This window comes from Budorcas taxicolor, chromosome 14 (genome assembly GCF_023091745.1).
Source record: "Budorcas taxicolor isolate Tak-1 chromosome 14, Takin1.1, whole genome shotgun sequence".
NCBI classification, from domain to species: Eukaryota; Metazoa; Chordata; class Mammalia; order Artiodactyla; family Bovidae; genus Budorcas; species Budorcas taxicolor.
Genome location: NC_068923.1, coordinates 13265593 through 13409771, shown reverse-complemented (window position 1 = coordinate 13409771; position 144179 = coordinate 13265593). Strand labels below are relative to the sequence as shown.

The window sequence follows — 144179 nt, the reverse complement described above, 5'->3', positions numbered from 1 at the left end:
TTCTTCCACTACACTTGTCTGGCAAAATCAACTCTAATTGAATCGAATTACCCACATCGTCAGTGCCTATGCCTATGCTTCGTTTATTGGGTTGGCCAAAATATTCATTTGGGTGTTTCCATAACATCTTATGAAAAAACCTGAACAGCTTTGGTGGCCCACCCAGTATCAACACAGACCTTAAAGAGGCACCCAGCATTACCCAGAACGTCTTCCGCATTTCCCTTGGTACGTTTGCTTTCCATTCCTAGACACGAGTTTCACAGCTTCTCCTTCTTTTCCCATGTGCCAACATGCAACCTCTGTTTCCACTTCGTGTTTAGGAAAGAACTGCCTCCATCATCTCACAGCAGCAAATCAATAGCTTTAATGGCAGCTTTAGCCATTCTTCCCTGATGATAAAAAGGTGAGAGTATCCTAACCTCTATGTAAGGCCAACCTACAGTGGCTTATCGTTAGCGCTCTAACAGACTAACTGAACCCTCACATACATGCTACTCCGCTTTGAGCAGGTCTCTGTTCCTCCTGTCATTACTCCATTTATATGTCTCCTTTAACAAAGCTTCTGAGAACAGCTGCTATACATGCTGCCTCTGTTTTTTTTTTTTTTTTTTTTATTATCAATATCCACTGTGGTTTCTTCTATTTCCACAGAGGAAGCTTTAGCTGCAAATCAGCTTGTCTCTCAGTATCAAGCTTGATACTATTCCTCTGTTTCTTATGTGACAAAACTATCACAAATTGCATATCTTTTGTCAAACACTATGAATCAAAAACTGTTCTCAAAACCCTAAAATAAACTACAGAAAGAAAATTCCAACAAAGTCAACCACACCTTTTGCAGAGCATAATTATGAGGAGAGCACCAGAACCCACAGTACTTCAGAGACTGTTTAGTGTGATTTGTGCTGCAACACGTTGACTGAGGGTTTACGATTTCGTCTGTCCAGGGTTAACTGTCAGTGCCTTACTCTAAGTCCAAGGGCACTTTTAAAATATATCAGAACCAAGTACCATTATAGAAAATTAATGCTGACCGAGGCCAGGGCGGCTGGGGTGGGAGGTGGGCAGGACAGTGCTGCCTACTCCTCCTGCCCATTCCTGGAATGCTGCTGGGGTTGAGCTGGGGCTCCGGCCTCAGTGATGATCAACTGCCCCATTGCAGAAACTGCAAGCATTATTTTGGACTGCTACCGGCTACTGAATGCCAAGATGGTGAAACTTAAGGTCTTCATTCAGAAGAAGTAAGGCAAGAAAAACCCAAGGCTCACGTGCTCCTGAGCTGCTGTGAATGGCCTCAGTGTTCCTTACCACTGTTTTGTGTAGGATGTCACTGAGATCTCTGAAATGGAGCCTCCTGCTGCCGTCACTCCTGAGTTTCCCAGATGTGGTACCTCACTCTGCCCTACTGCAATGTGATAAAACAGGTGAGCTGGACATACTTCTATGAGTATGAGCCCATTTACAGATAAGACTTCTGCTTCACACTTTGAGAGTATTCAGACTGCTCTCATTAAAACCCATTTCTTGTCATCCTGGTGACCTCACACCCCTCAGATGTGAAGGCTAGGTAGGCCATTAGACTTATGAGGTTCTTACATTTTTCTTTTTAGGCCAACAGACTGAAAGGAAGACAGAGTGTTAGCATTATTCTTAGAGGATGAGCACTTCCTTTATGTGGACATAATAAGACAAGGTAAAGCTCCAGTACTTTGGCCACCTGATGTGAAGAGCTGACTCAATGGAAAAGACCCTGATACTGAGGGCAGGAGGAGAAGGGAGTGACAGAGGATGAGATGGTTGGATGGCATCACCAACTCAATGGACATGAGTTTGAGCAAACTCCAAGAGATAGTGAAGGACAAGGAAGACTGACGTTGCACTTGACCTGTGGTTTATTTTAACAACAATCAAGCCTTTTGAAGACGATATTCAGTGAAATTAAATATCTTATTAAGGAATGTGATGTTTTTGTTAATAAAACTAATAGGACCAAACAGTTTGGATATGTTATTCTATAGACTAGAGCTTCTAAAATGGATTTCACTGAGTTATTAGCTCATTTGTCTATAACAACAAAACAATGTGGAGTGTTATTCATTGAATAATCTAGGCAGTTCAAAATTTTGTGTATATCTTATGTGATCACGAGTTTAAAAAAATATTTAGTTCTGTTTAGAAAAAAATGACGTTACACCAAGCAAAATTTCATCTGTTGTTGGTCATTTGGAAGGTATTTCAAGATGCTGCAGTACTAAAGAATTAACAATTATTATTTAGTATTACTTAGAATTTTGCACTTCATGGGTGTTTGAATGTTTTGGTTGTTTCAACACTGTATAAACAGTATAAATTTTTTCCAGTTACAAAAAGAATTAGTGCTGAGGGAAGGAAGGAGGGGCAAATGGGGTAGTGGATTAAAAGGTACATATTATGTATAAAATAAATAAACTACAAGGATATATGGTACAACACAAGTAACATGGTCAATTTTTGTAATAACTATAAATGGAATATAACCTTGTAAATTGTAGATCACTATTTCATATGGCTGAAACTTACATGATAATGTACATCCACTATACCTCAACAAAGGCAAAAAAAGAACCTGGGAAAAACTATTGGTATACGGAACAAAATTAACTAAATAAGCCAGGCAATGTGCTTACTACTAGGGATGTAGAAATGAAATGACACTCCAGTTTCCTAAGAGCTCAGATTCTCAATGGGAAAGACAGCAGACTAATAAGACAACAGACTGGTTCCAAACAGGAAAAGAGAGTACTTCAAGGCTGTGTATTGTCACCCTGCTTATTTAACTTATATGCAGAGTACATCATGAGAAACGCTGGGCTGGGTGAAGCCCAAGCTGGAAACAAGATTGCTGGGAGAAGTATCAATAACCTCTGTGCAAGGACATAGTCTTCATATCTCTTGTTTATATACCTAGGATTGGAATTACTGGGTCATATGGTAACACTGTGTTTAACAGTTTAAGAACTGCACACTGTGTTCCAAAGCAGCTATGCCGTTTTGCAGTCCCACCAGCAGTGCACAAGTATTCTGATTTTCCACATCGTCATCAATAATTGTTACCATCTATTTTTTTATTATAGAAATCCTAGTGTATGTAAAGTAGTATCTCACTGTGAGTTTTTTTAAATTATAATATTAGTTTCAGGTGAACAGCAATGACTCAAGATTTTTGCAGATTATACTCCATTAAAAGTTATTACAAGATAATTGCTCTACTCTCCTGTGATGTACAATATCCTGGTTTCTTGTCTATTTTATGCATAGTAGTTAGTATCTCTTAATCTTCTCCCTCTAATTTATCCCTCCCCATCCCCCCTCCATTTTGATTACCACTAGTTTATTTTTTGTGTCAGTAAGTCTGTTTCTGTTTTGTTTACATTTGTTTGCATTATTGTTTAGATTCTATGTATAGGTGATATCATACAGTATTTGTCTTTCTCTGACTGATTTATTTCACTAAGCATAATATTCTCTAGGTCCATCTTCAGTGTGGTTTTGATTTACATTTCCCTAAAGACTAATGTTGAGCATTTTTTGGTATGTTTATTGGCTATTTGCATATTTCCTTGAGAAGTGCATTTATAGATCCTTTGCCCCCTTTGAATTGGGTTATTCATCTTTTATTGTTCAGTTGTAAAAGTTCTTTGTATATTTTGGATGCAAGGCTATCACCAGTTATATGATTTGCAAATATTTTCTCCCATTATGAGTGGTCTTTTCACTTTCTTGATAGTGTCTCTTGAAGCACAACAGTTTTTAATTTTGATGAAATCTAAGTTACCTATTTTTCTTGCTGTTGTTGCTCGTGCTTAGGTGTCATACTTAGGAAACTATCACCAAATACAAAATCATGAAGATTTACCTTCATGATTTCTTCTAAGAGTTTAATAATTTTTGCCCTTCACTTAGTCCATTTTTAAAAACTTTTAATTTTGTTTTGGGGTATAGCTGATTAACAATGTTGTGGTAGTTTCAGGTAAACAGTGAAGGGACTCAGCCATACATATATATCTATTCATTCTCTCCCAAACTCCTCTCCCATCCAGGCTGCCACATAACATTGAGCAGAGTTCCATGTGCTATATAATAGGTCTTGTTGGTTGTCCATTTTAAATATAACTGTGTGTATGTCCATCCCAAACTCCCTAACTATCCCTTCCCCCATTCTTTCCCCCTAGCAACCATAAATTCCTTCTCTAAGTCTGTGAGTCTGTTTCTGTTTTGCAAGTTTTGTAAGTAACTTCATTTGTTTTATTTCTTTTCAGACTCAACATATTAGGGATGTCATATAATATTTCTCTGTCTGACTTACTTCAAGCAGTATGACACTCTCTAGGTCCAACCATGTTGCTATAAAGGGCATTATTTCACTCTTTTTTAATGGCTGAGTAATATTCCATTGTGTATGTATATACCACATTTTCTTTATCCATTCCTCTGTTGATGGACGTTTAAGTTTCTTCCATGTCTTGCTATTGTAAACAGTGCTGCAATGAACACTGTTTTGTGTGTGTGTGTGTGTGTATATATATATATATATATATATATATATATATATATATATATAGTTTTGGATCATGTTTTTCTCTGGATGGATGGGCTTCCCCTGTGGCTTAGCTGGTAAAGAATCCTCCTGAAATGGCAATGCAGGAGACCTGGGTTCGATCCCTGGGTTTGGAAGATCCCCTCTAGGCGGGAAAGGCTATCCACTCCAGTATTCTGGCCTGGAGAATTCCATGGACTGTATAGTCCATGGGGTCGCAAAGAGTCAGACACCACTGAGTGACTTTCACTTTCTCTGGATAAAGTGAAATCCCAGGGTAGGATTGTAGGATCATATGGTAACTCTATTTTTAGTTTTTAAAGAACCTCCATACTATTCTCTATATGCAAATAACTATCATTGTGTCTTTTCCCATATCTTTGTATTCTTTCTTTTCTGCCCATTTTATATTGGGCAATATTGAATAACGGTGGTTGTAGTAGGAGCCTTACTCATCCCTGGCCTGAGTGAGGGTGTTTCTAATGCTTTATCATTAAGTGTTGTGGATTTAGACAATCATCACTGAACTAAATCTTAAAAGGATGCAAGAGAGGCGGTCCTAAGATGGTGGAGGAATAGGACGGGGAAACCACTTTCACCCTCACAAATTCATCAAAAGAACATTTCAACACTGAGCAAACTCCACAAAACAACTTCTGAATGCTGGCAGAGGACATCAGGCACCCAGAAAAGCAGATCATTGTCTTCAAAAACAGGTAGGAAAAAATATAAAAGACGAAAAAAGAGACAAAGGAGTTGGGGAGGGAGCTCTGACCCAGGAAGGGAATCCTGTCCCGGGAAGGGAAACTTAAGAAGAGAGGTTTCCAAACACCAGGAAACACTCTCCCTGCTGAGTCTGTGGCGAGCCTTGGAAGCACAGAGGGCAACATAACAGGAAGGAAAAATAAATAAATGATTAAAACCAACAGATTACAAGCCCAACAGTAACTCCCCCAGCGGAAAAGCCGCGCAGACGCCTGCATCCACCACTAGCAAGTCAGGGCAGGGCAGGGAGGCGCGGGAGGCGTGGGCTGCAGTGCTTTTTAAGAATCGGGCAGGACCGCCCCACGCGTAACCAGAATGAACTAACTTGGGCTAGCAAACCAGACTGTGGGATAGCTACCACGCGAAAAACTTGAACATAAGGCACCGCCAGGACCATGCACAGAACAAAGGACAGAACTGAAATAGCCGGCTGCAGACCATCCCCCCCCCCCCCCCCCCCCCGGGGACAGGCAGCCAGAGCCGTAAGGGCTGGAAGGGGGCAATCGCAGCCCTGGAGAGACTTTACCTGCCAAATTGCAAGCACGCTTCTTTGCTAAGACTTCTGGGGGTTCTGGACAGTCACCATCTGCCTCACAAGGGGCGCCAGTGGTACACCCAGAAAACTGAGCAGCAGAGATGGGAAAGGCGGTAAGTCGCAGCAACCGTGCTCGCCAAACACCTGAGCTACTCGGACCTGGGAAGGGCACAAAACACAGTCCCAGCCAAATCTGCACCTCTGAGGGCTACCTGAGTGCTGAACCTGAGCGGCTTAGACAGGGGAGGTGCATGCAGCCTAGGGCCGGCTTCAGATATTTCCCGGTGGAGCAACGTAGAGCCTGAGTGGTTTGTGTGCCGCTAGCAGAGGCAGGCCCAGCGAGGCTGAGACACTGCGTGCACACAACAGTGTTATTTGTTTACAGCATCCCTCCCTCCCCACAGCGCGACTGAACAAGCGAGCCTGAAAAAAAAAAGTGTCCACCATTGCTCCCCCTGTGTCAGGACAGAAATCAGACACTGAAGAGACCAGCAAACAGAAGAAGTTAAACAGAGGGAATCGCCTTGGAAGTGACCCCACACTGCCCACAACACCAGAGAAAGGGCCAGATATATCTTTACTATTTTTACAATCATTCTTTTTTGTTGTTGTTGTTGTTTTCTGTTGATGTTGTTGTGTGGTTGTTTTTTCTTCTTTTTTTCCAAACTTTTTAAAATTGTTAAGTCCTCTATTTCTCCTTTAATTTTTATTTCTATAACCTACAATTACTTTTCAAAAAAAAAAAAAGACCCTATTTTTTAAAGCAAATGCCATATATAGTCTATGTGTGGTTGTTGTTGTTTTTTAATAATTCTTGTGGCTTTTTTTTTCTTTTTTCTTCTTCTTCTTTTCTTTAATATTGTATTTTTGAAAATCCAACCTCTACTCTAAATTTTTAATCTTTGCTTTTTGGTTTTTGTTGTCAATTTTGTACATTTAAAAACCCAAACATCACTACCCACTTTTACCTGAGAGCGAGATTACTACCTTGACCACTCTCTCCTCCTTTGGACTCTCCTTTTTCTCCACCAGGTGGCCTCTGTCTCTTCCCTCCCCCTTCTCTTCTCTACCCAACTCTGGGGATCTCTGTGTGTTCCAGACAGTGGAGAACACCTAAGGAACTGGTTACTGGCTAGATCTGTCTCTCTCCTTTTCATTTCCCTCTTTTATCCTCCTGGCCACCTCTGTCTACTTCCTCCCTCTCCTCTTCCCTGTATAACTCTGTGAATACCTCTGAGCAGTCCAGACTGTGGAGTGCACATAAGGAAGTGATTACTGGCTAGCTTGCTCTCTCCTCTTTTGATCCCACCTCATCTCATTCCAGTCACCTCTAACTACCCCCTCCCTCTTCTCTTCTCCGTGTAACTCAGTGAACCTCTCTGGGTGTCCCTCAATGTGGAGAAACTTTTCATCTTTAACCTAGATGTTTTATCATTGGTGCTGTATAGATGGAGAAGTCTTGAGGTTACTGTAAAAATAAAACTGAAAACCAGAAGCAGAGGGTTAAGTCAAAATCCTGAGAACATCAGAGAACTCCTGAATCCAGGGAACATTAATCAATAGGAGCTCATCAAACACCTCCATACCTACACTGAAACCAAGCTCCACCCAAGGGCCAACAAGTTCCAGAGCAAGACATACCATGCAAATTCTCCAGCAACACAGGAACACACCCCTGAGCTTCAATATACAGGCAGCTCAAAGTTACTCCAAACCATTGATGTCTCATAACCCATTACTGGTCACTCCATTGCACTCCAGACAGAAGAAATCCAGCTCCACCCACTAGAACTCCAACACAAGCCTCCCTAACCAAGAAACCTTGACAAGCCACTGATACAACCCCACCCACAGTGAGGAAGCTTCATAATAAAGAGAACTCCACAAATTCCCAGAATATAGAAAGGCCACCCCAAGCGCAGCAATATAACCAAGATGAAGAGACAGAGGAATACTCAGCAGGTAAAGGAACAGGATAAATGCCCATCAAACCAAACAAAAGAGGAAGAGCTAGGGAATCTACCTGAGAAAGAATTCTGAATAATGATAGTGAAAATGATCCAAAATCTTGAAATAAAAATGGAATCACAGATAAATAGCCTGGAGACAAGGATTGAGAAGATGCAAGAAAGGTTTAACAAGGACCTAGAAGAAATAAAAAAGAGTCAATATATAATGAATAATGCAATAAATGAGATCAGAAACACTCTGGAGGCAACAAATAGTAGAATAATGGAGGCAGAAGATAGGATTAGTGAAATAGAAGATAGAATGGTAGAAATAAATGAATCAAAGAGGAAAAAAGAAAAACGAATTAAAAGAAATGATGACAATCTCAGAGACCTCCAGGACAATATGAAACACTCCAACATTCGAATTATAGGAGTCCCAGAAGAAGAAGACAAAAAGAAAGACCATGAGAAAATCCTTGAGGAGATAATAGTTGAAAACTTCCCTAAAATGGGGAAGGAAATAATCACCCAAGTCCAAGAAACCCAGAGAGTCCCAAACAGGATAAACCCAAGGTGAAACACCCCAAGACACATATTAATCAAGTTAACAAAGATCAAACACAAAGAACAAATATTAAAAGCAGCAAGGGAAAAACAACAAATAACACACAAGGGGATTCCCATATGGATAACAGCTGATCTTTCAATAGAAACTCTTCAGGCCAGGAGGGAATGGCAAGACATACTTAAAGTGATGAAAGAAAATAACCTACAGCCCAGATTACTGTACCCAGCAAGGATCTCATTCAAATATGAAGGAGAAATCAAAAGCTTTACAGACAAGCAAGAGCTGAGAGAATTCAGCACCACCAAACCAGTTCTCCAACAAATGCTAAAGGATCTTCTCTAGACAGGAAACACAAAAAGGGTGTATAAACCCGAACCCAAAACAATAAAGTAAATGATAACGGGATCATACTTATCAATAATTACCTTAAACGTAAATGGGTTGAACGCCCCAACCAAAAGGCAAAGACTGGCCGAATGGATACAAAAACAAGACCCCTCTATATGCTGCTTACAAGAGACCCACTTCAAAACAAGGGACACATACAGACTGAAAGTGAAGGGCTGGTAAAAGATATATAATGCAAATAGAGACCAAAAGAAAGCAGGCGTGGCAATACTCATATCTGATAAAATAGACTTTAAAACAAAGGCTGTGAAAAGAGACAAAAAAGGCCACTGTATAATGATCAAAGGATCAATCCAAGAAGAAGATATAACAATTATAAGTATATATGCACCTATATATAGGAGCACCTATATATATATGCACCTATATATAGAAGCACCACAATATGTAAGACAAATGCTAACAAGTATGAAAGGGGAAATTAACAATAACACAAGAATAGTGGGAGACTTTAATACCCCACTCACACCTATGGACAGATCAATTAAACAGAAAATTAACAAAGAAACACAAACTTTAAATGATACAATAGACCAGTTAGACCTAATTGATATCTATAGGACATTTCACCCCAAAACAATGAATTTCACCTTTTTCTCAAGTGCTCACGGAATCTTCTCCAGGATAGATCACATCCTGGGCCATAAATCTAACCTTGATAAATTCAAAAAAATCGAAATCATTCCAAGCATCTTTTCTGACTATAATGCATTAAGATGAGATCTCAATTACAGGAGAAAAACTATTAAAAATTCCAACATATGGAGGCTGAACAACACGCTTCTGAATAACCAACAAATCACAGAAGAAATCAAAAAAGAAATCAAAATATGCATAGAAACAAATGAAAATGAAAACACAACAACCAAAAACCTGTGGGACACTATAAAAGCAGTGCTAAGAGGAAAGTTCATAGCAACAGAGGCATACCTCAAGAAACAAGAAAAAAGCCAAATAACCTAACTCTACACCTAAAGCAACTAGAAAAGGAAGAAATGGAGGACCCTAGAGCTAGTAGAAGGAAAGAAATCTTAAAAATTAGGGCAGAAATAAATGCAAAAGAAACAAAAGAGACCATAGCAAAAATCAACAAAGCCAAAAGCTGGTTCTTTGAAAGGATAAATAAAATTGACAAACCATTAGCCAGACTCATCATGAAACAAAGGGAGAGAAATTAAATCAATAAAATTAGAAATGAAAATGGAGAGAACACAACAGACAACACAGAGATACAAAGGATCATAAGAGACTACTATCAGCAATTATATGCCAATAGAATGGACAACGTGGAAGAAATGGACAAATTCTTAGAAAAGTACAACTTTCCAAAACTGAACCAGGAAGAAATAGAAAATCTTAACAGACCCATTACAAGCACAGAAATTGAAACTGTAATCAGAAATCTTCCAGCAAACAAAAGCCCAGGTCCAGACGGCTTCACAGCTGAATTCTACCAAAAATTTTGAGAAGAGCTAACACCTATCCTACTGAAACTCTTCCAGAAAATTTCAGAGGGAGGTAAACTTCCAAACTCATTCTATGAGGCCACCATCACCCTAATACCAAAACCTGACAAAGATGCTACAAAAAAGAAAACTACAAGCCAATATCACTGATGAACATCGATGCAAAAATCCTCAACAAAATTCTAGCAATCAGAATCCAACAACACATTAAAAAGATCATACACCATGACCAAGTGGGCTTTATCCCAGGAATGCAAGGATTCTTCAATATCTGCAAATCAATCAATGTAATTCACCACATTAACAAATTGAAAAATAAAAGCCATATGATTATCTCAATAGATGTAGAGAAGGCCTTTGAGAAAATTCAACATCCATTTATGATAAAAACTCTCCAGAAAGCAGGAATAGAAGGAACATACCTCAACATAATAAAAGCTATATATGACAAACCCACAGCAAACATTATCCTCAATGGTGAAAAACTGAAAGCATTTCCCCTAAAGTCAGGAACAAGACAAGGGTGCCCACTTTCACCACTACTATTCAACATAGTTCTGAAAGTTTTGGCCACAGCAATCAGAGCAGAAAAAGAAATAAAAGGAATCCAAATTGGAAAAGAAGAAGTAAAACTCTCACTGTTTGCAGATGACATGATCCTCTACATAGAAAACCCTAAAGACTCCACCAGAAAATTACTAGAGCTAATCAATGAATATAGTAAAGTTGCAGGGTATAAAATCAACACTCAGAAATCCCTTGCATTCCTATATACTAATAATGAGAAAGTAGAAAAAGAAATTAAGAAACAATTCCATTCACCATTGCAACGAAAAGAATAAAATACTTAGGAATATATCTACCTAAAGAAACTAAAGACCTATATATAGAAAACTATAAAGCACTGGTGAAAGAAATCAAAGAGGACACTAATAGATGGAGAAATATACCATGTTCATGGATCAGAAGAATCAATATAGTGAAAATGAGTATACTACCCAAAGCAATCTACAGACTCAATGCAATCCCTATCAAGCTACCAGCGATATTTTTCACAGAACTAGAACAAATCATTTCAAGATTTGTATGGAAATACAAAAAACCTCGAATAGCCAAAGCAATCTTGAGAAAGAAGAATGGAACTGGAGGAATCAACTTGCCTGACTTCAGGCTCTACTACAAAGCCACAGTCATCAAGACAGTATGGTACTGGCACAAAGACAGACATATAGATCAATGGAACAAAATAGAAAGCCCAGAGATAAATCCACACACATATGGGCACCTTATCTTTGACAAAGGAGGCAAGAATATACAATGGAGTAGAGACAATCTCTTTAACAAGTGGTACCAGGAAAACTGGTCAACCACTTGTAAAAGAATGAAACTAGATCACTTTCTAACACCACACACAAACATAAACTCAAAAAGGATTAAAGATCTAAATGTAAGACCAGAAACTATAAAACTCCTAGAGGAGAACATAGGCAAAACACTCTCTGACATAAATCACAGCAGGATCCTCTATGATCCACCTCCCAGAATTCTGGAAATAAATGGGATCTAATTAAAATTAAAAGCTTCTGCACAACAAAGGAAACTATAAGCAAGCTGAAAAGACAGCCTTTTGAATGGGAGAAAATAATAGCAAATGAAGCAACTGACAAAGAACTAATCTCAAAAATATACAAGCAACTCCTGCAGCTCAATTCCAGAAAAATGAATGACCCAATCAAAAAATGGGCCAAAGAACTAAATAGACATTTCTCCAAAGAAGACATACGGATGGCTAACAAACACATGAAAAGATGCTCAACATCACTCATTATTAGAGAAATGCAAATCAAGACCACAATGAGGTACCACTTCACACCATTCAGAATGGCTGCAATCCAAAAGTCTGCAAGCAATAAATGCTGGAGAGGGTGTGGAGAAAAGGGAACCCTCTTGCACTGTTGGTGGGAATGCAAACTAGTATAGCCACTATGGAGAACAGTGTGGAGATTCCTTAAAAAATTGCAAATAGAACTGCCTTATGACCCAGCAATCCCACTGCTGGGCATACACACCGAGGAAACCAGAATAGAAAGAGACACATGTACCACAATGTTCACTGCAGCACTGTTTATAATAGCCAGGACATGGAAACAACCTAGATGTCCATCAGCAGATGAATGGATAAGAAAGCTGTGGTACATATACACAATGGAGTATTACTCAGCCATTAAAAAGAATACATTTGAATCAGTTCTAATGAGATGGATGAAACTGGAGCCGATTATACAGAGTGAAGTAAGCCAGAAAGAAAAACACCAATACAGTATACTAACACATATATATGGAATTTAGAAAGATGGTAGTGATGACCCTGTATGCAAGATAGCAAAAGAGACACAGATGTGTAGAGCGGACTTTTGGACTCTGAGGGCGAGGGTGGGATGATTTGGAAGAATGGCATTGAAACATGTATACTATCATGTAAGAAACGAATTAGCAGTCTATGTTCGAGGCAGGATACAGGATGCTTGGGGCTGGCGCATGGGGATGATCCAGAGAGATGATATGGGGTGGGAGGTGGGAGGGGGGTTCATGTTTGGGAACTCATGTACACCTGTGGTGGATTCATGTCAATGTATGGCAAAACCAATACAGTATTGTAAAGTAAAATAAAGTAAAAAAAAAAAAAAAAAAAGGATGCAAGAGCAATCCAGAGAAAGTAGTGGAAGGAATTGTGGGGGCGTTTGTATCAGTGGAGAGGAGGACATTCTTGTCAGGGGTAATAGCATGAACAAAGACTTCATGTTGAGGGACAGTAAGGATATGTGTAAAAAACAGCAAGAAAGTTTATGTTGTGTAGCATAAATTTTAAAAGTAGAGAATAGGGAGAGGCGAGACTGAGGAGCTAGGGAAGGATCAATCCTACAGGATCATAATGGCCATATTGAGAAATTTGAATTTTATTCTTTTTACTTTGGAAAGCCATGGAAAGATTTCAAGTAGGGTGTTGACACTGTCTCTGAGGGTCTTTATCATACCTTCTTTGTTAAAAGATGTTTAATTATTTTCGTGGTTAAAGTATGTCTGACTAAGTAATGAATCAATAGGAATTCCAGAAACACAGCAAGATTCTCTGGTACTTTCTTAGCGTTGAAAGCATCTCCTCAGTCAGAAAGGCCTTCTGTCCACTCTAAGTCAGGTGAGGCATGACTACATGTCCCCTGTACCAACTGTTGTCAATGCATTTACCAAGTTGCTTGGTAAATGTACAAGCAATTACAAGTTAGTGTAATTGTCCACTGGCTCGTCTTTCTTACTCTTCTGAGTTCCTTGACGCCAGGAGGAATGCTTTTTTTTTCTGAAATCCATTGGGGCTATATAATGGAAATGATTTAATAAAGGAGCAAATAAATGTAGTTGTGGGTTGGCAGGGAGAGAATTATAGAGGAGTTGGGAGAGGTAACGTCATACAGATCATTAAGGACAGAATTGGTTAGAAGACTGTGTCTCAGGTCTCACTTTGCTCCCTCCCTGTACCTTAAAGTTGCTGAAGTGGGTAAAGGTGCTTCTACACCTTGTGCAGTCCTGGTGCATGGAAAAGCTTTATGGCATTATTGGACTCACACTCTCTAGCTCTCCCTGAACTCTGTTATGCTGTGCAAATTGGATGGGGCATGCAGTTCCTCTCTATCCCTTGTTTGCTGCTGAAAGCCTGGGTGGTTGGGAGCCATCTCTCTGAATAAAATAGTCAGACTATGGAGGGAAAGGGAGCGAGCCTATGAGTAATGAAGTGCACAGAGTTCTGGACAAAGCCTCTAAATTTCATGATGAGCTCAATAAAATGACCTCAGGATATTTTAATCCCACAGTTTTGATCCCATGTTTAGGAATAAAAACATTTACATCTCTGAAACTAACTTGAAAGTGTATCTAAAAAGTTTTTTCCAGAGAAAGCCTCATTAAATAAATTTAATATTTTTATCAATTTTCTGCACCTTACAGTTAATTGTTTCAATTATTCTCCATCTTTACTCTGATACAGTGTTGTTGCTGTTGTTCAGTCTCTATGTCATGTCCAACTCTTTGTGACCCCATGGACTACAGAGTGCCAGGCTTCCCTGTCCTTTATTATCTCTCAGAGCTTGCCAGACTCATGTCCAATGATGCCACCCAACCATCTCATTCTCTGTCACCTCCTTCTCCTCCTGCCCTGAATCTTTCCCAGAATCAGGGTCTTTTCCAATGATTCAGCTCTTCCTGTCAGATGGTCAAAGTACTGGAGTTTCAGCTTCAGCATCAGTCATTCCAATGACCATTCAGAGTTGATTTCCTTTAGGGTTGACTGGTTTGATCTCCTTGCAGACCAAGGGACTCTCAAGAGTCTTCTCAAGACCACAATTTGAAAGCATCCATTCTTCAGCAGTCAGTCTTCTTTATGCTTCAACTCTTACATTTGTACATGACTACTAGAAAAGCCATAGCTTTGACTACATGGATCTTTGTTGACAAGGTGATGTTTCTGCTTTTTAACACCCTGCCTAGGTTTGTCATAGCTTTCCTTCAAAGGAGCAAGTGTCTTTTAATTTCACGGCTGCAGTCACTGTCCATAGTGATTTTGAAGCCCAAGAGAATAAAATCTATCACTTTCCCACTATTCTCCCATCTATTTGCCATGAAGTAAAGGAACCGGATGCCATGATCTTCATTTTTTGAATGTTGAGTTTTAAGTCAGCTTTTTCACTCTGCTCTTCACCTTCATCAGGAGACTCTTCAGTTCGTCTTTGCTTTCTGCCATTAGAGTGGTATCATCTGCATATCTGGGGTTGTTGATATTAGTCCCAGCAATCTTGATTTCAGCATGTAAATCATCCACTCTGGTGTTTCCCATAGTGTTCTGTGCATGTAAGTTAAGTAAGTGGAGTGACAATATGCAACCTTGATGTACTCCTTTCCCAATTTTGAACCAGTCCATTGTTCCATGTCTGGTTCTAACTGTTGCTCCTTGACCTGCAAATGGGATTCTCAGGAGACAGGTAAGGTGGTCTGGTATTCCCATCTCTTCCAGAATTTTCTACAGTTTTTTGTGATCCACACAGTCAAAGGCTTTAGCATAGGCAATGAAGCAGAAGTTTTTCTGAAATTCCCTTGCTTTCTCTATGATCCAGTGAATGTTGGTAATTTGATTTATGGTTCCTCTTCCTTTCCTAAATCCAGCTTGTATATCTGGAAGTTTTCAGTTCATGTACTGTTGAGGTCTAGGTTGAAGGATTTTGAACATTACCTTGCTAGCATGTGAAATGAGCACATTTTGCATGGTAGTTTGAACATTCTTTGGCATTGCCTTTCTTTGGAATTGAAATGGAAAATGACCTTTTCCAGTTCTGGAAAACACTGCTGAGTCTTCCAAATTTGCTGGCATATTAAATGCAGCACTTTAACAGCATCATCTTTTAGGATTTCAAATAGCTCAGCTGAAATTCCATCACCTCCATTAGCTATGTTTGTTGTAATGATTACTGAGGCCCACTTGACTTCATAGTCTAGGCTGTCTGGCTCTAGGTGAATGATCACACCATTGTGGTTATCCAGGTCATTGAGACTTTTTTGTATAGCTCTTCTGTGTTTTTGCACCTCTTCTTAATCTTTTCAATTTTTAATGATGACAAGCATTTTTTTAATATGAAAATCAATCTTTTTATCTGCATCATGAACTGTCTTTCATGACCACTTTTCCTGCCAGGCTCAATTTTACAGGATACAAATTTTGTCAATTTTCATTCTGTCATTTTTTTTTTTATAGTCAATTAGTTAAATCTATGATTTTTCTAGTAGTCATGTATAGATGTAAAAGTTGGACCATAAGGACGACTGACTGCTAAAGAATTGGTGCTTTTGAATTGTGGTGCTAAAGAAGACTCTTTAGAGTCCCTTGGACTGCAAGGAAATCAAACCAGTCAATTCTAAAGGAAATCAACCCTGAATGGTTATTGGAAGCACTGGTGCTGAAGCTGAAGCTCCAATACTTTGGCCACCTGATGCAAAGAGTTGACTCATTGAAAAAGACCCTGATTCTGGAAGAGATTGAGGGCAGGAGGAGAAGGAAGTGACAGAGGATAAGATGGTTGGATGGCATCATTGAGTCAATGAACATGAGTTTAAGCAGACTCAGGACACTGAAGGACAGGGAAGCCTGGCTTGCTGTAGTCCATGGGATTACAGAGAGTTGAACACAACCTAGCAATTAAACAATAATTGTACTGTCAATTTGCACTACTTTTAGTTGTCTTGTCTTGTTTTCTGTCATATTTAATTTTCCTAAGTTAATTGGGAGTTTTCAATGTTACCAATTGTTCTGTTGCTCAGTTGTGTCCAACTCTTTGTAATGTTACCAGTACAATCTGATTGTTTTCAAAAGATTGTTTAACTAAAACAGTGTCATGCATGAAATTAGAGCTTTCCTAGTATTATTATGTGTGAACTGGATAAGAATCACATAGTTTGTGTTTACATCTGGAAGCAAAAAGCAGGACAAATGAGAATCTGGCTTTTCAGATGGTTCAAAATAATAAAGTTCAAAGAACATGCTTTGTGACAAATATGCTGGCTTTTTAAAGTTAGAAATCTTTGTTTTGTATTGTGCTAAGTTGTTTCAGTCTTGTCTGACTCCTTGCGACACTATGGACCATAACCCACTAGGGTCCTCTGTCTATGGGATTCTCCAGGCAAGAATACTGGAATGGGTTGCTGTGTCCTCTTCCAGGGGATCTTCCCAACCCAGGGGTTGAACCGCAACTCTTACATCTCCTCCATTGGCAGGCGGGCTCTTCACCACTGATGCAACCTAGGAAGCCCCACCAGTATTGAGTTGGCCAAAAATTTCCTTCCGGTTTTTAAGTTAAAATGAAAGATGCATTTTTCATTTTCATCAAGAACCATTTTGTTCCACTACCTTCTGCCATTTTTTCAGACAATGATGGAATTCCATCCTCCCCAGACTTTTTGTCTCCTTGAGCAAAGAACTATTCCAGGTGCCTTTTACAGTCTTCCAGGGAAGTGTAAAATTTTTCCATTAAGAGAATTTTGTAAAGACTGAAGTAAATGGACATCCAAAGGTACACTGTCTGGTGAATACAATGAATCCAAGCTGTAACAGCTTTTGCTTGGTCATCAAAGAAACATGTGGTCTTGCATTGTCCTGATGAAAGATTATGCCTGTTTTGTTGACTAATTCTGGATGCTATTCATCAACTGCTGCCTTCAGTTGGTCTCTTTTGTAGCAGTACTTGTTGGAATTAATCTTTTGGTTTTCCAGCAGGAGCTCATAATAGAGAACTCCCTTCCAATCCTACCCTATATACAATATCACCTTCTTTGGATGAAGATGGGCCTTTGGTATGGTTGTTGGTGGTTCATTTCCCTTGCCCCACTATCTCTTCCATTCCACATTGTTATACAGTATCCACTTTGCATTGCCAGTAACAATTTGTTTTAAGAACACAATGCTTTTTATATCTAAGTAGAGAATTGCATGTGGAAATATGGTCAAGAATTTTTTGTTTCCGTTTAACTTATGTGAAACTCAAACATTAAAGTAATTAACATAACCAAGCTGGTGCAAATGATTTTCAATGCTTTATTTGGATATTTTGAGTATGCCAGCTCTCTCCCACATGGTATAACATTATTTGATCATAATTAATGTCTTGATTTGATTGTTGCCAACTTCAACTGTTCTACCAGATAGTGGAGCATTGTCCAGCAAGAGATTTTCAGCAGAAAACTTTGCAAACCACTTTTGATATGTTCAGTCATGGCATCTTGTCCATACACTACACAATGTTTTTTTTACATTTCAATTGTATATTTACCTTTCTTAAAACAATAAAGCATAATATGCCAAAAATGTTGCTTTTCCCTTCCACCTTCAATATTAAAATAGCTACACCAATTTTAATAATTTTTTAAAAATGCATGTGACAGCACAGGTGTCACAATATAATGGAGCAAAATTGTTTCAAATAAAGTTAAAGACAAGGAAGTGCTACTAGAACCATCTTACACAGAAGAGCTACTAGAGTCATCTTACACAGAAGAAATGTACAAAAAAGCTCTTAATGACCCAGATAACCGCGATAGTGTGGTCACTCACTTAGTCAGACATCCTGGAGTGTGAAGTCAAGTGGGTCTTAGGAAGCATTGCTACGAACAAAGCTAGTGGAGGTGATGGAAATCCTAAAAGATGATGCTGTTAAAGTGCTGGACTCAATATGCCAGCAAACTTGGAAAAGTCAGCAGTACATGAACAGAGAACTTCCATAAGTACAAACTGGATTTAGAAAAGGCAGAGGAACTAGAGTCAAACTGCCAACATCTGCTGGATCATAGGGAAAGCAAGGGAATTCCGGGAAACATCTACTTCTGCTTCATTGCCTATGCTAAAGACTTTGACTGTGTGGATCACAACAAACTGTGCAATATTCTTGAAGAGATGGGAATACCAGACCATCTTTCATGCTTCCTGAGAAACATGTATGCAGGTCAAGAAGCAACAGTTAGAACTGAAGATGGAACAATGGACTGGTTCAAAATTGGGAAAGGAGTAAGGAAAGGCTGTATATTGTCAGGCTTCCCTTGTAGCTCTGTTGGTAAACACTGTCTGCAATGCAGGAGACCCAGGTTCGATCCCTATGTTGGAAAGATCCCCTGGAGAAAGAAATGGAAACCCAGTCCAGTATTCTTGCGTGGAGAATTCTGTGGACAGAGGAGCTTGGCAGGCTACATACAGTCCATGGGTCAATATATTGTCACTCTGCTTATTTAACTTATATGCAGAGTACATCAAGTGAAATGCTAGGCTGGATGACTCAAAAGCTAGAACCAAGATTGCTGGGAGAAATATCAACAACCTCAAATATGTAGATGATAAAGGCATAAAGTGAAGAGGAACTAAAGAGCATCTTGATGAAGGTGAAAGAGGAGAGTGGATTAAAAGTCAACATTCAAAAAACTGAAAGATCATGGCATCTGGTCCCATCACCTCATGGCAAATAGATGGGGAAAAAGTGGGAACAGTGTCAGACTTGTTTTTCTTGGGCTCCAAAATCACTGTGGACTGTGGCTGTAGCCGCAAAATTAAAAGATGCTTGCTTCTTGGGGAAAAAGCTATGACAAACCTAGACATTGTATTAGAAAGCAGAGATGTCACTTTGCCAACAAAGATGCATATAGTCAAAGCTATGGTTTTTCCAGTAGTCATGTATGGGTATGAGAGTTGGACCATAGGGAAGGCTGAGCACTCAAGAATGAATGCTTTCGAACTGTGGTGTTGGAGAAGACTCTTGAGAGTTCCTTGGACTGTAAGGAGATCAAACCAGTCAACCCTAAAGGAAATCAACCCTGAATATTCATTGGAATGACTGATGTTGAAGCTGAAGCTCCAATACTTCGGCCACCTGATAGGAAAAACTGATTCCTTGGAAAAGATCTGATGCTGGGAAAGATTGAGGGCAAGACGAGAAGGGGACAACAGAGGATGAGATGGTTGGATGGCATCACTGACTCAATGGATATGAGTTTCAACAAACTCTGGAGATAGTGAAGGACAGGGAAGCCTTGCATGCTTCTGTTCATGGAGTTGTAGAGTCAGACATGTCTTAGAAAAAAGAGCCATCTTATGGAAAAAACCGAATGAACATTTTCATCAGCCCAATAAATGTGAAAGACTTATGGTTTCTATACTTTCTTGTTATTCCATTTTATTTTTTCATAAATATATGAAAATTTCTCTAACAAGGTAAAATTTCCCCCAGTTCTTCTAAGGGGATTTTCTATCTATAGAAAATCTCTTCCAATCAAGGTCTCCTGCATAAATTTCTTTATGGTGGAATTTGGGCTTTTCTCAAAGTTCAATTGGTAAAGAATCCGCCTGCAATGCAGCAGACCCTGGGCCAGGAAGATCCCCTGGAGAAGCGATATGCTACCTACTCCTGTATTCTTGGGTTTCCCTTGTGGCTCAGCTGGTAAAGAATCTGACTGCAATGTGGGAAACACGGGTTCAATGCCTGGGTTCAGAAGATCCCCTGGAGAAGGGAGAGGCTACCCACTCCAGTATTCTGGCCTGGAGAATTCCATGGACTGTATAGTCCACGGTGTTGCAAAGAGTCGGCCATGACTGAGTGACTTTAACCACCACTATGGTGGAATTTTGTTTATGAAAATAATCTTTTTAAAAAACTTAATTAATTAATGACTGCGTTGAATCTTCATTTCTACTCAAGGGCTATTCCTTAGTTGTGTGTGCACTTCTCATTGTAGTGGCTTCTCTTGTTGTGGCCAGGCACTTGTAGGCTGAATAGTTGTGGCACAGGGGCTTAGTTGCCCCCAACATGTGGAATCTTCCCCGACCAGGGATGGAACCCATCACTGGACTACCAGAGAAGTCCTATGACAATAATCTTCTAAGGCCTTTTGCAAATCTTACATTGAGGTCCAGGAGAAGAGTAAAGTTAGATTTATTTTTGCAGTTGATTCCAGATACTGGAAGTGAAACAAACAAACAAAAAACCACCAAAAACTTGACTATTCATTTCTATTTACCTTTCTCAAAGGGGGGGAAAAAAAAACCTTTAAAAAAGAGAGATTATAAAACAAAGTTCTGAAGAACTGATGAATCAAGACAGGGCTTGAACTCTAGGATTCCAGAATTAGAACCATCTAAACTTCCATTCTGGAAGAGCATTTGGTTTGGGGAGCGCTCAAAATACCGTAACAACTGATAGAGTAGCGCACAGATCTTCACCACCTGTCTATGAACTATTGCTCTATTAATGCTTCACACTACATCCTCCAATGTGGCCATCCTGCTGTTGCCTTGAGGCTTAACTAAACAAGTAAAGGTTTTAAAAGCGATCATTTTTTAGTGGGTAATTGCAATGGTTCCTCCAGTTAGGAGACATTTCTGGTAGGGTTGAGATAGGGGTTAGTCTAACCTGCTGTGGAAGAACGTAAATTAAACCAGCGTTTTTCAGACTTTTTGGTCTCAGAACCCACCCCTATATGCTCTTAAAAATTACTGAGGGAGTTCGTAGACTTCTTGTTTATGTGCGTTAGTTTCATGTATTGATATTTACTCTTAGAAATTAAACCAAAGGACAATAAAGAACATTTAAAAAATAACGAAATACATTGTTAACATAAATATTTATTATGAAAAATACATTCTCCAACAAAACATAACGAAAGAGTGGCATTATTTAAAATTTTTGCAAATATCCGCAATGTCTGCCTTAGTACACAATGGCTGAATTCTCATATCTGCTTCTGCATTAAACTGCTACACGCTGCTTCGGTTGAAGGAGACGAAGAAAATTTCGTCTTTGACAGTTGCAAGAACTGGAGACCCTCTGAAACGTCTTGGGGCCCTGCAGGAAACCTATGGCCACCGTTGAAAGCTGCTGAGTTAGATCAGGGGCACTTGGAGGAGAAGGAGGCCTCTCGAGTCCTGAAAGCAGAGAGGATAGCTAACAAGCGCAAGCAGAGGGCGAGGCGGTTCACGAACGGACTGTGGTGCAGGGCCAGCAGGGATCCCCCGGCTCGGGGTCGATCGGTTCCGCCGTCGTCCGCCATTCTGGGACCCAAGCCCCGTTCATAAAGAGCAGCGGAGGGGGAGAGACGTGCCCGTCAGTATCACACTGAGCGGGCGGTCACCGAGCCGCGGAGGAGAGAGCGCGCGCAGCTCCGGCGGGCCCGCGGGCGGACCGCGCCCTCGGAGGCCCGAGGCCTGCAGCGCGCAGGCGCGGCGCTGCCCCGGAACGGTAAACAGTGTGGTCACGTGACGCGGCCGCGCTCCAGCCGCCGGGCCGCCGCCGCACGCAGATGGCCTCGGGGTCTCGCGCCGCTGCACCGTCCCCACGAGGCGCGCTCTGCTGGGGCGCTGAGCGGCGGCGGCGGCTGCACGAAGGCTGAGGAGGGCGGCGCGGAAGCCGGGGCGCCGGGGTCCGCGGCGGCCAGCCGGCCGTGAGGAGGAAGAAGCCTCGGCAGCGACGCCTGCGTCCCGCGCGTACCCCCTCTCGGCTCGCCGGCCCCCTCCTCCGCGCGGCGCGGCCACCATCTTCCCTCGCTGCCTGAGGTAGCGCTTGTCGGCGGAGCTGGTGAGTGGCGGCGCGGCGGCGGCCGGCGACGCGCGGCCCTCCCCCTCTGCCCCGCACCCCGCGGCCTCCCGCCCTCCGCCGGCCGGGCTCCGCGCCTCCCTCCCGCGCAGACCGGGGCGCCCCCCGGCCTCTTGCGCAACGCCTCGGCCTGCCCGCGCCGCCTCGGCCGCCCGGGACCGTTTGGGCCGCGGTGGCGGGGCCGCCCGGCTAGGGTCGGGCCGCGGCCTCCCCGCCGGCTCCGCGCCCCCGCCTCGGGTGAGTCCCGCCGCCGCGCAGGCGCTCGGGCGGGGAGGCGCGGCGGCGCGGCCCGGAGGCCCAGCCCGCAGGCCTCGCCCCGGCACTGCAGCGTCGAGCCTGGGGCCCGGGTCCGGCCGCGGAGCCGAGCTGGGTCCCCGCCGCCGGAACGCGGGGCCGGCGCTCCATCCTCCCTCCCGCGGCCGCACGCTTTTGTGGTCGGGCCCCAAACTGTCTCCTCCTTTTGCATAGTTTGAAGTGAGGAGCCCGGAACCTGGCCTTCCATAATACGTGTAATTTAATGAACCACTTGTCGACCCGTGGGTGTTAATGGTGCTAAATAGTTGGTCACCTGACCGGGGGCGGGGAGGACGGAGAAAGAGGGAGAATGCTGGTGCTGCGCAGCGCCCCTGCTTCTCCCCAGCCGTGTATCGCGGGGTCCGAGGGTTCGTTCCCATCTTTGAGTTTTTAAATGCTGTTTTTCAAGACTCTGATTCTAAGAAGAGTATGTGATTATTGGTGCTGTTCAGGAATTATTTGCATGATTATGAATAGTGATTACTGTAGGCGGCAAGAACGCTTTAATATCTTCCCAGTCCTAATTTTCATTGCGTTTATTGACACTTAATTTAAAATGAAACGGAGGTAATTGAGCCTTCGCAAATGCTCTCTTTACCAAGTTATTTTAAGCTGGGGGGGGGGGGGTACTTAAATACTACATTGTTTCTATTTAGTTACTATTTTGGATTCGAACTTGTCTTCCCTCTTCTAAGCTGGTTGAGATCTTCCAAAACTGTGTTTCCATTCATTAGCTACCATTTTTTGACTCTTGAATGAAGTGTTTGGGATTGAGAAAATGTTTGTAGATGTGTTTTTCTGGTAGGCGAGAGAGGAGTCAAAGAACCAGGAAATTTTTGCAGCATTCTTATGTTATTGAACTTGTATCTTCATTCCAGAGCACACATGGTGTGTTGTGAATATTATTGTTTGAAATAGTGATTTCTTTATCATGATTACCACTTAGACCTTTCCTTTATTATTTCTATCCAGTTCTGTTTACTGGACGTATATAACGATAATGAAGTTTCCCTCCATCAGCATCGTCGTCATCACTATTTTAAAATATATGCTCCATTTCCCCATGATAGTAACAGAATTGAAGGAGGTACTTTTAACAGTTCTTACTGAGCTGATGAAACCAGTAACAGTTCAGTCAGTTCCTTAGCAGCAGAAAGACATCCACTCAACCGAGGTGAGCCTCTTGTTAAGTATGCAGAACTACAACCTTAGAGTGTAAGCTTTATTTGGTAGCTGTACCGGAGATTTGTGAGGAGTTAGTGATGGACAGAGGAGCCTGGTAGGCTGCAGTCCATGGGGTCGCGAAGAATCGGACACGACTAAGCGACTTCACTTTCACTCTTCACTTTGATGCGTTGGATAAGGAAATGGCAACCCACTCCAGAGTTCTTGCCTGGAGAATCCCAGGGACGGTGGAGGCTGGTGGGCTGCCGTCTATGGGTCGCACAGAGTCGGACACGACTGAAGCGACTTAGCAGCAGCAGCAGTAGCAGTGATGGGACAAGTTTCCCGGTTTCATGCATGATTTGTAGGTCCATTTGTTGAAGAACATGGAAATGTAAATAATACTGCTTTAGCATCCATTGGGAGGATAGGGAACTTCCTTAACGATCACACTGAATTAGTTACGCTTTCAGTGCTCTTTGGATAGACGGCAGATAAGTGTCTAGCTGATCCTGTGACATATTCATCTGTTGCATACTCAGATAAGTCAAATCTATGAGAAGTGGTCTGTGTAAATGTAGGTGAAAAATCACATTGGTTCAAAGCAACGTTCAGGATGGACATATGGAAAGGAAGTTGTTTTTATTTAAAACCGTAATGTTAAAATCATAATTATTTTGAGTACTAGAATCGGGAAGGGTTGATAATTTTTGACTTTATAATAGCAGTTAATAAAACTTTTTAAAATTAATTTTTCACTGAAGGATAATTGCTTTACAGAATTTTGCTGTTTTCTGTCAAACCTCAACATGAATCAGCCATAGATATACATATATCCCATCCTTTTTGAAACTCCCTCCCATCTCCCTCACCATCCCACCCCTATAGGTTGATACAGAGCTCCTGTTTGAGGCAGTTAAAATTATTTTTGATGAAAGTTAGTTTTGGGTACTAAAATATAAATAATGGTTATCTTTCTTGACATGGTAACTTTTTACCTTTTTGATATGTTTTGGTTTCTTAAAGGTGTTTTTTTTTTTTATCTTTACACAGATATCTCATGAAATCTTTTTTAGTTAATTTTTAAGGATAATAATCTGGAGGTAAGATCTTTATTATTTTTTTAATGAGGAAATATAGTTATTGATTAGCCTCTCAGGTTTGTGGATCACCACCAAAGTGTCAGGGAGTGCAAGGTTCTTGAAGTGCTGACTTCTAAATGTTTTTATTCATTTACATTTCATCAATTCTTTTGGACTTGGGGTTGCTGGTTTTCTTTCTTGGAACAGTACATCTTAGGCTCTACTGCTTTCATTTTTTAGAGCACCCTGTGAGAATCCTGTAATATCTTTTCAGAAGTGTAGATATCTTATTTTTTCACTACAAAAATAACTTGGCAAATTTTTACATATTTCTAGCCCTTGCATTTTTAAGAACAGTAAAAAAAAATTCTCCTTGAATGTTTCCCTTTAATTACATAGGGAATGATATTGACAGTATTGATTTGATTCAAAATATTTGAGACTCAGGTACTATTTGTATTCTCATGGAATGTATTGTAGGTTGAGAAACCAGATTCAGATGGGTGCTATTAAATCATTGAATTAGAGTTAAAAGGGGAAGATATTTCAAGAGTTACAAAACACATTGTATGAGGAATTGTCAAATGTATAGACTGGACAGTTATTGCCATGGATTGTGTATTTAATCTAGATCATTTTTAATGATCAAGATTTAAATATTTAGGATTATGTGTATAATGGAGTGAGGGTGAAGAGAAACAGTTAAGCAAAAACTTAAATAGTATCCTGACGTTTTATCTTGTCGCAGTCTAACTTTATTAGACAGAATTTTGAATGGCATAGTGGATTGTACACAAAGGCTTAAGTTTTAATTCACTCATAATTTGTGTGAGATGGTCACATGAAAACATTCTAAAATTGTAGACTTTGAAAATTGTGAAGTTTGTGGTTCATCACTTCCACAATGATGATGTACACACTAAAGATATCTATTTTATTTTTTATATGTAGGGAGTGGCTAAGTGCATATTTCCCAATTTATTTTGGAAGTGGGCATGTCACTTTGTTTTCAATATTTTAATGATTTCATTAATGATATAAAGATTGATATATGTTATGCATGTAGACTTCATAAAGTATAGTAGGTTAAAAGTGCAGGCTCGGGAATCTTGCTGCCTGGATTCCAGTTTGGGTATAGAGACATACCTCTTTTATTGTGCTTTGCAGATACTGCAGGTTTTTTTTTTTTTTTTAAACAAATTGAAGGTTGTGGCAATCATGTATGAAGCGAGTCTTGCCGCCAGTTTTTTTTAAACAGCATTTGCTCACTTTGAGTCTTCTATATCACGTTTTGTTAATTCTCACAATATTTTAAACTTTTTGTCATTATTGTGTCATTGCTTTGTGATTGGTGTTGATGTTAATGTTGTCATTTTGGGTTACCTCAAACCACAACCCTAATAAGATGGTGAAGTTAATTGTAAATGTTGTGTGTGTTCTGACACCTCCACCGACTGGCTGTTCCCTATCTTTCTCCCTCTCCTTGGGCCTCCCTAGTTATTGAGATGCTATAATATTGAAAGTAGGCCAATTAATAACCCTGCCATGACCTCTTAACTTTCTGAGTAAAGAGTCCATGTCTCTCAGTTGAAATCGAAAGTTAGAAATGACTGAGGTTAATGAGGAAGGCATGTTGAAAGCCAAGATATCTCCCAAAGTAGGCCTTTTGTGCCAAACGGTTAGCTGAGTTGTGGATACAAAGAAAAAGTTCTTGAAGAAAGTTAAACGTGCAGCTCCAGTGAACATATGAATTAAGAAAGTGAAACGACCTTATTGCTGATACAGAGAAGGTTTTAGTGGTGTGGATAATCAAACCAAACACAACATCCTCTTAAGCCAAAGTCTAATCTAGAGCAAGGCCTTGCTGCTGCTAAGTCGCTTCAGTCGTGTCCGACTCTGTGCGACCCCATAGACGGCAGCCCACCAAGCTCCCCCATCCCTGGGATTCTCTAGGCAAGAATACTGGAGTGGGTTGCCATTTCCTTCTCCAGTGCATGAAAGTGAAAAGTCAAAGTGAAGTCGCTCAGTTGTGTCCGACTCTTCGCGACCCCGTGGACTGCAGCCTACCAGGCTCCTCCGTCCATGGGATTTTCCAGGCAAGAGTACTGGAGTAGGGTGCCATTGCCTTAACTCTCTTCTATTCTTTGAAGGCTGAGAGATGTGGGGAAACACAGAAGAAAACTTGGAGCTAGGAGAGGTTGGTTCATGAGGTTTGAGGAAAGAAACTGTCTCCATAACATTAAAGTACAAATGTGTGAAGTAGTGCATGCTGATGTGAAAGCTGCAGCAAGTTATCCAAAGGATCTAGCTAAGATAATTCATGAAGGTGGCTACCCTGAACAACAGATTTTCAGTCTAGTCAAAATAGCCCTCTGTTGGAAGAAGGTGCCGTCCTGGATGTTCATAGCTGGAGAGGAGAAATCAGTGCCTGATTTTAAAGGACAGGCTGGTTCTCTAGTTAGAGACTAATGCAGCTGGTGACTTCAAGTTGAAGCCAGTGCTCATTCTAAAAGTCCTAGGGTCCTTAAAAATTACGTTAAATCTACTCTGCCTGTGCTCTGTAAATGGAGCAACAAAGCCTGGATGACAGCACATCTGTTTACAGGATGGTTTACTGAATATTTTAAGCCCACTGTTATTCTGTTGCTTAGAAAAACGTTCCCAAGTGTCATTGCTCATCGACCTGGTCTGCACCTTGTAATGCCTGCTCACAACAACATCCGTTCTGCATCGCATGGATCATGGAGTCACTTCGACTTTCAGGTTTTATTTTTAAGAAATACCTTTTGTAAGGCTATAGCTACCATAGATACTGATTCCTCTAAAGGATCTGGGCAAAGTCAGATCAACATTCAGAGGAGTTTGGAAGAAGTTGATTCCAGTCCTCATGGATGGCTTGGAGGGTTTCAGAATTTCAGTGGAGGAAGTAACTGCAGATGTGGTGGCAATAGCAAGAGAACTAAAATCAGAAGTGGAGCCTGAAAATGTGACTGAATTGCTGCAACCCTGTAATAAAATTTAAATGGAGAAGGTGTTGCTTCATCCATTGTTCCTTATGAATGAGCAAAGTCAGTGGATTCTTGAGAAAAAATCTACTCCTGGTGAAGATGCTATATAGATTGAAATGACAATACAGGATTAGATATTACGTTAACTTAATTGATAAAGCAGCTGCAGGGTTTGAGAAAACTGACTCCAAATTTGGAAGAAGTTCTATGGTGTGTAATGTGCATTCAATAAGCATGCCATGTTACAGAGAAATTGTGGGAGGAAGAGCCAATCGGTGTATCAGACTTCATTGTTGTCTTGTAAGAAATTGCTGCAGCCACCCCAACCTTCAGCAGCCACTAGCATTGAGGAAGGACCCTCCATTTGCAAAACGATTACAGCTTGCTGAAGTTTCAGATGATGCATTTCTTAGCAATAAATTATTTTTAATTAAGGTTTGTATCTTGTATTTTTAGACATCATGCTATTGTATACTTAGTAGACTAGACTATAAACATAACTTTTATATGCATTGAGAAACCAAAAAATTGGTGTGACTTCATTGTGTACAATACTCACTTTATTGTGGTGGTTTGGGAATTACACTGCAATATCTTTGAGGAACACCTGTCCTGGGTATGTGACCAGGACAATTTTTATATTTTATCATTGTTTTGGTAGTGGTACTTTTATTTTTTCTTACTGCTGCTATTACCACCTGTTACAGATTTGCTGATAGTGAGCATGCTTGGTGAATTGACAGCTTACTTGACCTACATAATGGTCTGGGCCTCAGATTGCTCATTAGCAAAACAGAGTAATCGCATCTACTCTGTTTCTCAGAGTTGTGAGAGACTAGTGAGATACGCACGCAGTACAGTTAGCATAGGGCCTCACACATAGTACACGTGAAGTACGTGTTAACTTGGGCTGCCATAGTTTTGATGATGAGCTGCTTGTACTATTTCTGTGGTTAATCCAAAGTATTGATGCTTCTGATAATGACAATAGGGCATCATAGTTGTAAATTTTAAAGGTAACTTTTTCACTGAGGGCTAGTTAATTCTGCTTTTGCCAGTTTCAGCTTGAGGGTTCTTTTTCTAGGTTGTTAGGTCTTCTCTGATCTTAGTATGGCAGTCATCTTGGATTCTTAAATGTTCTTTTTACCTGATAAATTCAGTGACAAAGTTATGATGCTTCTTTTTTTTGTTAGGTAGTCTTGTGCATAGATTCTAACTAAAGTGGACCTGAATTTGAAATGGGCTTGTAGAGCAGGTGATGAGGTTGCATTGCTTTGTAGAAATGTGCTTTTTAGAATTATGTCATACCACACATATTAACCATTTAATAATTTTTCTTGACTCTGTCCCGAAAGGATAATTTATTCTTCTTTAACTTTCTTGTATTAATGGTGGTGAAGAACTGACCTGTGTGTCAGAGGCGGTTTTGAGTTCTGTTACTTACTTATTCTGTAATATTGGTTGTAACTTGGCTCAGCTTTAGCTCACCAAATTGTGTGGCTGTGAAGTTTAAAGACATTATATATTTAAGTTAGCTTGTTGCCTGGCATGTAATAGTCAATGAATTTAACTGTGAAGAGATAATACTAGGTAGTGGTTAAGTGTATTGACTCTTGAATGAAACATTTGGGATTCAAATTTCAGCTCCACCACTGACTACAGCAAGTAATTTAATCTCTCTGATCCCAATTTTATTTATTTCTGTACAATCAGGATTATAGCATTGTCAAGAGGATTAAATTAATAAGTGTAGAGCAGGATTTCTTAACCTCAGCACTGTTTTTTCGCTGGCTGGTTCTTTATAATGGGGCTTTCCTAAATGCAGTGTAGTATGTTTACTAGCTGCCAGTATCATGCGTGCCCTCCAGTTTTGTTGACCAAAAATGTCTCCATACGTGGCCAAATGCCCTCTGGAGAGGCGTAATTTCCTCCGCTAGAGAACTGCTGATGTGGAGCGCTGTCGACCAGAGCACATTTTTACATTTTATCATTGTTTTAGTAGTGGTACTTTTATTTTTTCTTTTTACTGCTACTACTACCGCCTGTTAGAATTTGCTAATAGTGAGCGTGCTTGGTGAATTGACAGCTTAATTTAAACTGTGGTGTAGTGGTTGGAAGGAACCCAGGGCCTTTGCATTTAGGTCTTTACTTGAATTGTTGTTCCCCATTTATGTGTGGATCACTGCCTCATTTCAGGTTTTGGCTCACATGTTGCCCTTGTTAACAAGGCCTTCATTTACTGTCATACATGGAAGGCCTTTCTTTTCTCACCACTATTACAGTGTTTAATTATTCTTCATAGATTTTATAATGTCCTGATATATGTTTGTTCCCTCCTCTACATTCTTATGTGCACACGCACACACACGACTTTAATAGCTTTAGTGATTTATTGTTAAGCTTACTATGTGTGTGTGTGTGTGATTTTTTTAAAAAGAAAATGTGATAAAATACATAATTTTATTTTGAGGATATTTCTGAGAGTTTGGGGTAGTTTTAATTTACTCTTAATTTAAAGGGGATTTTGGTAGAAGTGTAATTTTTTTCCATTGATGCTTTTTAAATCTTTTTGCATTTTGTGCATGCAGGAAACACTTAGAAAACAATATATGTTGGTTTTATCTGTGTAAACAAAATTTGGCTGCACTGTAATTCTCTGTTACAGATGAAACAAGTGGGAAATATCTTTGGACTCAGATTCAGCATGTTAGTACTAATACTTATTTTTGGTTGTATTCTGAGTCTTTCTAAATCTTCCATTAGGACCAAACTCTACCTTTCATAGTCAGCAAGTGCTGTTCATCTGTTTGAAGTAGTCCCTGGACCGTTAGGGCCCAGCTCACATCACCTACTTAGCCTTTCTTGGCCCCATGGATTCTGCCTTGCTCTATGGTGCCATCTGAGCCCTTGAGTTTGACCCTTTCGTATTTTGTTGTGATGTGTGCCTGTTTTCAAATTTGTTTATAAGTCTATACTTTGTTTTGCACCATAAGTTCCTTGAATTTGATAATAGGGTTTGTTTCACTGGTATACTTATGATAGTGCTTTATAGTAGATGCTTGATAAATACATGCATAGAGGAATAATTTTGAATTAAGAAATTATTCAATTCTCTGACTTATGCATCTTATTGTCATGTTGAGGTGTGACTGTGAACCCCCAGAAGTAGTTTCTGATTTTAAGATATATGCATTCCCTAGTTAATATTATCAATTTAATGGCATAAATACATTTCATTAGCATCTTAAAATATATCCTGGATAGGTTTGTTATGTTTTAATTATTAACTTTATGATGCCAAATATAAAGATGCATGTAAGTACAATTTCAGTGTAAGAAACAGGAATTTGTCTATTTATTTTTTGGCTGTACTGCATGGCTTGTGGGATCTTAGTTCCTCTACCAGGGATCAAACCCCAGGCCTTCAGCAGTGAACCTTCAGAGTCTAAAAACTCTGGTCTGGTGTGTATCTGCTCAGTTGCGTCTGACTCTTTGCGACCCCACAGACTGTAGCCTCCCAGGCTTCTCTGTTCATGGGATTTTCCTGGTGAAATAATGGAGTGGGTTGCCAATTCCTTCTCCAGGGGATCTTCCCCACCCAGGAATTGCACTTAAGTCTCCTGCATTACAGGTGGAGTCTTTACCACTGAGCCTCTGGGGAAAAAAAGGAATTCCCAGAAATTTGTTTAAATCAGGCAATTTGTTTAATTATAATAAAAGGGACACCGAATCATTTCTTAAATTTCTCCTTTATTGGATCAGTTATCTTTGTCTATCTGCATGGCTAGGTATTTCAGGACACTGTATTTTAGGTTAGTGTTTTTTTTTTTTTTTTTAACCTTATTTTGAAGTAGTATTAGATTTATAGAAAAATTGCAAACATGGTGTAGAATCGAGTTTTCTTGATTGTTACACCCGACATAATGCTAGTGCCCTTTTTTTTTTTTCCTTTAGTGTTTGTTTGACTGCGTTGGGTCTTAGTTGCAGTGCTCCAGTTTTCCTGTGGCTCTTCGGCTCAGCCTGGAGTTGCAGCCTGGAGCTTTGTTGTCCTGAGGCCTGTGACATCTGAGTTCCCTGAGCAGGGATCAAACCCTGTCCCCTGCATTGAAAGGTGGATTCTTAACCGTTGGACCACTCGGGAAGTCCTAGTGCTAATTTTTTTTTAAAATCAGAACTAGAGATTAACATTACTATTACCTGAACTCCAGATTTTATTCTGATTTCACCAGTTTTTCCACTACTCTCTTTTTTCTGTTCCATGATCCAGATCAGGATACCACATTGCATTTAGTAGGTTAGGGTATTTGTGTTAAGTAAGTTAATATTTCTATAGTTGGCTAACATTTGTTTTACAATTTAGCATGGAGAGTTTTTATTTTTGATACTGAGTACTTGATACATAAAACTGATTAAAAAAAAAGATTTATACTTCCAATCAGTGTTACTTTCAAGACAATCTTGCCGTATGGCTGTATACTGTGATTTTTTGGCATTGTGTGGAATTGGCTCCAAAGCCTGTTGGAACAACTTATGAAAATTCAGTCTTATCAGTTTATAACAATTGTACAAAACACTTCTGTTGAAATTGTCTTGTTTGGACCCATAAGTTTGGGGTGCTTTATACCATATTTTGTCTTGTAGGATCCCCAGTTGCCTTGGCACATTCTGTGTGTCTTGGTAACTGCTTAGTGATCACTTGCTGAATAAATTAAAGATATTAAAGAAATGTAACTTTGCTATACTGGTCTTTCTTGACTTTTTACAGTTTTCCTAATCTGCTTATTTAATCCAGGGCAACATACTTTATAAGTCATACTAGTTTTGTCCAAAAAAAAAAAATTTGGAGAATTAGGTTCACCCATCTTATATACAGTGTGCTTTACTTTTTAAAAAAAATTGATCTTTAAAGACTAAATATTGTCTGCTGTTGAAACTACCATGTATACAATAGATAGCTAGTGGGAACCTGCTCTGTAGTGCCGGGAGCTCAGCGCTGCAGTGACCTAGAGGGATGGGATGGGGGCTGGGATCCGGGTCCAGGAGGGAGGGGATATATATGTATATATGGCTGATTTGCTTCATTGTACAACAGAAGCTAATACAACACTGTAAGGCAACCATGTATCAATTAAAAAAAAAAAGCGGCTATGCCAGAGGTTCTGAAGGGACTTTTTAGTTAAAGAGTTTGGGATGGTTCAGTAGTAGTATCACTGAAAAAAAATATTGCTCGTTTAGAATGGGCTGGTCTTCGGTGTAGCTCGGTGATTTCAAGCCGTATAATACTGTACCTTCTAAACGTCGTGAATGTCCCCAAAATGCACATGATCAGAAGTTGGTGCAACAAAGACTGACCTTGGGTGAAATTTGTAGAATTTCCCAAACTTGTGTTGCTGTAGGAATGAGTGCATAGTTAGTAGATTCAACATACAAATTTATAAAGAAAGATAACTGTTTCTTGAATTGGAATTGCCTTTTTTTCTCTGTTTCACCTGGAATGCAACTCTGAAGAGGAGTTTGTTTTGGCTTGTGATTAACTTTGGATTCTAGCATATTCAGATAAACAAATTTGTTGGTAGTTCTAGCTAATTTGTAAACATTTAGTAACATTTTTGTAAATTATTTTTAATTACCAGAAATTTATTATACTAAAATTTCTTTGGAATCTAAAAATATATTAGTGGAAGTATTGAGGATGTATGATAATTGAACCTTTCTTAGGTACTGAGATCATATAGCTTCAAGAAATTAAAACTTTTCCTGACTTCATGACTATTGTAGCTCAATTTTCTCTAAATGTTGTAATTAGAGAATGCATGTAAGATAATCAGTTTATTTTGGTGCTTTGTTAATATTTCAGTGTAAATAATTTGCAAAATTTGAGAATAGATACCAAAATCTTATATTTAGAAGAGGATCAACTTTTGTAAGAGGCCATTTTTTTCCTTTTCTTTAAATTTTAAATTGAGTTGCAGTGAAACTGCATCCATTTAAAATGAACAGATTGGTGAACTTTCGTGGGTATATGTACTCAGTCAAATTTCAGGGTATATGTACAGTCAAATTTCAGGACATTTTCATCATCCTTCAGAATACATTCCTGTTATTTGCAGTCAGTCCCTCTCTTATCCAAGGCCCCAGGCAACTACTGATTTGTTGGAAAATGTTTTTAAAAGAAGAACCTTTAAGGAGTCAAATCTAGTTAGTTTCTACCTGCCTTTCTACCAGTATCAAAGGGTTAGAGTTACAGCAGTGGGCCATATAGCCTTAAAACCTAGGTTTGGATGTTTAGCTCTGCCTTCAGGGAACATGTTTAAATGCCTTTTGTTTACAAAACTAGGATATTAATAGAGTCTGTTATTATTATCACTGGGAATAAGTGAATTAAAAATGTAGGCAAAATGTTTAGCAGCATATAATATACACCCAGCAAGTTTGTAGAGTGTTTTTGAACTTCCTCTTCTCATTTTTATAGGCTAAAGAATTCAAGGACAGTTTGAGGAAAGTTTGGTAGAATTGGAGCTAATGTTTGGAATTTTGAAATCCAAGATGTTGTAGGTTAATTAGTGGAATTTTCTAGCTAATTAAATATGACTAGGTCTTATTTAGTTGACTCTTCCCTGTCACCCAAAATACATTATTAGTTCATTATTCTCTGAAACCAGTAATAATTCAGCTTTTGATAATTAAGGCTCCTCTGGAGCTTGAAATGACCTTTGTTGAGCAATGCCTAGGTACAGTTTGAATAGGGGATTAGCTTGATATCTGTATAAACCCCACATAGCTCACTAAGACAAATATAAATCTCTGATACATTCTTTTCTTGACATTTATTTTATCTTAAAAGAGATGCTCCCTCTAAGTGTGTGTGTGTGCACATCTGTGCCTGCGTGTCTGTAGTTTTTTTGAGTTTTGATTTGTTGGGTTTAATTAATAGTTTCTTTCCATTTTTTTCTTGTTGTCCCACAAAAAAATTTTTGTGTTTCTTTACATAATTTAAATGCGTTGTAAATAAAGCAAGGGTGTTTACAGTTTTAATAAATATGGGACAGTACTTTAAATGATTTGATTTTAGTTCTTTTATATGACCTTTACTAATATGCAGTGTCTGAGTCTTAAATTTATGAAGAGAGTGTGGTTAAAAACATATGGTTTTTATGATTTAAACCATGGAATTCTTTCAAATGTGTCAAGTTAATGGACTATATATACATAGTTTTTTTCTCTAAAATTAATTAAGTGAACCTTTAATAGGATCTCTGTTAAAATGAAATTCTACATGCATGATGGAGAAGCATTGTTTACCAAAGATTCGTTCTACATGTCCAAATGTATATTCTAAAAGCAGTGAGGATTTTTTTAAAACAATTTAGAAATAACCTAAGTGTGTTCATAGACTCAAAACTATTAAAATAATTTGGTTTTAGGTGATTATCAGTTGATAGCTTTATTTCTTATGGTATTTTTTTTGTCTTTCTATAGGGCTGAAAGACACACAGAAGTCTTCATGGATATAGTTGATACATTTAATCATTTAATTCCTACTGAACACTTAGATGATGCCCTATTTCTAGGATCCAACCTGGAGAATGAAGTCTGTGAGGATTTTAGTACAAGTCAAAATGTCTTAGAGGACTCGCTGAAGAACATGCTCAGCGATAAGGATCCTATGCTAGGATCTGCAAGTAACCAGTTCTGTTTGCCTGTTTTGGATAGCAATGATCCCAATTTCCAGATGCCTTGTTCAACAGGTAATTCTTACTTTTTTTTTTTTTAGTCTGCAATTTAAAATAAAAGGAATTTTCAGCAGTTTTTTTTTTTTTTTTTTTTTGATGAGGGTAGTACATTTAGGATTCTTTCCTTTGGATTTAGAGCTCCTTTTCGAGTCATCAGAATTAGAATTTAAATTTTCTTCCAAAGAATGTGGAGTTATCTTTGAGGATGTTGTGGATATAGATAGGGTAACTGTGTAATTTATCATCCAGAATGGGATGCCTTTTTTGAGAATCATAGGGGGTGCTGTTCATAATTACATCATGACAACAGGTATAAATTGGGACTCCTAGCAGATAGTGATTGCCTCATCAGTTGCGATGTGATGTAATCCTACATCTGTTGGAATCAAGGGAAATGGCTGAATTGACCTTTCCCAGTACCCATCCTAGCTCTTATTGTGTGTTCTCATTTCAACTTGTGTAATAGCTCAAAAACCAGAGGAAGAGCTCTAGGCCTGTGCTGTCCAGCATAGCAACCACTATCCACTTAACTGTTAACCACCTGAAATGAGTCTCTCTTAGTTGAGATGTGCTGTAAATTGCACATTTTATTTTAAACATTCATTGTGAATAAAAAGATTGTAAAATGTTTCATTAAGTTTTAACAATGTAGATTACATGTTGAGGTGATATTTTGGGTATTTTTGGTTAAATAAAACATTAAAATTAATTTCACCTGTTTTTAGTGTTTTTTTTAAGTGGTTCCTTGAAAATTTAAAATTACTTATGTGGCTTGCATTATATTTCCACTGGACAGATGACACTTCTTTTGGATCTATAGTTGAAGTAATTGAAAGTAACTTTCAGAGGATAACTTTCTGTACTGCTAGTCAGATTCTTAATAAGAGATTACTTCAGAGATCATATTAATATGTGGAAAAATATGTAGGTTTTTTTTTTTAATAAAGCAGAGAAAATACTGCAACAAACTTTGGAGCAGTTAGCTGTTCTGTACGCTAAAATCAGACAAAGGAAAAGCAGCTTCACATGGAGAAGTTAGGCTTTTAATTCAGGTGTATGTGGTAGTGTTCTGTTTTTCAATGACTCAAGACTTATGCACTATAGTTTTTCAATAATTTTCATTACCTTTTAAAAATTTCCTACCTAATGTTTTGATATAAATAACTTAAAGTTTGGATTAGGTGGCCTGCTATTCATTTGTAAATTTTTCAGATTACTCTGACTCAACACTTTTGCTTCTAAGGATCTTTCATTTTAACAACTCTTTAATACTGAAGTCTTTTTAATTGCTTGCTAATAATGGTGTATCTCTGAATTATATACATTGTATTGTGTTATTGCATAGGTTTACATTGTTTTTTGTTGTCATTGTATTCTTAAATGTTTTAAGCTTTTAAAGTTTTGTTTTATGTATGCATTGTTCCTGTGTCAGTACAGTATATCTAATTATTGTCAAGCACTTTTGACACTGTTTGATTATATGCACAAAGTTTCACAGCTTAGTCTGATTTCAGGAAGAACGATTATTGAATACTTATATGCTTATTACTAGAAGTACAGTTACCCTGAAGGATGTTCTGTTAGGCCTGGAACTGGCAAATTTATCTTTTAGTCCCTGAGTAATACTGGTGTTCTTACTTACAGTCTTTTTTTAAAATTTCTGTTGATGTGAAAAGTTTTTTTTCATGTGAAAAGTCTCTTTGGTTGAATATTTCTTTTGCTAATAGAAGACTTAGAGCTCTATATTGAAATACTTAAATTTTTTTGAGTTCTGGTTAATACTTGTTTACAATTTCATTGTAAACTTTTAACTTTTTTATTAAGAATCTACAAATAGAAATACTTTCTAAATTTTTCTGTTTTGTTTGCTACAATTATCTTGGTTTTAAAGCAAAACTGTGTTAATGGTATGCATCCATACACTTTGAAGATATATAAGGAAATATGTGTGGGAAATTTTTAAAGCTCCTTGTAGGATTGCTTAGATTTCATTGTGCCATAAAGCAGTGGATTTACCTTGGATTATTTCAGAATTTCTTTGGTCCTTTGGGATATTTGGTTCAGTAAAAGGCCAACATATTTTCTAATGATAGCAAAGTGGAAACATTAAAAAAATTTTTTTTGTAAACTAGTGAAACCCTATTGTAACTTTAAGCTGTTCACAGACTGCTTCAGCTTTTTGATATAAACTAAAAAGGGTAAGCTTCTTACCCAGATGTTTGTACTTGGCTCTCTCAGTTCAGTTCAGTTCGGTCGCTAAGTCGTGTCCGACTCTTTGCGACCCCATGGATCGCAGCACGCCAGGCCTCCCTGTCCATCACCAACTCCCAGAGTTCACTCAGACTCACGTCCATCGAGTCAGTGGTGCCATCCAGCCATCTCATCCTCAGTCGTCCCCTTCTCCTCCTGCCCCCAATCCCTCCCAGCATCTTTTCCAGTGAGTCTTTTCCAGTGAGTCTAGTCAAGGCTGTGGTTTTTCCAGTGGTCATGTATGGATGTGAGAGTTGGACTGTGAAGAAAGCTGAGCGCCGAAGAATTGATGCTTTTGAACTGTGGTGTTGGAGAAGACTCTTGAGAGTCCCTTGGACTGCAAGGAGATCCAACCAGTCCATTCTGCAGGAGATCAGCCCTGGGATTTCTTTGGAAGGAATGATGCTAAAGCTGAAACTCCAGTACTTTGGCCACCTCATGTGAGGAGTGGACTCTCTAGGTTTTTACTAATTGTCTTGACTAAAGCTTTGCAGGATAATGGCTCTTTAGTATTTCTCAGGCCATGGAAAGTTATAGATTATGGTTATTTTGTATCTTTGGTTTTAACAGTGCAAAAGATAGCAAACAATAACTGCTGTCTTGTTCTCCTATGCTGACATAGGTTGGTTGCTGTGGTTGTTAAAGCGCTATTGTTGAATGTCTTCCATTATATTTCTTATATAAATTTTTCATTATATTTCATCGTCTCCAGAAATCCTGGAGAAGCTTTAACAGTTTTAAAAATAGGAAAGACACATGGAGGCTCACCTTTAGTGCTGTCAGATGCCCAGAGTTAGGATGCTCACTGTTTAATCTTGAGAGATAAGCAGTAGATTTCTGATCCTCTTGGGTGCTTTTGACTCTAAAAGTATTTATGTAAATGTAGTGTTTGTGTATGGTTTTTAGATTTGCCTGGTAATAAATTTAAAAAATATTCTAATAATTGAGGAAACCCTTTAAATTTGGAAAGTGTTCGATCTTGACGATGAAACCAATTATTTGTATTCTTAAAAATTCCTGTTATCTTTAAAATAAAAATAATACTTCCCAAGTAATAGGTTCAGGATATTGACTATATTGGTTAAATATACTACATTAGGAATGTATTAAAAATCATTGAAGTGCTGTTTGAAAAACTGACATTGTCAGTGTAATAAAGAAATGTTAATTTTATCTCTTACTTAACAACCATGATTCATAAGTGTGAAACAAATCTTGTATTTATGAAACCATTTCTTTATGTGGTAGAAGAGAAATGTTCAGTGGCTGTAATTTGATTTATTTCCTTGAGACCAGGAGGAGGAGGGATGCGCTGTAGATAATATGGATATGCCAAGGAGCCTTTCATTTAGGTAGTGCTTGTAGCTATTGCATCCTTGAGTGAAACCAGGATGTCCTTTCCAGGCTATATCATTGCTTAAAAAACCATCACTGACTGAATTAAAAAAGAAAAAGTCCCTAATTTAGCATGGTTTTGGAGATTAAAAGTATCAAACAGTCGTTGAATTCAGTAGCTTACATATTTGCCAAGAGTTGATTCATATCGTGTGGCTAGGTGTTTTTTCAGTTGTAAAGAAGTTCATATTGTATAGTTTTTCCAGTTGTAAATTTCTGCTACCATGTATGTGTGATAGTTGTTTCCTATCAAGAATGCCACTGGTAATTTATGACATCAAGTAGAGTTGTTTAATAAGAATTTTAGCTTGTGCTGCTTTTCTTCTAAGCCAAGTATTGTTAATACATGTTAAAACTAGTTTTACAAGCTGCTCAGCAGTAGTGTAATTTGGGCCTTTTTTTTTTTTTAGCACACAGATTTTTAACTTTTAAACATAGTTCTGTAGTTTGGGGCTCCTTCATCATTAAAGGCAAAATTCATCTGTGTAATATTAAAAAATTATGGTACTTGTTCTGAAAAGATGATTGTTCTTTTTGCCTCACTGAGATTTGTTTAGAAGGTATTTACAGCTTTTTATGGCTTCATGCTGCTCTTGGACAACATTTCCAGTCAGTACGTTGAACTAAACACAGTGGACCCTTGGTTCAGTAAGATTCAGTTGGCAGATAGTAGTTTTTGTTTTCCTTATTTGTATGTTGTATCGGCAGCAGATGGTGCCCATTTATTAAATTTGTAGATCCAACTTCACATATGCATTCATTACATATTTGTACTGGGGTCTTTTTTCCATTAATATTATTTTTCTGAATAGTAGTGTTCACTGATTTTTTTTTTTAAACTTCAGTGCTTTAGTGACCATCTCTTTGCCATTGATCTTATTTTTGAGTTACACTTGAATAATAAAATACAAATTTAGTACATGTAAAGTAGCTATGCAAATGAAATGACAGTATATTGGTTAAGACAAAATGTATACCCTTTAGTTGAATGTTAGTAAAGAGTAACTGATCAACCTTGTAAGAACATTCATAGCTTTTAAGGATAGAGATTTTTTTCTGTTGAGATTGATGATTAATATTATATGTTTTGAGTTAGAGGGGTTTCAGTGAAATTCGGGTGTGTATGCGTGTTGAGTCATGCCTGACTCTTTGGACCCCATGGGCTGTAGCCCGCCAGGATCCTCTGTCCATGGGATTCTCCAGGCAAGGATACTGGAGTGGGCTGCCCGTGCCCTCCTCCAGGGGATCTTCCCAACTCAGGGATTGAACGCATGTCTCTCTATATCTACCTGCATTGACAGGGGGTGGTTCTTTACCACTAACGCTATCGGGAGAACAAACGAGAGAGGCAAACACTTTGTACAATCAGTGGAGAAGAGAAAATACTGGAAAGTGGAAACAGAGGACAAAACAGCAGTCATAGATTTTTGAAAGTTTGTCACTTGGACAAGAGATTTGACTCTTTTATGAATAATAGGAAAGAGAGGGGGCAGAGTTTGATCGGCTGAAAGGGAGAACTTGGGATTCCCTCAAGATAGAATGATAGGTTCCCTGGGGTTATGGGATTTATGCCTTTGCTGGGTGTGACCCCTTGGCCCAGGTTTTTCATTGGGGAATTTTGTCCAACAGAGTTTCTGTCAGGTGACCTTTCATGGCCAGTGTCCTCCCAGAGTCCTCTGTCATTGTCTGTCCCAACATAAAGTGCCTGTTATTTCTTATTAAAAATTAAATTATGTTAACTTTAATATAAATCTTGTTTGTAGACTTAATGTATTTCATTGCTTCTTTAAATTATTTGAAATACAACTTGAAAAGCAGTGATAACTACTTTTATGTAAGCAACTTTCATTGCTCTTAATTCACTGATTCTTTCCATCTTATTTCTTATTCCCTCACTGTATTCAATTCAGACATTTTAAATAGATAGTCAATTCTTCACACACATGTATTTTTCATTAATCATTGCCACAAGTCATCCTTAACTACCAAAATAACAAAATTGAACTCAGAGATAAAACAAATAAGCCCTTTAACACAAACATTAAAATGCCAGTTTCTAAATTCAGAAAATGAAGAGAGGAAATTTTTGGCCCAACCAGAGTTCTCCAGTTTATGGTTTTAGTTGGTATATTTTGTGGCCTTTCTGTTTTACCTCTATTTGATTCAGTTGACTTTTGCTTTTCTTAGTTTGATATAGTATAAAGCAGGACATATTTTAATTTTACTTTACATTGACTGAGAATTTAATTTTCTGTCTTGTAAGTTTAAAATGTGGAATAAAATTAATCATGTGTTCGTCACTATATTCCTAATATCTTTCGGTTTCTTCCTTTCCCCTGTTACTTAAAATTTGCTCTGTGTTATTATTATTTTTAGTTTCTGGCTGTCCTGGGTCTTCAGTGCTGCACACAGGCTTTCTCTGGTTGCGGTGAGTGGGAGCCACAGCCGTGCGCAGGCTGCCCTTTGCTGTGGCTTCTCTGGTGTGGAGCGTGGGCTCCCGGGCGGGGACTTCAGTCAGGACTCTCAGGCTCAGTAGTTGTAGCTTGCAGAATCTAGGACGGGGGCTCAGCAGTTGGGGTGTGCTGGCTTAGTTGCCCTGAGGCGTGTGGAATCTTTTAAGACCAGGGATTGGCAGGTGAATTCTTTAACACTGGACCACCAGGGATGTTCCAGTGTTATTTTTTAGCTTGCATTTCTGAACTGTTATAGAACAGACTTCTTTACCCACGGTCCTGGGCATAGTTCTGAGTTTACTGAAACTACCTGCTCCCAGCGCCTTCTGTCACTGTCCTGTTCTGTCTGCGTTTGCCATGCTCCAGGCTTGTACACCTGTCATCCCTGAGTGTCTTTGCTCTCCTTGAGTGAAGCTGTTGTTTTCCTGGATGTCAGTTTCTTTAGCTATGCCCTCTTTACTTAATGACATCCTTAGTACATTTCTAATAGTATTACACTTGACTGATAATTTGCCTTTATAGAAACAAAATTGAATATCACTTTCCTTAAAATTTTGTAACTGGTATTCCTGATGGGTTGGCTGCTTGGGTTTGTATGAGGTTTGTTGCTTTGTTAGGTGGCCTTTTCTGTACCCTACCCTGCTTTCAGTTTAGTTGCTCCGTTGTGTGTGACTCTTTATGACCCCATAGACTGCAGCATGCCAAGCTTCTCTGTCCATCACCAGCTCCTGGAGTTTATTCAAACTCATGTCCATTGAGTTCATGATGCCATCCAACCATCTTATCCTCTGTTGTCCCCTTCTCCTCCCATCTTCAGTCTTTCCCAGCATTAGGGTCTTTTCCAGTTAGTCAGTTCTAGCATCAAGTGGCCAAAGTATTGGAGTTTTGGCTTCAGCATCAGTCCTTCCAATGATTATTCAGGACTGATTTCCTTGACTGGTTGGATCTCCTTGCAGTCCAAGGGACTCCAATACCATATTACTAGCAAATCATTACTTTGCTAGTGTGTGAGATGAGTGCAATCGTATGGTAGTTTGAGCATTGTTTGTCATTGCCTTTCTTTCGGATTGGGATGAAAACTGACCTTTTCCAGTCCTGTGGCCACTGCTGAGTTTTCCAAATTTGCTGGCATATTGAGTGCAGTTTCTCCAGTACCACAGTTCAGAAGTGCTCAACTCTTTTTAAGTCCAACTCTGACATCCAAACATGGCTACTGGGAAAACCATAGATTTGACTAGATGGACCTTTGTTGGCAAAGTAATGTCTCTGCTTTTTAATATGCTCTCTAGGTTGGTTGTAGCTTTTCTTCCAAGAAGCAAACGTCTTTTAATTTCATGGCTGCAGTCACCATCTGCAGTGATTTTGGAACCTAAAAAAATGAAGTCTGTCACTGTTTCCATTGTTTTCCCCCATCTATTTGCCATGAAGTGATGGGACCAGCTCCTGGTCTTGTTTTTGCTGACTGTATAGAGCTTCTCCATCTTTGGCTGCAAAGAATATAATCAGTCTGATTTCGGTGTTGACCATCTGGTGATGTCCATGTGTAGTCTTCTCTTGTGCTGTTGGAAGAAGGTGTTTGCTATGACCAGTGTGTTCTCTTGGCAAAACTCTGTTAGCATTTGCCATGCTTCATTCTGTACTACAAGGCCAGATTTGCCTGTTACTCCAGGTATCTCTTGACTTCCTACTTCTGCATTCCAGTCCCATATAATGAGAGGGGCATCTTTTTTGGGTGTTAGTTCAAGAAGTGGGTGGGCCTCATCAAATCAGTTGAAGGCCTAAAGAGAAAAAAAAGTAGAGGTTCCCCAAGTAGGAGGGAATTTTGTCTCCAAACTGCCTTCAGACTCAAGCTGCAACATCAGTTCTTCCCTGGGTTTCCAGTCTACCTTGAAGGTGTGGGTTCACTAGCCTCTGCTGCTGCTGCTAAGTCGCTTCAGTCGTGTCTGACTCTGTGTGACCCCATAGGTGGCAGCCCACCAGGCTCTCCCGTCCCTGGGATTCTCCAGGCAAGAACACTAGAGTGGGTTGCCATTTCCTTCTCCAATGCGTGAAAGTGAAAAGTGAAAGTGAAGTCGCTCAGTCGTGTCCGACTCTTCGCGACCCCATGGACTGCACCCTACCAGGCTCCTCCACCCATGGGATTTTCCAGGCAAGAGTACTGGAGTGGGGGTGCCATTGCCTTCTCCGTCACTAGCCTCTATAATTATATAAAACTTTTCTTAAGATAAGTCTCAATCAGTCAAGCAAGCAATCTCGTGTGCTCTCCATACACACACATTCCATTTTCTCCGTAAAATCTGATGAGAGGTAGGAGAGATTTGCAAACTCTGAGAAGTCTGTTCATAGGTTTATTACTAACAAAACTAGCAATCTAACTTATAGGTTAAGAAATTTTGAACAGAAGGGAACAAATGCCAACTGACCACAGAAGAAACAAACAATAAGGTAAAATTCAACACTGACAAAAGCTAGAGAGCAATATACAGGATTCCAAAATCCATTAAGTAAGAATTACTGGGTGTCAGAAATTTTATATCCATTATGGAATGATAGAGGGTACTGACAGTGAGTTAGGCTAGAAATATGGAATTAACTTAAGGACTAAATACTGAGAAGTCAACTTCACACCTTCCCTGACTTCAGCACCCAGTAAAGCCAATAGCCAAGCACTGAACTCCAATCAAGGAAGTATCTTCTTAACCCTAAACTGAAAGTGAATGAACAAGCTGCAGGAAACAAGACCACAACCTCGTAATAATAAGGAGCTTCTCTCCCTGACATTCAGAGGTTCTTAAAATAACCATAGGATTATCCAGTTGAAGCCCACTTATCCCACAGCAAAATTTAACATTAATTTTCTATTTCCTCCCATTTTAAACAGCAAGCGACCAAAAAATAATCACTTAGGGGAAGTCTGCAACATTATGGGAAACATCAAAATAAACAAATAGAAAAAACAAATTCACACTATAAAGAAACTCTTACTATATACCTATTCCTCTTGATGAAAGTGAAAGTGGAGAGTGAAAAAGTTGGCTTAAAGCTCAACATTCAGAAAACGAAGATCATGGCATCTGGTCCCATCACTTCATGGGAAATAGATGAGGAAACAGTGTCAGACTTTATTTTTGGGGGCTCCAAAATCACTCCAGATGGTGATTGCAGCCATGAAATTAAAAGACGCTTACTGCTTGGAAGAAAAGTTATGACCGACCTAGATAGCATATTGAAAAGCAGAGACATTACTTTGCCAACAAAGGTCTGTCTAGTCAAGGCTATGGTTTTTCCAGTGGTCATGTATGGATGTGAGAGTTGGACTGTGAAGAAAGCTGAGCACCGAAGAATTGATTCTTTTGAACTGTGGTGTTGGAGAAGACTCCTGAGAGTCCCTTGGACTGCAAGGAGATCCAACCAGTCCATTCTGAAGGAGATCAACCCTGGGATTTCTTTGGAGGGAATGATGCTGAAGCTGAAACTTCAGTACTTTGGCTACCTCATGCGAAGAGTTGACTCATTGGAAAAGACTTTGATGCTGGGAGGGATTGGGGGCAGAAGGAGAAGGGGTTGACAGAGAATGAGATGGCTGGATGGCATCACTGACTCGGACATGAATCTGAGTGAATTCCGGGAGTTGGTGATGGACAGGGAGGCCTAGTGTGCTGCGATTCATGGGGTCACAAAGAGTCAGACACGACTGAGCGACTGAACTGAACTGATCCCTGGAGAAGGAAAGGGCAATCCACTCCAGTATTCTCACTTGGAGAATCCCATGGACAGAGGAGCCTACGGTCCATAGGGTCGCAAAGAGTCAGACACGACTGAGGTGGCTTATCACAGACACACGCGCTATGCTCCTATGACAACAGAGCACTTTAAAATGTTACAGATAAAGAGAACAGTTCTCAGAAACCGTAACTGTCAAAATTACATATTTAAAGAGATGGAAAATATGTCAGTGAATCTTTAAAAAGACACAAAGCAAAATGATGGAAAAGATGCAAGAAAGAGATAAGAAAAATGGGCAATTAATCCAAAAGGGCCACCAGCTACTAGAGTTTGCAGAAAAAACATGAGAAAACTTCCCAGAACTAAAGGGATCACTCTTCAAATGAAAAGGCCCACCAAGTGCCAGCAAAAATAAATCAAAGACTAAACACCAAAAGATAAGAACGTCCTAAAGCTGGTACAGACTGTGGCTCAGATCATGAACTCCTTATTGCCAAATTCAGACTTAACTTGAAGAAAGTAGGGAAGTCCACTAGACCATTCAGTTAAGATCTAAATCAAATCCCTTATGACTATACAGTGGAAGTTAGAAATAGATTGAAGGGATTAGATCTGGTAGACAGAGTGCCTGATGAACTATGGAATGAGGTTCGTGATACTGTACAGGAGACAGGGATCAAGACCATCCCCAAGAAAAAGAAATGCAAAAAGGCAAAATGGCTATCTGAGGAGGCCTTTAAAACACCTATGAAAAGAAGAGAAGCAAAAGGCAAAGGAGAAAAGGAAAGATATACCCATTTGAATTCAGAGTTCCAAAGAATAGCAAGAGGAGATAAGAAAGCCTTCCTCAGTGATCACTGCAAAGAAATAGCAGAAAACAATAGAATGGGAAAAACTAGAGATCTCTTCAAGAAAATTAGAGATACCAAGGGAATTTTCATGCAAAGATGGGCACAATAAACAATAGAAATTTTATGGACATAACAGAAGCAGAAGATTTTAAGAAGAGGTGGCAAGAATACGCAAAAGAACTGTACATAAAAGATCTTCAAGACCCGCATAATCATGATGGTGTGATCACTCAGCTAGAACCAGGCATACTGAAATGCACAGTCAAGTGGGCCTTAGGAAGCATCGCTACAAAGCTAGTAGAGGTGATGGAATTCCAGTTGTGCTATTTCAAATCCTAAATGATGATGCTGTGAAAGTGCTGCAGTCAATATGCCAGCACATTTGGAGACCTCAACAGTGGCCACAGGACTGGAAAAGGTCTGTTTTTGTTCCAATCCCAAAGAAGGGCAGTGCCAAGGAATGCTCAAAACTACTGCACAATTGTACTCATTTCACACACTAGCAAAATTCTTCAAGCCAGGCTTCAACGGTACGTGAACTGTGCACTTCCAGATGTTCAACCTAGATTTAGAAAAGGCAGAGGAACCAGCAATCAAATTGCCAACATCCGTTGGATCGTTGAAAAAGCAAGAGAGTTCCAGAAAAACTTCTACTTTCTCTTTATTGACTGACAAAGCCTTTGACTGTGTGGATCACAGTCAGCTGTGGAAAATGCTTAAAAGAGATGGGAATATCAGACCACCTGACCTGCCTCCTGAGAAATCTGTATTCAGGTCAAGAAGCAACAGTTAGAACTGGACATGGAACAACAGACTGGTTCCAAATCAAGAAAGGAATACATCAAGGCTATATATTGTCACCCTGCTTATTTAACTTACATGCAGAGTACATCATGAGAAATGCCGGACTAGATGAAGCACAAGCTGGAATCAAGATTGCCGAGAGAAATATCAATAATTTCATATGTGCAGATGACACTACACTCATGTCAGAAAGCGAAGAACTAAAGAGCCTCTTAATGAAAGTGAAAGAGGCGAGTGAAAAAGTTGGCTTAAAGTTCAGCATTCAGAAAAGTAAGATCATGGCATCCGGTCCCATCACTTCATGGCAAATAGATGTGGAAATGGTGAGAGATTTTATATTTTTAAGCTCCAAAATCACTGCAGATGGTGACTGCAGACATGAAATTAAAGGACACTTGCTTGGAAGAAAAGCTATGACCAACCTAGACAGCATATTAAAAAGCAGAGACATTACTTTGCCATCAAAGGTCTGTGTAGTCAAAGCTATGGTTTTTCCAGTGGTCATGTATGAATATGAGTGTTGGACTGGGAAGAAAGCTGAGCACCGAAGAATTGATGCTTTTGAACTGTGGTGTTGGAGAAGACTCTTGAGAGTCCCTTGAACAGCAAGGAGATCCATCTAGTACATCCTAAAGGAAATGAGTCCTGAATATTCATTGGAAGGGCTGATGCTGAAGCTGAACCTCCCAATACTTCAGCCATCTGATGCGAAGAACTGATTCATTTGAAAAGACCCTGCTGCTGGGAAAGATTGAGGGCAGGTGGAGAAGGGGACGACAGAGAATGAGATGGTTGGATGGCATCGCTGACTATGGATTTGAGTAAACTGGCTGTTGGTGATGGACAGGGAGGCGTGGCGTGGTGCGGTTCATGGGGTCGGAAAGAGTCGGACACGACTGAGCAACTGAACTGAACCCATGTTATGTACAATAATCTGCTTCACTCAAACTCTGTTGTTTTAAATCTCATGTTAAAATACCTTCACAGTCACATTTAGGCTGGCACTTCACTAAATATCTGAGTACTGTGGCATAATAAAGTTAATTCAGAACATGATATTCTTTCAGCTTTTATAATTAGTTTATATGTGTTGTCCTGAAACTAGTTTTAATCTCAGGATTTTGGGGAATGTCATTTCATAGGCAGTTTGTAGGCAGAGTCAGCTTATATGGTCCCCAGGTCTTTTCTCTCAGGGATTAGATATAAAGGAAGTTGATAAAATAGTTAATACCATGTGGATGTTAATATGCCAGATACCGTATAGAAGTACTTTGCCAGTGTTATCTCTTTGCTATAGATAAGTAGAAATAATCCCATTTTATAGCTGCATAAACAGATTTTGAGGTAGTTAAGTAATTCCCAAAATTTATAATAAGTCATATTACTTGAACTGGAATAGATTTTCTTCCTGCCTTCAAGTACATGAGTGCTCTTAAAATTAAGACTAGAAAAATTAGAAGATGTTTTCTTTTTTTGTTTTTTAAGGTTTTGTTAGAAGATCAAAGGAGGTGGTAGTAGATATTAAGTACATTTTTTATCTGGAAAAAGAAAAAAAGAAAAAGAGTACAAAGAAGGGAGAGAAGTAGGGCTCCGTAGTGGGACCAGAGATTAAAGTAGGAAATAAAGTACTGTCTGCAGGTGGGGCACTGCTTTGATTCTCAGATTTTTCAAAGTTGTTGAAGAGGAGAACAGTGTAGGTAGAAACAAATCCAATGCCCAGGGAAAGGGAAGCTATTTCTGATATTAAAATTAGATATTTCATTCACAGTTTGATTGTGATGTGATACAATAAAAGAAAATCCTTAACATATTTTCAATGAACATACGACCTTTTCTTGTGGTATCCCTCAATGTGTATCCCAGTAGAATTACAGGGACTAATGGAATGGTCTGACCTAGTCCTAGGTTCGATATTAGGTTATTTTTCAGACAACTCATCTTGGATATCATTTTCAACATCAGATTTCTGAGTATATTGATAGCTCATCTTCTCTGAGAACTGTTGGCAATGCAATTATCTCTCACCTTTCCCCTTCTTTTTTGCCAGCTACGTGCATAGAGAAGCTTTATTTATAAATAAACTGGGCTGTGATGGGATATGAAATTTTAAAGGCACTGGCAGTGACATCTTTGTGAATAGTAGGAGGCTGCTCTGCCCTCCTGTGGAGAGGAGGGCAGAGTCAGGATTTTTCTCAGAAAATGATTTTTGGATTCTCTAACATGTAAATAGGAGAAGCCTAATTTCAGACCTAAGTGAAGATCATTTTATAGCCCATGGTTAAACTGGCAACTTGTTGAGTAAAATTCATAGTCTTCTAAACCCTTTAGTTCCAGTATATATATTATTCTTGGAGTTTTCTTCCAGTCAGGCAGGATTACAGAATCCTTTGTGGCCATTGTCACCATGAGCATTGCCTGGATTCTGTTGGAATTGCTTTAGCCCTGTACTTTGTACTTCTGCCACTTGTACTTTTTCATTATTCTGTTTGCCTTAGTTGAGAATGTTCTGAAAAGATTCCTGGACTGGAGCTACTGTCGTTGGTACTGTCCTTTGTGATCTTTTCTTCCCTAAAATACTGTTTTTCCTTAATTTTGAATCTTTTATCATAAACTTTTGTCTATGTCTCTAGGTCATCTTGAATGATAATTGATTACTCAGTTTATATTTACATAGCAAAGAGGTAAATTGTCAGGGTATGATTATTTAGAAGTTTACTGAAATCAAGGAATCTAAAATGATGACATTATTCTAAACACAATTTTACTCCTTTTGCGTGGTAAAGCTGTTTTCCTGTAACTAGAGTTCAAGATTAGGATGAGAGCAATTTACTGGTTGGCTTGTACAGCTCCAGTGAGTACCAGTCAGAGAATACAGTGTGAATGATGCCCCTTTGAGTGGATAGCAGCCTGGGGTAGTTAAAGGGAGTGAACATTAATTTCTGTTTAGATATTTTAACTTAAAATGATGTCTGATAATTATTTGATTGCAGTGTGGTAATTTAAATAGTTTTATGCTTTCTTTAACAGGAGAAAAGGTACAGCTGAGAAATCTCATTGTAAGACCACTGGTTTGGAAATGTAGTCTAAAATTTGATTTCAGTCTGTGATTATTGAACTACTACCTCCTGGTGGTGGTGTACAAAAAGAGAAAACTATTGCTTGTATTTTAAGTCAGAAAGGCAAGGTATTTTTTTCTCTTGCCAGAGTAAAAATAGTTTAATAATTTTATCACTTTTGTCACAGTCTGGAAATTTTTTGTTGTTATTATTTAAAGATGTAGAATTCATAAAATATGGCTGGTACAATATTTTGAAGAGAATACTTGTCAGATTTTAAAGATATCTTAAATTGTATTTAAAATACAAGAAGAACATAACAGACATGAGTCAGTTTTGAAGATATATAAATTTGAAGTTTCTCTTTAACAAAGTTTAGAATGGTCATATTTTCAGATTGGCTTTTCATAAGTTTTTTAAGTCCGTAACTCTGTTGTTTTAGAGTACTAATGTAGTGAGCCTGATCTGTGAGTCCTAGTTTTGTGCAGAGGTATGAAAGAGAGGTGTTTTTAAATCCTTTATCCTACAGTATTTTGAAAATAATGTGTTATGCTTCTTGTTGACCATCTTTTATTTTCTGAATTCTCTTACCTCGCTACCTCTTCCTTTATTCTCAGCTGAATTCCTTTCAGCCTCATTCTTTATTTGCAGAATGTTTTCTTTTCCCTCCAGAATTAGTTGCTTATTTTATCTATAATGAAAACCAGTTTTTATACCTTATATGGATCATAGCTCAGAATTAAAGCATGTAAGCATATCACATTTGTATATAGCTATTTTTTCCCCTTTTTTCAATATTTATTTTTAATTGATTGACTATTGGTTTACAGTATTGTTTTGATTTCTGTCATACATCAACATGAGTTAACCGTAGCTGCACATACGTCCCCTCCCTCTTAAATCTCCTTGCCACCTCCTACCTGTTCCCACCTCTCTAGGTTGTTACAGAGCCCCAGTGTGAGCTCCCTGAACCTGCAGCAAACTCCCATTGGCTGTCTGTGTACATATGTTAGTGTATATGGGTCCATGCTGCTCTCCATTCATCTCACCCTCTCCCTGTTGTTCCCCACCCTTGTCCATAAGTCTGTCCTCTGTGTCTGCATCTCAATTGCTGCTCTGTTTACAAATTTGTCAGTACCGTGCTTCTAGTTGCCATAAGTATGTAGCTAATTTAAACAAGATCATTAACTCCTTAACAGTTCCACAATTATTTGCATTATTAAATTTTTTCTTTTGTAGGTGATTTTGCAAGTAATTATGTTGGTACATATTAACAGTGCAATAAAAAAGTTTTATGGCACTGTGTGTGGGTAATGGGTAGTATTCTTTGGGCAGAAAGGCTAGTAGTCTATGATTTTGCAATCTGATAGACTAGGGTTCTTAATTTGATAATTGTTTAATGTGGTACCAAAAGATAGAATGTATTTGTAATTATCAAATATTGTTCCATGCTAGATGAGTGAAAGTTGGTACTTAGCTTACTTATTAATCAACATGAATGGCTTATAAACAGCTTGTTAATGTTTAAAGTGGTGAATTATTCTGCTTCGTAGTTTGAAAATAATTTGGGTATAAAGAAACCTAAAGATCCTTGCTTTCTTCATCTTGATTTTTGATTTTCTGTTCCTTTATCTAATTACTCTGATACTTTTATTCTAATTTTTTTTCCCATCATGGAGAAAATTGAATTATGAAATCTCTAAACTCTTTACTTTGCTATCTTTTGCTAGTGAAAAAGGAATTCCGATAAAAGAGCTGTACCTGCAGTTCTTCTTATGAGATCTTGACAGGACTGTTTGACTGACTTTCATTGGTCAAAGAGAGAGATTAGCATGTTTTAGGGCCCTACCCCTGGCCTGCCCTCCTTGTCCTGGAGATGAGTGTACCTGCCAGCCAGAGGAGTTGAATTTCGTAATTCTGTGGCAGTGGCTGCTGCTGCTGCTGCTGCTATGTCGCTTCAGTCGTGTCCGACTCTGCGCGACCCCATAGACAGCAGCCCACCAGGCTTCCCTGTCCCTGAGATTCTCCAGGCAAGAATACTGGAGTGGGGTTGCCATTTCCTTCTCCAATGCATGAAAGTGAAAAGTGAAAGTGGCTATTAAAAATTAGGAAAATCTGGTTACCTGGATTTTTCCATATCATAGATCTAGGCATCCTCGGTCTCCTGGCTGACCCTAGAAGTGCTTTATCTGTTCAAGGCTTTCTGTTCTTTTCCTGGTCTGTTGCTGTCATAGATTTGATTCTCATGGATTGTAACTCACTGGGTCATCTTGATGAAAAAGTTTTGGCCTTTTGGCCTTGGTTTAGGTTCAGCTGGGAGTGACAGGAAACTTCTAAGTAACAGTGGTAATAAAGGAATGCTGCCAGCAGAGAACCCACTTCAGTATTGCCTTTGTGATGGAGTTGCTTCACCCTGAGTCACCCACTCTTCCCAGGGCAGTCTGCATCCAGTGACTGGGTGCTATGGGGGTACAAAAGCTGGTGCCATCATCACAACTCCTGATGACTCACCTCAGGCGGTGATGACTGAACTCAGGAAGATCCCCTCAGCTTCTGAGCTCCCCCCAAGGCTGGCCGAGGCCTTTGTTCCTGCTATACCACATCCCAGCTTTTCCTTCACTCCATCCCTGTTTCCTCCCTTCCCTTCTGCAGACATCTGTCTCAAGAGCACTCCCCAGTGAATCTTCTGCATGGCATGCTGATCCTCCCTCTGTCTGGCTTACTGGCATAGAGTTAAACACCACCGCCACCTGTGTTAGCTAAGTGCATCTTGAAAAAAAATAATTTATTTTTTCATGAAATAGCTCAGAAGAAAGTAGCCTAGAGCTGATGGGGCTCCACAGTGTCAGGGACTTCAGTTCCCTCTTCCTTGCACTATCAGGTGTGATCCTTGGCTCTAGAGTCACTTCATAGTTTATGATGGCTCTTCCAGCTGTCAGGTTGGTGCCTGGCCAGTAAAAGGGAAGGTAAAGGCATGCCCCCTTCCTTTACGATCACATCCTGAGAATTGCATGTACTTGGACAGTGGCCAGATCTGATAGTAGGGTAGATTGAAAGGTGTAGTCTTAATTTGGATGACCATGTGAAATAATAGGAATTCATGAATGAGGAAGGAAGGCTGAATGGACTTTGACCAGCTGCTAGCCAGCGGGCTCAGGCACAGTATCTTTAGTTCACTCTGTTCAGGCGCTGAGATCAGGACCTGTTTTTAATGATAGGTCTGTGCCAGCTCACAGATCTACCTGGGTTTAAATACTTAACCTGTTTTCAGAACTGAACCTGCTATACTCTTCAAAGATTTTTCTAGGGTGAGTGTATGTTTTTCACTCCTAACTAATAGAACATGGGTCTTAGTTTGTATAACGACTTTCCAGATAGCTCAAATGGTTTAGAATTTGCCTGCAATGTGGAGACTCCTTGGGTCAGGAAGATCCCCTGGGGAAGGACATGGCAAACCACTCCAGTGTTCTTGCCTGGAGAATCCCATGGACAGAGGAGCCTGGTGGGCTACAGTCCATGGGATTGCAAGGAGTCAGACACAACTGAGTGACTAACACACTTAGTTTGTGAAGTTTAGGTCTTTGTTGATAAATCATCATATAAAAAGTTTTAGCCGGAGAATGATTCTTGTATTGTTGCACCCTGAAGAGGGGGTGGGTGTCAGAATTGTTGCTCCTGTACCAGAAGCTTCATTTCATTAAGGGACGATATCCAGACCTTCTGACTGTAAATGCTTATCAGTAAAACATTTTAAAGCGCTCATTCATCCTTATATGTGAGTTTATATACTTGTCCTACTTTGTTGTTTAGTCACTCAGTTGTGTCAGACTCTTGCGACCCCATGAACTGCAGCATGCCAGACTCCTCTGTCCTCCACTATCTCCCAGAGTTTGATCAGATTCATGTCCATTGAGCCAGTGATGCCATCCAGCCATTGAATCCTCTGCCCTCGCCTTCTCCTTCTGCCTTCAATCTTTCTTGGCATCAGGATCTTTTCCAGTGAGTCAGCCAGCTCTTCTCATCAAGTGGCCAAGTATTGGAGCTTCAGCTTCAGCAGCTGTCCTTCCAATGAATGTTCAGGGTTGATTTTCTTTAGGATTGACTGGTTTGATCTCTTTGCCATCCAGGGGACTCTCAAGACTCTTGTCCAGCATCACAATTTGAAAGCATCAGTTCTTCAGCACTCAATCTTTATGGACAAACACTCACATCCATATATGACTACTGGAGAAACCATAGCCTTGATTATACAGACTTTTGTTGGCAAAGTATGTCTCTACTTTTTAATATGGGATCTAGGTTTGTCATAGCTTTCCTTCTAAGGAGCAAGCATCTTTTATTTCATTCCTGTAGTCACTACCTAGAGTGATTTTGGAGTTCAAGAAGATAAAATCTGTCATTGCTTCTGCCTTTTCCCCATCTATTTGCCAAAGTGATGGGACCAGATGCCATGATCTTCGTTTTTTGAATGTTGAATTTTAAGCCCGCTTTTTCACTCTTCTCTTTTCACCCTCATCAAGAGGCTCTTTAGTTCCTCTTCACTTTCTGCCATTAGAGTGGTGTCATCTGTATATCTGAGGTTGTTGATATTTCTTCTGGCAATCTTGGTTCCAACTTGTGATTCATCCAGCCTGGCATTTCACATGATGTACTCTGCATATAAATTAAATAAGTGGGAACCTTGTCATACTCCTTACTCAGTTGTGAACCGGGCTGTTGTTCCATGTCTAGTTCTAACTGTTGTTTCTTGACTTGCATACACATTTCTCAGGTCAGATGGTCTGGTACTCCCATCTCTTTTAAGAATTTTCCACAGTTTGTTGTGATCCACACAGTCAGAGGCTTTAGTGTAGTCAGTGGAGCAGAAGTAGATGTTTTTTTCTGGAACTTCTTTGATTTCTCCATGATCCAATGGATGTTGGCAATTTGATCTCTGGGTCCTTTGCCTCTTTGGAAACCCAGCTTGTATGTCTGGAGTTTCTCGGCTCACACACTGCTGAAACTTAGCTTGAAGGGTTTTGAGCATGGAAATGAGCACAGTTTTATTTATTTTAAATTTATTTTTTAAATGCGGAAAATTGCTTTACAATGCTGTATTGGTTTCTGACATATAGCAACACTAATCAGCCTTAATTGCATATACATCCCCTTCTCCTTGAGCCTCCTCACCCCTCATCCTAACCCTCTAGGTCATCACAGCATCAGGCTGGACTCCTCATGTTGTATAACAGCTTCCCATCAGCTGTCTGTTTTACACATGATAGTGTACAATGTCAGTGCTACTTTCTCCTTTCAGTTCACTCTCCCCTTCCTCTGCTGTCCCCACATGTCCGGACTTCCATCTGTATTTCCATTCCTTCCATGCATTCATAAGTTCATCAGTACCATTTTTCTAGATTCCATGTGTATGTGTTAATATATGATATTTATTTTCCTCTTTCTGATTTAGTTCACTGTGTATAACAGGCTCTGTTTCATTCATCTCACTACCACCGACTCAATCAGTGGATACCTAGGTTGCTTCTGTGTCCTGGCTATTGTAAATAGGGCCGCAGTGAATTTGGGGGTACACGTGTCTTTTAGATTTGTGGTTTTCTTAGGGTATATGCCCAGTATTGGGATTTCTGGGTCATATGGTAGATTAAGTTCTAGTTTTTTAAGAAATTTCTATACTGTTTTCTGTAATGGCTGTATCAATTTATGTTCACACCAACAGTGCAAGAAGGTTCCCTTTTCTCCTTATCCTATCCAGCATTTATTGTTTGTAGATTTTTGACGATTGCCATTCTGAATGATGTTGATTTGCATTTCTCTAACAGTGATATTGACCATCTTTTCATGTGTTTATTGGCCATCTGTATGTCTTTGGAGAAATGTCTAAGTCTTCTGCCCATTTTTTGATTGGGCTGTTTGTTTTACTGATACTAAGCTGTATGAGCTGCTTATATATTTTGAAAAGTAATCCTTTGTCAGTTGCTTCCTTTGCAATTATTTTCTTCCATTCTGAGTGTTGTCTTGTGTATTGTTTCCTTTGCTGTGAAAAATGTCTATGTTTATTAGGTTATGTTGATTTTTTTTCCTCCATTTCTCTAGGAAGTGGGTCACAAAGGGTCTTGCTGTGGTTGATGTCAAAGAGTGTACTGCCTGTGATTTCCTCTAAGAGCTGTATAGTTTGTGGTCTTATGTTTAATTCTTTAATCTATTTTGAGTTTATTTTTGTTTATGGTGTTAGGAAGTGTTCTCTTCATTTTTTTACATGTAGCTGTCTAGTTTTCCCGCAGTTCTTATTGAAGAGGTTTTCTTTTCTTCACTGTATATTCTTGCCTCCTTTTTCAAAGACAAGGTGCACATCGGTGTGTGGGTTTATCTCTGGGCTTTCTGTCTTGTTCCATTCTTCTGTATTTCTGTTTTTGTGCCAGTACCATACTGTCTTGATGACTGTAGCTTTGTCATATAGTGTAAAGTAAGGAAAGTTGATTCCTACAGCTCCATTTTTCTTTCTCAAGATTATTTTTGCTGTTTGGGTTCTTTAGTGTTTCCATATGGGTCTCTTGGTGGCTCAGCTGCTAAAGAATCCACCTGCAATGCAGGAGACCTGGGTTTGGTCGCTGGGTTAGGAAGATCCCCTGGAGAAGGGAATAGCAACCCACTGCAGTATTTTTGCCTAGAGGATTCCATAGATAGAGGAGCCTGGTGGGCTACAGGCCATGGGTTTGTGAAGAGTTGGACACTGCAAAAATTTTAATAGTCATTTCCCATTTCATTAAAATTACTGCAAGCAGTCTGTTTAAAAGTTTTTAAAAATATATGTAAAAAGAGCTACATTGATAACATCCTTAAGTATTGCAGAATGCTGCAGGCAAACAAATGAGATTAAAGGTGTCAACTTTTTTCATTTTATGAAATTCTTTTCTCTCATGAAGCTAGCGAGGTATCATGTCAGTTTGATTTAATTTTGGTAAAGTTTAATTTCTTTTTAGTTTTTAGCTCACAATATACATAGTGATATTTTCTCTTTGGACATAGATTGATTTTGTATGTACCCCTTTAGGTCTTCCTGGCAAATGTATACTTAAGTCTAATGAAAGCTGTTATACAGGTGTCTGTTGAAAGAAATGGTAAAGCATTTTATTTAGAGGCACTACTGTTTGAATATATAATGACTATTTCTTCATACCTTTCCCCTGAAGTGTTTTACCAAATGTTTTGTTAAGTGTTTTGTTTGCCTGACAATCTTTAAACTTCATTAAGAATCGAGGAACTCCTAGTAAAATGTCAATATTTGTAGCTCATTCAGTTTATTGATATAATCCTTGACCTCACCTTGGTGTCTTACATGTATTTTTCTTTTGCTTAATTTTTCTTACCTTTTTTTCAAAAAGATATTACCTTATATTGTATATCTTTTTAAAAGCCACTTTAAGTCTGTTTTGAAAAAAGATGGACTATAAATCAGTTAAATGCTGTTTAGATATCTAATTAAGGACATACTTTCATCTTGGCCTTTTTTGTTCTGAAACTTTGTAGTTTGAAAACTAAAGACATACTGAAGCAAAGAATAGTAGAATATACACACATTTACCCATCACCAAGATTCACCTCTTAATGTTTTGCTGTATTTTCTGCATCCATTTATCAGTTTACTTATTTATCCAGTTCTTCTGCCCAATTAGTTTAACTTCACCATGTATTTCCAGAAAAAGGATTTCTGCATAGCAGTGTCTACACTGAAAAAATAGTTTCCAAAAATCTCATACGTATCCATATTCAAATTTGCCATTTGTCCCCTAAATACCATTTTCACTTGATTTGCAGTCAAGGTCCTAGTCTTTAGTTTCATATCTGAGGCCTCCCACACACTTTTCCAGTGATACTGACTTTGAAGAGATAAGACCAAAAATGTCTATAAGGATTATGCCAAATTTTGGAGTGTGTGTGTGTGTGTGTGTGTGTGTGTGTGTGTGTAAGTAATGTCAGTTGGCTTGTTCCTCTGTTTCTTCAATTTCCTGTAAATTGTAAGTTAGGTTTTAAATAAACTTGATGAGATTCAGGTTAAATGTAATTTGGCAAGACTCATGGATGAAACTAGGTAGTTAATATTACATCACAATAGAAGTTTTACACTGTTTAGTTTTGATGTTAAGTTTTGTTGCCCGGTTAAGGTGATGGCAGCCAAAGCTCTCCATCCTAAATATTTGAGTTATTAGCAAGTGATTTGTAGGGGTATAACTTTGCAGTATGGAAATATTTAGTTCCTCAAATAGCCTTTATGGTTTTGTGCATCTGTTGATGGTATTTGGTGGAATTAGTTATAGCAAATGATAATCAAGTTTGATACAAACAAGTCACAGGAAAATTGTCAAACAAATGACTGACTAATGGGCAAGAAATGTTGTCTTTAATATGGAAATATTCATATGATATTTTAGGGAAATAGTTATTGCATGAAAAAAATTTCCAAAGGAGCAGATAGTTTTAAAGCCATTTTTTATTTTGACTACTTTGGATGGGTCATTTTCTAAAATAATTAGATAGCTCTTCCTTTTTAAAAGACAATATAATGAGCATAATTTAATTGTTGATTGCATTATCCTAGGAAATAAATTATTATATAATTCATTATTGAGGGCTTCCCAGGTGGCTCAAGTGGTAAAGAATCCACCTGCCCATGAAGTTTGATCCCCGGCTTGGGAAGATCCTCTGGAGAAAGAAATGGAAACCCACACCAGTATTCTTGCCTGTGAAATCCCATGGACAGAGGAGACTGGTGGGCTGCAGTTCATTGGGTCACAAAAGAGTGAGACACAGCTTAGTGGCTGAGCACACCATCACTCGTTATTAGTGTCATCCTGAGGCATTGTGTTAGTAGGTGGGGCTTTCGGTTCCTACATTAATTGAATCTGAGACAAGTACACCTGGAAAAATTTAATGGTTTACTTCTTTTTTTTATATGATGTCTTTGGACCTCATGGTATATCTTTCTCGGACATGTGGTGTATTCTGTCCATCTAATTTGAGAGTCCAGGAAACAGATTACTAGAAATGTGTGAAATAAATGTAAGATTGTACATGCTTATGGATAAAGTTGTCTTATAAATGTTGTAACGTGGCAGAAATAAACTTTAGTAGTTTTTCTCTGAGGACTTCTATTTACTTGATTTTCCTTAGAAAGGGTTCTAGAATTAGAATTTTAACTAAAATGAACTTGGTGAAGGATCTCTCAGTCCATTACTGCTCACAGGAGCCCAGAGGGGCCATTGAAGATAACAAAGTATTTACTGACTCAAACCTATATTGTAGAATGGAATGAGATGTTTTATGCTATATAGTTGCTTGAGGCTAAATATGTAAAATATTAATTCATTTTTTAAGCTCCTTAGGCCTTAACATTTTACAGCTGAAAGTTTGTACCCTTTTACCAATCTTAGTCTCATTATTTTCCCTGGGAAACTACCTTTTTCCTCTTTTTGTCTAAGTTTGACCTTTTTTTAGATTCCACATGCAAGTGATAGCTGTGTAGTATTTGTGTTTTCTTTGCTGGCTTATTTCACTTAGCGCAATGACTTCAGGGTCCATTCGTGTCATCCCTAATGACAGGATTTCTTCTTTCTCATAATATTCTGCAGCGTATATATTCCACATCTTTACCTAGTCAGCCTTTGTTAGATGAGGTTGTTTCTGTATCTTGGCTGTTGTAACTAATGCTGCAGTGGATGTGGGAGTGCAGATATCTCTCCAATATCTTGTTTTCATCCCCTTTGGATATATACCCAGGAGTGAAATTGCTTCACCATATGGTAGTTCTAAATGCATGTTCAGTCACGTCCTGCTCTTTGCGACCCCAAGGACTCTAGCTTGTCAGGCTCCTCTGTTCATGGGATTATCCCTGCAAGTATACTGGAGTGGGTTGTCATTTCCTCCTCTAGGATATCTTCCGAATCCAGGGATAGAACCCACATCTCCTGCATTGTCAGGTGGATTCTTTACCGGCTCAGCGGTAAAGAATCTGCCTGCAGTGCAGGAATTGTGGCAGAAGCCGTGGATTCTATCCCTGAATTGGGAAGATCCTCTGGAGAAGGAAATGCAATCCACTTCAATATTCTTGCCTGGAAAATCCCACGGACAAAGGAGCCTGGCAAGCCCAGAGTCCATGGGGTTGCCAAAGAGTCAGGCAGGCCTTAGTGACTAAAATAACAACATGGTATTTCTATTTTTAGTATTTTGGGTAACTTCCATAGCGATTGTACAGTTTACATTCCTGCCAACAGTACAAATGTAGTTTTTCTCCACATCCTTGACAACACTTGTATTTCTCTTGTTTTTCTTGAAGATAACCTTTCTGACGTATGAGGTGATATTTCATTGTGGTTTTTATTTGCATTTCTCAGACACCCCACTCCAGTACTCTTGCCTGGAAAATCCCATGGATGGAGGAGCCTGGTGGGCTGCAGTCCATGGGGTCACTGAGGGTCGAACATGACTGAGCGACTTCACTTTCACTTTTCACTTTCATGCATTGGAGAAGGAAATGGCAACCCACTCCAGTGTCCTTTCCTGGAGAATCCCAGGGACGGGGGAGTCTGGTGGGCTGCTCTCTGTGGGGTTGCACAGAGTCGGACATGACTGAGGTGATTTAGCAGCAGTAGCAGCAGATGATTAGGGATTGTTGGCACCTTTTCATGTATTTATTGGCCATTTATTTGTATGTCTCCTTTGGTAAAATATCTATTTAGTGCTTCATTCATTTTTTAATTGGATTATTTTCTTGCTGTTGAGTTGAATGAATTCTTCATATATTTTTGATATTAACCTCTTATCAGCTGTAGGATATGCAAGTATTTGCTCCAGTTCTATAGGTTGCCTTTTCATTTTATTGATGGTTTCCTTTGTTGTGCAGAAGCTTTTTAGTTTGATGTAGTCACACTTGTTTATTTTTGCTTTTGTTGCTTTTGCTTTTGGTGTTAAATCCAAAAAATTACTGCCAAGACCAATATCAGGGAGCTTTTTCCCTTATGTTTTCTTCCAGGAGGTTGTATGGTTTCGTGTCTTATGTTCATGTCTTTAACTCATTTTGTGGTGATTTTTGTGTGTGATATAAGATAGTGGTCTAGTTTCATCCTTTACATGAGCTATTCAGTTTTCCCAACACCATTTATTGAAGAGACTACTGCTTTGTGTAATCTTGGCTCCGTTGTCATAAATTAATGACAGTGTATGCGTGAATTGTTTCTGGGTTCTCAGTTCTGTTCTGTTGATCAGTGTGCTTGTTTTGATTGTTTTATGGTATGATTATATGGTATATATGATATATTCTGAAAATGGTATAGCTTGAAAACAGGAAGTATGATGTCTCCAGCTTTGTTCTTCTTAAGATTGCTTTGGCTTTTCAAGGTCTTTTGTAGTTCTATACAAATTTAGGATTACCTATTCTATTTCTGTGAAAGAGCCATTGGAATTTTGTTAGGGACTGCATTGAATCTGTAGATTGTTTGGGGCATGTTATTAATAGATATTTTGTTGTTCAGTTGCTCAGTCGTGTCTGACTCTTTGTGACCCCCATGGATTGTAGCCCACCAGCCTCCTCTGTCCATGTAATTTCCCAGGCAAGAATACTGGAGTAGGTTGCCATTTTCTTTTCCATTATTAGCTATGTTCTTCTCCAAATATTTAAAACATTAAAACGTAGCACAGGCAGTGAAGATCTCATTTTTGGCAAATTTCAGTCTGCAAAACCAATAGCTTTAATCTTTGGTTTTCTAAATTCTTGATGAAGATTCTTTAATCTTCATCTTTTAAAAAATATACATATAATTATCTTTCCACTTGATGCAGTTTACTAGATACCCAATTTTTTCTTTTAGTCTTCACATCAGCAAGAATATCAATAAGAAGATGAATTAGGTTGTTTAGTTAAATTCAACCTAGTGAAACTGTTCTATTAACTCTGTTCCAGCATCCACTTACAGGTATATATCCAAAAGGAATGAAAACAGGGGCTTGAATACTTGTACAACAATGTTGACAGCAGTATTGTACCCAACAGCCAAAAGTTGTAAACAACTCAAGTGTCTGATCACTAAGCAAAGGCTGATTTCCTCCTTGATACAAAGCATCACAGAGCATGTCCATATCATTATTTAGTTTGGACAGAAAGAAAGAATATTCCTGAGGAGATTCTGCCAACTGTTGTTGTACCAAAGAAACATCCTGTTTTAGTTTCTCGGCCACTTCTCTAGATTTACATGGGTAATAATTCTTTTTTCCTATTTTCTCCTTCTAAAAGTCAATAAAGCCTGTGAGTAGAATAATCCTTGGTATCAAAGGTATTCCTAGGATTTATCTGCTGAGATACTGATGGGTCTGTTAGCATTTTCAGTCACTGCTGGGGCATCAAATTACTTTGACTAAGTACTTGAACCAAGTTTTCAAGCAGACAATTCATGTGCTAATGCTTTCTCAGTTCAGTTTCATGTGATAATTGTACATGTTCAAATGATGCCCTTTGTTTTATCAGCTGATTTAAAAATAACTTTTGTCTGGCTGTGTAATAGTCTTGTTTACTCTGCAGATCAAATCTCCCTTTCCAACTGGCATAGTCAATAACTGGACAATTTTTTTTTTTTTACCATAGCAGGCAAAATTTTGTCTTTATGTGAATGATTTGTTCGTCAAGTACCAGAACTTCACTGTTCAAGCTAGAAATTTTAGCATCCAGATTATCTTTGCCAAGAGCCTTGCTAGTGAGGCTATGAAGATTCTTCTCTGCCCATTTTATACTTGATTTCAGGCTCAAATTATTTGCTTACAAGTGAATTAACTGATGTTGAGCAGAAATGTATGTCAGCTGCAGTCCATAGCAGCCCAGGAGATGACTTTTACTGATATTATACACAACATTAAGTAGAATATAAACTCCATGAGGGCAGGAATTTGTCACTGTTTTCTGATATATCTGGAATTCCTGTAACAGCAGCCAAAACATACAGTGAATTTTCAGTCCTAAGCACAGCTTTGATAAACAGATACATGAATATATATAAAAATTCAAGGATTCCAAATTTTTATCTCAAGAGATTAGAACCACCCTGTAAATTTGACTCCAATCAGGAAGTTACCATGAGTAACAAAAGAAACAAAATAACAAACCTCTACTCCATATCACCATTCAGGTATGACCTAAATCAAGTCCTTTGATTATACAGTGGAAGTGAGAAATAGATTTAGATAGAGTGCCTGATGAACTATGGATGGAGGTTTGTGGCATTGTACAGGAGACAGGGATTAAGACCATCCCTGAGAAAAAGAAATGCAAAAAAGCAAAATGGCTGTCTGAGGAGGCCTTACAAATAACTGTGAAAAAAAGAAAAGCGAAAAGCAAAGGAGAAAAGGAAAGATACACCCATTTGAAAGCAGTGTTCCAAAGAATAGCAAGGAGAGACAAGAAACCCTTCCTCAGCGATCAATGCAAAGAAATAGAGGAAAATAACAGAATGGGAAAGACTAGAGATCTCGTCAAGAAAATTAGAAGTACCAAGGAAACAGAGATGGGCACAATAAAGGACAGAAATGGTATGGACCTAACAGAAGCAGAAGATATTAAGAAGAGGTAGCAAGAATTCACAGAAGAACTGTACAGAAAAGATCTTCACGACACAGATAATCACAATGATGTGATCATTCACACTCACCTAGACCCAGACATCCTGGAATGTGAAGTCAGGGGGGCCTTAGGAAGCATCACTATGAACAAAGCTAGTGGAGGTGATGGAATTCCAGTTGAGCTATTTCAAATCCTAAATGATGATGCTTGAAAGTGATGCACTCAATATGCCAGCAAATTTGGAAAACTGAGCAGTGGCCACAGGACTGGAAAAGGTCAGTTTTCATTCCAATCCCTAAGAAAGGCAATGCCAAAGAAATGTTCAAACTATGACATAATTGCCCTCATCGCACACACTAGCAAAGTAATGCTAAAAATTCTCCAGGCCAGACTTCAACAGTACATGAACCGTGAACTTCCAGATGTTCAAGCTGGATTTAGAAAAGGCAGAGGAACCAGAGATCAAATTGTCAACATCCGCTGGATCATCGAAAAAGCAAGAGAGTTCCAGAAAAACATCTATTTCTGCTTTATTGACTATGCCAAAGCCTTTGTGTGGATCACAATAAATGGTGGGAAATTCTTGAAGAGATGGGAATCCTAGAACACCTGACCTGCCTCTGTTGAAACCTATATGCACGTCAGGAAGCAACAGTTAGATCTAGACATGGAACAACAGACTGGTTCCAAATAGGAAAAGGAGTACGTCAAGGCTGTATATTGTCACCCTGCTTATTTAACTTACATGCAGAGTACATCATGAGAAATGCTGGACTAGAAGAAACACAAGCTGGAAACAAGATTGCCGGGAGAAATATCAGTAACCTCAGATATGCAGATGACACCACCCTTATGGCAGAAAGTGAAGAACTAAAGAGCCTCTTGATGAAAGTGAAAGAGGAGAGTGAAAAAGTTGACTTTAAGCTCAACATTCAGAAGACTAAGATCATGGCATCCAGTCCCATCACTTCATGGCCAATAGATGGGGAAACAGTGGAAACAGTGTCAGACTTTATTTTTTGGGGCTCCAAAATCACTGCAGATGATGATTGCAGCCATGAAATTAAAAGACACTTACTCCTTGGAAGGAAAATTATGACCAACCTAGATAGCATGTTAGAAAGCAGAGATATTATTTTCCCAACAAAGGTCTGTCTAGTCAAGGCTATGGTTTTTCTAGTTGTCATGTATCGATGTGAAAGCTGGACTGTCAAGAAAGCTGAGCGCCGAAGAATTGATGCTTTTGAACTTTGGTGTTGGAGAAGACTGTTTGAGAGTCCTTTGGACTGCAAGGAGATCCAACCAGACCATCCTAAAGGAAATCAGTCCTGAATATTCATTAGAAAGACAGATGCTGAAGCTGAAATTCCAGTACTTTGGCCACTTGATGCAAAAAACTGAATCGTTTGAAAAGACCCTGATGCTGGGAAAGATTGAAGGCAGGAGGAAAAGGGGACGACAGAGAATGAGATGTTTGGATGGTATCACCAACTCAGTGGTCATGGATTTGAGTAAACTCCAGGAGTTGGTGATGGACAGGGAGGCCTGGCATCCTGCAGTCCATGGTGTCTCATTGAACTGGACACGACTGAGCAACTGAACTGAATGGAACTCCATATCACAGTAGCATTGGCTAACTCCTTCCAGAACTCAGAGTAAGAATGCTTATAGTTTTTAAACACCAGAGAGTAGAAGGAAGGATCCCAACATCAAACAGCCAAACAACAGAAAAGCTACCTGCTCAGAAAGATAGAATTAGTAATACATCAGAGCTAAAGCTGCATTACAAGAGATCAATGTTACTGTGTAAAAGAAACTTTGACATTAAATAGAGATTGAAAACAATCTTAATTGCACCAAAGAGAATAAAATACCCAGGAATTATATTTGAGTTTTGGTGCAGTTAGGTTATGTTTTCAATCTGCTGATGTTAATAGGAATTACATTGGTTGTTATAGGAGTTACAGACATATCAGAAAACAGTAGTCAAATTTCTGCTCTCATGGAGTTTATATTCTATTTAGTTTTGTGTAAAATATCAGAGTCTTGTCACGGGGTGCTATGGATTAAGGATGTTAATCAGTCTTACCTACTGAAAAATATGTAATCCTCTAAGAACTTTTTGCTTAGCCTCATTTGTCTCTGGTTTTCTTTTATGTTTGAATAGAAGCAAACAAAATATTATAGAACAAAGTGCGTTGTTGGGATGTGGTTCATTGCAGTGTGAAAATAAATAAAGGTAAGATCCATATTATAGGAGAGTTAGTCATCTTTTCACCCCGTTCCTGCTTTATGGTAACATTCTCATTAAAATGCATTCCAAGCACCAGCAGCATGTGATTCCACAGTTGTAAGGTGTAATGATTTGGCAAAAAGTGGTTGGAGCTCTTTATTCATTCAGGAAACAGTTGTTGGGTGCCCATCATGTGCTGGAGGATACAGCTGTGTTTGAGACAAACTCCCTGTCGTGGAGCTTCCAAGTAGAATGTAAGGTGATAGAGACTGTCTGGTTGGTTGGTTGGTGGCCAGTGCCATCTCAGAGAGTTGGGCTGGTCAGGGCAGGTCTGTGGGTAGAGGTGACCCAAGAGAAGCAGTGTGCTTGGACACATGTAGTGGCTAACCTTTTGAAGATCGTGGGTTCCTGGGTAAGGGAGGAACATTCCTAGTAGAGAAATAGCAAATGAAAAGTATACTTAATTTAACTGGTTGTTCAGTTCAGTTCAGTTCAGTCGCTCAGTCGTGTCCGACTCTTTGTGACCCCATGAATCGCAGCACGCGAGGCCTCCCTGTCCATCACCATCTACCGGAATTCACTCAGACCCATGTCCATCGAGTCCGTGATGCCATCCAGCCATCTCATCCTCTGTCGTCCCCTTCTCCTCCTGCCCCCAATCCCTCCCAGCATCAGAGTCTTTTCCAATGAGTCAACTCTTTGCATGAGGTGGCCAAAGTACTGGAGCTTCAGCTTTAGCATCATTCCTTCCAAAGAAATCCCAGGGCTGATCTCCTTCAGAATGGACTGGTTGGATCTCCTTGCAGTCCAAGGGACCCTCAAGAGTCTTCTCCAACACCACAGTTCAAAAGCATCAATTCTTCGGTGCTCAGCTTTCTTCACAGTCCAACTCTCACATCCATACATGACCACAGGAAAAACCATAGCCTTGACTAGACGGACCTTAGTCGGCAAAGTAATGTCTCTGCTTTTGAATATACTATCTAGGTTGGTCATAGCTTTTCTTCCAAGGAGTAAGTGTCTTTTAATTTCATGGCTGCAGTCACCATCTGCAGTGATTTTGGAGCCCCCCAAAATAAAGTCTGACACTGTTTCCACTGTTTCCCCATCTATTTGCCATGAAGTGATGGGACCAGATGCCATGATCTTCGTTTTCTGAATGTTGAGCTTTAAGCCAACTTTTTCGCTCTCCTCTTTCACTTTCATCAAGAGGCTTTTTAGCTCCTCTTCACTTTCTGCCATAAGGGTGGTGTCATCTGCATATCTGAGGTTATTGATATTTCTCCCGGCAATCTTGATTCCAGCTTGTGTTTCTTCCAACCCAGCGTTTCTCATGATGTACTCTGCATAGAAGTTAAATAAGCAGGGTGACAATATACAGCCTTGACGTACTCCTTTTCCTAACTGGTTGTTAGTTAATCCTTTTGTCAGATTAAAGTAATCCAATGTTAATAAGTAGTTTTACAGTTGACCCTTGAACACTGTGATTTAGGGATGTCAGCCTTCAGCACAGTCAAAAATCTTGAGTATAATGTACTGTCTGCCTTCCATATCAGAGGTTCCTTACTGTCCACAGTTCCTCCGTATCTGTGGTTTCAAGTTCAGAGATTCAGCCAACCATGGGTCATGTGATACTGATTATTTACAGTTGAAAAAAAAGTTGTGAATAAGTGGACTCCTACAGTTCAAACCTATGTTATTCAAGGATCAACTATAGTATCTCCTTGGGTTTTGCTTATAGGAATACCTTAATATTTAGTTTTCAGCCAAGTTGAGTCTGTAATTAGTGGATTATGTAAATCAGCTGTAAGACAATGATTTCCATACAACCAAGGAGCAGATTCTGAAGCAACTCAATACTCCCCAGTACCCACTTAACACTCCAGTTTGTATTGATGAGGCTTACCTGGCTACTCTTAAGTTTTCTGGAGTTGGCTGTGTTGGTGGCCAAGTGCCTCTTCTCTGTGCTTCTTAGAATTATGGAGTGGAGCTAATTCAACTGAAAAATTGTTATGTACATTTTGATATTTTCCTTAATTTCATAATGTTGCCTGGTAGTTAAAAAAAGAAAGAAAAACCTTTGGTATTTTTTTTGCCCTTATATCCTATACTTAGGTACATATTTAGATATTCATGAAATCAGATACTTAGGTATTTGTGATATTAGGTTTTTGTGTTTTCTGATTAGGTTTCCTTTTTAAAAAACTTAATTAATTTGACTGTGCTGGGTCTTAGTTGTGGCACATGGAATCTATTTCCTTCACCAGGAAACAAACCTGGGCCCCCTACATTGGGAGCATGAGGTTTAGCCACTGGACCACGAGGAAAGTCCCCTCTGATTAGGTTTCTATTTTCTGTATTTCATGGATATGATATGTAATTAACAAAATGGAATATCTCTTTTTCTCTGTGCTTGGTAGAAGTCTGAAAGTCTCTGTCGAGGTCCTTACAGTTGAATTTCAGTGTTAGCCACATATCATCTTTTATATTTATTCGTCAGTATAGTTGTCTTGCCCTGTTCTTTTTGTCTGTTTACAACAAACTCCTGGAAAGGATTTTAGTGCTGTCATCCCCAGAATCTCTCCTCCACATTCTGATTTCACTGTCATCAGCTGCTCTGGGTTCACGCAGTGTCAGTCTGCCAGCTGCGATCTTTGGGTCACCATTCCTGGTTATTCTCTCACCTTCCTGTCTTCCTCTCAGTTTCTTCTGATTCTCCTCTTCATCTTCTTGACCTCTAGGCACTGGAGTATTTCAGGGTTCAGATTTTAAGCATCTCTATTTCTACTCACTTTTATGGTGATGTTGTATAATTTTATGAATTGAAAAGTGAAAGTGAAAGTAAAGGTCGCTCAGTCGTGTCCAACTCTTTATGACCCCATGGACCCTGCCAGGCTACTCTGTCCGTGGAATTCTCCAGGCCAGAGTACTGGAGTGGGTAGCCATTCCCTTCTTCAGGGGATCTTCCCAACCCAGGGATTGAACCCAGGTCTCCCACATTGCAGGTGGATTCTTCACCCTCTGAGTCACTGGGGAAGCCCTAATTTTATGACTTAAAACATGCTTTATAATTCAGCTCTTAAATATATATACTCCAGACTCCTGTATTTACTTCTTTGGCTGTCTCTTGGGCATTTTAAACTTAATGTCTTAACACTGAACTCGTGGTACCTGCTTCTCCAACTCCCAGTTCTGCTTGTACCACTTTATGCCTACAGTCTCCCTCATTTCTAGAAATGTTAACTTCTTTTGAGTTGCTTAACAAAAAACATTGAAGTCATTTTTAATTCTTTCGTGTTCTGTATTCACTTGATCAGCAGATCCTGTTGACACTGTTTTCAGAATATATCCAGACTCTGGTATTTCATACAATCTCACTTTGTTCAGTGCCACTGTGGTTTTAGTCATTACCATTTCTCATCTGGATTATTGCATTAGCCTGGAAGTGGTTTCCCTGCTTCTGCCTCTGGGGTTTCTGTCCCATATGTTCTCAGAACAGCATCTAGAGTAATCTTGGAGAGTTAGATCCTATCACACTTTTATTCACAGTGCTCTGGTCACTTTCCATTTCACACAAAGGAGAAAACTAAAGTTCTCCTGGCCTGTGAGACTGAGCCTGGCTTGCCCCCTGTACCTTTCTATTTTTACCTGCTCTTCTCCCCCTTTTTGCTAATCAGGCTATATAGACTTGCCCCCATTTGTCTGTTCTTCCACTATCCTGGGCATGCTCCTGCCTCAGAGTCTAGGTACTTGATGTGCCTTCTAACTAGAAAGCTATTCCCTCAACTTGTTCTGCTTTTGCTGAAAATTCACCTCGGCATTGCCGTCCCCAGGCTCTTTCTGGCCTGAGCAGTGAGCTTTCTCCTGCCCTGGAAGCTCTTGCGCAGGAGACAACTGGTACCAGTATCCCTGGCTCTCCCTGGCCTCTCAGTTTAAAATTATAGACTACTGTTGGTTCCCTTCTTTGTACTCCCTATTATTCTTCCCTTTTGTTTATACACTGTATATCTTTTTTATTTGTCTCATCCTAGTTGAAAGGAAACTTCATGGCAACAGTTTTTAAAATTTTTTCTGTTTTATGGAAAACATCAAAGCAGCGAAGTGAAGTGAAGTCGCTCAGTCATGTTCGACTCTTTGCAACCCCATGGACGGAGGAGCCTCGGTAGGCTCCTCCGTCCATGGGATTTTCCAGGCAAGAATACTCAGTCCATGGGATTTTCCAGGCAAGAATACTGGAGTGGGTTGCCGTTTCCTTCTCCATCAAAGTAGTGAGACTAGTATAATAAATGAATCTCCCTGTTACTTATACAGTTAGTTAATAGTTCTTCTTTTTCCATTTAAACCCCACTCACTTCTCCTTCACTGCAGTTCAGTCACTCAGTCGTGTCCAACTCTTTTCGACCCCATAGACCTCAGCATGCCAAACTTCAGTCCTCCTTACCTCCCCTCAACCAAGACTACTGTGAAGAAGAGCTCAGAAATCATATAATTTCATCTGTAAATATTTTAGTATGTATCTCTGAAATAAAAGAATTCTTTATTTTAAAAAAATAGCATAAATATTATCCTGTCCAAAATAAAGATACTTTTTAATGTTTCCAAGTATGCAGTCAGTGTTCATTTATTTACCCAGTTCCCACACATTTTTATTTTTACAGTTTGAATTAGAATTGAAATAGGTCAGTGTGTTCATATGTTCATTTGGTTGCTGTGTGACTTTAGTATGTATCAGTCTATGTAAACACTTACCCGCCCCTTACTATTACTAAATGATCTCCCAGCTGAATCCTCCTGCCAGTGCAGGAGGTGCAGGAGAAATGGGTTCAATCCCTGAGCCAGGATGTTCCCCTAGAGAAGGAAATGCAACCCACTCCAGTGTTCTTGCCTGGGAAATCCTATGGACAGAGGAGCCTGGAGGGCTATCGCCCATAGGGTCTCAATGAGTCAGACACACCTGAGCGACGGAGCATGCACACACGTTTCTATTTCTAATCCCTTACTTCTTCACACTTAGTGAAGAAACCAGGTTGGTTGTCTTGAGAATTCTGTGTCATTGGTATCTGGAATAATCTATGCCAGCATGCGACACATAGTAGGTGCTCAGTATTTTTGAATGAATTACTATAAAGGTACATAATTTATGGTATTTTAGGATGGAATTAAAATGCTCAAAAGTTAGGGAATGATTATTATCTCACTTTTATAATAATGTGATAGAATCATTTTGGCAATAAGAGAAATTATTTTGACAGTTGGGGAGGGGTCATAGTGAAGGGTACTTAGGGCTACAGAAAATGGTTTGAAAAATAATTAGTATCTGCTAAGATATTATAATGGCTACTGTCTTATGTTTTCAGTCAAGCATGCAGTCAGGCACTTGTTAGGATAGTTTTTACAGTAGCCTTTCAGTGGAGGGAGATACTACCTACATTTTCCCAGTGAAGGGAGAAGCAGAAGGAAAGTGAGTGGGTGCTGAGCATTAGTGTTTTTCTTTATAAATTTTATAGAATTAGGCACAATTCTTTAAAATCAGGTACATGTATAACTTTAGAAAGAAAATATTTAAAAAGTGGCACCAGTGATTATATATTTTTGGGGAAATTCTTTTTGACAAAGTGTTTTTAATATGATATGGATTAGAAAGCATGAATAAGAAGGAGGAGAAAGCTGCTTTCTGAGATAACTATCGTTGCATTTTGGTGTGTGTTTTATTGGTGTGTGTGTGAGAACATAAAGTTTGGGAAGCAGTTTTACCATGTGCACTTCTTTCCCTCATATTATATGCCTTTAACATACTGAAGGCTCTAAAGATTTGCAGTGAAAAAACTGTTTCAACTTCATTTAGCCTAGTGTCTTTTAGATTTGTTTGATAGAAACTCTCTTTCTGGAAATATTAATCAGTTTTTCCCCAAAGTATGAATTGTTTGACAGAAGTCGAAATATTTGTTTAAATATTTAAATATTTGACAAAAGTCGAAATATATGTTTAAATATAAGACTTTAGAATGTGTTAAATTTCAACAGAAAGGATGGATAACTTAATCCTGTTGGAGTAACTGAAGACAGTATTCTGAAGAAAAATTAGATTATGAGATAATCGGAGAAGGTAATGGCACCCCACTCCAGTACTCTTGCCTGGAGAATCCCAGGGACAGGGTAGCCTGGTGGGCTGCCATCTGTGGGGTCGCACAGAGTTGGACATGACTGAAGCAACTTAGCAGCAGCAGCAGCAGCATGAGATAATACTAAAATAAAGATAAACGAGGGAAAATACTTGCATTAAATAGGTAACGCAGATATTACACAAAGAGTTCGTATAAATTATTGAGAGAAAAATGCATTAAGACAAGCCTAGAAGAGAAGGCTGAGCTAAAAAAAACAGAAAAGCAGTATGTATGTCAGGATTATAGTAACAGTGTTTCTTTTAAAAATCTGCAACTCAATGCTGGTAAGTTCTTAATTGAGACTTAATATGAAACTTTTTGCACTGTAAATTATTTATACTCTTTATCAGAAGTCATGTGATGAGATTGAAAAATAGTAGAATATATAAATTTGCCTTCTTTGACTCAGTAAACTTGTGTTTTTAAATTTATTGTAAAGAAGTTTAAGAGGGAAAAAGGGTAGTAGCATTATTTGTATTTTTAAAATGAGAAATGTACCAATATTTAAAATGATAAATTCACCCCCAAATGACTCATTGTATATATAGCACACAAATTGATGATGTGTGTCATAATGTGGACTCTTTTTGGAAGGAGCATGTGAATCATCCATAAAGGAAACACTTTCTGAAGGGAGGCCCTTAGAGGCTGAGTGGTGGTCTGCTGCTGTGTTAGAGGAGAAACCTGAGGGGGACTCTGTTAAGAGGATATATCTGTGGAAGTTTTTATTTTACTTCAGATCACAAGCTCTGAAATAGATACGTAACCTTTATCGTTGTGACTTTGCAAAGAGACCATGCTCTTTAGATTTTTCTCAAGTCTGATAATTAGGGCCAAGTTTCATAATAGAGGAGATAAGTTCCTAGAAGCAGTGGAGTTTGGCCTTTGTACTGCCAGCGTGAGTTGAATTAAGGCTTGTCAGATGTGAAGTCTCTGCAGTACTGTGGTTCTCCCTTCTGTATGGTGTAAAGTGACTTAAACTTACGCCAGTTGTGAGAAATTTAATAAATTTTACCTTAACAAGGGAACATTTCACCTAAAAATGGGCACAATAAGGGACAGAAACAGTAGAGACCTAGTAGATGCTGAAGATCAATAAGAGATGGAAGGAATACACAGAAGAACTGTACAAAAAAAGATCTTAATGAACCGGCTAACTATGGTGGTGTGATTCTGGAGTGTGAAGTCAAGTGAGCCTCAGGGATCGCTGCTGTGAAGCTAGTGGATGCAGTGGAATTGTAGTTCAGCTCAGTCGCTTAGTCGTGTCCACCTCTTTGTGACCCTGTGGACTGCAGCATGCCAGGCCTCCCTCTCCATCACCAACTCCCGGAGCTTACTCAGACTCACGTCCATCGAGTCAGTGATGCCATCCAACCATCTCATCCTCTCTCGTCCCCTTCTTCTGCCCCTAAGCTTTCCCAACATCAGGGTCTTTTCCAATGAGTCAGTTCTTCTCATCAGCTCGCCAAAGTATTGGAGTTTCAGCTTCAGCATCACTCCTTCCAATGAATATTCAGGACCAATTTCCTTTAGGATGGACTGGTTGGATCTCCTTGCAGTCTAAGGGACTCTCAAGAGTCTTCTCCAATACCACAATTCAAAAGCATCAATTCTTTGGTGCTCAGCTTTCTTTATAGTCCAACTCTCATATTCATACATGACTACTGGAAAAACTACAGCTTTGACTAGATGGACCTTCGTTGGCAAAGTAATGTCTCTGCTTTTTAATATGCTGTCTAGGTTGGTCATAACTTTCCTTCCAAGGAGTAAGCATCTTTTAATTTCATGGCTGCAGTCACCGTCTGCAGTGATTTTTGAGCCCCCCAAAATAAAGTCTGTCTTTGTTTCAGTTTTTTCCCCGTCTGTTTGCCATGAAGTGATGGGACCAGATGCCGTAATCTTAGTTTTCTGAATATTGAGTTTTAAGCCAACTTTTTCACCCTCCTCTTTCACTTTCATCAAGAGGCTCTTTAGTTCTTATTTGCTTTCTGCCATAAGGGTGGTGTCATCTGCATATCTGAGGTTATTGATATTTCTCCCGGCAATCTTGATTCCAGCTTATGCTTTATCCAGCTCAGTATTTGCATGATACACTCTGCATATAAGTTAAATAGGCAGGGTGACAGTATACAGCCTTGACATACTCCTTTCCTGATTTGGAACCACTCTGTTGTTCCATGTCCAGTATTAACTGTTGCTTCTTGACCTCCATACAGATTTCTCAGGAGGCAGGTAAAGCGGTCTGGTATTCCCATCTCTTCAAGAATTTTCCGCAGTTCATTGTGATCCATACAGTCAAAGGCTTTGGGATAGTTAATAAAGGAGAAGTAGATGTTTTTCTGGAACTCTCTTGCTTTTTAGATGATCCAGGAGATGTTGGCAATTTGATCTCTGGTTCCTCTGCCTTTTCTAAAACCAGCTTGAACATCTGGAAGTTCACGGTTCACGTATTGCTGAAGCCTGGCTTGGAGATTTTTGAGCATTACTTTGCTAGCGTGTGAGATGAGTGCAGTTGTGCGGTAGTTTGAACATTCTTTGGCATTGCCTTTCTTTGGGATTGGAATTAAAACTGAACTTTTCCAGTAGTAGGATTTCCAGTAGAGCTATTCAAAACCCTGAAGAATGATTCTGTCAAATTGTTGCACTCAACATGTCAGCAAATTTGGAAGAGCCAGCAGTGGCCATAGGACTGGAAAAAGTCAGGCCTCATCCCAGTTCCCAAAAAGAGTGATAAAAAATGTTCAGACCATCAGACAGTTGCACTCATCACCTGTGGTAGTAAGGTCATGCTTAAAATCTTGCATGCTAGGCTTCACCATTACCTGAATCAAGAAGTTCCAGACGTCTGAGCTGGGTTTAGAAAAGTCAGAGGATCCAGAGACAAGTTGCCAACATTCCCTGGATCATAGAGAAAGCAAAGGAATTCCAGAAAAACATCTATCTGTTTCATAGACCATGTTAAAGCCTTTGACTATGTGGATCATAGAAATTGTGGAAAGCTCTTAAAGAGATGGGAATACCAGACCATCTTACTTGTCTCCTGAGTAACCTGTATTTGGGTCAAGAAACAGAACCATGTATGGAGCAACAGGTTGGTTCAGGATTGAGAGAGGAGTATGACAGAGCTGTCTGCTGTCACTATTTAACCTATATGCTGAGCACATCATGAGAAATGCTGGGCTGGATGAGTTACAAGCTGGAATCAAGGTAGGCGGGAGAAACATCAGCAACCTCAGATATGTGAATGATACCACTCTAATGGCAGAAAGCGAAGAAGAACTAAAGAGCCTCTTGATAAGGGTGAAGGAGGAGAGTGAAAGCTCCAGCTTAAAACTAAATATTAAGAAAACGAAGATCATGGCATCCAGTCCCATTACTTCATGGCAAATAGAATGGGAAAAGGTGGAAGTAGTGACAGATGTCCTCTTCTTGGGTTCTGATATCACTGCAGATGGTGACTGTAGCCATGAAATCAGAAGATTATTGCCTCTTGGCAGGAAAGCTATAACAAACCTACAAAGTGTGTTGAGAAACTGAGATGTGACTGCCAACAAAGGTCTGTATGGTCACTGTGGTTTCCCCAGTGATCACTTATGGCTGTGAGAGCTGGACCATAAAGGAGGCAGAGTGTCAGAAGACTTGATGGCTTTTGAGCTGCAGAAGACTCCTGGATGTCCCTTATACCGCAAGGAGATCAAACCATCAATATTAAGGGAGATGAACTCTGAATACCGGTTGGAAGGACTGCCCCTGAAGCCTGAAGCTCCAGTATTTTGGCCACCCAATGTGAAGAGCCGATTCATTGGAAGAGTCTCTGATGCTGGGAAAGATTGAGGGCTGAAGGAGAAGAGGGCATCAGAGGATGAGATGGCTGGATGGCATCACTGACTGGATGGACATGAGTGTGAGTGAACTCCAGGAGTTGGTGATGGACAGGGAGGCCTAGTGTGCTGCGATTCGTGGGGTCACAAAGAGTTGGACACGACTGAGCAACTGAACTGAACTGAGAATAAACAGAAATTTGAAAAGAGCACAGATTCTACGTCACTGCTTTCTATTCATTTTCTTGGTGGAAGTTGTTGGACTGAACTTTCCAAAACTTAAGTATCTAATTGGATGGGTTTTACAAGAGATTGTTCATTCTGTACTCTGATTTACTTTAATCAGACTAATGGATTAGAAGAAGGAAATTTCAGGTACATTTTTAATGGAAGATTTGTTCTCCGGGGAATTGAGGGGAAAAAGAATACATACATTGTGATGGTGGGGTCCATGATAGGGAGACTGTGAACCAAAGTCCACAGTTCTGATGTAATCATTACAGTGCGCCGCTGACCACTAGCATGATCTCTGCTTCATAGATAGAGCAGCTTGAGGCACAGCAAGGTTAAGCAGATGCGTTGGTTTTGGGGGCATACTGCTTGAGAGCCCTGGACATGTTGGAAACAACCTAGAGCTTGATTTTTTTTTTTTTGCTTCCCCGTGTTATGGAGAGACCAGTGTGACTGGAGCACTGTGAGTCAGTGGTCGAGAAGTCAGGAAAGTGGGTTGGGGCTGCTCTTCTCTGGATCCCGGAGGCCCTGGCTGGGATTTTGAAAATGTATCTGAAGTGTGTGAACATACATCTGTATTGGTAAGGTTTGGGGGATAGAAGAATGGTAACATGATATAACTATATTTTGGAAGAATCTAAGATATAGTTATGACGTCTGAAAAACAAACTGTGAGTATGAGTCTGTGTCTGTAGTGGGTGGCCGTGGAGGATCCTGGGACACTAGGGGGCTTGATGGGAGATGATGGTGGTGTGGGGAGAAGGTGAACTGTGGGAGTGGTCAGTGGTGATCAGACAGGTGATGTGTTTTGTAGATAGAGCCAGCAGGTTGAGCTGACCCTTGAATGTAGGATATGAGGAGGATCCTTCTGGGGATAGTTCTAGAGCTTTAGCATTGAGCAGCTGGGTTCCATGACCAGGACTGTCTTAGGAGGGCAGTTTTACTGAGGGGAGGGGAAATGGGTAGAATTGGTGTTTCTTTTCTATATTGATCTTGAGATACCTGTTTGACAACCTAGTGGACATGTCAGATCACACTCTTAGGAGGTCGTATGTGAGTTTGGAGCTGGGGAAGATAACTTTGGGAGTCAAGCGAGTATATATGGACTGGATAAAGTCGTTCGGGGAGAAGTGAGTGCACATAAAGGGGAGATGGGAAGACTGAACCTTTTAAGTCCTTTGTTGTGTGATACCTGCAAGAAGAGATCTATAAAGGGTGTTGAGAAGTAGCCAGTGAGGGAGGAGTGTGTGATGTTCAGAAATCAAGTGAGAAACAGGGTTCAGGATGGGGAGAGGGGTCAGCTGTAGCTGCCAGGAAAGGGAATAAGGTAAAACCTAGTAACTGACCTCCAGATTTGTCTTTGCTAAATCCTGTCAATCCTGCTGTGCAGTATAACCCTAAAATTCAGACTGGCCTTTTATAATCCTGCCAATGAACACTGTTAATCAGGTTTTAATCACTTTTCTCCTGGACTGTTTTTTGAATTATTACTTTCTCTCCTGATTACAATACAAAATGCATGTTTATTGTAGAAAATACACAGTGATTTAAACCCCGCTTCCCCAGTTCCTTACCACACCTTACCACCAGATAGCCACAGATAACCTTCCTTCCCCCATCCATTTCTATCTCTTCATACATGTATGCATATAATGCTTAACTTTTGCTTTTTAAAATAAACATGGTAGAACTAATTATCTAATGTTAGAGATTCTCTGAGAATGTGTTAGAATGTGTGGCAGCATCCATCATGGTGGAGTAACCTTCTAACGGAACTCCCTGTGTTTCCCCCAGTTTATATCTTAAATGAGTCCTGATGAATTTTCCTAAGATAAATTCTTCTTTAAGCCTTTAGTACATATAGCATAGTGATAAAAAACATGGACTCTGTTTTTGAGAGTAATCCATGCATATAGCAGGAAATGTGGAAAATAGCGAAAAAGTGTATTATTTTATAGAATAATTGTTGTTATAATTTTCATCCATTTCTTGCTGATCTTTTTTTTTTTCGTTTGTCTAAATGTGCATGCACACATTTTGTTTGTCTGTTACTAACAAGGATCACACTATGTTTTTTAGCCAGCATTTTTTTCATAATTTATTCTCTCTTCTATACTTATATAATACTTTGGTCAAAGTATGTAAGGAGTTTCATAATTCTGTTTGTTGTCAAATTGCTCTTCGAAAGGATTGTACCATTTGAAAGTATATTTATAAAGAATTTTGTTCTCTTTAAATTTTTAGGATAGACCACTTTCTTGTTGAACTCTTAAATGAAGTTCTACTTGGATACAAAGATGAGGACTAGATAACTTCTTGAGGTTCCTTCTAACCCCTAGGATGAAGATAATAACTAACATTTGTGTAGTGCTCTAAAGTTACAAAGTGAGTTCCCATACATCATCTCACTTGATCCTCACAACAGCCCTGTGAGGTAGGTAGGACAGGTATTGTTGTTCTCGTTTTAGAGATAAAAGAAACTGGTAGAGAGGTTAAGGATTTGGTCAGGTTTTATTTAAGTGTTTTAGTAGGGACTTGAATCCAGGTCATATGACTGCAATAATCACGTTCCTTTCACAAGATTTTATACAGCTGCACATTTAGAATTGCGATATGTCAGCTAGTAAAATGACATTTGTTCAGTACAGAAATAAACCTGTTGATAATATAAATACAGTGTCTTGCATTCCTTTTCCATGCCTCCTCCCCTGCCATTAAACGAATGACTCTCTTTTGATTAGGGGAAGGTAACTTAATTATATAGTTACATTAAACACCTACTGTTTACCCCAACTTGTGGGGGGAGGGGGAAGTTACATTGTGTTTTTCATTCTGTGTGTGTGTGTGTTTGCGTGCGCATGCACTTAATGTAACTCAAAAGTATATCTCCATTACTTAGTCTCACACATGTAGGATAAAAGTCTTCAAGGAATACAGTACAGCTAGAACTTGAATCTTTTGATTCTAGCATGATCCTAGAATTGCAAGCTTTTCAGGGTATTTACTCTTTTTTGTATTTCTTTAACCAAAATTGGGATTAAGTAAGTACTCCAGGTGTAGCTGCTTACGATGTTCACAGAGGTACAGTGAGTGATAAGTGAGAGTGTGTGACAGTGGAGGGCAAACCAAGAAGAATCTCAGCCAGTCTTCTCTTTGACCAGTGGCCTCATACGGTAGAAGTTTGTAAACTGAATTGGGAGCTTGTTAGTGGCATTATCCCATTTTAGGAAACTGTCTCACAGTGTTTTCTGTACTGCCTTTAAACACTTAACATCACCAATATTTTAAAAAAAAAAATTTTTTTTTTTTTTTTCCCCCTAGTTGTTGGTCTTGACGATATTATGGATGAAGGAGTTGTTAAAGAAAGTGGCAATGATACCATTGATGACGAAGAACTGATTTTACCTAACAGGAATTTGAGGGACAAAGTAGAAGAAAATTCAGTGAGATCACCAAGAAAATCACCTCGTTTAATGGCACAAGGTAACTACCAAAGAGAACTAGCTAGAAAATCAAACGTAGGGACAGATGTGATAGAGTGTAAACTTGTAATACTGATAGTATTTTCTTGGTGTTTGCTAACCTGAGGCATTTTGATCATCAGTTTTGAGATTGTATCAATCTGTTGGTATGATTTTTAAAAAATTTTTGTTGAAATTACACATGATTCAGAGAGTTGACTAGTCCTGAGTTTCCAGTACTTGCCATCCTACTACTTTTTTCCCTTTTCTCAGAGGAAACTTTGGTTTTATTAATTATTGTTACTTTTTTGGTATTCCATGTCTCTTAAGTAACACATGTATATTGCTACTTCTTGACTATTCTGATGATTGTATTTATTGATTTCCCATTCTGGATGGTGAATTTAGCACCCTTTTCTCCTCTTGTTCCCCCATGAAACAAAAGTATATTTTCTCGTTTTTCTAATAGATAATTTCACAAGATCAGTAGGAATTACTTACGTTATTATGAGTCAGTATGCTGTTAGTGATGATCCTTTTAATAAACTGTTCTATACAACTTTGTCTTTCTGATTTAATAATTGATCATTTGCTTATTAGTTTACACGTTTGCACACACAGCTTTTAATCAGTAATTACACCCTAACTACTCTGCCAGTGGTCTGAATCTTTTCTGAATGTATTTGTGCATATCAGGCATTCTGTTCATTTTCATCTTGCTGAGGAAAGTGTCTTTGGGGACCTTCTGATCTGCTGCTGCGTGCAGTGCTATGTTAGCCCTACGTAAGCTAGAGGCGTGGCTCTTGTCCACAGAGCTCCCTTTACTGGAGTTCTGAGGATTCTGTTCTGTATTGCAGTTCCTATTTACTTTGCTTTGGTTTAGTTCCTTCGTTGTGGTGACACACCTCTTCTAGTAGTTTTGTGAGGAAAAGGAGTATGTGTGTGTATATATATATATATATATATATATTTAAACCTTGTATGTTTGCAAATATATTTATAATCTGTTCTCACATTGGAATCATAGTCTGATTAAACATAGAATTCAAGGTTGCTAATTGTTTTTCCTCAGAAACTTGAAAGTGATACTCTATTTTCAGTCTGTGAAAATCTTGAATTATTTCACTAATTATTTTCCCCTTTATATTCTTAGCTCTTGTTTCCTGGAACTCCTATCATTCAAGCATTAGATAGTAGGGACTGGCTCTTCTATTTTCTTCACTTATCCACCTCTATCTTCTTCCTCTTTTTACTGAGTTTTTCTCATGTTTATCCATCAACTTTTTCATCAAATTCTGAGTGTTCCTTTTTGGTTTTTGGAATAATGCTTTTTGTAGCATTTTGGCCTTGTTTCACGCATGTGGTATCTTATGTTGTCTTTCATAAGGTACTTAACAGTGTTTTAAACTTTTTAAAATTTTTCTTCCTTTTTTTTTTTGCTTCTGTCTTTCATGTTAAGAGACTTTCCTAAAATGTCTGATCATTGGTAGTTTGCTCAGTGTTTAATGTTTTGTTGACTGTGAGCATTCTCTGTGGTAATCTGGCTGTGTAACTTTTTGGAGGAATCCCTGATATTAGAATTTAGATTGTTAGATTACTAGCATACATGGAAACCCTTTAGGGAAGCTGATGGGGCATCTCAGCTTTCAGCACATAGAGATTCACATAATCTTAGAAATTTCAGTGTACTTGACCGCCACTCTTATTTGTACTTAATGTTCCTTAGTCTTAAAACTGTTTTTATACTCCTTAAAGAGTAAGCCTCCGGTCTTGGATAAGAAACTGGGAAGAGCAGTTGCCCAATAGATGGAACAGAGGAGAGGGAGCTTGGGGTCCAACTGCTTCTTAAATAGCTTGGCTTTCAACTCCTCTGGTGAACTGCCTGCCTTCCTCCCTGCTTTAGGATCATCTGGGGTCACCAGCTTCTAAACCTTTGGAGATGACAGTGGTATTGGTTTGGCCAGCACTGCCAGTTAGTGTTTACCTTGGGGGGATTTTCTGCATCAGTGTTTGATCATCTGTTGTTAGGCCTCCTAAATTGTCCGTGTTTTCTCTTATTCTTCCTTTCCTTTTAGATTTGTAGCTTTTGGGTAGTTTTGATGTGGGGTTTAAGAAGTAAATTAACTGAGATGTATATATTTACTTACCTTTTCCTCACTTTTTTTAAAAATTGGTTATTTGGTGGATATTTGTGACTTTGAGAAATGAAAGAATGAACATTACAGACAAATAACGATAAATGTTTGGCCTGTGTAGTCCAGCTTCAAACCAAGGCAGTTTATAGTTAGAGGAGATAGTTAAATTATCCTTTGGTAATTAATCAATTACTATTGGAAAATAGCTTTTTGTTTAAATACCTTCACAGTTGAGTGTGCTATTCATTTATCAACCACTTAGATAATGGGTTTTAAAAGTTTTTCATTTATTTCAGGGCAGATAAATATAGTAGAGTTATAAATTATTACTGCCTTCAAAACTTTAAAAATCATCAAAATATTGATAACCATAAAAATTTTAGTTATTTAAAAATGTTAATGTATCTGAGTTAGAGTGGTTCATAATCCAGTAAGTAATTTTTTTAAAGTTGTTGGGTACCTACCTGAAGACTAGATACTGCACCAAGTCTTGGGAGGATTAGGAAGGGTTTCTAAGGTTAGGATGACCATATAATTTATAATCCAAACGGGGACACTTGAGTGTCGTGACTGCAGGCGTTTCCTAGGGAAGTTAGAGATGGAGGAGGATGTGTAGCACCTTCTGTGAGACAGTCACAGCTCAGGGTCAGTGATACGTGACAAACTAGGATAAAGTTCTAAATATCAGTGCATTGTAGGGTTTTGTGTTAAAAAGGAAAGAGGCTTTTTAAAATTGGTGACTTTTAGTTTTCATGCAGAGTTGATGCAGAGGTATTGATGTGCGTAGGCTTGGATATATAGGTCCTTATTTTGTATTTCAGTTTGTGGGTTGTTTTTCTGCTTAGTGAATTGTTACATTTTTTTCTTAGTGTATTATTTAGCTTTCTTTCCAATTTTTTTTCACTTTGTGTTTCTGTTTTCTTTGGAGGATGTATCCAGTATTATTTTCATACTTTCCTCATTTTCCCTTCTAAAACATTTTCATGGTTTCAATCTTTTAAAATATAATTTCTCTTTTGGTTGATCTGTGTCTAGTACTTCAGTGTATATTTGACTTCTTGGTATATTTAAACTAGTCAAGGAATAGATTGAGTGCTAAAATGGAGATACAATGGAAGTACATTTATAAGGGCATTAGAATTCCTTTGAGGCTGTAGTGAAACTCACACAGATCCTATTGTGATAGATAGTTTGGTTCAGATTTAATTGGCACTTGAATTGTTTGGTTTTATATACTTAAAGGTATTTAATATTTAAAACTGTATGATAATCTTGTTTGAGATGGGTAGTAATATAAAGGATCTTAATTAATTTCAGTCTCAGCTTATTTTTATAAAAAGGAAACTTGATAAAAATATTTGTCTTATTGTGAAGTATAATATCAGTCTGAATTTTATAGAGGTTTTTTTCCTGCCTCAGATTGCTAGAACTTTGATAAGTATAAAATTTAACATATCTAAAATATGGTCCATCACGAGTAGATATTTAATACATTTTCATTGAAATGGGAAAATAAATTTTATAGCTCAGAATAAATTGCACTGAAATAAAAATACATGGCAACATAACTAAGTTATTTTTATTTATTTTTTTCCCTTGTGATAGAACAAGTAAGAAATTTGCGACAAAGCACTATTGCCAAGCGTTCAAATGCAGCACCTTTAAATAGCACAAAAAAGGCACCTGGGAAGACTGTGTCTGCCCCTAAAGTAGGCGTGAAACAACCAGAAAGGTGTCAGATTAAAGAAGAAGCTGGTACATCACCGAAATTGGAACACCAGAAAGAGAGCAGAAGGAGCAACCGACACAGTGGACAGGTTGAAGCAGCAGTTTCATCTTGTCTTGAAATGAAGGATGAAGCTGGATTAGATTCTGAGCAGAAGTGTAATAATCAGGGAGAAGCAAATGTGCCATCTCATGAGTTAAATTGTCCACTCCTTTCAGAGACTTGTATTAATATTGAAGAAAAGAAAAGTGAAACTTTGGAATGTAAAACCAAGTCTGTTAGCCCATTATTTAAGTTTTCAGATAAAGAAGAAAGTGAACGGAACGATTCCATTTCAGGTAAAATGGATGAGACTGTTGTTGAAGAAATGAAGGCAGAAGAAGTTGAACAAGAATCAAAGGAGACAGTTAAATTACCCCACAAAGATGACAGTGTCATTAAGGAACCTGCATCTTCTGATGCTTTCTCTGGCAGTGCTGCTTGTACAAACCCAAACAAGACAGAAAAGAACTTTGTCAGTTTGTCTGGTTCTGTGGATAAAGTAAATGAAAGTAGTTTGGAATTGCAAGATAGCATGGAAGTTGCTGATAAAGCTAAGAACTCCCCTCTATTTCAAAGAAATGAAATAGAAATGGCTTATTGTAAAGGTACAGAGTCTAATGATAAGCAATTGGAGGGCACCAGATTTAATAAATCAAACTTGGAGGTGGTTAATACTGGTGCTTTTGAACCAGAAAGGAATACTTTAGAAAATGCTATTTGTGATGCACCTGACCAAAATTCAGAACAGTTGAATATTGTTGAAGGTATTAAAATGGAGTTACATGAAACAGCAACCCTTCAGGATGATAGAGATAGCCAGTCAAGTAGTGTTTCTTCCTTAGAATCAAAAAACATAAAATCTAAACATAAAAAACCTGTAATTCATCCTAAGCAAACCTTGACAGCAGATATTCAGAAAAAAGTTGCTACAGCAAAGCATGAATTAATGCATAACAAAACTAAAGCTAATGTCAAAAGTGTGAAGCGGAATGCTGATGAATCAGAATCTAAGCAGAATTTTCAAAGGCCAGTCAAAGTGAGAAAAAAACAAGTTGATAAGGATTCGAAGATTCAGAGTTGCATTTCTGGGGTTAAATCTGTGAAAAATCAAGCTCATTCTATATTCAAAAAAACATCACAGGATCAAAATTTAGGACAGATTTCCAAACCCTTAACTCATTCTATGAGTGATAAACCTCATGGTCACCCTAGTTGCTCTAAAGAACCTCACCATCCTGTACAAACTGGACATTCATTGCAGGCCAGTCAGAAACTGTGCCATAAGCCCCAGCAGCTGACTCTAGCTGCGAGAACCAATAGTCATGTGAAGGAAGAGCTGGAGCATGCAGGTGGTGGAGAACATTTAAAGGAAGAGGAAAAATTGAAATTAAAAAAACCTGAGAAGAACCTACAACCCCGCCAAAGAAGAAGCAGCAAAAGTTTTTCTTTGGATGAGCCACCGTTGTTCATTCCAGACAACATAGCTACTGTAAAAAGGGAAGGCTTAGATCATAGCTCTTCATTCGAATGCAAATATATCTGGACTCCGAGCAAGCAGTGTGGGTTTTGCAAAAAACCACATGGCAACAGGTGTGTGTGTGTGTGTGTGTGTGTGTGTATGTGATACGTACATTAAAGAGAAATTGCTGTTTTTTAGAGTGAGATTAGTGTGAGAACTTTTTATAGAAAGATTATTTGTATGCAAAGACTTTTGCAAAAACAAAAACCCCTCCTCAGTCCTGGATGATAGAAAGATGGAGCCACTGAGTACATCAGTATTCTAGAACACTTTAAAATACATAGTCTGACCAAAAATTGATATATATGGAATTGTTTTGTCATTGTAATCAGTTGGAGACTGTAACTTAGTCATTGCATCTTAAAAAGAAAAAAAAAAATTGGAACATTTTTATAGGGCTTTGGGCCTGTAAGTTATATGTTATTTTCTTTGGCTTGAGAAGAACTAATAATAAAATGTGAAGGGCATAATGGAAATTATATATACACACACACACACACACACACACACTTTTGTTTGTTTATTTTTAATGAAGCAGTACCTATGACTTAATACTGCTACTTTATAACTATCAAACTTGACTTTAGAATGAAATTTTATAGTTAAAACAACTATTAAATTACCCAGGGGAATTTTGTATGTAACATGGGATGGAGTGAAACCTATATTTTGTTTTTTGCTATTTTAGTGATCTGGATTTCCTGTGAATTCTCCTCTTTTAAGAGGTGATTTTATAGCGCTGCCCTTGACATTCTTTCCACAGGACTCAGTGTTATCCTTAGTTTTATGACACTGCCATCCTCTGCTTCCCCTCTGCCCCCTTGTGTTTTTTATTTGCTAGCTTTTTCAGAAAAAGAGAACAAGAGATGAAGTGGAGTTTTCAGCTACAAGATTATCCTGTTCAAGTGTTGAGATTGCTGTTGGAACTTCTATCAACATTGATATAATAAAAGAACATTGTAACTTTCACATTGTAATATTATCTTTACTCATGAAAGTGAATGTTAGTATGAAAATGAAACTCTTTAGGGAGGGACAGTTTAGTGCAGTGTGCTGTAATACATTATTTGGTGTGGAAGATGGTAGTTGGGAGTTGCTGGGGCTGTTCTGTTAAAAAATAACTTTCATGTCAAGTTCCTTCATTTGTGATCCAGCCTGTAGCCTATTTTTAGTGTCAGTAGTTACTTTATAACAGCATATTCCCAGTTTTTAAAACTGACTTATTTGAATATAGTGCTACATTTGTCCTCACTTTTGTGCTGTTTATGCTTTTTTGTTTGCTTGTTGAAAATACCGTATTAAAATATTCTTAAGTGGGCTTAAGAGAATTAAGGGCTGGATGGGCCTTGTGTCTTTTAGAAGACCTTGTTTCTTTGCAAGCATCTTCTAAAAATGATCACACTGACGTGTTGTTAGAGTAATCAGAAGCCTTAAAGTGAATAAGTTTCTGAAATCAAACTTTGGCCTAGAGTTGGAAGCCATGATATAAAGTAGCTTTTTTGAGATAACTTCTGTTATGATGGTCTCAGGAGTTTGCTCAGGCTTTTGAATGAAGACTGTCACTTCACCAACATCAGTTATTTTCCTAAAATAAAGATTTAGTGTTAAGTCCCATTGTTCTTTTACCTAAAGCTGCCTTTTGGGTCTACCCTATAAAACCTAGAGTTTCTTTGCCTCCATCTGGAAAATGACCTAATATTCTAATATTAGATGTGTAGGGATTTTGAGTTTACCCTATGTAATTGAAATGAATATTATAATATTGGAAAATCAATTTTGGAAGCGACATTTCTCATTACTTCAGTTATGTGAATAAAGAAGCTTAAGTTAATGATTGTTTTTTTCTTTACATGTTAATTAGCCTTCACTACTTCTTTGATGCTTTCTGCTTGTATACACTGAGGTTACTCAAAAAAATGCAACCGCCGTGCAGCATGTAATTTTCCTAGTTTAATCCGTGTGTAAGTATATGAATTTATTAGGAAGGACATATGTGGAAATAATTTTCATCCGTTTCTTTGACCTCATGCACTAGCTACATTCAGTGAAAACTATTTGTTAATGTGACTTTTTGTTTTTAGCACTTGTGACATATTTATTCCTATAAAAGTTATTTTATTACTTCAGCATTTTATATATAATGCAACTGAAGTTAGCTTCGTGTTTATGCTTCCATTTGGAAATTATATTTTTAAATACAGATTTGTTCATGGTGTGGCCAAATACAGTATTTGACCTTAAACTTCTGTACATGGCCTAAAGGCAGTAGACATCGACTGCCTTACGGTTTACGCTTCATCCTGTTTCGGCTTCCATTTATTTTCTGGATTCTCCTTACAGCTAAGGCATATTCATTACTGTAAAAACCAGACTATTTAATCCTTTTTTTAAAAGTTACCTTTGAACTTCTTTTTAAACATAAACTAGTTGGCATTTTGGAAGGAAGAGATCTTAGTCTTTTCATAATAACCTATGTTGTAGTTTCTAGTATTCCCTCCCTCTTCAGGTGACATTTGCATCTTCAGTTTGTATTACACTTTCTTGTCCAGTTTTAAAAGATTAGTTCATTGGATGAAATTTAGAAACAAAAAAGTCTACTTAGCATAATTGAGTCATAGCTTTAAGCAAGAAACCTTTTTCTTAAAAGGAAATTTTCTCTTAGTGATTCTGGTTTTTCTCAGGAGTTTACAAGTTTGATAGATAAATATTTTTCTCTGCACATTAGATTGTTAGTGACAACAACAATGATTTAGTGTTTATGTGGAAGTCATTTTATCCTAGGGAAGAGTGAGTACATGTACATTCACAGTAATACAGTCTCAATTACTTTTATACTTAGAACTTGATGGCTCATCTTAAAATATCTCTGTTGTTAGTGAGTTTGTGACTTTTTAAGAACAGGAATTCTCAATGTTGCCTTTGTGGTTTGCTCTGAAGAAACATGGAAATTTTCTAAGAATATGTTTTAATTTGTGCCAAAAAGATTAGAATTAGGATTACATTTTAAATTGTTTAAATTATAGTAGGATTTAAAATTTTGTATATGAACATATAACAGTAGTAGAACACAACCGATATTTCTGAAGTTTTCCATTTAATTGATTTCATGCTGACTTGGTCCAATTAATTCAGAGCTAAACTTCACACGTTAATTGTTTTTGGTGAAATATTTAACACCCAGGTTATAGTCTTTTCTTTGAGTGATTTTGCCTGTTGGTGATGAGAATTTCGACAGAGCAGAAAGTAGGAGAGTATGTTCATTATTTGATCCATACTCCATTTGTAAGCCATGAGGAATATCATGAAAAGGGAAGACAGTGTATCTTCTCTTTTTTGAAAAGCCATTTAAAAATACATATGTGGTTAATAAAGTTTGTAATACTGCTAATTATTTCCTCTTGAAATTCTCTAGTTTCATTTTCAAGTCAATTACATATTCCCCTAGGACACGGTAATAATATTCATCAGTGTAATTTTGTGGTTTTTCAGAATTATATTTAAGTGTATTTATTACTTAAAATATAAATCATTAAGATTACATCTGTGGTTGGCACTATAGTTTTGAGATTTGTTTTTCATAGCTTCTCAAGTTCGAGGAGATATTTCCAGAATAAACTTGGGGTATGGTGATACAGTGAATACATTCTACATCATAAAGTGACTGTTCCCTGGTCAAATAAAGATTTGAAATTTCCTAATATGTGCTTTATAGTTTGTTAGTTAGGTTTGGATTTGGGACAAAAGCATAGCCATGGTCATAGTTGAAACTATTCCAGGCTTGCTTTGAAGAAATTGTTAATATAGCTGTGATGGGGAACACATTAGCTTTCCTTCAGTATTTCTAAAGTATCAACCTAGATAGTTATTTTCAAGAAATGGGAGTTCTTACAACTTTGCAGTCTGAAATAGAAGAACTTTTCTATTTTTTAAGCTTTGTATTTTTCTGTTGGCTATATGATCTGTGTCATTGAAACATGCAATAGTGAGTGAAGTCGCTCAGTCGTGTCCGACTCTTTGCGACCCCATGGACTGTAGCCTACCAAGCTCCTCTCTCCATGGGATTTTCCAGGCAATAGTACTGGAGTGGACTGCCATTTCCTTCTCCAGAGGATCTTCCTGACCCAGGGATCGAACCCGGGTTTCCTGCATTGTAGACAGACGCTTTACCGTCTGAGCCACCAGGGAAGTGCAACATGCAATAGGCCTGTCTAAAATCTTCCACACCTAGAAACCGTTTCTGTCTTGCAGACAAATACCACATTGTTAGAAAGTTTTCTCACTAGGGCTATGAATCCAAAATATTCTGTATTTTTACTTAAGGCATGAGTTTTTTAATTTGTTTTTTTCAATGAATTTTTTTTTTTTTTAAATGAACCATGGAAGAAATGGTGACTTAACCCTGAAAAGCTAGCATAAATATCACCACTTCAAGAATGGTGAATTACAGACATGAAAAAACACAGTTTCCTTAGTGCACAGCAGTGGTTGGTCCACAATATAGACAAGGGCACACGAGATGGAAGAGTGGAGTGGTCTGCAGTGAGGGACTTGATTTCAAGATATCCTGCAAGGTTTGAAACTCAGTGCTCTGAATTTTATAGTCTCTGTGTTAAAATAGGACCTCTGATTATATTTAGAGAGAGTCAGCTATATCACCCAGTATATTACCTTTAGCATCTTACTGGACAATAGGTTTTTAAAAGGAGTTTTACACTGGTGTCTGTCACCACCAGCTGCTTTATTTTACCATTTCAGTTTTTACTCGTGGATTATGGTTTAATATGCAAGTCTACTGTGTTCCAAATGTCTGTAATTATATGTTTGTAGGGCTTTTGTAAATAGGCATTTGATCTAATACAACCTCTTCTATGGTTAATTAAGTATAGTAACAGAAAAAAAGTTTTGTCGTTGGTGGTGGCACTATTATCAAAATCAGCACAAAATTTTTAGATCTTTAAAGAACATATTTAAATTATCCTAAATCTTCCAGATATACCATGAATTACCTGAAGAAGAAAAAAAGAAAATGTTAAACATAATTAAGTGAGCTTTTGTCATTTTCTTAACAGTGGGTTGAAAAGTATGTGAAAAAGATAATTTCACCCTCAAATTGCTGTTTATGCATCTGTTTTGCTATTTTATTCTAAAGTAATTCCAGATATTCTAAGTTAAAAAAGCAAACTTTTTAGAGTGGTAAATATGCCCTTAGACTTTAATTGGCTAATGAAATAATTTGTTAGATAAAATGCAGTAAAGGGGAAATATAAGAAGATTGTTTGGAAATTAAAGAAAACTTAGCCTGAATAGTAATATCTTCATGTTGATACACTGTTGGTCATTATTTGGGAAAACAGGTTTATTATCTGAGGTACAAGGTCAAGTAGTAAGCTCACACTCAAAAGTATGTAAAAAATTCTTAAGCTAAATCAGTCTGATGTGATGAACCAGAATATTTTGAGCTCTAAGAATAGTTATATAGTTAAGGTGGTTAATAAGGAACAGTCAGTGAGGCTTAATTAAATTAGTTTTTGAGTTGCATTTTTGTTGCATCTGGTTTTTCTTTTTGTCACTTAAATTAGTTGGGTAACTGACTGCAATTTTATGTATAATTCAGGTCTATGTGGTAAATGTAACTTGGATAGGTTGAATGTCAAAGCTTATCACCCTTCTCAGTGGAGAAATACCCTTATTCTATATGTTAATTATTCCATACAGTATGCAGACAGACCAGTTGCTGTTTGTTTTTATCTTTATGTGCTCCACCAACCCCCCGCCCCCAGTATTTTCTCACTTACATTAGAGGGGAAATACTGACTTCTTTAAAAAGTTTCATTTTCATACAATATTCTTTGCTTGGAAAACTTTGACAATGTTGAGCTGATAGAATGTGTAAGGACAGAAAACATGCACAATACCACAACAGAAAATTCAGTTTAGGCTCACTTGGCATTGGTTTTTTAGAAAATGTATCAAATCAGAGTGTTCTTTTCTCTTTCCAGGTTTATGGTTGGCTGTGGGAGATGTGATGACTGGTTTCATGGTGATTGTGTTGGGTTAAGTCTTTCTCAAGCACAGCAAATGGGAGAGGAAGACAAAGAATATGTGTGTGTAAAATGTTGTGCTGAAGAAGATAAAAAGACTGAAATAGCCGATCCAGATATTTTGGGAAACCAGGCTAAAGCTGAAATCCATAGTGAAGATAAAACAATGGAACATGAAAAGCTTGGGTTACCAAAGCACACTACAGCAAATGATAAAACCAAGTATGTAGATGATCCAGTGAAGCACAAGGTCAAAATTTTAAAACGGGTGAGCTTCTCATTCTGCATTCTTTTTATTTAAGAACTTGTATGGACTGACTGAGAATTTGAAATTTTTTAGATTTCACTGTAGTGTACATTTTCACATTTATTTTTCCACAAAAATGAAGGTTTACTTAAAATGTTTTGTTAGTTTTGGTGAAACCAGTTAGTGACATTTTCGAAATATGCAGACTTACTCCTAAAGTCTTTGTGCTATGTCTAGTCTCTAGTTTGGTATTTGGATTTTCAGTGGTAGAATGTGTATGTAATCTTGCGGGGCGAGATATAAATTGTGCTTACTGAGAAGTTTTTCGAAAAAGCTTTTCAGTCCATAAATATCTGTGAATGTTCTCTCTGTAAGGAAATGTAATCTTAATTCTTTTGATTTTTGTTCCCAGTGTTTGCTTGGAAGCCTTACTTCATAATTCCTCCCTTATAATGTGGTGTCTTAAAAAGTTAGTTTCCCCTCATCTTTCATTTTCAACTACTGTATTTTCTAAATAGAAATTTTAAGATATTTGGTCAGTTACAGGAGAAGTGTACACAGCCTTTTATCTAATTAAGTTTTATTTTCATTTTCTACCTTTTTTATACTATGATTTTTTTTAATCATTGGTTATTCTTGTAGGTAGCTCTAGGGAGGAAACACTGGTAACAAACACATGGATGGTCAAATATAATAATTCCAAGATACAGAGAACACAAGTTATAGAGTTGGAAGGAGCCTTGGAAATTTTTTAGTCTGACCATTCAGATTGAAGAACATAAGCATGTTTTCTCTAAAACTTTCTCTTTTATTTACAAATGTAGTTCTTCCAGACATTGCTTATGTGACAAATCTGGATTAAATTCTAGTTTGCCAGATCCTTGTGGCATCCAACATTTTCTGTCTGCCAAGACTTTCTGAGAAGTAGATTATGTCCTCCTAATATTTACTATTTTTCTGTTGATTTGATTAGCACCAAAGTAATTGATAATATAGAACTGAGAGTGCCGTTGCAGACAGTTTATAGCAAGTCTTGGAAAGGTTCTTTTAACGTTTAATCATCATTCCTTGGGTACAATTTCTTGGCCACTCAGAAATACAGCTTATTGTTTTGTCATAGAAAACCTCCATCTTGTCTAAAAAAAATTATAAAACATTAACACTGAGTGTTTTAGGAAACCCTCTAGCCAGTCTTACCAGATAAGGAACTGAGAGGTTAGCCTGATTTCATAAATAAATACATGAATGAAGTAATTACTGCTTCCTTTTCTTTTTCATGTTGAATTGTTAAATCATCTTTGAACTACTCTGAATTTAGTTTATGGAATATGCTTTTTAAAGATCACTTCTTATGATTTTATGTTGAACCATTTATTGGGTTCCTATTGTGTGCCAAGCATGATACCAGATTTGAGTATGTATCACTGATTGAAATATGTTCCTGCTCTCAACTCTAGTTGGAGAGGTAGAAAATAAACACAAGTAAATAAAAAAGAGGATTCCCAGTCCAGAGAAAATCAGTTTTTTTTTTTTTGTATATACTGTCTTCCTAAAAACTATGATTTTATTTCTATACATAATGTTCTTATTAAATGATATTACTTGTTTCCAGGGGTCTCCAAATTCTGGTTTCATTTGTAGTTCTTTGTGGGTTATAATTATAGCTACACTGAACATTTGATACTTTTATAGGTAAATATGACTTTGTTCTAGATAGTAGTAAAGAAAAATATAGATAATTGATATCTTTACAATTTTTCCCTCTCCTTTTTTTCCATATCCACAGCTGACAAAGGGAAATCTTATATTTAATTTTCTTTCTAGTACAATTATTGGGAATATAATCTCAGTGTTTTTTAGTTCCCTTTATAGACTACTGTGTGTTCTGCAGAAAATAGGTGCTTAACAGGTGGGTTTTGGATGAAAGGATGAAGGTCCATTTTGCTGTTGAGAGTTATGTATATCTTCACAGAACAGTTACTGGGCCAAAGAATGGGGTATGATCTTAAAAAGTTGTCATACTAATTACGTTTAATTTGTTTCATCTACATACTCATGAAGGTTGCTTTGTATTTTAAAGATATTTTAGTAGTTTTCATTCTAATGAATTAAATACTATTTTTCCTAGGAATCTGGTGAAGGCAAAAATTCATCAGACTGTAGGGATAGTGAAATTAAAAAATGGCAGCTAGCACCTTTTCGAAAGATGGGACAACCAGTGTTACCTCGGAGATCCTCAGAAGAAAAAAGTGAAAAAATGACAAAAGAGTCTACAACTGTTATTTGCACAGGAGAAAAAGCTTCAAAACCAGGTAGTAAGAACAGTAGAAATTATTGTATACTAATGTTTTTATATTTTAATGGCAAGAAAAATAGTTTAGGTGATTGACTTTACTTGAAATAAGACATTATTGTTTGGAATTCTTGGGAAGAACTAACAACCTCAGTAAGATAAGACCCCTGCCCTCATGGCATTTAAATAATAATGGGAAATGACAGATAATAGGGAGACAAAAAAAATTAGAGAATTTAGGCACTGAAGAAAAACTTGAATAATGGAACAGAGAGTCAAGGTCAAGGAGAATGGGAGGAATTTGTGTCAAAGAAAATGGAGGCGATGGGATCTGAAGGAATGCAGAATTGTGTTGGAGGCAGGAATCCACAGAGGGCACAGTGGAGCTGAAGGCTTTGAAGTGGAAGCAGTCTGCATTTGAGGAGCAAGAAGGTCCCTGTGGAATGGTTAGAATGTTACAGATACATGAGGGATAGAATGGTGGCAGAAGGTGAGTTGAGAGAAAATTATGTAGAAACTGAGGCTATGACAGGAGTTTATTGTTTATTCTGAATAGAGTGGGGAACCTTTAGAGGAATTTACATGAGGGAATGCTGGCTCCCTTTTTTTTTTGTGGAGACTGGACTGTCAGGGAATAGGAGAGAAGGAGAGGAGACTGGTTAGGAGTCTACCAGGATCTAGAAGAAAGGATGGTAGCCTGAAACAGCACAGTAAGGCTGGTGGAGGTGGTCAGGTTCAGATACGTTTATAGTAGACTTGGTGGAACTTGCTGACAGGTTAGATGTAGGTAGGTGAAAGAAAAAAAGAGTCTTAGCAGATGATTAGATCAGTGTTGGTGTACTTTGTGGAGATGAGAGAGATTTGGGGAGAAAAAACTGAAAAATTATGTTTTGGGAATTTTGAGATGCTTACTAAGAGATCCGCAAGGAGATGTTTAGAGTAAATCTTTGGCTGATGAGTCTGGACTTTGGGCCGTGGAGTATAAATTTGGGATTTAGTGTTGTGTAGTCGTTACTTTAAAGCATGCACTTAAAGGTGAAGAGCTACATGAGTTTGAGGATGAAGGAATAGAAGCAGAGGCCTCGGGGCATGTCAGCATTTAGAACTTGGGCGGGAGAGAGGCTCCAGCAGAGGAGATCAAGAGATGGCCTTTGATGTAAGAGAACTGAGAGACCATGGCGACCTGGAGGCCAGGTTAAGTTCTGAGAAGAAGGTAATGATCAACTGTCAGATGCAGTCTAGATAGCTATTTGGGCTTCCCTCATACCTCAGTTGGTAAAGAGTCTGCCTGCAATGCAGGAGACCTGGGTTTGATTCCTGGGTTGGGAAGATCCCCTGTAGAAGGAAATGGCAACCCACTCCAGTATTCTTGCATGGAGAATCCCATGGGTAGAGGAGCGTGGCAGTTCATGGGGTCTCAGGAGTCATACATGACTTAGCAACTAAACCATGCAACCAACCAGTGGGGACAAAAGCCGGTTGTAGTGGTGGATGGAAGAATGGAGGGTGAGGAAGTGGAGATGGTGATTGTGCATAACTCTTCCTAGGGATTTTGCTGTTAAAGGAAATAGAAATGGTGTAATGACCTGAGTGACTTGAGGTGGATATGAGGTCAGGATTTCTCTTTAAGGAGATAACATATTTGTAAGGGTATTGGGAATGATCCAGTAGGGAGAGAATTTGATGAGATAGGAGAGAGATGATGGTTGAGGTTCAAAGTCCTTGAAGAGATCAGAGGAGATGGGATTCCGCCGGAGGGGTTGGTCATAAGAAGGGACAGCTGATGCCCTGTAATGGTAGGAAGGCTGCATGCAGAAGGAGCAGGGACGCGTGAGTGATGTTAGTAGGTTTGGTGATGGGAAAATAGGTGACGTTTTTATTTCCTTAATGAAATACGAAGTGAGAAAGTCAGACGAGGTTGAAGTTGGAGAGGCAGGTGTTGTTGGTTTGAGAAGAAAGAAGAAAAAGCCTAAAATATATGTTTTGGAAAGTGGGAAAGCAAATTTAAATTCTAGGACCTTTTAATAGGATTAGGGTAGTACATTGAGCTGTCCACTTGAGATTTTTGGTTATAAATTTAAAGTGAGATCTGTTAGTACCAGTTCTTGCTTTCTCCAATTATCTTTACCTGTTTGTAGGCTATTTGGGTGAAGGATAAAAGTTAGCTTTCACCAGGTTATTGTTTTTGCCAATGTAGATGTTTAAAGGAGAGAGAATAAAGATGCGAAGGCTACAGGGGAAGGGTACATTTTGGGCTATCTGATCACACTGTGTGGATATATATAAAAATAAAATGAACTTCCCTGGTGACTTACTTGTAGCAAATCTGTTTGCCACTGCAAGAGACATGGGTTTGATCCCCGTGTCAGGAAGATCCCCTGGAGAAGGAAACGGCAACCCACTCCAGTATTCTTGCCTGGAAAATCCCATGGACAGAGGAACCTGGTGGGCTGCGGTCCATAGGGTCGCAGAAAAGTTGGACATGACTGAGTGACTAAACAACAACATATATATTCCCTTCTCCAGGGAAACTTAGTTAAAGTTTAGTAAAATTCATTTAGAACTTTTTTTTTTTTTTTAGGTATAATTGCCATATTACATTAGTTTCAGTTGTACCATATAATGTTTTGGGATATATGTATATATTGCAAAATGGTCCACTGCAATAAGTTTAGTTAACATCTGTCATCATACATAGGTTAGAATTTCCTTGTCAAGAATATTTCAATGTGGGATATGGATTCTGAGCTAATGATTTTAAAAAAGTGATGTTTTTTTTTTTTTCCTCGTGGCACATGGGATCTTAGTTTGCCAACCAGGGATCAGACCTGCACCCCCTGCAGTGGAAGCAGAGTCTTAAACCCTGGACCACCAGGGAAGTCCCTAAAAGTAGTGATATTTAATCAGTCAGCTCTGTTGTAAACTTAGATTGTGCATTAAAAAGGAAAATATTTTTTTAAAAGCAGCTTAGTGAGTTTTGATATTTATTTAAATTAGGTGCTCATGAGAAGCAGGAGATAAAGAAGAAGAAAACTGAAAAGGGACTGCCTGGTGTGCACCCTCCAGCTGTTCCTGCTTCCAAGCCTTCTGCAGACCAGATCCGACAGAGTGTCCGACATTCTCTAAAAGACATTCTTATGAAAAGGTAACACACGTTGATACTGTAGAAGGTTGAATAATGTACGCTTCATGTATTTGAAAAATAATTGAGTTATTCTAATTTTAAGACTTACAGACTCAAATTTGAAGGTACCAGAGGAAAAGGCAGCAAAAGTTGCCACAAAAATTGAAAAAGAGCTTTTCTCTTTTTTTCGGGACACAGATGCTAAATATAAGAACAAATATAGAAGTTTGATGTTCAATTTGAAAGATCCTAAAAACAACGTAAGTATATTTTGTTCATGTCTGGACATTTATGTTCCCAGCTTTCCTACTGAGCACATATACAAGACGTAGGGGTTAATAATTTAACACAATAGATCTATAATTTATTTCTTGAAGTGAGACCAGTAATTTTAAAAAGTCTTCTGCTATTGAATTGAGTTACAAATTCTGCACAGTGGTGACTAGTGTTATACAGTCTTTTAAAATATAAAATACTAAATATGTCTTAACCTGATTTAGGTGAATTCTTTCCTTTATGTTCTTTGTTTAATCCAGTTCATCAAAAAATTCATTCCTATGTAATCTTCAAAAATTTGTTAAGGCAAATTTTATAACACTATAATTAATACTTTCTGATTTAAATTTGATAAAAAGATAGCTTTTAAAATATTATTATTAATTTAAAAATGACTTAAAAATCTTTTAGCAATGCAGTAAACTTTAATTGAATACCTGATCTTTTCCTAGGGTTTTTTTATTTGGGACTTAGAGGCTGTGGGTGTAGATTCAAACTCCTTAAATATTTGCTTAAGTTTTATAAGGTTTTCACATGAGTGCAACAGTTTGTGTAATGATACTTGCTGTAAGTGTGATATGAGATATTTTCTTGAAGTCTTCTAACTACTACTTAAGAAAAATCTTCATGTAAATTCTGCTGTCATGGTCCAGGGGATCAGATACTTTTTGAATTATATAATCTGAAAACTTTTCTTCAAGTAAATGTTTATTTCCTTTAGATTTTTTTCTTTCAATTGGTTCTTTGCTTGGGAGTTCCTCCAAGCCTGTTAGGATTTAAAGATGTGAAGTTTTAAGAATATGAAAGACTGTCTTCAGTAAAGTTCCTTTAGGCAGTAGCTTTTATATAGTCATGGGTTGGCTGTTGTGATAGTGTGTGTCCCTGGGAAGACTTAATACAATTTTGGATAGGTGTTGTAATAACTTCACCACCATACATGCTTCTCCATTATGTGTTGATTTTTATACAAAATGTTTATTTTGCTGCCTTATTTGATGTTTCTAGAACACGAGGCTGTCATTTATTCTCTTTGCAGTAGGTGATATGTGAATCATTAAACATTTATAAATCAGATTTCAAAATTGCATCTTTATTATGTTTCTATACAGCAGCTTCTCCTTGTTTTAAAAATGTTTTTCTCTCCTTCCCATTTTTAAATACCTCCAGATATTATTTAAAAAAGTGCTGAAAGGAGAAGTAACCCCTGATCACCTTATAAGAATGAGTCCAGAAGAGCTTGCTTCTAAAGAGTTAGCTGCTTGGAGACGAAGAGAAAACAGACATGTAAGATTATCTATGAATACGTGTTTGTCTATATTAAAACATACATTTTTTTAGCCACAGAGAAAAGGTATATACACAGAGGAAATTAAACTCAGAGTACACAGTTACAGACCTTTTGTTCTGTACTTCTCAGTACTTATCCTCCATTGCTGCTGCTGCTGCTAAGTTGCTTCAGTTGTGTCTTACCCTGTGCGACCCCATAGACTGCAGCCCACCAGGCTCCTCCATCCATGGGATTCTCCAGGCAAGAGTACTGGAGTGGAGTGCCATTGCCTTCTCCGCATCCTCTGTTAGCCTAATCTTAAATTTTTTCTTTTTTCTTTTCTGTTCTGCTTTTTCCTCATTTTCTCCAGTTATCAGCTTATATAACCTTATATTTTGTAAATCAGAAGGATGGAAAAATTGGTGAATCTATTCTCACTCACATTTTCATATTTCAGAAACACACTTTGAAGATTATGAATTTTGGTAATTTGTGGAGCCAAATTAAGTCAGAATGAAAAAGTCTATGTTTATAACCCCATACTATTCAGTTTCAAATACCAAATGCTTTGAAAAATAAGGGCTTCTTTTTCCCCTGTTACAAATTTATTGATAAAATGTGATCCTGAAGTGTCATGTATGAAAGTTCATAGTCACAGAAATACTTCTTGTTAAGTGGCGACGTTCCAGACCTAACTAGTGTATTATATAACATATGTAGTATGTACACTGTATTGCATTTTGTAACTAAAAAATCCTGAAAGTCACCATGCCAAGAGTTTTCAATTGGGGTTTGTGAACTTGATATACCTTTGAAGGTGAGGTGAATATGTATCTTTGAGTTACTGTGTCAGCAAGATAGCCACATTATCTCATGTTTTTTATTACAATAAACTTAGAGTAGTAGCCCTTTATTCTAGAAAATACTGATTCCTTATAGTTCATGTTAATTGTCCATGATATACTTGATCTTAAGCCTCTAAATTGATTTTCTACCAAATCTGGTTCAAAGTGCAAGAGGCCTTAATTTGATAGATTGCGTTCATTCACATCATTTATGTATTTTTTCACTTTCACTTTGTGTAATTTCTCTTATTTTGCAAATAGTATCACCATTTCCTTTTTTCCCTCTGAATCCCAAATATGCACATGCCTTGCTTCTGCTTTGAATCTATGCCTACAAGTATCATCTGCATCCAGAGACTTCTTTCTTTGAAGGAAAATTTGCACTTAACAATGGCAAGACAAGTGACTGGACCTATCTTTCTGCTGTCAACTTCCTTTTGCTAGTTCTTTCTGTGCTTACTTGTTTATTATGTTTTATTGCTGTATTCACTGTAACCAAGTATGTTCCGTCAATAGTCTACTGATGGAGGACTGCCTGTTTTTGTTATTTGAGTAAATTACTGTTCTGGGGAGTGTTAGAACATCAGGTTAAGAACCTAAGAGGAACTTGTTCTCATTTATTTCTCTTTGGCAGCTGCTAAAATAGTAGATCAGAAAGCAGGTTTTAAATGTAAATATTATGTTTCATCACTTTGCAAATAACGTTGCACTTCAGTTGCCTCCAGTTACTATACATTGACTTGGAGAAGGAAATGGCAACCCTCTCCAGTACTCTTGCCTGGGCTACAGTCCATGGGATTGCAAGAGTCGGACACGACTGAGCGACTGACACACACACACACACACACACACACACACACACACACACACACACACACACACACACACACACACACACACACACACACACACACACACACACACACACACACACACACACACACACACACACACACACACACACACACACACACACACACACACACACACACACACACACACACACACACACACACACACACACACACACACACACACACACACACACACACACACACACACACACACACACACACACACACACACACACACACACACACACACACACACACACACACTCTCTACATTGAAACCTTTCTGGGCTGAGAAATGAGGTCTCATTCTTACATTGAAACCTTTCTGGGCTGAGATATGAGGTCTCATTCTTAAAACCCTAGCACTTAAAACAGTCTCTTGACATTTGCAAGTACTCAGTATATATTTGTTTTTTGACAGACAAACGAAAGGTTAAAAATCATCTATGATTTTATTTTTTTTATTTTATTTATTTTTTTTTTTTTATTTTTTTTAATTTTAAAATCTTTAATTCTTACATGTGTTCCCAAATTTGTAAAGTATTTCTTTAAAATATTTCCTGTTAGACCATAGAGATGATTGAGAAAGAGCAGAGAGAAGTGGAAAGACGACCTATCACAAAAATAACACATAAAGGTGAGATAGAAATTGAGAGTGATGCTCCAATGAAAGAACAGGAAGCAGCCATGGAGATTCAGGTAAATGATGATAAAAATAGCATGTTTTGTAGTGCCCAAAACATGAGGATTCAGAAAAGGTTTATTTGCCTAATATTCTTAAAGCAGAAAAAAATAATTTTTTAACCTGTGTGTTTATTAGAGTAGTTTGGTGGTTTCTTTGAGAGTGTTAAAGTATTGTTTCTCTCCATGAAGCGTACAGACCACCTGCATCACAGACAAAGACAGTTAAACACTTAATAATGTAGATTCCTAGGGTCTTTATGACTTAGAAATTTTCTTAGTAGGCCTTAAACTCTGTAGGTGCTTCTCAGGCAGACTGTACTTTGAGATCTGATGTGACTTTTCTTATTTTCAAATATCAGTGAGGTAATAATATGAAATCTTATTTAAGGCCTTGGAGAATGGGAATGTTTGAGTTTTTACTTCATTTTATGTCATAATTAACATCTAGCATTTATTTTTTAAAGAAATAGAAACAACATATGAATGGGACAGTTTCATTTTGGGGAAAAAATAGCAGTATGAAATACAAGTTCATAAATAACTGAGGCCAACTATTTTCTGTTAACCTAATTTTTACTTTCACTTTTGTTAGGAACCTACAGCTAATAAGTCAATGGAGAAGACAGAAGGATCTGAAAAACAAAAAGGAGAGGTTGACTCGATGTCTAAAGATACCACTAGTCAACACAGACAGCATCTTTTTGATCTTAACTGCAAGATTTGCATAGGTAATTGGAATTATTTCTTCCTAAAATGTTGCTTTCATTTTGAAATGTGGACACTTGTGATTTAAGTTGGTTTTTGTTTCCCCAGTGTTGATGTGAGTCAGTTTATGACTTAAGGGGTAGTAGTGAAACCAGTTTAGTGAGTAGTGACTAGCATTTCAGAACAAACAAAAACAGAAAATGGGAAACATCGCAGTGAATTGCACTGATAAAGATAAGTGCAATTTTGAGAGACTATGTTGTTCATTCGCTCTGTTGTGTCTGACTTTCTGCGACCCCATGAACTGCAGCATGCCAGGCTTCCCTGTCCTTCACCATCTCCCGGAGCTTGCTCAAACTCATGTCCATCGAGTAGGTGATGCCATCCAACCATCTCATCCTCTGTCGTCCCCTTCTCCTCCTGCTTTCAATCTTTCCCAGAATCAGGGTCTTTTCTAATGAGCCAGCTCTTCGCATCAGGTGGCCAAAGTATTGGAGTTTCAGCTTCAGCGTCAGTCCTTCCAGTGAATATTCAGGACTGACCTCCTTTAGGATAGACTGGTTGGATCTCCTTGCAGTCCAAGGGACTCTCAAGAATCTTCCCCAACACCACAGTTCAAAAGCATCAATTCTTCGGCTCTTGGCCTTTATGGTCCAACTCTCACATCCATACAGGACTACTGAAAAAAACTGTGGCTTTGACTATATAGACCTTTGCTGGCAAAGTTATGCCTCTGCTTTTTAATATGCTGTGTTGGTTTGTCATGGTTTATCTTCCAGGGAGCAAGTGTCTTAATTTCATGGCTGTAGTCACCATCTGCATTGATTTTGGAGCCCAAGAAAATAAACTCTGTCACTGTTTCCATTGTTTCCCCATCTACTTGCCATATTATAAAAAACTCCACACATGCATACATACATGTATTACACACATCACAAACACACAGGGGTATATGGAGTGTGTATGTATGTGAGTTACAGATCATGATAAAAAATATACTTTACAAATTACAATGAAAACTACTGAAAACCTACTTTGGTAGGCCATATTAAAGATTTTAGTCTTTTATCTAGGAGCAGTGGATAGTGATTGAAGGGTGTTTAGCAGGGGAATGACATGATCAGATTGGAAATTTGAAGATTTCTTTGACTTTGAGTAGAGATTATGGTGAAGGAACCTAAGTGGTAGACCTTTATGCACTGGTGCAAGATGGAGATGAAATGGTTTTATTTAAAGTGGAAGCATTGGAGGTGGAGGTGAGTAAGCTTTGATATACTCAGGTAATACTGATAGAATGTTAGAGACTGACCGGATTTAGGGCGTTAGAAATGGGGATGTGAAGAAGATGGAATGTGTTGAGAAAGTTTATATTCAGTCTGTTGGGAGAGATGGAGGATTACGAGTTTTTTTAATTAACTCTAGAGTTGTTGCTCTCAGTTTTAATTTTTTTACTGTGGTATGCTAAAGGAATACTGAACATATTTTGTTCAGTAAGATGAAAGATTCTTTAATCAGTATGCTATCCTCCATCACTGTATTAGAGACTGACTGAAATGTATTATAAATTTGGTAACTTTCTGATAATACAAATCACATGTCTTCTCAGAATGGTGTGTTCATATTTTTACAATGTATATAATGGTAAAGACTTAAAGACAGGGTGCTTTTAGATATTGTTATCCCTGAAGAAAGCTATCTTATACTGTCATAGTATTTTTAGTATACTCATTAGTTTGTTTTGTTTGGGAAAAATCTTAGTAATTTTTCTATTATTTTGAATCTATTAATTTCTATTAATTGTAATGATTAACATTGTAACATTTATAATTAATATATTGTTTAATATTGTAATAGCTCAGATTTAATGGTAGCCCACAATACATTTGTTAAACACTACTAAGACTTGACCTATTTTTAGAAAGGTGGAATGATTTTTTCTTGTGGTTCTATAGGTAAAACTAGTGTCATTTTCTAAACTTTACTAGTGTTTTTCATTCTTAGTAAATAACCAAGTCACTTTGCAGTATGCATATGTCATGAATTGCTGTTGTATGTAATACGATGTAATATACAGATTTGTTTTACTTGGTCTTCACATTACCTCTCAAGACTGTTGGAATTTGGTGTAGTTTAGTTCGAAAAATGTTTGCTAGGGGATCAGGCTACCTGTTTTAGGGTATGGTTATCATGTTTCCTTTTCAAAAGCTTGTCTGAGTTGTTTAAAGTTCTCTTTTCCCACATCAGTAAGAGAGGTGTGTTCCATAAATCATTGTGAGAAATGATGATAATTAAAAATTACCCCAGGTATGCAGCAGTGCAGTCAGGGAAAGTGAATAACTCTAGCAGTGAAAATGGATAAAGTTACAGAAATTTCGGTTTACAAAAGTGGTCTATTTTGGTGTTTTCTGGCTTTAGGTAGAATGGCACCACCTGTAGATGATCTTTCTCCAAAAAAAGTGAAAGTTGTTGTTGGCGTGTCTCGTAAACATTCAGACAATGAAGCAGAAAGTATAGCAGATGCTTTGTCTTCAACCTCAAATATTTTGGCCTCTGAATTCTTTGAAGAGGAGAAACAAGAATCTCCAAAGTCAACATTCTCTCCTGCTCCACGGTAATTTCCCCTTAGTTATAAATTCTAATCTTTATACCTCTTTGCTAGATTGTACTTGGAAGTCTTCAGAAACAGAAAAGTGACATGTTTCTTAAGAAAGGAATCTTTCTTTTGAGATGGTAACTGTACTTTCCTTTATTTTCAACTAATTGAGATTTTTAAAGACTCTAAAAGTTAGAATTGAGTATATGCAGACTTGACTTTTGGAGAAGGCAATGGCACCCCACTCCAGTACTCTTGCCTGGAGAATCCCATGGACGGAGGAGCCTGGTAAGCTACAGTCCATGGGGTCGCTAAGAGTCGGACACGACTGAGCGACTTCACTTTCACTTTTCACTTTCATGCATTGGAGAAGGAAATGGCAACCCACTCCAGTGTTCTTGCCTGGCGAATCCCAGGGACGGGGAGCCTAGTGGGCTGCCATCTATGGGGCCGCACAGAGTCGAACACGACTGACGCGACTTAGCAGCAGCAGCAGACTTGACTTTAAAGCTCTCTTTCATTATATTAGTCCTAAGAGGCAAGAAATAAGTCTAAGAAATAAGTCTTTCCTAAGAGGCAAGAATTAAAGAAAAATTGCTTACGTTTCTCTGGACCCCATTAGTCCACCTAAGCCAGTCTAGAAGAAAATCATGTAAAACATGACTATGTTAATATGAGTATGTTTTATGAAGTGAAAATATAAACTCTAATCATAGCTTTATGTACTTCGGCCTTTTGGTTCATTTCTTTACTTTTGGCTCTGCTGGGTCTTTGTTGCTGCATGTAGGCCTTTTCTAGTTGCGATGCATGGGCTTCTCATTGTGGGAGCTTCTCTTTGTTGGGGAGCATGGGCTCTAGGCATGCAGGCTTCAGTAATTGTAGAGTGCTGGCTTAGTATTTGTGGTGCACAGTCTTAGTTGCTCTGTGGCATGTGGCATTGTCTCAGACCAGGGATCAAACGTGTGTCTCCTGCATTGGCAGATGGATTCCCAACCACTGGACCACCAGAGAAGTCCTGCTTTGGCCTTCTTGACATGCTAAAGTAGAAATAATTGATGAGCAAGTAGAATATACATTTATCATGAGCAGATCCTCAGGGTGAAAATTTCTTAATGTCATTTTTTTTTAGTCCAGAGATGCCTGGAACTGTTGAAGTTGAGTGTACCTTTCTAGCTCGATTGAACTTCATCTGGAAAGGTTTTATCAACATGCCGTCTGTAGCAAAATTTGTTACCAAAGCCTACCCAGTATCTGGTTCCCCTGAATACTTGACAGAGGTACTGTAAACTTTTCTGCTCTTCTATGACTGGTTTGACATATATGTTTCTGAAGGCAAAGGGCAAGGAAACAGCATAATAAAATAATAAAAATATTTATTTTCATTCATGGTAAAAGTATTTATTGACAGTGACTGTTAAACATTGAATTAATGTAATTATAAGTTCACAAATGGAGTTTCAGAACTATAGAAAATTGTTCTCCGAAAGTTTTAAATCCACGTCTTGTACTCTTTCCAATATCAATTGTACTCTTTCACTATATCAATTAAAAATTAATGGATATTTTGCATGGATATCTAAGTTTTTCTTGAAATACAGACTTACATGAAAGATTAACATGTTTATGGCCTCCAGTGCTAGTCTCTTGGGAAGACTTTTCATTGTTAACAAGTCTTCTGATTCTCCTATTGCTTGTATTTCCACAACTTCACGACTATGGTTCTTACCTGCCCATTTCTGTGAATGAGGTAAAGACCACAGTTGAGCCTTGAGTAACATGAGTTTGGAGTACTTGGGTCTACTTATACGTGAATTTTTTTCAATAGTGAATACCATAGTACCACATGACCTTCAGTTGGTTGAATCCTCAGGTGTGGAACTGTGAATACAGAGGGCCGACTATGTGTTACACTGAGATTATCTACTGCACAGAGGATAGGCACCCTTAATCCTCGTGTTGTTCAAGGGTCAGCTGCCTAGTTGAATCTTTCCAGCTAGTTGACAGTCCTGAGGTCAGTGACCATGGTTGCTGCAGTGGTGCCCTTGGTTGATTTTATACCTGAGACAATAGGAAAGGACTATTCAGCAGCATTTGTGGGAAATAAGCTGTAGTACTACAGTATATACAATATTATATCAGGAATATGATAAATGAGAAAGTACGACTTTTAAAAATTCTTTTGAATAGTTTGTGCTTTTCTGTGTTTATGCAAAAAGGAAAATAAATCAGTATATGTGTACTATATTTTTGTTGAGATTACGTTTTGCTATTATGCTATTTAACATTAAATTTTCTATCCATTCTCAGTCTGCTGACCATAAAGGCAAAGTTTTCAGTATTTTATAAGACATAAATCTTACGTATGCCTGTTTTCTTTTAAGACTAAGATAAACTCTTCTTTGTATTAGAGTGAAATTAATTTAAGTCAGTGTAATATTGCTTATCTATCAGCTTATTTGTCTAGTTGTGTTTTTGATTAATAAACAACTTAGTTATTACTTTTGCATATAGTTTGCTTGGGAAGTAATATTTCAGACACATTGATTTTATAAGAAAAAAATTCAATAGACCCATTATGCTTTTCTTATAGCATAATTAGTCTTCTAAATTTCTAGATCAGTCCACAGTGAAAATAATACTTCTTTTAAATGAATAATTAAGTCCTAAACTATGGAAACCTTTTGATTTTAAACAAAACTATTGTTATTTTTTCTGAGCCAGTTTATTTGTGGTTGTTTTTCAGAACTCCACCTCTGCTTCCTACTTATTTCTAGTTTGATTTGGACTAAAATTCCAAATAAACTATTTAAAGCAATTAATTATTTAAATTTAATTGAATTAATATTGATTATGATTTTTCTGTCTTCATCAGAAAACAAATATACTGATTAAAGTTTCAAATATTCTTAACTATACCCCTCATAATTGATTTTATGTATAGTCATCTTTTCTCAGAAAGATTGGGCCTTTAAAAAAGAAATGAACTTTGCATTATTACAATATTATCCTCTTCTGTGCAAAATTATACTGTATAGTTAAACTTGATAACTTCTGAAATCCAGCTGTTAGTGATTAAGGCATACTCCAGTTTACTATCACCAAAAAAAAAAAAGGATGGGGAAAACAGTGCCCCCTAATATTCTGAAGTCTGTTGTAGTCTTCCTGGGTTATCAGAATGGGATGCTGGTGCTGCTGCTTTTTCTTGACCTGAGATTCTTTCTTAATTGTATTTGAGCATCCACCTCAGTCACCTCTCCCTATATTTTCTTATATTCATTGATGTATTTTATAATCTCTTTTTAAATCACTTTTTCAAATTAGTCTTAGAGTTAAATTTGTATGAAATATAGATATTATAATGAAGATAACCTGTATACATTGATCACCTTCATTTTTTACCACAGGACCTACCAGATAGTATTCAAGTAGGTGGTAGGATATCACCTCAGACAGTTTGGGATTATGTGGAAAAAATTAAAGCTTCAGGAACCAAGGTGAGGAGAACTTTTTTCTCTCTACCAATATGTGAAAATATTTGAAAAGTAAACCACTGAGATTTTTTATGCAAGGTCCCCTAGGGAGGACCTATATTGACATAATATGCCATTGGCCAAAGTTCAAACCCATTATTCCTTTAGTTTTTTTTTTTTTTTTTTTCTTTTCCCACTTTTGGTATGCTGTCTCAGTGATTTCTATCATTGTTTTGAAAGGAATGCTTTAGAATAAGTATTGAGATTCATTCTGGAATGTTGCCTTGCTTTGATTATAGACATTAGTTTTGGTTGGGGCACAGGCTAAGCTGTTGGGACAGAGATCCTAAAATACAGTGGCTCAAAAAATAAACTTTTCTTGTTATGATAGGTAGGTCCATAATTCAGAGTCTTTCAGTTGTTAGATCATTCATGGATTGGGCTCTTCTGTCTTATTGTTTTTAAGACTGTGGCCCTTAGCAATCAAGCAAAATCAAAGCTGATTTATCAGCTCCAAGTGGGGGAAAAAAGAAGAATGGCTGTTGAGTTGTTTTAAAAGTAAGACCTGGAATGTGCAGTTTTCTTTTCACTTCCTCTAACTGCCATTGGCAAGAGCTTATATGCTATTAGGAGGCTGGGAAGTGTGATCTCTGTTGGATGGCCAGGTGCCCAACTGAAGGTTAAGAGGGCTCTCTAGTAGGAAATGAGGAGGATAGATATTGGGATATAGTTAATAACCTTTACAGCAATATTTCTCTTTTTCTTTTCTCTCTATATCTTCTATCATTTCTTTAACTCATAGAACACTGCTACACAGGAATATTTAATCATTAGAAGAAATCATTTTTCTCTCCAAGGATGTTAATACTCAGCATGTTACAGACATTCAAAAAATAAATCTTGAATAAATGAACATTAATTTTTTTCTCTTATGATCAGAAGTCTTTAGTAAGGTTAGTAATAATTCAAAATGGATGCTCTTCAGCTGAAAATAATTTTTTTTCCAATATAGATTGTAGAATTTAAACTGATACACTGTTAGAGTACAGATAAAACTTTGAAGCACTATAAGAAAAGTTTTATTTATTTGCTTTTACTTTCTTATGATAGTGAAGTCAGGAAAGTGTTGGGAAGTGTTACTCTTGGACATTTGGGGAATTGCTCTTCATCTGCCCCTTTATTATCGCAAATACGGCATAGTGTGCCTCCGTCTAGAACTGACCAAGACACTGTCACGGTTGTTGCCTCCAGATGAGGGCATTTGAGGTGACAGATCTAAGAGCTGGAGCCTTAGTCCAGCTCACGTGCTCTCCTCCTGCGGTCTTGCATCAGTTTAGGCTTTGTGGTTGACCTGACTCTCCACTTTTTGATTGTATACTTTCATGAAAAAACATCAGTTTTTCATTCTACCAAATTAATACCAAATTGGGACTCTTTTTTTTATTTTTTAAATCTGAAACAAAGCCAAGAACTCAGAGTCAAGCAAATAAGTTTCTGAGTAAGCCAAATGATTTTATAAAATGTATGGCCTATGTGTATTTGAGGTGATTTCACTCAGCCCCCTTTATTCCTAGATTCAGTTCCTCTAAGTTGGAATATCAGTGGACTTGTGCATTTCTCTGTGTTTGTACATAGTGGGGCAGTGGTGGTGGCTGCTATTAATTTGCAGTGTGCTGAGAATATAGACAGCCCTCTGTAGAAGTTATAACATTGGAAATAGGACATAGTATAGATATCAAGACATGTGGCTGTAAATCTCTTCTTTGCCACTGATAAGTGTGTCACCTTGAACAAATTAATTACTTTAGGACTGAGTTTCTGTGAAACACTTTCAGATAAAACAGATCCACCTCTGGATCAGCAAAGATCTTTTCCTAAAAGTTGTTTCCTTATAGTATTCATATCTGCATTTAGGTTGGTAAGCCATGTTATTACTTGGTAAATGTCAGAAAACGCAATAGGTTATTATAATTGAGAATGGTATTTAAAACCAAGCTATTGTTTAGGTTATTATTTTTATTATTTGTTATTTTCTTGAATAGGAAATTTGTGTGGTTCGCTTCACACCTGTGACTGAAGAAGATCAAATTTCTTATACTTTGCTGTTTGCATACTTCAGTAGCAGGAAGCGCTATGGAGTGGCCGCTAACAACATGAAGCAGGTCAAAGACATGTACCTCATCCCTCTGGGCGCCACGGATAAAATCCCACACCCTCTCGTGCCCTTTGATGGACCTGGTAGGTATCTGTTTAATTAGTAGAATATGAGTGAAATGGGGTGAGAGGGCCCGAGTGGGAAAGCTGAGCCTGCTTTCCTTCTTGGGACTTGGCCCTCAGGATCTGCCCAGATAGGAACAGGCACCTGTTTAGGAGACTGTAGTAAGCAGAATTTTACTCTTTATTGTAATGATTGGAAATGACTCTTGATTGATGTTTTTGATTCTGTACAGGCCTTGAGTTGCATAGACCTAATCTGTTGCTGGGCTTGATTATTCGTCAGAGGCTGAAGCGGCAGCACAGTGCTAGTGCTGGTGCTGGTGCTGGTCGCACAGCTGAGACATCTGACAGCGCACCGGTGACAGTACCACCTGACAAGAAAAGTAAGACAGAAGTGTCCACAGAGGGGGCAGCAGAGGAGGAAAGTGACTTTTTTAATTCTTTTACAACCGTATTGCACAAACAGAGAAATAAGCCTCAGCAAACTCTTCAGGAAGACCTTCCAACAGTCGTTGAACCTTTATTGGAAGTCACCAAACAGGAACCACCAAAACCTTTAAGATTCCTTCCTGGGGTCTTGATTGGCTGGGAAAATCAACCTTCTACTCTGGAATTGGCAAATAAACCTCTTCCTGTGGATGATATCCTTCAGAGCCTCTTGGGCACCACTGGTCAAACATACGAACAAGCTCAGTTAGGGACAGAACAAAACACTCTTAAGGAAATTCCATTTATAAATGAGCAAGCTAATCCAAAAGCAGGGACGATAGATACAAGAGAAGCAACTGGTGGTGAAGCCAAGGAAGTGAAAGTTAAAGGAGATAACCCTTCAGAATTGACAGATAATGCAGTAGGAGGAGAAGAGACGTCTGCACTGGGGGTCTCTTCAGTTTCTGCTGGGCCTTTGACAGGGCTTAGTCTCAGAGGTAAACCACCAGATGTTTCTACAGAAGCATTCCTAACAAATTTATCAATTCAGTCAAAACAAGAGGACACTGTGGAGAGTAAAGAGAGAGTGTTAAAACAGCTGCTGCAAGATCAAGAGAATAATTTGCAAGATAACAGGACTTCAAATACTAGTCCTCCCTGTAGGTCTAATGTAGGGAGAGGAAACGTAGATGGTAACGTGAGTTGCAGTGAAAATGCTGTTACTAACACGACAAGGGCCCCACAGTTTATCAACCTGAAAAGGGATCCTCGGCAAGCAGCTGGAAGAAGTCAGCAGGTGACTGCTCCTGAAAACAGAGAAGGAGAAGGCTGCCGTCAGGGAGAGAAGCCGCAGCTGCCTGGCCCATCGCACTTAACTGAGCAGAGCAGCGTGGAGGAGAAGATGCCTTCTGTAGAGAAAAGCCCCTGTGTTCAGCAGAGTGACGATTCAGGGGCTGTACAAGACTCACCATCGGTAGAAAACATACAGTCTTCTCAAGTGGAACAAGCAAAACCCTTACAGGAAATTTTAATGCAAAATATTGAAACTGTACACCCATTTCGAAGAGGATCAGCAGCAACAGCATCTCATTTTGAGGTTGGAAATACATCCCAATCCGAATTTCCTTCTAAAAGCATCAGTTTCACTTCCAGAAGCACCAGCCCCAGAACAAGTGCAAACTTTTCACCCATAAGGCCGCAGCAGCCCAGCCTTCAGCATCTCAAGTCTTGCCCACCTGGGTTTCCATTTCCAGGACCTCCTAATTTCCCCCCACAAAGCATGTTTGGATTTCCTCCACATTTGCCACCCCCATTACTTCCCCCTCCAGGCTTTGGCTTTGCCCCAAATCCCTTGGTTCCCTGGCCACCTGTTGTCCATCTGACCGGCCAGCCGCAGCGTATGATGGGTCCCCTCTCACAAGCGTCAAGGTATTTGGGCCCACAGAATTTTTACCAAGTTAAAGACATTCGGAGGCCGGAACGGCGCCATAGTGACCCTTGGGGTAGGCAAGACCAGCAGCAACTGGACAGACCATTTAACAGGGGTAAGGGGGATCGTCAGAGGTTTTACAGTGACTCACACCACCTGAGAAGAGAGCGCCATGAGAAGGAGTGGGAGCAGGAACCCGAAAGGCACAGGCGCAGAGACAGAGCCCAGGACAAGGACAGAGACAGGAAGGGCAGGGACGAGGGGCATAAGGATAAAGAGCGGGCGCGGCTGCCTCATGGGGAGCGCGGGGTGGACGGCAGGGCGAGCAGGGAGAGCAGGAGTGCAGACAGGAAGCCCGACAAGCCGAAGGGCGAGGACCAGGAGAAGGACAAGGAGCGGGAGAAGAGTAAGCATAGAGAGGGAGAGAAGGACAGAGACAGGTACCACAAAGACAGGGACCACGCTGAGAGAGCTAAGAGCAAGAGGTAAAGCCGGCGGGCGGCTGCAGGGGTGCATTTAATAACTGTTCGATGTCGTGTCTTTGAAACTTCATGACTGCCTGCTAGGATCGTGCCATCTTTTGAATTTTTAATATTGGTGGTTTGCAGAAGAATAAATTGTGTGTGTTGGTGCAGAGTGCTCTGTGCCAGTTGCTCATCATCCCTTTTTCATACCAACAGCCCTAGTTACAGGAATTTAATATTTTTAAAAATTTACATCGCTGTATATTCAAAGATTTGTTTTATTAATATGCAATAAAGGCTTAGAAATTTTAGTTTTATTCCTTAATTGGTAAATATGGTTAACTGTGGAATATATTTACCACCTCTAGTGAATGTCCTTTCTATAATGACTAATTTGAGAGTAATGTGTACTCTGTAACTTTGTTTTAAATTGCACTGTTTTTAAAGAAACTCTAAAGGAGCAACAAAAAGCCAAGCAACTTCATAATCAGATTATATTAATCATTTCATTTGGCAGTTTTTGACCAAGAATCAGAAGCCCAAGGAGTACATGTATTGCTTTTAATCTGCACTCACTGAAGGCGTTTATTATTGTGCTACAGCTTTGTGGTAGTCCATTATTTTCCTTTTCTTTTTGGCTTTTCAGAAACTTGAATACTTAAGCTTGTACATGATCTTGTGTTTTGCTATCCTTTTTACTGTAAAATGTAAATATTTTAAGGGATATTTTGATTCTAAATATGATAAAAGAATTTCTCACCTATTTTGTGTTGTGATTTGAAATTCAGTAGTAAAAGAGTTTCTTCTTTGAGGCTTTAAATACCTTTAGACACTGTTTTTCTCTTACTCAACCAAGAGCATATAGGTTGAGTAAGATGAGGGGAAAAATGATTTCTTTATCTTAGATTATAGGCTGTTGAGATAAATCATGTAGTTCTGATGAGACTAGAATTTAGAGTTACTGTTGAAAAACTGCAGCTGTAATCCAATTTATAGGTATGTTTCTGAAAACTGGTACACCATCAAAATTTGATACACTGACTAATCATTGTAAGACCATAGAACTTTTATTTAAGAGAAACATGTGAATTTCTTTGTAAAATGTGTAATTAACCCTAGCTTGTTTGGGGAGTAAATATAATGTTGGATGCTCATTTTTCTTGAAAGCACAGGTAGGCTATTGTTAATCCAAACCTAAGTTTATTTCCACCCTAAATTGCATAATACTATATTGGTTGCTTTAAAGTAGTAGCTACCAAATGATGCTAATCCTTGAGACTAAAAGGAGAGAAAGAAAAGCCAGTATTTTTATTTACCTGTATTAGTGAAGAAAAATACACACGACTTCACAAAATTAGGAAGATAAGTTTGTTTTCCTAAAAAGTTTACAGATAATGGGTTTTGAAACTGAATCAGCCTTGCTGTTTTTAACTGGAGAGAAAATGAGTGGAAATTCAAAACCAAATCATTTTGTCTAATTTGCAGCAACTTGAAATCCCTTTTTTTTTGTCATCCTTATCCTCTGAAATTTATCATCACATGGAGTCTGAAACAGGCTTCCCTGGTGACTCAGATGGTAAAGAATCCGCCTGCAGTGCAGGAGACCTGGGTTCATTCCCTGGGTCAGAAAGATACCCTGGGGAAGGATATGGCAACCCACTCCAGTGTTTCTGCTTGGAGAATCCCCATGGACCGAGGAGCCTGGCGGGCTACAGTCCATGGGGTCACAGAGTCGGACACAACTGAGGGGCTAATCAAAGCATGCAGCACAGGTTCTGAAACAGGAGGATTTGTATTTAAATAAAAGTGTGTGTGTGTTTTTTTTTTTTGATTTGCACTTTTTCTTTTGGAAACTAGCTTGTTAGAAAACAAATTAGTGCAGATTAAAAAAACTAAGGTCAGTCAGCTTTTGCATCATTATGAAGAAATTGTTACTAAGGTTTTACCAAAAAAAAAGCCCCTGAACCAAAGAAACCTTAGGTTTTTTATTTCATATATAATTATCCCTTGGTGATCAGTGGGGAACTGGTTCCTGGACCACCCCCCACCCCCCACCGATACCAAAATGCATGGATGCTCAAGTCCCTTATATAAAAGGGCATAAATTTGCATATATCCTATGTACTTATATACTTCAAATCATGTCTATCTAGATTACTTACAATTTTGTAAGTCTAATACAATGTAAATACTATTTAAATAGTTGTAAATATTAGGCAAATGCTATGTAAATAGTTTCCAATGTACAGTAAACTCAGGTTTTAGTTTTTGGAATTTTCTGGCATTTTTCCCCCCATCTAATGTTGAATTCAAAGATGAAAATCAAAAAAAAAGATGAAAATCCACAGATGTGGAAAATCAACTATTTGTATCTCAGTAAATGTGCTTTCACTGATCCAACTGATCAGACAACAGGTTTCTTCTGCAAAATACAAGTAAAGAAGAATGGGTTAACCAACTGAGGAAAGCCTTTAAGTCAGTTTTTGATTACTCTTAGCAAATAGTTTTTATACATATAGCTGGGAAGTGTACAATTCTTTGTTCATATCTAGTAGAATCATGGTAGATTCCATATAGCTCTTTGTTAGTAATGACCATCCTCTGGGATTACAGGGCTACTGAATGCTGGAACCAGGTCTCTTAACCCCAGGGACTGACTACTGTGGAGAGTAAGTATGGGTATATTGAGTATTTTGAGGGTTTTGTGAGAAAAGAAAGGGAAAATGAGAAAAGTTTTCAGTGAGGAGCAGTAGCTCCAAAGCCATTCTCATGCTTCGTCTCACCTACCAACCTCTTTGCACAAACTAGTGAAAGTCATCTCTCTGTTTCTCCTGTTTTAAGAAAAGCTTGCTCTTTAAAAAGTTTGATGCTTTAAAAAATTTAGAACAATCTTATGATTAAAAGTTTAAACACTTGTTAAGTAAAATGTACCAGGATGTCTCAGTGCTTACCAAGTCCACTCCTTGTAATCCTTGTGTTCGTAAGAAAGCCTCCATGTACCCTCTGTGGGTCAGACCTCATGCTGAGTGCTTTATGTGAACCTTGGTCAGCTTGCCAGGTGAAGACTTACCTTAGAGCGGAGGAAACTGGTACTCAGAAACCGGTACTGCCCCGAGGTTATATTGATGTTGTCAGAACTGGAATCCTAGCTCAGTTCTACTTTTTCTCAGAAGTCCAGTGGTGTGGTTGTGCTCTGAGGCTGGAGAATGGAAGAGGGACAGAAGCCTCATGAGTGCACTTGCCTTTCACAGCCCTTTTTCCTGCTGTCTCATCTACCCATGGACCACCCATGCCTCAGAGTGAGCAAGAAGAAAAGGCCAAAAGTCTGTGGGTTCTGTACAGATGTGCAAAGTTTGTATTCATTTCAAACCCTCATTTGCCAGTCCTCTTTTATTAGTTTCCTTTTGCTGCTCTGGCAAATTATTACAAGCTTAGTGGCTTGAAATCATACAGATTTATCTTACACTTCTATGTAAAGTCTGATGGGTATCTCTGGTGTTAGAGGGTGCATTCCTTATCTGGAGGCTTTGAAAGTAACTCATTTCCTTTCGTTTTCCATCTTCCGGAGGCCACCCGCCTGCTTTGCCGCATGGCACCTCTCTCCATCTTCCAAGTCAGCGACATGAGTTTTACTCTCTGCCATGTCTGACCCTTCGTATTTCTTGTTCCACTTTTAATGACCGTTGGGAGCACAGTGGGTCTATAGTCCAGACAGTCCGTTTAGTCCAGGGCAATCCTACTTTATGATCCACTGATTGGCAACTTGAATTCCATCTGTGACCTTAATTCTTTCCCTGTGTAACCTAGCATATTTACACGTTCCAGGGATGGAGATTTACAACTTTGAGGGCCATTGTTTACATTATTAATTTGCTTAAATTATAGTGAATGAGATCTTAATTACAAGTCTTTTGGAGTTATAAAACATCTCAGTTCAGTCACTCAGTCTTGTCTGACTCTTTGCAACCCCATGAATTGCAGCATGCCAGGCCTCCCTGTCCATCACCAACTCCCAGAGTTCACTCAAACTCAGGTCCATTGAGTCGGTGATGCCATCCAGCCATATCATCCTCTGTCGTCCTCTTTTCCTCCTGCCCCCAATCCCTCGTTTCCAATGAGTCAACTCTTCACATGAGGTGGCCAAAGTACTGGAGTTTGAGCTTTAGCATCATTCCTTCCAAAGAACACCCAGGACTGATCTCCTTTGGAATGGACTGGTTGGATCTCCTTGCAGTCCAAGGGACTCTCAAGAGTCTTCTCCAACACTGCTGTTCAAAAGCATCAATTCTTTCGCACTCAGCTTTCTTCACAGTCCAACTCTCACATCCATACATGACTGCTGGAAAAACCATAGCCTCGACTAGATGGACCTTTGTTGGCAAAGTAATGTCTCTGCTTTTGAATAAAACATCTAAGGCCATGTAAATGCTTAAAAATTAAGGAAAAATACAAACAGAAGAAAATGGAGTGACAAGCTTCTTGAATATTAACATGTCTTTGTATGTGTGGTAACATAAAAGTCAAGTGTTGATTATGTTTATTGCACTTTGTGGTCATTAGTAAGTGGCAACCTGACCTAAAGTTTTCGAGGGATCTGAGGAGATGAATATAATGCAATTGATGTGTTCATACATTGAACTATTTGCTTTAATAAGACCTGGTTCTTCATCAGCAAGGTGCTAGAATGCACAGAACTTGATTTATGCCCAGTCACTGTTAAAAATACTGAAAACAGCTATATGTAACTTCACCAGTTAACAAGTAGTTTGTTTCCCAAAGCAAATCATGAGTAAAATTGGTTACTGCTATTATGAAGGTGCCAAACACCCTGATGTTTTGATTTGTTTCATAAAGAATTCCAATAATGTGTAGAGCAAGAGGGTACATGAATGTGTGAGTTGAAACAAAAATTATGTAAATAGAAGTGCAATTTCTTGGCTAAGGTGTTTCAGCTTACTTTAAAAAATGTTCTCCTGTTTATATTCAACGCTTTTGTTACAAAAGCATCATGCCATTTGTAGTAAAATTATCTGAAAGGAATTACTTTTATTTTGTGCTGGAAAAGCATGTCACACAGGAAATCATCCTCAACACCATCATCACTTTAGGATAGCAAAAACAAATAATGTTGATAATTTACCACAGGAAAATTTGGATTTTAAGATGAAAAAATATTAACCATTTTGACATGAATTTTACCTACAGACTCTAGGTTGCAATTTTCAGTCTTGTGCCTATTCTTCAGGCATTTGCTCAGTTCTTGGAATTCAGTGGTGAGTAGTACCCTATTCAGTGCTTGCAGTGAGGTGTAGAAGGCATCTGAATGTAAGATGCCATCTGTGAGAAGCAGCTTTGAAGCAGCAGTTCTCAAAGATAACTAGTTTCAAGACCCCTTTACACTCTTAACAATTATTGAAACCTCTAAAGAGCTTTTGTTTTTATAAATTGTCTATACTTAGCATATTGGAAATCAAAATTTTATTATGAGCACTTTTTTATTTTTTAAATTATTAATCTTAATTGGAGGCTAATTACTTTACAGTGTTGTGGTGGTTTTTGCCATACATTGACATGAATTAGCCACGGGTGTACAGGTGTCCCCAATCCTGAACCCCCCTCCCCCATCCCTCCCCATCCCATCCCATCCCTCTGGGTTGTCCCAGACAACCAGCTTTGAGTGCCCTAATTGTAAAAATAAATACTTGTTTGACAGTAATCTCATTCTGTGTTAATAACATTTTATATAAAATAACTTCCAAGCTAAGTCAATTTAGTTAACAGGTGGTTTTCATATTTGTACATCTCTAATATCTGATGACTGCTGGACTCTCTTCTGCAGAAATATGAAGGAAATTTGACTTCCCACCAATTTTTGTTGAGAAAGGAATCACTGTGGATCCCCTGAAAATATCTAGGGGTCCTCAGGGGTCCTTCAGCTATACTTTGGGAAGTGACTCTTTAAAGAAAAACCCAATGTGAAGGGTGTGTGGTTTAGGCGAAGCCTTCATAACCTTCCTAGAACAACTTTCTTGCCTTTATGCATAAAATGTGTACCTTTAAAAGTCAGCTATCAAAAAGAATTTATTTAGAGCATTTGTGATCTCAATAATTCCAAAGTTAAATGGTATGGATTAAGCAAATTTATGGCAGTTTTTCAGCATATGTTGAAGTTGTGTGGTTTCTGTTACAAAACCTTTGAATCAATGCATAGACATTCTGCAGTTTTGCCTTACATTATATTTTGCTCACACACTTTTGAATGTTGATGGTAATAGTATGTATGGGGGCATTTGTATCTTATCAAATGACATGAAAGTTCTTAACTTTGGTTCTGGAGCTTTTCTAAACTAGCTTTCTGATTGCAGTACAGGGGCAAAAGTAAGTAAAAAAAAAAAATCTCAGATTCTGCAGTGATAAACTGTTCACCTAGCTTCTTTGTATAGACTGGAATCTGAACAGGCAGATTTTGCTTTTTAATAGCACTTGGAAGTTAAATGTGCATCAATCTTATGTGTGTAAAATCTTTTCTCCATTTAATAGATAATTACAGAGTTTTTCTTTTCAACTTTACGCATGCTCCTTATTACTAAGATTTTTTTCCTCCTCACTGTCCTGTTCTACCTGGTAGTACTTTCTGTCAGTCATGTGTTGTCAGGTGGTTTTTTCGGTGGCAAAATTGTAAATCCCAAACTGAAAATGTTAAGTAACAACAGCAATGATAACTACCTCCCGGTCTAAGTGGAGGGGGGGTGCAAATGTTGTTCACAATTATGTTAGTAACAGATGTTTGGGCAAAATGGACTTCCTCAGTTATGCTTTTAAAGGTACAGATATCAGGACAAAAATTTTCAATAACATTAGTCAGAACCTGTTTTAAGCTCAATTTGGAGACCTGTAGAATTGAATAGTTAAACGTAAATGTTTAACTTAAAAATTTAAACAGTTTTATAAGTACATGGCTTAAAATGTCAAGAAATTCTACAAGGTTTATAAACAAAACCCAAAGTAACTGCTTTCAAATCTGTTAGATGTTTCTTAGGATATTTGCCTTTATATTTGTGAGTGACATGTATATGCCTTTTTTTTTTTTTTAACTTAAAAAACGAATATCTTTTGATAACTTGCTGTGGAAGACAAGGATTTAACCTTTACAAGCCAACTCTCCTTTCCCCCATTTTCCGCCTCCCCACAATCACTCTGGTCTTTGGCTTAGGTCCATATTCAAATTTCACATTACTTCAATTGTAACTATTCATAGCTGAGCCGTGTAGTAGACGATGATATTTCCTTTCTTAATAATTTAAATTTTTCCTTTGGTTAATACCTTTTACCTTTTTCTTATTTTTCTTTGTATCACTAATTTATTCTCATCTAAATTTCATTTAAAAACAATTTACAGATGAATAAACACTAATAGAGTGAAAACCAGGACTCAGATAAATTGGATGTTGGATAAAATGACCAAAGTGTTTTCTTCAGGTATATTTTATAAGCTTATATAAAAAGAACTGTTAACATTTAAACTATTTTAGGTAATAGTGAACAGTTGATTTGAGTAAACGGTATGCCAGAGAAATAACTATCAATACATTTATATATATATATAATATTTAAATTACTAATTTAACCTAATCTTGTTCATCAGCATTACAAACATTGTATCCTGATTTAATTAACTCGATTTTTTTTTGTATCCTGAAAAAAATACATCTTCAATTTTGCCAGCAGAATTTCTTTTAAAAATCTCTTGAGTAACAATATTTACCTTTTGGCCATATTCAAAGCCTCCTAGATAACAAATACCTTCATAGTTTAGAGCAGCACATTTTTTGTTTGTATCAGTATCCTCAGAATTAGGTTGTCATCTAGGTAGGCTTTAATAAGTGTCTGATTTTGAATTATGATTAAATGGTGCTATTTATTACAACAGAATGTCCCATTGTTATAAATCATAGATACAGAGATACTTTCTCCTAAGTTAACTGCTATTATCAAGGTCTGATTGTGGAGGCCAATTGCCAGAAAACCATTTTCTTCATTTTGAGCTTTTCCTATCCATACAATTAAAACTTCAGTTTCAGTAGTACCAAAGTTTAAGGATATAGTAGTGAACTGAAGATTTCTCAGTCTGTAATCTGGATCAATGTATTTAATGTAAGGATTAGTCATGAATTTTACAGTTGAAAAGGAAGTATTGTTTTCACAATACCTTCCCACCCAACCGAGAGCACAAACAACTGTAAGAAAATAATTGTTCAGGTATACATAGAGATTGGTGGAGGCAAAGATTATTCAAACAGTACAGACTGGTCACGTGTTTCCAGCCCAATGTGGCAAGCAGCTGCAAGAACAAGTAGTGCTGCTGCTGCTTAGTCACTTCAGTCGTGTCCGATTCTGTGTGACCCTGTGGACTGCAGTATGCCAGGCTCCTCTGTCCGTGGGATTCTCTCGGCAAGAGTACTAGAATGGGTTGCCATACCCTCCTCCAGGGGATCTTCCTGACCCAGGGATCGAACCTGGGTCTCCTGCATTGCAGGCAGATTCTTTACTGCTGAGCCACCGGGGAAGCCTGAAACATCTTATCACCTGATTATTAATAAGTTTATGTTTTTCGTCTGATAATTACCTTCAAGTTAATCCAAGCCTGAGAATGTAGATATAGATTTAATATTTTAAGCTTTTCGTGAATTCCTTACATGAGTGTCAAATGCAGCACCAATTATGACATGAAACTGATAAATCTCTTCATCTTTGTAAATAGTGTCTAATGGACTGAAAAAGGAAAATCTTGACTATTATGAACGGAAATGCAAAGCCATTTAATAACAGATGTAAGAAGATGTGCTTTTTTTCTATGTGTGTTAATGTAAATGAGATTTTTATTTTATATACATAAACATAATGATGTATCTATCTCCTGGGGTTTGCTCAGACTCCTGTCCATGGAATCAGTGATGCCATCCAACCACCTCATCTTCTATCGTCCCCTTCTCCCGTCTTCAATATTTCCCAACATCAGAGTCTTCCAGTGAGTCAACTCTTCACATCAGGTGGCCAAAGTATTGGCGCTTCAGGCTTGGTATCAGTCCTTCCAATGAATATTCAGGGTGGATGTCCTTTGGGATTGGCTGGTTTCATCTCCTTTCTGTCGAAGGGACTCTCAAGAATCTTCTCAAACACAACAATGCAAAAGCCATCAATTCTTTGGTGCTCAGCCTTCTTTATGGTCCAACTCTCAGATCCGTACATGAAAAACCATACTGGAAAAACCATAGCTTTGACTAGACAGACCTTTGATGGTAAAGAAATTTCTCTGCTTTTTAATATGCTCTCTAGGTTGGCCATAGCTTTTCTTCCAAAGAGCAAGCGACTTTTAATTTCATGGCTGTACTCGCCACATTTAGTGTTAAGTAATTAATCTAGTTTTTTCCCTTTTCTCCCTCTGGGTCAGGCCTGTGCTAACTTGTCTTTTAGACTGATAGCTATCATAAGTATTCATCCCAGAGGCATTTGCTGATTTTTAAGCAAATATATTCATTTTGGCTTACTGAAATTTAGAATGACAGAGGTTAAGATCACCCAATGTGGTTGCTAAGGATGCAAAGACCTGTACCTCATGGCTAGAATATCTGATTTACTAAAACTGAGATGAGGTCTCAGAAGTATATTTTAATCAACACCAGTATTTCTGACTTAAACGCGGCATCAAGTGGATTCAGTATTTTCACAGATACTGAGTTAAAGTTTAAGAATACAGAGGTTTATCAAGTGTATGTCCTTTTGAAATTATTACTAAAGCAATACAAAATTCATTGTAAGACGTTTAAACAATATAGAAGAGTGTAAATAAAAGGGTGAATTTCACTGTTCTTTCTCTTAATTCCCAGGAATCATTATTAACAATTTGTTTCAGTGCACATACAGTTAATATATACTAGTATAAGTATACATATTTAATATATGCATATATCTAGATGTATATATCATATAAATGAAACCATAGCTACAAACTATACATAGTATACTTATTACTTTTTTTTTTACTCCACATGAAAGTTTGATGTTAATGAGTTTTGCCTATTGCTTCTTTTAAATACTTGCAAAATATTTTAAAAAATAGACCTGATTAAAAATAGTCCATGGTTTACATGGGACGACAGAGGGTGACATGGTTGGATGGCATCACTGACTCAATGGACGTGAGTTTGAGTGAACTCCAGGAGTTGGTGATGGACAGGGAGGCCTGGCATGGTGCAGTTCATGGGGTCACAAAAGAGTCGGACATGACTGAGCAACTGAACTGAACTGAACTTAACATTAGGGTTCATTGTTATTGTACATTCTGAGGATTTTGACAAATATATAATGACATGTACCTGCCATTATAGTATGTAGAATAAAAATCCTCTTTGCTTGGACACCTCCCTCCCCTTCTATTGGTAATTACTGATATTTTTATTGTCCTCATACTTTTGTTTTTCCAGCATGCCATAGAATTGGAATCACACAGTATATAGCCTTTTCAGGTTGGCTTTTCTCAGTTCAGTTCAGTCCACTCCCTCAGTTGTTTCCAACTCTTTGTGACCCTGTGAACCGCAGCACACCAGGCCTCCCTGTCCATCACCAACTCCCTCAGTTCACCAGACCCATGTCCATTGAGTCAGTGATGCCATCCAACCATCTCATCCTCTGTTGTCCCCTTCTCCTCCTGCCCTCAAAGTTTCCCAGCATCAGGGTCTTTTCAAATGAGTCAGCTCTTTGCATCAGGTGGCCAATTGGAGTGAAACATCAGTCCTTCCAATGAACACCCAGGACTGATCTCCTTTAGGATGCACTGGTTGGATCTCCTTGCAGTCCAAGGGACTCTCAAGAGTCTTCTCCAACACCACAGTTCAAAAGCATCAATTCTTCAGTGCTCAGCTTTCTTCATAGTCCAACTCTCACATCCACACATGACCACTGGAAAAACCATAAGGTGAAGTTGCTCAGTCGTGTCCGACTTTGTGACCCTGTGGACTGTAACCTGCTAGGCTTCTCTGTCCGTGGGATTCTCCAGGCAAGAATACTGGAGTGGATTGCCATTTCCTTCTCCAGGGGATCTTCCCGACCCAGGGATCGAACCCAGGTCTCCCGCATTGGAGGCAGACACTTTAACCTCTGAGCCACCAGGGAAGGCTGTAGCCTTGACTAAACAGACCTTTGTTGACAAAGTAATGTATCTGCTTTTTAATATGCTATCTAGGTTGGTCATAACTTTCCTTCCAAGGAGTAAGCATCTTTTAATTTCATGGCTGCAATCACCATCTGCAGTGATTTTGGAGCCCAGAAAAATAAAGTCAACCACTGTTTGCACTATTTCCCCATCTATTTTCAATGAAGTAATGGGACTGGATGCCATGATCTTAGTCTTCTGAATGTTGAGCTTTACGCCAACGTTTTCACACTCCTGTTTCACTTTCATCAAGAGACTCTTTAGTTCTTCAATTTCTGCCATAAGGGTGGTGTCATCTGCATATCTGAGGTTATTGATATTTCTCCCAGCAATCTTGATTCCAGCTTGTGCTTCTTACAGCCCAGCATTTCTCATGATGTACTCTGCATATAAGTTAAATAAGCAGGGTGACAGTATACAGCCTTGACGTACTCCTTTTCCAATTTGGAACCTGTCTGATGTTCCATGTCCAGTTCTAACTGTTACTTCCTGACCTGCATACAGGTTTCTCAAGAGGCAGGTCAGGTGGTCTGGTATTCCCAACTCTCAGAACTTTCCAGTTTATTGTGATCCACATAGTCAAAGGCTTTGTTACAGTTGATAAAGCAGAAATAGAAGTTTTTTCTGGAACTCTCTTGCTTTTTCCATGATCCAGCGGATGCTGGCAATTTGATCTCTGGTTCCTCTGCCTTTTCTAAAACCAGCTTGAACATCTGGAAGTTCACGGTTCATGTATTGCTGAAGCCTGGCTTGGAGAATTTTAAGCATCACTTTACTAGCGTGTGAGATGAGTGCAACTGTGCAGTAGTTTGAGCATTCTTTGGCATTGCCTTTCTTTGGGATTGGAATGAAAACTGACCTTTTCCAGTCCTGTGGCCACTACTGAGTTTTACAGATTTGCTGCCATATTCACAGAGCATCATCGTTTAGGATTTGAAACAGGTCAGCTGGAGTTCCATCACCTCCACTAGCTTTGTTCGTAGAGATGCTTCCTAAGGCCCACTTGACTTCACATTCCAGGATGTCTGGCTCTAAGTGAGTGGTCACACCATCGTGATTATTTTGGTTGTGAAGATCTTTTTGTACAGTTCTGTGTATTCTTGCATCTCTTCTTAAATCTTCTTCTGTTATGTCCCTACCATTTCTGTCCTTTGTCGAGCCCATCTTTGCATGAAATGTTCCCTTGGTATCTCTCATTTTCTTGAAGAGATCTCTAGTCTTTCCCATTCTATTGTTTTCCTCTACTTCTTTGCATTGATCGCTGAGAAAGTCTTTCTTATCTCTCCTTGCTCTTCTTTGGAACTCTGCATTCAAATGGGCATATCTTTCCTTTTCTCCTTTGCTTTTCGCTTCCCTGTTTTCACAGCTATTTATACTGCCCCCTGAGACAGCCATTTTGCTTTTTGCATTTCTTTTTCTTGGGGATGTTCTTGATCCCTGTCTCCTGTAAAATGTCATAAACTTCCGTCCATAGTTCATCAGGCACTCTATCAGATCTAGTCCCTGTCATGATCATTTTCAATGATGAAAAATATATAATTATCTGGATGAATCACTACTTATTTATCCATTTACTGGCTTAAGGACATCCTAACTACTTCCAAGTTTGGGCAGTTTTGAATAAAGTTTCTAGAAACATCTGTGCACAGGGGTGTGTGTGTGTGTGTGTGTGTGTATACAAGTTTTTAACTCATTTGGTTAAATACCAAGGAGTGTTATTGCTGGATCAACGTAAGAGCATGTTTAGCTTTGTAAGATTTGCCCACTGTAAAGTAGCTGTAGCATTTTGCATTCCTGGTAGCAGTGAATGATCATTCCTGTTGTTCTACACCTCTGCCAGCATTTGGTGTAATTTGCAGTTCCTTTATGTTAGAGAAGACTCTTGAGAGTCCCTTGGACTGCAAGGAGATCCAACCAGTCCATTCCAAAGGAGATCAGTCCTGGGTGTTCTTTGGAAGGAATGATGCTAAAGCTGATATTCCAGTAATTGGGCCACCTCATGCGAAGAGTTGACTCATTGGAAAAGACTCTGATGCTGGGAGGGATTGCAGGCAGGAGGAGAAGGGGACGACAGAGGATGATATGGCTGGATGGCATCACCGACTCGGTGGACGTAAGTCTGAGTGAACTCTGGGAGTTGGTGATGGACAGGGAGGCCTGGCGTGCTGCAATTCATGGGATCACAAAGAGTTGGACACGACTGAGTGACTGAACTGAACTAAATGACATATGATGCGGATCATTTTCCTCTGCATGTTTTCCATCTCTGTATCTTTAGTGAAGCGTATGTTCACATCCTTTGCCATTTTTAAATTGGGCTTTTCATTTTCTTGTAGGTGAGTTTTACAAGTTCTTTGCATATTTTGTATAACAGTCCTCTCTCAGATATCTTTTTGCAGATATTTTCTCCACAGTCTTGTGGCTTATCTTCTCACTATTTTGAAAGTGCCGTTTGCAGAGCAGACGTTTTTAATGATGTCCAACTTAATTCTTTCTCTCATGAATCTTGCCTGTGGTGTTGTATCTAAAGTCAGTACCAAACTCAATGTTATTTAGATTTTTCTCATATCTAATAGGAGTTTTACAGTTTTGCATTTTATATTTAGCTCTGTAATCCATTGTGAGTTAATTTTTGGGAAGATAATATCTGTCTAGACTTTTTTGCATATGCACATCTAGTTTTTCAGCACCATTGTTTGAAAGACTATCCTTTATTCCATTGTATTCCTTTTGCTTTTTGTCAAAATTAATAGACTATATTTGTGTGGGCATACAATTTTATATGGCTTTCCCAGGTGGTGCTAGTGGTAAAGAATCCACCTGCCAGGGCAGGAGATAAAAGACGTGGGTTCAATTGCTGGGTCGGGAATATCCCTTGGAGAAAGAAATGGCAATCTGCTCCTGTATTCTTGCCTGGGAAATTCCATGGACAGAGGAGCCTGTTAGGCTGTAGTTCATAGGGTTGCAAAGAGTCAGACATGACTGAGTGCACACACACACACACACACACACACAATTTTATTCAGTTCAGTTCAGTCGCTCAGTCGTGTCCGACTCTTTGCGACCCCATGAATCGCAGCACGCCAGGCCTCCCTGTCCATCACCATCCCGGAGTTCACTCAGACTCACTTCCATCGAGTCCGTGATGCCATCCAGCCATCTCATCCTCGGTCGTCCCCTTCTCCTCCTGCCCCCAGTCCCTCCCAGCATCAGAGTCTTTTCCAGTGAGTCAGCTCTTCACATGAGGTGGCCAAAGTACTGGAGTTTCAGCTTTCGCATCATTCCTTCCAAAGAAATCCCAGGGTTGATCTCCTTCAGAACGGACTGGTTGGATCTCCTTGCAGTCCAAGGGACTCTCAAGAGTCTTCTCCAACACCACAGTTCAAAAGCATCAATTCTTAGGCGCTCAGCCTTCTCTCACATCCATACATGATCACAGGAAAAACCATAGCCTTGACTAGACGGACCTTAGTCGGCAAAGTAATGTCTCTGCTTTTGAATATACTCTCTAGGTTGGTCATAACTTTTCTTCCAAGGAGTAAGCGTCTTTAATTTCATGGCTGCAGTCACCATCTGCTGTGATTTTGGAGCCCAAAAAAATAAAGTCTGACACGGTTTCCACTGTTTCTCCATTTCCCATGGAGTGATGGGACCGGATGCCATGATCGTCGTTTTCTGAATGCTGAGCTTTAAGCCAACTTTTTCGCTCTCCTCTTTCACTTTCATCAAGAGGCTTTTTAGCTCCTCTTCACTTTCTGCCATGAGGGTGGTGTCATCTGCATATCTGAAGTTATTGATATTTTTCACTGCAATCTTGATTCCAGCCTGTGCTTCTTCCAGTCCAGCGTTTCTCATGATGTACTCTGCATATAAGTTAAATAAGCAGGGTGACAGTATACAGCCTTGACGTACTCCTTTTCCTATTTGGAACCAGTCTGTTGTTCCATGTTCAGTTCTAACTGTTGCCTCCTGATGTGCATACAGATTTCTCAAGAGGCAGGTCAGGTGGTCTGGTATTCCCATCTCTTTCAGAATTTTCCACAGTTTACTGTGATCCACACAGTCAAAGGCTTTTGCATAGTCAGTAAAGCAGAAATAGATGTTTTTCTGGAACTCTCTTGCTTTTTTGATGATCCAGCAGGTGTTGGCAATTTGATCTCTGGTTCCCCTGCCTTTTCTAAAACCAGCTTAACATCAGGGAGTTCACGGTTCACATATTGCTGAAGCCTGGCTTGGAGAATTTTGAGCATTACTTTCCTAGTGTGTGAGATGAGTTCAATGGTGTGGTAGTTTGAGCATTCTTTGGCATTGCCTTTCTTTGGGATTGGAATGAAAACTGACCTTTTCCAGTCCTGTGACCACTGCTGAGTTTTCCAAATGTGCTGGCATATTGAGTGCAGCACTTTCACAGCATCATCTTTCAGGATTTGAAACAGCTCAACTGGAATTCCATCACCTCCACTAGCTTTGTTCATAGTGATGCTTTCTAAGGCCCACTTGACTTCACATTCCAGGATGTCTGGCTCTAGATTAGTGATCACATCATCATGATTATCTTGGTCATGAAGATCTTTTTTGTACAGTTTTCCCGTGTATTCTTGCCACCTCTTCTTAATATCTTCTGCTTCTGTTAGGTGCATACTATTTCTGTCCTTTATCGAGCCCATCTTTGCATGAAATGTTCCCTTGGTATCTCTAACTTTCTTGAAGAGATCTCTGGTTTTTCCCATTCTATTGTTTTCCTCTATTTCTTTGCATTGATCACCAAAGAAGGCTTTCTTATCTCTTCGTGCTATTTTTTGAAACTCTGCTTTCAGATGCTTATATCTTTCCTTTTCTCCTTTGCTTTTTGCCTCTCTTCTTTTCATAGCTATTTGTCAGGCCTCCCCAGACAGCCATTTTGCTTTTTTGCATTTCGTTTCCATGGGGATGGTCTTGACCCCTGTCTCCTGTACAGTGTCACAAACCTCATTACATAGTTCATCAGGCACTCTATCTATCAGATCTAGGCCCTTAAATCTATTTCTCATTTCCACTGTATAATCATAAGGGATTTGATTTAGGTCATACCTGAATGGTCTAGTGGTTTTCCCTACTTTGTTCAATTTGAGTCTGAGTTTGGTAATAAGGAGTTCGTGATCTGAGCCACAGTCAGCTCCTGGTCTTGTTTTTGTTGACTGTATAGAGCTTCTCCATCTTTGGCTGCAAAGAATATAATCAGTCTGATTTTGATGTTGACCATCTGGTGATGTCCACGTGTAGAATCTTCTCTTGTGTTGTTGGAAGAGGGTGTTTGCTATGACCAGTGCATTCTCTTGGCAAAACTCTATTAGTCTTTGCCCTGCTTCATTCCACATTCCAAGGCCAAATTTGCCTGTTACTCCAGGTGTTTCTTGACTTCCTACTTTTGCATTCCAGTCCCCTATAATGAAAAGGACATCTTTTTTGGGTGTTAGTTCTAAAAGGTCTTGCAGGTCTTCATAAAACTGTTCGACTTCAGCTTCTTCAGCATTACTGGTTGGGGCATAGACTTGGATAACTGTGATATTGAATGGTTTGCCTTGGAGACGAACAGAGATCATTCTGTCGTTTTGAGATTGCATCCAAGTACTGCATTTTGGACTCTTTTGTTGACCATGATGGCTATTCCATTTCTTCTGAGGGATTCCTGCCCTCAGTAGTAGGTATAATGGTCATCTGAACTAAATTCACCCATTCCAGTCCATTTTAGGTCGCTGATTCCTAGAATGTCGACGTTCACTCCTGCCATCTCTTGTTTGACCACTTCTAATTTGCCTTGATTCATGGGCCTGACATTCCAGGTTCCTATGCAATATTGCTCTTTACAGCATTAGATCTTGCTTCTATCGCCACTCACATCCACACCTGGGTATTGTTTTTACTTTGGCTCCATCCCTTCATTCTTTCTGGAGTTATGTCTCCACTGATTTCCAGTAGCATATTGGGCACCTAATGACCTGGGGAATTCCTCTTTTGGTGTCCTATCATTTTGCCTTTTCATACTGTTCATGGAGTTCTCAAGGAAGAATACTGAAGTGACTTGCCATTCCCTTGAAGAGATACCCCACGCCCAAGGTAAGAGAAACCCAAGTAAGATGGTAGGTGTTGCAAGAGGGCATCAGAGGGCAGACACACTGAAACCATACTCACAGAAAACTAGTCAGTCTAATCACACTAGGACCATAGCCTTGTCTAACTCAATGAAACCAAGCCATGCCTGCAAGGCAACCCAAGACAGGCGGGTCATTGTGGAGAGGTCTGACAGAATGTGGTCCACTGGAGAAGGGAATGGCAAGACACTTCAGTATTCTTGCCTTGAGAACCCCGTGAACACTATTTTATAGGATGGGTATAAGTTAATTTCCTTAGCAGTTCCCTCACTGAAGGACATCTCAGCCATTTCTTCTGGCTTCTTATTCTATCTCTAGCTGCATGTGCCTCTGTCTTCTAAATTTTATAATTCCTCAGTGCTTTCCTGGCTTCTTCCCTCTTTTTTCTTTCTATTGGTGATCTCTCGTCTAGTTCTGTGGACTCAAAAACCACATCACGGCTCCTGGAAAATTTGTATCCATTTAAACCTTTTCTCTGAGCTCAATCTCATGCAGCCATCTTTATCACTGATAAATTGTCCTGGATGTCTCAGTCATATCAAACTTAGCATGTTTTAAGTTGTACTGCTCAAAAATATTCCTCCCCCAGATTTCCTAAGGTAAGTAAATAGATCCATCATCTTCTGACAGCTTCATGCAGAAAACAAGTCACCCTAATTGCACATCCAATTGCATCCAATTTCCTCTCCCTTTGACAGTATAATGCATCAGCAGATCTTGGAGATCCTATCTAGAATATCTATGCTTGTCCAAAACTTTCCATTGCCATTCTTCAGATTGAGGTCACTGTTATCTCTTGATTCAGTTCAGTTCAGTCGCTCAGTCGTGTCCGACTCGTTGCGACCCTATGAATCCCAGTACCCCAGGCCTCCCTGTCCATCACCAACTCCTGAAGTTCACTCAAACTCACATCCATCGAGTTAGTGATGCCATCCAGCCATATCATCCTTGGTCGTCCCGTTCTCCTCCTACCCCCTATCCCTCCCAGCATCAGAGTCTTTTCGAATGAGTTAACTCTTCACATGAGGTGGCCAAAGTACTGGAATTTCAGCTTTAGCATCATTCCTTCCAAAGAACACCCATGACTGATCTTTAGAATGGGCTGGTTGGATCTCCTTGCAGTCCAAGGGACTCTCAAGAGTCTTCTCCAATACCACAGTTCAAAACCATCAATTCTTCAGTGCTCAGCTTTCTTCACAGTTCAACTCTCACATCCATACATGACTACTGGAAAAATCAAGCACGGACCTTTGTTGGCAAAGTAATGTCTCTGCTTTTGAATATGCTATCTAGGTTGGCCATAACTTTCCTTCCAAGGAGTAAGCATCTTTTAATTTCATGGCTGCACGCACCATCTGCAATGATTTTGGAGCCCCCCAAAATAAGTCTGACACTATTTCCACTGTTTCCCCATCTATTTCCCATGAAGTGATGGGACCAGATGCCATGATCTTCGTTTTCTGAATGTTGAGCTTTAAGCCAACTTTTTCACTCTGCTCTTTCACTTTCAAGAGGGTTTTTAGTTCCTCTTCACTTTCTGCCATAAGGGTGGTGTCATCTGCATATCTGAGGTTATTGATATTTCTCCCAGCAATCTTCCTTCTAGCTTGTGCTTCTTCCAGCCCAGCGTTTCTCATGATATAGTCTGCATAGAAGTTAAATAAGCAGGGTGACAGTATACGGCCTTGAAATACTCCTTTTCCTGTTGGAACCAGTCTGTGGTTCCATGTCCAATTCTAACTGTTGCTTCCTGATGTGCATATAGGTTTCTCAAGAGGCAGGTCAGGTGGTCTGTTATTCCCATCTCTTTCAGAATTTTCCACAGTTTACTGTGATCCACACAGTCAAAGGCTTTGGTGTAGTCAATAAAGCAGAAAAAGATGTTTTTCTGGAACTCTCTTGCTTTTTTGATGATCCAGCGGATGTTGGCAATTTGATCTCTTGTTCCTCTGCCTTTTCTAAAACCAGCTTGAACATCTGGAAGTTTACAGTTCACATATTGCTGAAATCTTGTTTGGAGAATTTTGAGCATTACTTTCCTAGTGTGTTAGATGAGTGCAATGGTGTGGTAGTTTGAGCATTCTTTGGCATTGCCTTTCTTTGAGATTGGAATGAAAACGAACCTTTTCCAGTCCTGTGGCCACTGCTGAGTTTTCCAAATTTGCTGGCATATTGAGTGTAGCACTTTCACAGCGTCATATTCCAGGATTTGAAACAGCTCAACTGGAATTCCATCACCTCCACTAGCTTTGTTCGCAGTGATGCTTTCTAAGGCCCACTTGACTTAACATTCCAGAATGTCTGGCTCTAGGTAAGTGATCACACCATCGAGTTTATCTTGGTCATGAAGATCTTTTTTTGCACAGTTCTTTTGTGTATTCTTGCCACCTCTTCTTAATATCTCTGCTTCTGTTAGGTCCATACCATTTCTGTCCTTTATCAAGCCCATCTTTGCATGAAATATTCCCTTTGTATCTCTAATTTTCTTGAAGAGATTTCTAGTCTTTCCCATTCTGTTGTATTCTGAGAGGAAAACAAAGCCATTTTGCTCTTTTGCATTTCTTTTCCATTGGGATGGTCTCGATCCCTGTCTCCTGTACAATATCTCGGACCTCTGTCCATAGTTCATCAGGTACTCTGTCTGTCAGATCTAGTCCCTTAAGTCTATTTCTCATTTCTACTGTATAGTCATAAGGGATTTGATTTAGGTCATATCTGAATGGTGTACTGGTTTTCTCTACTTTCTTCACTTTCAGTCTGAATTTGGCCATAAGGAGTTCATGATCTGAGCCACAGTCAGCTCCCGGTCTTGTTTTTTGCTGACTGTATACAGCTTCTCCATCTTTGGCTGCAAAGAATAGAATCAATCTGATTTTGGTGTTAACCATCTGGTGATGTCCATGTGTAGAGTCTTCTCTTGTGTTGTTGGAAGAGGGTGTTTGCTATGACCAGTGCATTCTCTTGGCAAAACTCTATTATCCTTTCTTTAAAATATATCATCTAGTCATCTTTAGTTTCCATAACCTAGGAGGCTAGATAGCATGGTTAACCCCATCTCCATCATGAAAATAAGTAGAAATGTTGGAGAAATTATTTTAAAACACCTTTTTAGATAAATTGATGATTTGGGAAGAAAGAACACTAAGAGGCAAAACAGATAATAACAGAAACAAAAGAACGAAGTGAAAAAAATGGAAATAGAAGCTTAGTAAATATGATGATAAAATCAGATTTTGCCGTCAGGTTATTTTTCAAGCCTGTTAAGCTTCACAATTCAACTCTCCAAGGAAAAAATACATTATACTGTACTTAAATGCTGCAGATATTAAAAAGATGAGAGATTCTAATGTCATATTTATGGCAATAAATTGGAAGATTAAGAGAAATCAATGAATTCCTAAAGACATACAGCTTATAAAAACTGAATTAATAAAATTAAAAAACATGGATGTGTCAATAAGAATTAAGGCAATTGAATCAGTTATCAAAATTTTCCCACAGAGACACATCAGGCCAAGATGATTATACTAGTTCTGCCAATTAAAGAGAAATAATTACCATCCTACACAAACTCTTCCACATACATGAAAGATATAATACTCTATGATTCATATTTTGAGTATAGCGTAAGCCTGATATAAAACTCTGTGAAGGACACTATCAGTTTAGTTTAATTGCTCAGTTGTGTCTGACTCTTTATGACCCCATGGACTGCAGCATACCAGGCTTCCCTGTCCATCATCAACTCTCTCAGTTCACCCAAACTCATGTCCATTGAGTCTGTGATGTCATCCAACCATCTCATCCTCTGTCATCCCCTTGTCCTTCTGCCTTCAATCTTTCCCAGCATCAGGGTCTTTTCCAGTGAGTGAGTTCTTTGCATCAAGTGGCCAAAGTATTGGAGTTTCAGCCTCAGCATCAGTCCTTCCACTGGATTTCCACTGCAGAGGACAGTGGCAAACCACTTCAGTATTCTTGCCTTGAGAACCCTATGACAGTATGATGGACAGTATGAGAGGGGATAGCTATAGAGTGATCTCACCTAGCTGTTAGGATTCTAAACAGAGTACTATCAAACAGAATCCAACCTTATGTGTAAAAAAAAGATATGTCATAACCAATTTGAGTTTATCACAGGGTTACAAATTTAATTTATCATTAGGAAATCAACCAACATAATTGACCATGTGTATGTATGCATGGGAGCTTTGCAACCCCAAGAACTATAGTCTGACAGGCTCCTCTGTCCATGGAATTTTCCAGGCAAGAATACTGAAGTGGGTTGCCATTTCCTTCTCCAGGGGGTCTTCCCAACCCAAGGATCAAACCCATGTCTCTTGAGTGTCCTGCATTGTCAGGTGGGTTCTTTACTAGCTGAACCATCAGGGAAGCCCTGATTACTCACTATATTAAAGGAGAAAAATCATATGGTTATCTCAGTCTATCCAAGAATATTTGATAAAATTCAACATCAAATTGATGAAAACTCAACAAATTAGGGCTAGAATTTTGTTTCCTAATAAAGGAGGATTACCAAATACCTGTAACGAAATTTACCATAATTAATACTGAAATGTTAAAAATATTCTTTTTAAGATGAACAAATTATGTGTCCACAACAAGAAATAATATGTATAAGATTGGAAAGGAAGAAAAAACTGTCATTATTCTTAGATGAAATATTTATTTATTGAAAAAAATAATCTTTAATAATATATCTATCAAAATTGATAAGATTTAAAACTAGGTTACTTAAAAAAATCTCTATATGAAAAAGCTAATTATCTTTCCAAATGTCAGTAAGAAAATGTATTAAATAGTTTGAAAATGTATAAATCTCACAAAACTCATGTAGGATTTTGGGGAGAGAACTGTAAAACTGTGTAAAATTTAAAACATGTAAACAGAGACATATTCATGAATCAAAAAGGTAAAGCACTGTGCCTACAGAGAAGCAGCATATAAGTCATGTGATATGACGGCAGGAGCAGATCACACTGGAAATCGTGAATTAACAAATAAGAATTTCTTCCACTAGCACAGGGAAGACTGGAAAGCATGTCACCACTAGAAATAGCTGGTTTGATGAGTGTTCGACAAGGCCAAAAGAAGAAACCAACCAATAAGTAAAAGTTGCCCAGATTTACAAATTTGTCACAGTTCGATTTAAAAATTTTCCTCCAAGTATAAGTATGGAAACATTGAGGGTAGGAGGTGGCACTCACCAAATTAAATCCATAATCCAATCCCGGGATATTTCCAAATTTGGACCCTAGTTGGCTTTTCGTTTTCTGAATTCTGTATCTACATAAACACCTTCCTGCAGACTGACTGATATATAAATGTTATGGTTCTGTAATACCTTCCTTCAGGACACAGCTCGGGTGTGAGTCTTTCACTTGGCCCATTACTGGTGTCACTTGTTTAGCTCTGCCTTGCCACCCAGACCTGGGGGCCATGTTGGGCCCTGCCAGCTTCTGAAATGCTCTAGGACAGGTCACTTAGCTGTTTGACCCTCCATTTCCTCACTTGTAAATTAGAGGGAATAATAGATTCTACCTCAGGGGGCAGTCCCAAGATGATGGAGGAATAGGACAAGGGAGACCACTTTCTCCCCAACAAATTCATCAAAAGATCATTTGAATGCTGAGCAACTTCCACAAAACAACTTCTGAATGCTGGCGGAGGACACCAGGCACCCAGAAAGGCAGCTCATTCTCTTTGAAAGGAGGTAGGACAAAATACGAAAGAAAAAGAGAGACAAATGAGTTAGGAATGGAGACCTGTCCTGGGAAGGGAGTCGTGAAGGAGAAGTTTCCAAACAGTAGGAAACCCTTTCATAGGCATCTGTGGGGAGTTTTGGAATCTCAGAGGGCAACATAATCAGGAAGAAGAAGAAAAAAAATACCCCACAGATTACACACCTAACCGATGCCAGCAGAGAAGTAGCACAGATGCCCGTGTCTGCCACCAGTGAGTAGGGGCTGGACAGGGAGACGCGGGCTGCATAATTGGTGTTTAGGGTAAGGATCGGGCCTGAATGCTCTGAGGACAATCTGAGGGAGCTAACGTGAGATAACAACCCAAATTGTGGGATCACCAGAGAGAGAGAAAAAAACGAACTTTCCTGTGAAAGGCTCTAACGTGCAGCCTGGCCTCAATCCTCAATTCTCAGCAAAGGACTGAATGAATACCAAAGGAGAGCTAGCCAGCTTCGTACAGTCTAACCAACCCCACCCCCCCACCCCCCACCCCCCCACCGGAGGCAGAGAGGCAGGCTTGCCACAGCGATAGCTGCAAGGGGCTGCTCCAGTGTTGACCCCAGAGACTGGCATCCTCCACCTAACTGTGAGCAGGCTCCTAGTTGCTAACCATGTCTCCCTGGGATCCTGGATGGTTGACATCTTCCAGGAGGGTCACAGCCTGTGATCAACTCCCTAGAGGAGACACATGACATATCTGAGATGGTCCTCTCCTAGTGCACTCAGGAAACTGAGCAGCCAGGACCCGGGAGGTGATTAAGATGCATGGTCCACCTGGGACAGTGCACTTGCCAAGCACCTGATCGCCTGAGTGGCTCAGACCTGGAAAAGGCAAAAAATGCACGCCCAGGCTGAGTCTGTGCCCTTGCAGAGTACCCAAGAGTCTGAGCAGCTTAGACCTGGGAAGTGCATAAAACACAGGGCTGTTTTGGACAGTGCCCCTGCAGAGCACCCTGGAGCCTGAGCAGTGGAGACCCAGGAAGCACACGCTGCCTTGAGCTGGGGCAAACCCAGTGTGGTCCATACACTGCGAGCACTCCCCATACACACCAGTGATGTTTGTTTGCAGTGTCCCTCCCTCTCCACAACACAACTGAACAAGTGAGCCAAAATAAGTGACCACCTTCACCCCCTTGGTTCAGGGGCAAAATTAGACACTGAAGAGACTTGCAAACAGAGGAAGCCAAAATAAACAAGAGGGAACTGCTCTGGAAGTGACAGGTGCAACAGATTAAAACCCTGTAGTTAACATTGACTAGGCATTGGAGGGGGCCTATAGACCTTGAGAACAAATACAAACTGGAACAAGGAACTATCTGAAATTGAACTGACCCCACACTGCCCACAACAGCACCAGAGAAATTTCTAGATATATATATTTTTACTATTATCACTTTTATCTATTTTAAAAAAGTTTAAGTTCTTTACTACTTTAAATTCTTTTTTATACCCTACAACTACCTTGCCAAAAAAGACCCAATTTTTAAAGCAAATTTCATATATATAGTTTTTATCATTTTTGTGATTGTTTTTGTTTTGTATTTTTAATTTTTTTTTAGAGAGTCTAACCATTAATCTAGATTTTTAATCTCTGTTTTTTGGTATATCAGTTTTGTACCTTTAAGAATCTAATCTTCAGCACTCATTTTCACTTTGGGGTGTGATTACTGGCTTGATTGCTCTCTCTCCTTTTGATTCTCCCTCTTCTCCCCCAGGTCACCTCTATCTCCTCCCTCCTCTCTCTTCTCTACTTCACTCTGTGAATCTCTCTGGGTGTTCCAGGCTTGGAGAACACACAGGGAACTGATTACTGGCTAGATTGCTCTCTCCCCTTTTGACTCTCCGTCTTCTTTCCTGGTCAACTCTATCTCCCTCCTCCCTCTTCTCTTCTCTTCTCCATGTAACTCTGTGAAACTCTGGGTGTCACTCACTGTGAAGAATCTTTTCACGATTAACCTACAAGTTTTGTTATCAGTGCTGTATGGATGGAGAAGTATTGAGGCTACCGTAAGAATATGACTGAGAGCCAGAGGCAGGAGGTTTAACTCCCAAACTTGAGAACACCAGAGAACTGATTCCAGGGAACATTAATAAACAAGAGCTCACCCAAAAGCCCCCATACCTACATTGAAACCAAGCTCCGCCCAAGAGCCAACAAGTTCCAGAGCAAGACGTACCATGCTAATTCTCCAACAAAGCTGGAACACAGCCCTGAGCATTAAAAGACAGGCTGCCCAAAGCCATGCCAAACCCATAGACACCCCAAAACTCACTATTGGACACTTCATTGAACTCCAGAGAGAAGAGATTCAGCTCCACCCACCAGAACACAGACACAAGCTCCCCTAACCAGAAAATCTTGACAAGCCACTAGTCCAAATCCACCCACAGGGAGCAGGCTCCACCATAAAGAGGAACCATAAACTTCCAGCCTACAGAAAGGACACCCCAAACACAGCAATCTAAACAAGATGAAAAGGCAGAGAAATATTCAGCAGGTAAAGGAACATGATAAATGCCCACCAAACCAAACAAGAGAGGAGGAGATAGGGAGTCTACCTGAAAAAGAATTCAGAATAATTATAGTACAGATGATCCAAAATCTTGAAAACAAAATAGAGTTACAGATAAATAGACTAGAGACAAGGATTGATAAGATGTAAGAAATATTTAACAAGGACCTAGAAGAAATAAAGAAGAGTCTGTCAATAATGCAATAAATGAGGTCAAAAGCACTCTGGAGGGAACCAACAGTAGAATAACCGAGGCAGAAGATACGATAAGTGAGGTGGAAGGTAGAATGGTGGAAATAAATGTAGCAGTGAGGAAAAGAGAAAAAAGAATTAAAAGAAATGAGGACAACTTCAGAGACCTCTGAGACAATGCTAAACACCCCAACATTCAAATCATAGGAGTCCCAGAAGAAGACAAAAAGAAAGGGCATGTGAAAATACTTGAGGAGATAATAGTTGAAAACTTTCCTAAAATGCGGAAAGAAATAGCCACCCAAGTCCAAAACCAGAGAGTCACAAACAGGATAAACCCAAGGTGAAACACCACAAGACACATATTAATCAAACTAACAAAGATCAAACACAAAAAACAAATATTGAAAGCAGCAAGGCAAAAGCTGAGAGAATTCAGCACCACCAAACCACCTCTTCAACAAATGCCAAAGGATCTTCTCTAGACAGGAAACACAGAAAAGGTTTATAAACTCGAACCCCAAACAACAAAGTAAATGGTAACAGGATCATACTTATCAATAATTACCTTTAATGTAAATGGGTTGAGTGCCCCAACCAAAAGACAAAGATTGGCTGAATGGATAAAAAAACAAGACAATCTATATACACTGTCTAAAAGAGACCTACCTCAAACCGAGGGACACATACAGACTGAAAGTGAAGGGATGGTAAAAGATATTTCATGCAATTGGAGACCAAAAGAAAGCAGGAATAACAAAGATCAGATAAAATAGACTTTGAAATAAAGACCATGAAAAGAGACAAAGAAGGACACTACATAATGATCAAAGATCAATCCAAGAAGAAGATATAGCAATTATAAATATATATGCACCCAACATAGGATCACCCTGATATGTAAGGCGAATGCTAACAAGTAAAAAGGGGAAATTAACAGTAGCACAATAATAGTGGGAGACTTTAATACCCCACTCACACCTATGGATAGATCAACCAAACAGAAAATTAGCAAGGAAGCACAAACTTTAAATGATACAATGGACCAGTTAGACCTAAATGATATCTATAGGACATTTCACCCCCAAAACAATGAATTTCACCTTTTTCTCACGTGCACATGGAGCATTATCCAGGATAGGTCACATCCTGGGCCATAAATCTAGCCTTGGTAAATTAAAAAAAATCAAAATCATTGCAAACATCTTTTCTGATCACAATACAGTAAGATTAGATGTTAACTACAGGGAAAAAAACTATTAAAAATATAAACATATGGAGGCTAAGCAACACACTTCTAATTACCAACAAATCATGGAAGAAATAAAAAATAAAATCAAAATATGCATAGAACCAAATGAAAATGAAAACAAGACAACCCAAAACCTATGGGATTCAGGAAAAGCAGTGCTAACGTGAATGTTCATAGCAAGACAAGCTTACCTCAAGAAACAAACAAACAAAAATCAAATAAGTGACCTAACTTTACACCTGAAGCAACTAGAAAAAGAAGAAATGAAGAACCCCAGCGTTAGTAGAAGGAAAGAAATAATAAAAATCAGAGCAGAAATAAATGAAAAAGAAACAAAGGAGACTGACATGGTCTTCATAGACTGGGACCTGGGGACTGGAGTCGACGAGAAGAAGGACACAGGAGACCCAAGTCTCGAGTGAAACAAGGGTATGTTATTTGCAAAAACGCATGCTTATATATCTTCAATAAAATGATTACTCAGCCATTAAAAAATGAAATTCCACCAGTTGGAACAAAATGGATAGTCCTTTTAAGTACAAGGTCACTGAAGAGATTTACTGAAGGGTGTCACTGAAGGGAATCCAAGCAGGTGCCCTTTCCCATGATCTCAGTCCTGAGACTGCATGCAGCTCTGCTCATTCCTGTTTTCCAGGAACTGATAAGGAACATAGAATCCTTGAGAAACAGCACACGAAGGAAGAAAACATATTGGATCCCTTAAAGTTGAACGTCCTCTGACAATTCCCCCTTTTTTATTTTTGCATGATTGGTGACTGTAGATACTTTTGTGAAAAAGGCCCTGACCAATTGAGTTTGTTTAGTTTGAACAATTTTAGTTGAAAGGCATCGGTATACTACAAATATAATCACCAGGATAATTATCAGCATTATAGTTTCAGATCCAATACTATGTGTAATGTTTTGAAACCATCTTCGAGGGTTTAGCCCAGATAATTGATTAGCTAGCTGTTCAGCTAAGGTTTCCAAATTGTTGGAAGAGGGTAGACTCTTAGAGAAGGTTTCAAATATTTCCTTTTGCAACACTTGTGCTTTTAAGGAAGCATTATTATGTATATTTTGCAAATGAAATTTGATTTGTTTCCAATTGTAAGCATTATGGTTGAACTGAACAGGAGTGATACAAAATTAAGTAGAATTCCAATCACAATTTAATAATACTTGTTTTGGTAAATCTATTAATTGATCTCCAACCCATTGGATGGCTGTTTTTAATTCCTGAATTTTATCCTGAACTTTTTCATCTATCTGAACCTGAGTGACCCATATAGTATGAGCATCTTTAGTCCAATTTTGAGTAAAGCTTTGTTTGAATTGGAGTTTGTAAAGCAATGTCTGTGACAGCAGCAGTGGTGCAAACGGCTATTAACCCCAAAATGCGAAGAATTAGCCATCCAATGAACCACTTAGATCGTCGGAGTAATTTAGTGAGTAACCAGGAGGCAAGTCCTGCCATGGGAGCCTCTTCCCAGGGTCGTTGGAGATCTACTGGCAACCACAGACTACGTCGAGATTGAAGAATCACAAGGGATTTGTTTTTTAGGGAAATAGAGGAATTAAGACAAGTATACAATTTGCAACCTATACAAGTCACAGAACGTAAAGTCATTAAATTGTAAATTTCCTATGGCTATAACAAAAGAAAGGGGAACACAAGCTTGCATAAAATATGAATGATTATAATGGAAGGAATAGTTACTATGACTACAACTGGTCTCTGTGAAATATCTAGTCCAAGTTCCAAGTTTTTCAGTACTTGCAGCAAGTTTTCAGATGTCCCACTGTTCAGGCCCTATTCATTTCTTGAGGACAATTTGAGGATGAGGAGGTGCCATTTCACCGTCAAGCCAGCCAAGAAGTCCTTTGTCATGGAAGTGTTTCATTGAACTGTTGGTAATCTTCCATGCTACTTAAGTAACATAATCACATATCGTACTATTAATACCATCTGAGAAGTTAGATAGTCACATACCATGGGGTCCCCAATCAACAATAGTGTAATTGGCCACAACCATTAATTTCCCTGATTTAGCTTGACATCTATCCCAATAAACAAGGGTATATTTAAAGTCCTTATAAGTAAACCCCTTACATTCCAACTTTTGTCCTTTTCCCAGAGTTTTGGTAGTTATAGACATGGTTTTCATAAAAGGACAGGGCAGTAAACAGTCCAAGCAATGTGTGGAAGTTCTTTTTTGGAGGCAGGACAAAAGTCCACGTTTGATGACGAACATTATTAATACATAGTTCTGCTGGGCCCACGCATAAAGTAAGGATTTCATAGCCTAGAGAAATGTTAATTAGTCTTCCTTCTTTCTCAGGATGAGAGGGCCCCTCCAAGTTCCAAGGAGGAGGCATATGTACTGAGTCATTAGTGGATATGATTGGTCCTATGTCTGTCCATTTTATAACCTGCAATAAAGGGGGGTTAGGTATATAAGCCCAATAAGTGTGATTAATCAAGTCAGCCTGAGCGGGGGAAGCAAAAGCAAGCAAAGCAATCATAGCGACAAAAATATTTTCAGGATTTCGAGGCATTCCCTGTTGAGAAACCAGATTTTCAGCCTGATTAGTAAGGGTTTTAAATCTGTCTCCAAGCAGGGAGATCATAAGGTTGATGAGGTTGAGTGCGGCGTTTTTTTGGAAATTTTTAAAGCCACCATGGCTTGTACCGGAATCTCCTCCTCCTGGGGATTTCGCCATTTCTTCTCTATCTTGGACGCTGGTGGCTCTTCTGGGGCAGATCTTCCGAAGAGGGAGCCAACTGATTTCGTTGGATCTATCTGGAGAAATACAAGCATACCCCTTTCCCTGTAATATTATTATTTTTAAGATTTCCATCGTTGAGTCAACCCGTCTTGATACGAAATGGGCGGAGGGAGGTATCCTTCAATGTCTTGAAATATTTTTCTGCTTTTGTCAAAATATCTCCTTGCAGTAAGTTTAAAAAAATTATAACAAATAAAGCTGTATTAACAATAGTTATAAAGAATGTATTGCATTGGAATCTAGTAAAGTCTGCTGTGGATAAGGAACATAGAAGTGTTCCTGTGTATTCCCCCTTTTTAAATTTTTTTATTTGTAGTTTCAGTGTGTGATGTGTTCATTCAACTATGTCCTGTGCTTGTGGATTATAAGGAATGTCTGTAATATGTTTAATAGAAAATAGATGTCAAAATTTTTTGAATTGCCTAGAAATATAGGTAGGGCCATTGTCTGTTTTTATAGAACTAGGTGTTTCCATTATTATAAAGCAAGTTAACAGGTGGGTTATAACATGTTATGTAGTTTCACCTTGGAGAGGTGTGGCCCACATAAAAGAAGAATTTGTTCTCAATTGAGACATGTAAGAAGGCAGAGGGGGAAAGTTTAGGGCAATTAGTTATATTTATTTGCCATAGTTTATTGGGTTGTAATCCTCGAGGATTGATATTTTGTGCAATGTGTTGAAGATGTAGGGGCCTACAAGTAGAGCAATTATTAATGATTTTTTTTTAGCATGTCGGTATGGAATTTTCTAAACTTGATGTAATGAGCCAGCATTATTGTTTAATAGAGCATGTTGCTCTTCAGGAGTAGCAAAACAGACAAGTTTATCAGCTTGTTCATTGCAATGAGCCATAGGGCCAGGAAGACAAGAATGTGCTTGAATATGGGTAATATAAATGGGGGGATTGAGGTTCTTAACAATAGATTGTAGTTCAAGAAAAAGTTGAATAATAGACTGCTGAGAATTTATGTAGAAGTTTTTATATGTTGTAATACAAAAACTGAATATAAAGAATCAGAAACTATATTAATAGGGTAAGGATGTAGGTGAATAACCTGAATAAGAGCATAAAATTTATTTTGTTGAGTAGAGTGAAATTTAGTATAAAAAATTTATATTCTTTGAGAGACAAGAATGAGGATTTAGCATTTTTAGTCCCATCTATATAAAAAAAACATCAGCTTGAGGTACAGGTTGTGATGTGACAATGTGAGAGATAATAAATTCAGTATTTTTGAAGAAATTTCAAAGTTTTTTAGAAGGATAATGAAATGAAATTTCTTTAATATTTCAGAAAGGCTATTTGGAAATCGGTAGAAGTTTGTAATGTGTTTTCGAATTGAGATTTATTAATAGGTACTACAATTTTATGCGGATTGGAGCCAATTAGAGTCTTAGCTCTATTTTTTTCCATTGATAATGATTAGAGTGATCAAATCAAGATAGGGTGTAAGTGACTTTGTCCCTCTAAAATGGGTATAGATCCATTCTATTGGGTATTCTTGTTGGGTGAGAAGTCCTGTGGGAGAATGGAGAGAGGGGAGCATAAATAACTCTAGAGGTAAATCAAGTCTAATATGAGTAAGAAACTGTTTTTGCAATTTATTTTGTATTAAACAGAGTTCTTATGTCTTGTGAAAGTGAACGAAGGCTATTTAAATTGGGATCTCTTTTTAAAGTGTTAAATAAATTAGTCAGTTGATAATTTGTAATGTCTAAAGAGGGTCTAATCCAATTTATATCGCCTAAAAGTTTTTGAAAATCACTTAAGGTTGATAATTTATTAACATGAATCTGTGTTAGTTGGTGAGTAATATGTTGTCTATTAACAATAAATTTTAAGTAATGGTAAGGTGTAGAGGTTTGAATCTTTTAAGGGGTAATGATTAATCTAGAATATTTTAAGTACTGTTGAGCTATGTCAAACATCTGTTGAGTTTTTAAAATAGAAGGAGCTGAAAACAATATATCATCCATATAGTGAATAACAGAATGTTAGGAAATTGTTTCTTTTATAGGTTTAAAAGCTTTGGCTACATAATATTGACACATAGTGGGAGAATTTATCATTTTTTGAGGCAATACAGTCTATTGATATCGTTTGTGAGGCCTGATATGATTAGGATAAGGGAGAGAGAAAGCAAATCTCTCTCGGTCTAGAGGGTGTAAAGGTATAGTAAAAAAGCAATCTTGTAAATCTATA

At 38.5% G+C, this 144179-nt stretch overlaps 1 protein-coding gene and 1 pseudogene across 1 annotated transcript; one reads left to right on the top strand and one right to left on the bottom strand.

Moving 5' to 3' along the window:
* Positions 1 to 41760: 41760 nt before the first annotated feature.
* Positions 41761 to 112879, top strand: PHF3 (PHD finger protein 3). The gene is made up of 15 exons (XM_052651525.1): positions 41761 to 41791; positions 79624 to 79785; positions 83504 to 85256; positions 91185 to 91494; positions 93602 to 93785; positions 96764 to 96911; positions 96994 to 97150; positions 98334 to 98450; positions 100700 to 100831; positions 101409 to 101544; positions 103937 to 104132; positions 105244 to 105391; positions 107519 to 107608; positions 109627 to 109822; positions 110035 to 112879. Exons 2-15 carry the CDS (start codon positions 79644 to 79646, stop codon positions 112146 to 112148), a joined length of 5823 nt encoding a protein of 1940 aa, XP_052507485.1. The 5' UTR covers positions 41761 to 41791; positions 79624 to 79643; the 3' UTR covers positions 112149 to 112879.
* On the bottom strand, positions 61957 to 63235 carry LOC128059625 (HAUS augmin-like complex subunit 3; annotated as a pseudogene).
* Positions 112880 to 144179: the final 31300 nt, after the last annotated feature.

Bases quoted from the DNA above. Each gene is read 5' to 3' on its own strand.
- PHF3 (XM_052651525.1), top strand. From the start codon at position 79,644: ATGGATGAAGGAGTTGTTAAAGAAAGTGGCAATGATACCATTGATGAC. The intron at 97,151-98,333 runs GTAAGTATATTT...AAATACCTCCAG, and splicing joins TGAAAGATCCTAAAAACAAC to ATATTATTTAAAAAAGTGCT. The intron at 105,392-107,518 runs GTACTGTAAACT...TTTTTACCACAG, and splicing joins CCCCTGAATACTTGACAGAG to GACCTACCAGATAGTATTCA.